Source organism: Microtus pennsylvanicus, chromosome 13 (assembly GCF_037038515.1).
Source record: "Microtus pennsylvanicus isolate mMicPen1 chromosome 13, mMicPen1.hap1, whole genome shotgun sequence".
Classification (NCBI taxonomy): domain Eukaryota; kingdom Metazoa; phylum Chordata; class Mammalia; order Rodentia; family Cricetidae; genus Microtus; species Microtus pennsylvanicus.
Window position 1 is genome coordinate 64603289 of NC_134591.1, and position 113294 is coordinate 64716582.

At 46.4% G+C, this 113294-nt stretch overlaps 3 protein-coding genes across 7 annotated transcripts; 2 read left to right on the forward strand and 1 right to left on the reverse strand.

Moving 5' to 3' along the window:
- Positions 1-2324: 2324 nt before the first annotated feature.
- On the forward strand, positions 2325-76924 carry Wasf2 (WASP family member 2). Of its 4 annotated transcripts, none has more exons than XM_075944642.1 (9): positions 2325-2508; positions 50299-50471; positions 61808-61942; positions 62434-62587; positions 65617-65734; positions 66730-66860; positions 69601-69756; positions 71661-72169; positions 72827-76924. In XM_075944642.1, the coding sequence occupies exons 2-9, from the start codon at positions 50342-50344 to the stop codon at positions 72982-72984; spliced, it is 1491 nt and encodes a 496-aa protein (XP_075800757.1). In that variant the 5' UTR covers positions 2325-2508; positions 50299-50341; the 3' UTR covers positions 72985-76924. The 4 variants fall into 4 exon arrangements, with proteins under 4 accessions (XP_075800757.1, XP_075800758.1, XP_075800760.1 ...); XM_075944643.1 differs by having other exon boundaries at positions 2338-2503; XM_075944645.1 differs by lacking the exon at positions 2325-2508 and adding an exon at positions 8779-9052.
- Positions 76925-87487: 10563 nt separating this feature from the next.
- On the reverse strand, positions 87488-90633 carry Gpr3 (G protein-coupled receptor 3). The gene is made up of 2 exons (XM_075945081.1): positions 90522-90633; positions 87488-89457 (listed from the first exon to the last, which is right to left on the reverse strand). Exon 2 carries the CDS (start codon positions 89450-89452, stop codon positions 88460-88462), a length of 993 nt encoding a protein of 330 aa, XP_075801196.1. The 5' UTR covers positions 89453-89457; positions 90522-90633; the 3' UTR covers positions 87488-88459.
- A 7803-nt stretch (positions 90634-98436) lies between these two features.
- Positions 98437-102208, forward strand: Cd164l2 (CD164 molecule like 2). Of its 2 annotated transcripts, XM_075945646.1 has the most exons (6): positions 98437-98611; positions 98972-99133; positions 99235-99306; positions 99699-99743; positions 101254-101398; positions 101924-102208. In XM_075945646.1, the coding sequence occupies exons 1-6, from the start codon at positions 98524-98526 to the stop codon at positions 101928-101930; spliced, it is 519 nt and encodes a 172-aa protein (XP_075801761.1). In that variant the 5' UTR covers positions 98437-98523; the 3' UTR covers positions 101931-102208. The 2 variants fall into 2 exon arrangements, with proteins under 2 accessions (XP_075801761.1, XP_075801762.1); XM_075945647.1 differs by lacking the exon at positions 101924-102208 and having other exon boundaries at positions 101254-101402.
- Positions 102209-113294: the final 11086 nt, after the last annotated feature.

A 113294-nucleotide genomic window follows, 5' to 3' on the forward strand; every position in this document is an offset into this window, starting at 1 on the left:
CATGGACATGAATGTGGCAGAGTACGCGTCAGTCTTCGGTCAGTCTCAGCCCAAAGCCTTCCTTCACTTTCCGGTCATAGCGGGATTTGAACAGTCACATGTCAGACTGAGTGACCCAATCCAAGCCTGGGAGCCACCAGTGATCACTGGGGCCCCGTTGGCACTGCTTACTTGGCAGCGTTGGTCTTTCTGAAGTCTTAAGCTTCGGGAAGGGAAAAAGACTTTGAAATACACCCAAAGCAGTCCTTGACAGCCAGACCTCTGCTCGCAAGAGCAGACAGACCTGACCTGGAAACACCAGGTGTGGTGGCAAATGTCTTCGATTCCAGCACTGGGGAGGTATGAGGGGGGAGATATCTCTGTAAATTCAGGCCAGCTTGGCTCACACAGTGTTCCAGGCTAGCCAATGGCTACATATAGAGAGACCTTCTCTTGAAACAAACGCGGACGGCCCCCAATTGTAATCTCATTTGGCTTCTGTTTAAGTTGTTCACCCACTTGTCATCTCTTCTCTCTTGACCCCTAGAATGCTAGGAAAATATTGGTCACCTCCCTGGGGTCACTTTCCCATGAGTATATTGTTCTAGCTGCTGGATAGAAGGGGGCCCAAGTTTACGGTGGTCAGAGTGGAAAGAGCATTGACCTGACACCCTTAGGGCTATCCTGGCCTGCTAAGGGGTGGGGGAGGAAAGCCGTCAGGTGACAAGCTGTCTAAGAGTAGGGAAACAGGGATAGATGCTAAGTGATATAGGTTCAGTCCTGGGGTCATCTCTAATTACCTGGTGGCTATGGGCAAGAGTTATTTCATGAGTTCAGGGTGTTGTGCATGTTGTGTGTCAGGGTGTATACATGCAGGCCCCCGGGAGAATCACCTCAGGGGCTGTTCTGGCAACTTGCTTTTTTTTTTTTTTTTTTTTTTGCGACCTGGTTCTCTTATTGGCCTAGCTTGGACAAGGATGCCTGGGACTGTGAGCTCTAGAGATCTGCTTGTCACCGCTTCCCCAGAGCTGGTTTACAGACCTGTATCTGTTATATTTTTTTGTTTTGGATCTGAGTTCTAGAATGCAGGTCCTTGTGCTTTTCTGACAGCTGTGTTGTCGTCCCCCCACAACTCCCTGTCTTTCCTTCCTTCCTTCCTTCCTTCCTTCCTTCCTTCCTTCCTTCCTTCCTTCCTTCGTTTTTTTGAGACAGGGTTTCACTATAGTATTAGAGTCTGTCTTGGTAGAGCAGGCTGGCCTCGAACTCAGAGATCCGCCTGCCTCTGCCTCCCGAGTGCTGGGATTAAAGACTGCGCCACCACCGCCGTGCGAGATAGGGTTTCTTTGTGTAGCTTTGGAGCCTGTCCTGTAACTCACTCTCTAGACCAGGCTGGCCTGGAACTCACACAGATCTGCCTGCCTCTGCTTCTGGGATTAAAGGCGTGTGCCACCACAGCCGCCGGGTCACGATCACGACTCTCTTTTTTAAAAAGTTTAAGTTCAGCACACTGTCAAGAGCACAGCAGACACGCCAGTAACAGAGCGACTACCAGCCTAAGATTCATTCTTCCGTAAGAGGCCTATACCTGTTACACAGACTTGCTCTAGAACACCAAATGAGCTAAACTGGATCCGTCACATTGTCACCCAGATGCAGCATTTTGTAGTCACTAAGCCACTGGGCGTGCGTCCCCACAGCTCCCACCTAAATGGGCTGGAAGCAGATCTGCTGGGTCTACTGCCCCTATTTTGAAGAACAAATTGGAAACTAGGCAGGCAGGAGTTGTCTGAAGTTGCAGAGCGAAGTGACAGGTGTCAGTGGCCGCTCAGAACTAGCTTCCAGTACCTGCACCCAAGCTTCACCAGGACACCTAGCCTTTGGGGTGAGCTACAGCCTATGACTCACAGTCCCCACCCGGTTTTCAGTCCCGCCTGGGACAAGGCGTGAAGGGACGTAACTATTTGCTACTCGAGGGGTGTTCATAGAAAGTTCATAGGCTCGGCCTGTTCCATCCACCAAAAATCCTGGGTTTCTGGACTCTAATAAAAAGAATTCTTCTCTCAGCACATGTGTGACGAGGTCTTGCACTTTCTCAGCTGATGTTTTCCTCTTCGAACATGGGCGTCAATTTCCCTTTATTTCCACCTCCACTTCACTTGGTTTGCCCTAGCCTCTGTTTACTCCGATTGCGGAAGTCGCTCGGGTGGAGTTCCCGGGACACTATCTTTGAATACGTCTTTTGCGTACTTATTTAATTGGCATTGGATTCAAACCAATGGCATGGCTGGAAGCCCCGGGCGGGTGGGACAGGGAGCCAATCAGAACGGTTGGCGGGGTGTGGCTGCGTCCCGGGGCGGGGTATCACGTAATGGCGGACTCGGGCCGGTGGAGTGCGGCTTAGGGGCGTAGCGCGCGGAAGTGGGGTTCCGACTGTGTGGCAGCCCGCGAAGCGGTGGGCTGGAGCGTACTCCTTGGGGACACGGACCGGCCGGCCAGCCCTTGTTTCTGAGGGCGACTGCGTGAGGTCAGGTGAGCAACAGGTCCCCCCTGGGCGCGCCCGGCTGTGAGGCGCCAGCGCCGGCCCGGCGGCCCCTGTAGGGTCCCGGGGGGCAGCCGGTGCCCGCTCTGGCTGCCGCTGCCACGGTTCGCGTGCTGTCAGCGCTGTGGCGACACTTCGGGGGTGGTGGTGACCCAGAGTGCCTTTCGGACACTTGGGAGGGCCCGGCGAAAGTGTTACGACCTGTGGCCCGGCCACCGGCACCCCGTGTGCTCTTGGGCAAGTCACGTCCATCTTTGGGCCTCAGTTTACCATTTGTCAAAAGACTTGGCAGAAGTGTGCGGATTGGGTCTCAGCAGTTTCCCGAGCTCTTGGACAAGTTCTTCTCCAGCCTGAGCCTCAGTTTCCATATTTGGGCCATGAAGTGATGGAGCTAACTCTTGGAGGCCCCTGCCCTGTGAAGCTGGGGAGTGGGTTGGGCACTGTGTGTGTAAGTGTGTGCGCGCACGTGTGCACAGAATGAGCTGTAGAGAGAGGAGGGTTGGCTTACGGGGACCACTTGTCCCAGAGCGTGGGAGCCACCAGATCGTGACGGGGTAGGGCCAGATCCCTTTGATCCTTGGAGATGAGGAAGTTTTATCCCGTCGTTCAGAGATTGAGAGATGACAAGGAAATAAATCCTTGGAGTCTTCGGGGCTACTGTTGGCATTTAAGCCCAGCACTGAAGAGGAGGAGGAAAGCCAAGAGAAACATTGATGGTTGTCCTACTGTGTGCCAGACTTTAGGAATACATTCTTGTTTAGTTTTTCCAGCTGTCCTTGCCAGTTTACGGGTGACGAAGGCAAGTCTCAGAAGTTGAGTAACTTGCTTGGGTCGACACAGTAATATGTGGAGCTTACCATCGTGAGGGTGTTTTCCTCTGGGAAGCACCGGGGCAGAGGGGGCAGGGATAAGTCACTGCTCGCTTCGAAGGGAACTTTGCTCTGTCGGAAATGGAGGGAGGGGTGTAACCCGGAGATTTGATTTCACTTCTGGTGTGGGGACAGGCTAGGTTCATTTTAAGCCCCCCCCCCCCCTTTCACTCTGGGACTTAGAAAGGGCCATTCCCGAGTGTCACTTCATGTCAGAACAGCAGAGAAAACAGGTTGAGTCCATGCAGAAGAAAGTTCACCAGCTTTGGGTGTGTAGACTTGACTTCTGGTTCAGGGTGGTACCATCCCAGTCCCGTCTCTCTGGAAGAAGGCGGCCTTCTATTGGGAGGGAGAGGTCACCCATCTGTTCCTCTGAATTTCTTTGGGTTCCTGAGAGTGAGGTTCCAACAACGTGTCTCTCTTTGTAGTTCCTTATCTATCAGGTGAGTGAAGTCAGTGGACTTTGGAGGGAGTTGGGTACCATAGCCCTTGAGCTTTACAAACATCGAGAGCCTTGGGTTAATCAAAATCGTCGTCCAGCTGTGGGTATTGTCCTCATCTGTCAGTGATAGGGAGGAAAATCACAAGAGGAAGTCGCTGAGAAAGAGGGCGTTTCTTCGCTGTGGAGCCAATATCTATTTTCTTTGTTTGAAATTCTAAAACCAGAAAAGCAGCAGCTAAAGGAGGAAGGAAGGAAAGAACTTCTAAATGCTGCTTCCTGTCAGGGAGCTTTGAGGGCTGTCCCAGTGGTGTGGGAGGCACTGCTTGCCCAGGAAAAGGCAATTGAATTGCCTGGACTTGGAGAATGATCTTGTAGTTTCTAGAATGGAGAATGAAATAGCTAAGTCTTAAGTCCTCTCAGAAGACTGTTTAAAGAACATTTTAGTGAGTTATCACTGTTGATTCATTGTTCCCACAGTACTTTCCAGTCTTTGGCCAAGTTTTAACTATGATTTAACTCTGCGTTTTAACATAATCTGTCTTTGCTATTAGAGGATGCAGAGCCATCATCACATGAAAAAATATGATGTGTTTGGACATTTATTTATATCTGTTATTATTGTCTCTTTAATGTTGTTACTTACTTTCTGTCAGACGAGTCTGAGTCTTCTTTTTTTTTATTATTAAAAATTTCCTCCTCCCCACCTCCCATTTCCATCCCCCTCCCCCACTCCCCTCCCCCTCCTTCGAGTCTGAGTCTTCTTATGTAACTCAGACTTGAACTCAGTATCTTCCTGCATCTGGTTCTCCAATGTTAGGATTACAGACATTGGGCACTACCATGTCCCGCTTGTTTTTTGACATTTAAGGTTGTTTTTTTTTTTAATTTTTATTTTTTTAATGGCTATGAATCACCATGTGGGTGTTAGTAACTTGGGTCCTCTGTATGAGCAACAAGTGCCTTTAACTGCTGAGTAATCTCGTCGGCCGGCCCCTTAGCCTTTTTTTTTTTTTAAAGTTACCAGTGTGTGTGTAAATCTGTGTGTGAGTGTGTATAACTCCAGTTCCAGGGAATCTGATTCCCTCTTCTGACCTCAGGCAGCAGGCATGCACACAGTGCATATGCATACATGTAAGCAAAGCACTCATACGGTCAACATTGTTTAGCAGAGTGGATTTCAGAGTCCGGAAATCGTGCTCTATGGGAAACTTTTCTGTTTTATAAAACTTTTACGTCAGTTAAAATGTAGCTGATATGCATTTTCTCCTGGGTACCAGAATATATCTCTTAGTACTCTCTCTGTACTTGTTTTTAGATGCTAAAATGACCCCTCCACCTCTTCTTTATTTATGGTGCTGATAATGGAACTCCTTTGTGTCTGTTAAGCAGGTGCACTTTACAGTTGAGTTACATCACCAGCCCATTTTGCCCTCCTTTTATAAATAATAGTTTATAGGTTCTCTGCTCTCTTTGTTTTCTATAGCTATTGAGAGAAACACTATCTTTTTCTGTACACAGGAGAGAAAGATTTGCTTGCAGGATTTTAGAACTGATTTTTTTCCTCAGGGTAGTGCTTAGTGTAATATGGGATGATCACTAGTAGGAGGAATTTGGGTCAAATTTTCCTTTTTTCTTTTTTCCAGTGCTTTGAGACAAGGTCTCTTTTCCATAGGTTTGCCTGAAACTAGCTGAGGATGACCTTGAACTCTTTTTTTTTTAATTATTTATTTAGTATACAATGTTCTATCTGTATGCCTATAGGCCAGAAGAGGGCGCCAGACCTCATTACAGATGGTTGTGAGCCACCATGTGGTTGCTGGGAATTGAACTCAGGACCTTTGGAAGGGCAGGCAATGCTCTTAACCACTGAGCCATCTCTCCTGCCCGACCTTGAACTCTTGATCTCTGTACCTCCCAAGTGCTGGGTCTAGAGGCTTGTGCCCTATACCCAGGTTTTGTAGTGCCGAGGATTGAACCGAGGACTTCAGTGCATGCTAGGCAAGCACTCTCCCAATTAAACTACACTTTCAGGCAGGCTATAGCTTTTCTGAGCTACTTCTACTATAGAATGAAGTTCATTGCTTGACAGTGAAGGATTTCTTCTCTTTCTAAGGACACCCATGGCAACATAGATTTTAAGAATTTTGTCCTTCAGAAGACTATGGGACCACTGTGTTTAAAGACTTCAGGTCATTCTATTTGAATGGCTCCACAGTGTCTGATAATAGCTCTTTTTCTGAGAGGGTGTGGAATGGTGGGCTGGAAGTTGCAAGTGGAGTAGTGGGATTGGACCAGGAAATAGAAGTGATTCCTGCCTAGACCACTATTGAAAATAACTGCAAAGTAGCAACCTAGCGTGCTACAGTCTAACATATGCTTGGGATTCTGAGTCAGGAGTAGTGGCAAACACTGCTAATCCCAGCACTCTGGAGGCAGAGGCAGGTGGATCTCTGTGAATTCGAGGCCAGCCTGGTCTACAGAGAAGTTCCAGGACAGCCAGAGTGACATAATGAGACCCTGGTTTGAAAAAAACAAACAACAAAAAAATTTAAGTTGGGTAACTGTGTCTTATATTTAAAATCTTTGGCGTTTGTAATTCCTAAAGACCAGAGCTTCAAATTGATCGTATCAGGATTCTTCATGAAAACTGTGCTTATTAAGTGGCACAGGGGCTCGGATGTCAGTACACAGATTTGTTTATATATCTCACGTGTGTGTGTGTGTGTGTGCGTGTGTGTGTGCGTGCGCGCGTGTGCACCACAGAAGGTGTGGAGAGTAGAGGAACAGGGCTTCACTGTGAGCTTTAGAGCCTGTCCTGGAACTCACTCCGTAGACCAGACTGGCCTTGAACTCACAGAGATCCATCTGCCTTTACCTCGCCAGTGCTGGGATTAAAGGTGTGCGCCACCGTGCTTTGGCCAACTGAAAGTTATGTTTATTCCTTGAGTACTAGTCTTACTAAAATTGAGTGGGCTGACAATTGATAATTTGGGAATAGATAGAAATGCATAATTTTTGGGGATTTGGGTAAAGGAGGCAGACTTCTGGGCACTAGTGATGGCAGAAGAAGCCACGGAAAGTTGTAGTTTGAGGGGCTGCAGAGATGACTCAGAGGTTAAGAACATGTACTTTTCTTCAGAGGACCCAAGTTCAATTCCTAATACCCATGTGAGGTGGCTCACATCAGCTCTAGGGGAATCTGACACCTCTGGTCTCTGTGGGCACCTGTTCTCATGTGCAGATAGACACACATACACATAGTTAAATAATAAAAATAAAATTTAAAAAAATGAAAGGAAGCTGTAGTTCGAATGGGTCTCCAGTATGACATGAGAAACAACTGCTGTCCCGGAACTAGCTCTTGTAAACCAGGCTGGCCTCGAACTAACAGAGATCCGCCTGCCTCTGCCTTCTGAGTGCTGGGCTTAAGCCCGACTTGCTTTTTGCTTATCCTGTGGAGCAGATCTAAGATGCCATTTTTGCTTTGGGAAAGACTCATTGACTACTCCTCGTTTTTTTGTTTCTCTTTATAATAGTCCTGGTTGTCCTGGAACTTGTTCTATAGACCAGGCTGGCCTCAAACTCAGAAATTTCTCCTGCCTCTGCCTCCCGAGTGCTGAGATAAAAGGTGGAACATCACCTGTCCCTCCCTCCCTTTTTGTTAAAGTACTAGTCAGAGAGTCAAAACTAAGTCAGATAACAGAAACTAAGGAACACTGAGAGCAGGGGAAATGTCTTCCCCAGGGAGGAGCACACCAGTTGGTTATCCAGTGCCAAGTGGTCAGCTCTGAAAACACGCAGAGACAAGTAACATGCAGACTGAGCTGCTTGTATTTTTATACTTAGGAGCACAACACAGACATACATATCACACATATAAAGGCAATAGAGAAAAAAGGGAACACAATAGGGGTGGGTACCTCAGAGAGTTTGGAGGGAAGAAATGAAAGGGGAAATGATATAATTATAATATCAACAAATTCTTAAAAATTCCCACAAAGTCAGACAAGTTAGAAAATGCTTTCCCTGACTGTGTGCTGCTTCTGCTGCTGCTGCTGCTGCTGCTGCTGCTGCTGCTGCTGCTGCTTCTTCTTCTTCTTCTTCTTCTTCTTCTTCTTCTTCTTCTTCTTCTTCTTCTTCTTCTTCTTCTTCTTCTTCTTCTTCCTCTTCTTCCTCTTCTTCCTCTTCCTCCTCCTTTCCCCCCCTCCCCATATGAGTTTCTCTGTAGCCTTTGGCTGTTGTAGAACTTGGAGATTCAACTGATTCTGCCTACCAAGCACTAGGTTTAAAGGCATGCATCACCATGCCTGGTTTACTGTTCTTTTTCTTTTTTTAAATTTATATTTTATTGGTGTTTTGCCTGTATGTATGTCTGTGTGAGGGTGTTGGATCCTGAAGTTACAGACAGTTGTGAGCTGCTCTGAGGGTGCTGGGAATTGAACCCAGGTCCCTTGGAAGAGCAGTCAGTGCTCTTAACCACTGAGCCATCTTTCTAGCCCCCACACTCTGTGTTTCTTAAAGACAGACCTTAATGCTGTTCTTTTTAAAAATTTTTTTAAAATGGAGATTAAACCATATGTGCTAGGCAAGTGTCATGCCATGGAGCCTTATTCCCAGCCTTTTTTTTTTTCTTACTGTGAGACAGGGTCTTACTATATAGCTCTAATTCTCTAGCTGTTCTGGAACTCACTCTTCACCTAGGCTGACCTCGAACTCACAGATTCACCTGCCTCTGCCTCCCAAGTGTTGGGATTTAAAGGCATGCACCACCACACTTGGCATCCCCTGCCTCTTTTGGTTGATTTTTTGTATGGTCAATGTACAATGTACCATATAGGCTTAATAAATGGTAACAATGCCTCTGTTTTATACTGTTCTTGTGGTTTTGTTTTTGAAATAGTCTCACTCTGTAGCCCAGGCCAGTCTTGAATTCTTGATTATTATTATTTTTTTTTTACCTCAGCCTCTTGACATCCTGTACTGCCATGTCTGACTTCTCTAGGTTCATTTGTGTGGGTTTCTCTTAATTCCATTCCATAGTCAGATTAGAAATTTAAACAGCCTCCTGTTTGCTTGCTATCCATTAGGTGCCAATAGCAGTGTGATATCCTCCCAGAAATGTGACACCCAGAAATACCTCTAGACATCGTTACGTGGACATTGAGGAGCTGGATTACCCCAGTCGAAAACCACTGATTTAGCAGGGGTAACCCATGGACGGAAGTGAGTGCAGATGTTTTGAGATGGATGCTTGGCTTCTGTTCTTTCTGGTTATAGGTCTCCTGTCTTTGAGGAGAAAATAAATTGTGGGGAATCAGGAAATGACAACTTTAAAATAGCCATGTTATCTTTATTCTGTTCAGATTTTATTTTATCAAGTTAAAATATATTGGAGCAGTACAGATAGCTGAATTATTTATGCAGATCTACGTAAATTCAATTTCTTATCACTGATTAAGATTAGATGGAGTAAAGAGCTAGTAGATGATTACTTTTCTGAATGGAAGACTCACAGAAAAGCTTTAGGCCTACAGATCAACCCGCCTTGTTCCTTTATAGAACTTGCTGGAACCTGTTAGGTTTCTCTTAACTGAAGTTTGAGCTTTATGGCTAAAATGTATCTTTGCTGTCTCTACTTAAGTACTTTATAACTTTAAAGTCACAGGTTTAGGGCCTTCCTAGGGAAAGGCTCTTGCTACCATGTCTGAAGACCCGAGTTCAGCCTCTGAATGAAAATGTTTCCTTTCTGTTGCTCCAATGAAATAACCTGCCAGAAAGTGACTTAGGTGAGAAAAGGTTTAAATTCCTCTCACAATCCCAGGTCATAATTCACTGGGGCAGGAATTTGAAGCAGCTAGTCACATACATAGTCAAGAGTAGAGAGAGAATGAATGCATTCATGCTTCTGTTGCTTAGCTCATAGTCTCTACTTTCTTATACAGTCCAGGACCCAAAGCCAAGGGAATGTTGCTGCCCACAATGGGCTGAGCTTTCCATATTAATTAATGTAATCAGAACTGTAGAAAGAGAGAGGCCACTTGTTGGTTCCCGGCCGCTTGGCCCCGAAATAATCACACAGAAACTGTATTAATTAAATCACCGCTTGACCCATTAGCTCTAGCTTCTTATTGGCTAACTTTTACATTTTAATTTAACCCATTTCTATTAATCTATGTGTGGCCACGTGGCTATGGTTTACTAGCTAAAGTTCCGGCCTCTATCTCCGCCTCCTTTCTCCCAGCATACAGCCTAACTTTCCCCCTGCCTAGTTCTGTTCTTTCCTGCCATAGGCTCAAAGCAGTTCTTTATTCATTAACCAATAAAAGCAACACATACAAGGACCTCCCACACCACAGAACAGTTCCTCACAGTCGTGCCTACAGGCCATCCTAATCCAGATCGTCTTTCATTGAGATTTTCTTCTGAGGTGATTGTACATTGTGTTAAACTGACAATGAAAACTGACTATCACAGGGACCCACTTGGTGGGAGAGAATTAACTCCTGCAAGTTGTCCTTTGACCTCCACACACACAAAGAATATAATTAGCTCTGGCTGTCCTGTAGACCAGACTGGGCCTCAAACTTACAGATATCCACCTGTCTCTGCCTCCCAGGTCAGCCAAGGCTATACAGAAAAACCCAGTCTCGGAAAATAAAAAAACAAAAAAGTGCTCATTGCTCTTCGAGAGGATGGAGAACACAGTTTAATTCCCATCACCCATATCCGGAGTTCATACTGCCTGTAACTCTAGCTCCAAAGAATCTGTTACCTGCCTTAAGTATCTTTGAGTATTTACACACAATTACAGACACATACATACATACATGTGAATAATAAAAATTAAAACCCTTTTTTTGTTTGTTTTTGTTTTTCAAGATAGGGTTTTTTTTGTTTTTGTTTTTTTGTAGCTTTTTAAAGCCTGTCCTGGAACTAGCTCTGTAGACCAGGCTGACCTCAAACTCACAGAGATCTGTCTGCCTCTGCCTCCGGAGGAATTAAAGGCTGCGCCACCACCGCCTGGCTAAAAATCAAACATCTTAAGGAAAAAACCCGAAACACTGAGTAACAGATCTCAATCTCTCTCTCTCTCTCTCTCTCTCTCTCTCTCTCTCTCGCACTCTCTCTCTAGCACTCTCTCTGATGTTTTAATTATGTCTGTGATCTTGTGTTGGAATGCTTCCATAGCTGTCCTGGGGCTGTAGATCGCACTCCTTGCTCTACGGCAGTGTAAATTAGCATCACTCATGTCTTAGTCACCATTAAGGTAAAGTTGAATGAATGTTTTTTTTCCTGTTTCATTTGAAGTTATGAATGGTACTCTAGAGAATTCAAATGTATAGTCATGAATAGTATCTCAGAATAGTTACCATTTATGCAAATGAAACACACTTCTTAACTTAGAAACCAAACAGAATTGAATTAGAAAAGAGAAGAATAGAAACAAGGATTGTACAGAGGGAATGCTGTTCAGATACAGACGTATCTTAGAACAAATCTGCTTTTCGTAATGATTTCTAGATACCTAAAAATAAACAGTTGGAGATTGATGGACGAGGCTATTAGCTTTGCTTATGATATTTATTTTTGAGCCCTGATTTTTCTTCTCTGGTGAAATATAGGAAAATCTGAAGTGTATTCTCCTAGTTGTAAGATTAATTCCAGTTGAATAAAATTAAGTTTCTTATTTTAGGATATAGATGTCTTTTCTCAGAGAGAGTTATGGTTGATTTTAGTTTCAATTTGGGTGTATGCACACCTGTTTATTACACACATATATCTCGTATAGCTTAAACTAATTTAAGCTCGGTAGTTGACACAATCGAATAACAAGAGCAATTCTTTTGCTCTCCAGTACTTAGAATTATCCCCTCTCCCCATGATGCCATTGTTCTAGCAAGTATCAGCGACCCTTCTCAAATAGATTTTTTTCTTCTCTCTTTGTAGTACTGGGATTGACCTAGAACCTCATTTATGTTAGGTAAGAGCTTCACTACTCTACTGAATCCCAGCCCTCTTTTTGCTTTTTCATTTTGCAAGGAGTCACTTGAGTATCCTAGGCTGGCCTTGTATCTACTTTGGAGCCCAGTTTGGCCTTGAACTTGCAGTTCTCCTGCCTCAGATTTCCACAGAGTTGGGGTTAAGGCCTGTACCATCAGGCCTGGCTTCAAAGCAAATCTTTTTCTTTTTCTTTCTTTTTTTAAAAATTTTTTTTTTCCAGACAGGGTTTCTCTGTGTAACTTTGAAACCTGTCCTGAAACTCACTTTGTAGACCAGACTGACCTCGAACTCACAGAGATCCGCCTGCCTCCCAAGTGCTGGGATTAAAGGTGTGTGCCACCACCACCCGGCCTCAAAACAAATCCTAAGAAAGTGTCTGTGTAGAAGATCTTGGGTCATATTTGTTGATATTCCCTTCCATTCACATTGAGAACTATAGATTCCTAAAATCAAAATTGAATTTTGATTAAAAGATCCACTTTACCCCTTTCTAGCTTAAGTTCACTGAGCTCCTACTTTGATAAATTTTGTTATGGTCAGTCCCCAGCATTTGAGATAAATGACGTTAGTAGCTACCTTTTATATTTTATGAATAAAGTATATGGTTCAGAGATAAACTTTTTAAAAATTTTTATTTATTTCATGTACATTGGTGTTTTGCCTGAATGTATATCTGTGTGAGGGTGTTGGATCCTCTGGACCTGGACAGTTGTGAGCTGCCATATGGGTGCTAGAAATTGAACCTGGGTCTTCTGGAAGAGCAGTGAGTGCTCTTAACCACTATGCCATCTTTCCAGGCACAAAATACATTTTTCAAAAACCACTCTATTCATGAATAGCAAACTGCAGACTGAAATGCCCCTCCTCCCTTTTTATTTTTTTCTTTCCTGACCTTTGGGCCTCATGTAACCAGGCTGGCTTAGAACTCACTGTGTGGCTCGGTGCTGTCCTGGAACTTGTTGGCTCTGTGGCCTTAACTCTCATTTTCCTATGCACATCCTGAGCAGCTAAGGTTATTAGCATTTTCTACCATATTTATCTATTATCATCATTATTATTTGGATTTTTTTTTCCCTAAAGACAGAGTCTTACTATGTAGACCAAGCTGGCATTGAACTCAAGGGCTTTTTGCCTGGCTCTGCTTCCTGAGTGCTGGGGTTAAAGGTATGTTCCACCATGCCAGCTCTTTTTCTCCCCCTGAGACAGGGTTTCCCTCTGTAATAGTCCTGGCTGTTCTGGAATGCACTTTGTAGATCAGGCTGGCCTCGAACTCACTGAGATCTGCTTGCCTCTGCCTACCAAGTGCTGAGATTAAAGGTGTGCACCACCACCTGGCTCCTGGTTCTTTAGTTTTTTTGTTTTGTTTTGCTTTTTTTTCTTTAAAAAAAAAAAAAGAAGAGAATCTCATGATTAAATGCTTTGTTTGTTCATTTCGTTTCTTTTTAAAAAAAGATTTATTTGTTATATGTGTAATGTTCTGTCTGCATGTACCCTGGAACTGGAGTTACAGACATGTGAACTGACATGTGGTTGCTGGGAATTGAACCCAGGTCCTTTGGAAGAGCAGCCAGTGTTCTTAACTGCTTGAGCTATCTCTCCAGCCCCTCACTTTTTTTTTTTTTAATGTTGTAGAAAGTATAGTTAGGATTAGCCAGCTAGACTCAATTTAGATGATCCTAGTTTTGTTGGTAACATCCAAAGTGCTGTAGTCAGGAATTCACTGATTGTACCTTTCCACCAGGCCTGATTGACTACTTGAGCAATATTCAGTTTCTTTACAGCCTGCTTGTTGACCTTGACATCCAAGTGTTACTCTCTTCTGTCTGCTCGGTAAAAGACTATGTGGTCAGAGTGGACTTGATGGCGTCGTGGTCAAATTTTTTTCTCCTGAGTTTGGTCTTCAGAGGATATTTGGAGCCGCATTGCCTTGGGCTGCCGGAAGTGGGTGATGTCCAGATCTTTAATGTGGATGTGGCATTCAATGCCTTGGAGTATATCTTCCTTGCATTTACTATTTTTGTCTGCTTTGGGGTGAGGGTGGGGGTGGCATAAGTTTCCTTACTTTCCTTTGGCACCATTTCGGTAAAAAAGAAAAAGGAAGACTTCCACTTAATGCTCACTCACTTTAGGGAAGGCATGAAAATGCCAATTTCAAAAATTAAGGCTTTGTTGCCTAAAGTTCATAATTTCTCTAGGAGTTTCTTTGTTTTGTTTTTTTGTTGTTTTATTTTTTGTCTTTTGAGACAGGGTTTCTGTATGTAGCCCTGGCTGTCCTGAAACTAACTTTGTTGACCAGACCTGGCCTCAAACTCACAAAGATCCACCTGGCTCTGCCTCACGAGTACTGGGATTAAAAGCATGCTGAGATTAAAGTTATGCACTGCCACTGCCCATCGGAATTTCTTTTGGAAATGTTACCTATGAATTTATGTCACCTTTGAATTATATTTTATGTATACAATATTCTTTCTGTGTGTATGCCTTAAGGCCAGAAGAGGGCACCAGACCTCATTACAGATGGTTGTGAGCCACCTTGTGGTTGCTGGGAATTGAACTCAGGACCTTTGGAAGAGCAGGCAATGCTCTTAACTGCTGAGCCATCTCTCCAGCCCCTTTTCTTACATTCTTATAGACAGAACTTTCTGTTCTGCCCAGCCCATAACTGTTCAGTTTCAAAGAAACACACAGAGGCTTATATTAATTATAAATTGTTTCGTCTATTAGCTCAAGCTTATTATTAACTAGCTCTTACAACTTAAATTAACCCATATTTCTTGTCTATATTTAGCGATGTGGCTTGATACCTTTTTTCAGTGCGGTATTCTCATCTTGCTTCCTCTGCATCTGGCAGGTGACTACTCTCTGCTTTTCCTTGTAGAAGCTAGCTTCATTTGGGAAATAACCAGGCTAGCTAAAAAATAAAATAATTATATTTTAATTTATTATAAGGGGAAAACTCACGAAACAAGAATGAGAAGTCCACGCTCAGCTGTGCTATGAGGGAACCCTACAGAGAGAGGGCACCTGGGTCGTGCTGTTTTTTTCTCTGGGTCCCAGAAAGCCGCATCCTAACTTGGTCCCACCTCTTAAGGATAATTTAATTGGTTGGCAAAGATTCCCCATCACCTTCCCCTTTTGTCTAAATAAGAGCAATCTAAACCTAATACAAAATTATATACAATAGGAACAGATATCAAGTATAAAATTACAACCAATATTAAGCAAGGAACACATGACAAATGTTTTAATAGACATTTTATTCCAAAGAGTCTAAGTCTTGCATCAGAAATAGGCTTGGCTAAACCATAAGAGGATGGTAACTATGACTATCTCATCTTTTTTCCTTTCTTTTTCCTTTTGTTTTTTCAAGACAGGGTTTCTCTGTAGATTTGGGGCCTTTCCTGGAACTAGCTTTTGTAGACCAGGCTGGCCTTGAACTCACAGAGATCCGCTTGCTTGCCCCTCCCCCCCCAGTGCTGGGATTAAAGGTGTGCACCTTCACTGCCTGGCTTCGACTATCTAATCAATCTTTAACCCCAGGCCTGAGAAGGGAGATAATACTAGAGAAGTGCAGTCAAGCAGTTTCTAAAGTGAGCAGTATAAAACAGAGACAACTGGCTACCTGAAGTCTCATTTGCAATATTGAAGCAACCAACTTTGGCTAAGATCTAGCGTAACTGACAGACCATTTTTAGAGGCAGGAAATTTTTTGTTTTATATTTTATTTTGTTACATTTTATTATCTCTCTTTTTTTAAAAATATTTATTTATTTATTATGCATACAATATTCTGTCTGTGTGTATGCCTGCAGACCAGAAGATGGCACCAGACCCCATTATAGATGGTTGTGAGCGACCATGTGGTTGCTGGGAATTGAACTCAGGACCTTTGGAAGAGCAGACAATGCTCTTAACCTCTGAGCCATCTCTCCAGCCCCCATTTTACTATCTCTTAGAAGCCTTTTCTAACTAAGAGGGGAGTAGACTTGAACAGAATAGGAAATATAGAGGAGGAGAAACATAACCATAATATATTATTTGAGGAATAGAACATATTTTCTTTCTTTCTTTCTTTTTTTTTTTTTTTGAGATAGGGTTTCTCTGTGGTTTTGGAGCCTGTCCTGGAACTAGCTCTTGTAGATCAGGCTGGTCTCGAACTCACAGAGATCCGCCTGCCTCTGCCTCCCGAGTGCTGGGATTAAAGGCATGCGCCACCACTGCCTGGCTAGAACATATTTTCAATAATAATCGAGGCAGGAAATTTTTTAGAACTGTCTTACCCTGTCTTGGCAAGGTTTGGCAGTCCTTTTCCTTGTGTCCTGTTTATCCAGTCCAGATACTATGTACTTTGTCAGTGATTGAGGCATGGGCAGTTCCTTGCCCAAAGGCCAGTTGTGCCAAGAAGAAAACGAACTCTAAGTGGGGTGTCTTCAGTACTCAGCATCCTATCGGGAATAGATTGGTGGTGTCAGGAACAATCATGTCTCATGTCAACAAAACCCTAAGTTATTTAAATGCCATGTTCTACAGATCCTTGAAGTGGTTGAAGATTACCTATCCAGGGGCTGGAGAGATGGCTCAGAGGTTAAGAGCACTAGCTGTTCTTCCAGAGGTCCTGAGTTCAATTCCCAGAAACCATATGGTAGCTCACAACTATCCACAATGAGACCTGGTACCCTCATGTATAGCCTACAGGCATACATGCAGACAGAATACTATATACATAATAATCTTTAATAAAAAAAAAAGATTACCTTTCCAGGCAGAATATAATCTCTGTTTTTAAAGAACCTAATTAATCTGAGTATATGTATAACAAACGTGAACAACTATTGACCTATAATATTTAATACACATATAACTTAAAGACTAAGACTTCATGTCAGAATATTAAATAATCGGTAAACAAATGTGCAGCAAATGAGGACACTGACCTCAAAATGTAAACAATGTAGAAGTATCTTGATTAGAGGTAAGAATAATATATAATGCAATATGAAAATATATCCTAAAAGTTGTATCAATATACATAATATCCTAAATAGAGGTAGAAGCATACATGTATACAGTCTGACAGAATAACTGTGCATAGGTGTACAAATATTGTAAACAGAAATAACGAATATAATTTGAACTTGTATTAATATACAAAAAGCTATACCAATATAAATTATCCATAAATAATAGTTCACAAGTATTTACTCTATTACCCACTATTATTATTAGTGTGAATAGCTAAAATATAAAACAATTATATTTTTATTTATTATAAGGGGAAAACTCATGAAACAGGAATGAGAAGTTCCAGCTCAGCTGTGCTGCAAGGGAACCACAGAGAGAGGGCACCTGGACTGCGCCACTTTTCTCTGGGTCCCAGAAAGCCACACCCTAACTTGGTCCCACCTCTTAAGGATAATTGGTTGGCAAAGATTCCCCATCATTTCCTCTTCCCAGAATTCTTTTAGTCTGGTTGCCCTGCCTATATTTTCAGCCTGGCTACTGGCCAATCAGCATTTTATTAAACCAATACAAATCTTTACAGTGTACAAGAGCATTATCCCACAGCACGTTCTACATTCCCTATTTCAGCAGAGAAATGGACTATTTTACATTCTGAATTGGGAAGTAAACTGTTAGGTTTTTTTTTTCCTTTCTTTTGGTTTTTTTCAGAAGGGGTTTCTCAGCTGCCCTGAACTGACTCTGTAGACCAGGCTCGCCCTTGAATTCTCAAAGGTCCACCTGCCTCTGCCTCCCAAGTGCTGCAATTAAAGGCATGTGTCACCACTGCCTGGCCGAACTGGTGTTCTGTTTTTTTTGTTGTTGTTGTTTAGTAAAAGCAATAGCTATTAAATACTAAGATGTTATCTTAGAATTTTTGTGTTCTCACAGCAGTACTTCAGAGTACCATAGATAAGGATCAAAAACCAGACATTGAGTGTGGTATCTTCAACAGAATCAGGAATTCCAGGCTATCCTTGGCTACATAGTGGGCTCAAGGATAGTTTAAACTGTGGATGGCATCCTGCTTCAGACACACAGAAAGAGAAAGGGAGAGAGAGAAGAAAAGAATAGAGTTTGGAAATTCTGCATAATCGAGCATGGTGGTACATACTTGTATCCTGCTAATTCCAGGATTAATTCTAAAGCTAGAGGATTGTGGATTCTAGGCTGGGCTGGGCTACATAATAAGACTTTACCTCAAAAACCTGTTGGGTCTGGGCTTAACCAGCAATGATAAAAATGAAAAAACATTGTTTCTTGACTTCTGTTTTGTAACTTTTGCGATTTGATATCGAGGTAGGCAGCGGTGGCACATACCTTTAATCTCAGCACTTGGGAGGCCACGGCAGGGTCTTGAGGATCTCTGGATTCAAGGCCACTTGGTCTATGTAGTGAGTTCTAGGACATCCAGCAGTACATAGTGAAAACCCCTAAAAAAAAAAGATTTGATGTAGAAATATCTTCCATTTATGACTTTACTTCATATTAAAGTTGCTTGTAGATGTGTCTATACTTTTTAGGAAAAAGTCTTCTTTCTACAGAAGCATTCTATCCTTTGTTCTTCTCAGTTATCTTCCTAGACTGTTTTCATTTTACCTTTTCTGTGTGGCAACCACCACTGCACGTTCTATTCTAGGTACAGTCACACTGTGGTTTGTACAGGAAGAATAATGTGTCCTGTGTTTCCTAGGCTTCCGAAATAACATCCAGCATTTTGCTGACCTTTCGTAGCTGTATTCAGGGTTGAGATTGGGGGCTTTGAATCCTTTCCTGTGTTCAGCAGCTAGCTTTAGAGCTCATCTTCTGATAATTATAGTTTAGACTATTTTCCCATTACTACATTACCTTATTTTTATCTACGTGGAGGCTATTTTCCACAATTCCAAATACATCCAACCTTGGACCTTCATATCTCTCTAGTACTGTAGATTTCAAGCTCCAGTTCCAGGGATTCTTAGTCTTGACTTCTGAATAGGCACAGACACGATGCCCAGACAGACATACAGGCAAACACCCCTACACATAACATAAAAAGTTACAGAAATAAGCAAAGCTTTCATGTTAGCCTAGCCATGAACTCCTAATATATATTTACTGAATTAATGCATTGACCTCTACCCCTCAAGTGCCTAATAGGCACACATAATAGGTGTGCAACACCATGTCCAGCAGTGTTTGGTTTTATAAGCAGCTGTCCTGTTGAGTTACCAAGAAAGGGCTAAATTGTATTTACAGCCCTCTGTTTAAGAGACAATGGAGCTCAGCTTGTGGAGTGTTTGACCAGCACGCACCAAATCTTGTAAATACTAAGTAAAACTGGGTGTGGTAGTGCATAATCCTAGTCCTTAATCCTATGCCTGAATGTCTCAACAAACAACAAACAAAAATGTGTAGATATAGTAATTAAAGATGGCTTTGGAAAATACAGTGTATAGAGTTGCTCCCGTTATCTGACAGGTTTTCTTCTGTGTAGTCTTCTCCATCTCTAAAAGCAGTCTCATTTACTCTTTAATCTTTCCCACGAATCTCATGAGATGGTGCTGTTATTAATTTCCATTTTACAAATGGGAAAGGTGGTTTTAAAAAAAGAGGTTAAAACCTGGCTGAGTTATACATACCTGTTATTCTGTCATGAAGACTGTGAGACAGAAGGATTCCTGCAAGTTCAAGGCCTACCAAGTTAGAGAAAAGAGTAGTATTTCAGCCTATTATCAAACTGTTGAAAGCAATAAAATTGTGTGTGTGTGTAGAAAACAAGTGTGACTTAGTACTAATTAGTGAACCTAGGAAAGGATAATGGGAGATTTTTTCTACTGTTTGGAACTTTTCTCTAAATTTGGAATTACATTAAATGAAAAGTTAATCTGTTAACCCAATCTTTTTATACCCAAACCTATTATCCCATTACTCCTGAGGCAGAGAGAGGCAGGAGGATCAGGCATGCAAGGTTTCATGTCCACAGCAAGACTGAAGCCAACCCTGGCTATGTGAGACCCTGTTTCAAAAAACAGAGTAAACACAATGTACTAAAAAAAAGATCAGGGCTGGAGAGATGGCTCAGAGGTTAAGAGCACTGGCTGCTCTTCCAGAAGTTCTGAGTTCAATTCCCAGCAACCACATGGCAGTGCACAACCATCTACAATGAGATCTGATGCTCTCCTCTGGCCTGCAGACACACATGGAGGCAGAACACTGTATACACAATAAACAAACAAACAAACAAATAAATAAAATAAATAAATAAATAAAATAAAATAAAGATCAAATAAAAACTTTCTTTCTTTTTTTATTTTTTTGGTTTTTCGAGACAGGGTTTCTCTGTGGTTTTGGAGCCTGTCCTGGAACTAGCTCTGTAGACCAGGCTGGTCTCGAACTCACAGAGATCCGCCTGCCTCTGCCTCCCGAGTGCTGGGATTAGAGGCTTGCGCCACCACCGCCCGGCCAATAAAAACTTTCTTTATGTCACACAACTGTGATTTGAACCCAGACCATTTGTTTCCAGAATCCATGTTGAATGAAAAAATAAATAACTAAAAAGGAAAGGAAAGGACATGACTGCTCCTAGGTATGGTGGAGGAGAAAGCTCATTGTAGGTAAAAGGAGAGCATAGCCAGAGGCGCTATTCATTCAGTTCATTCATTGTGTGTGTGCATGTGTGTGTGTGTGTGTGTGTGTGTGTGTGTGCACACAGCATGATATGTGTATAGAGGTCAGAGGACAAACTTGTAGGAGTTGCTTCTTTTCTTCCACCATTTTGATCCGAGGGATGGGTGTTGCAAGTGTTTTTACATAATGAGCCAACTCTCTAGTTCTAAGACTTGTTCACTTTAAAATTTTATTTAAAACAATTAATTTACCTTTATTTTATGTTTATGGGTATCTTTCCTACATGCATGTTTGTGCACCAGTAGATAATACTGGTGCCTTCAGAGGTCAGAAGAATGCTTGGGATCCCCTGGAACTGGAATTGCAGGGGATTGTTAACCACTGTGTGGGTGCTGGGACTGAAACCCAGGTGCTCTGGGAGAGCAACAAGTACTTTCAGCTGCTGAGCATCTCTCCAGCCCTTGGCTCACTGGTTTTTTTTTTAATTTTTATTTATTTATTTATTATGTATACAATATTCTGTCTGTGTATATGCCTGCAGGCCAGAAGAAGGGCACCAGACCTCACTACAGAGAGTTGTGGAGCCACCCTGTGGTTGCTGGGAATTGAACTCAGGACCTTTGGAAGAGCAGGCAATGAATGCTCTTAACCTCTGAGCCGTCTCTCCAGCCCCCTTGGTTCACTTTTAAAGGCAAGAGAGAAAGGGCTGGAAAGATTGCTCAGCCGCTAAGAGCACTGGTTGCTCTAGCAGAAGGCCTGTTTTTCTTTCCCAGCACCATGTGGTGGCTTACAACTTTCTAGAAAACGTTTTCTTCTGACCTCCTCAGACAACAGATATGCACATGGTATACATACATACATGCATGTAAAACACTCATACATGTCAGGCAATGGTGGTGCACACGCCTTTAATCCCAGCACTCTGGAGGCAGATGCAGGCAGATCCTGTGAGTTCAAGGCTAACCTGGTCTACGGTGCAAGTTCCAAGACAGACTCCAAAGCTACACAGAGAAACCCTGTCTAGAACCTTTTATGAATATGGCTGATTTGGGACCTTTAACTGGTCCCATGGCAGGCGAAAGACAAATATGCCAGCCATGTAGACAAAGCTTGAGTGCGGAGTTTATTCAAAGAAGGGTAAAGGGCAGGGAGAAGTAGAGGAGAAAGGAGGGAGGGAGAGAGGGGTAGAGACCTGCTTGCCTCCTCAGAACAGTAGGAAGGGAGCAGGAGTGGGCGGGGCTTGTCTCTTAAAGGGACCTTGTACCTGCATACAGTCAGGGTACTGCTTATCATGCTCAAAGGGGTGACGCACTGTGCCAGGTTCCCAAACATAAAATAAATCTAAAACTTTTTTTTGTTGTTGTTTTTGTTTGTTTTTGAGACAGGGTTTCTCTGCGTTGCCATTTCTATCCTGGAACTCACTCTGTAGACCAGACTGGTCTCAAACTTACAGAGATCCACCTGCCTCTGCCTCCCAAGTGCTGGGATTAAAGGCGCCACCACTGTCCAGCAAAGCAATTCTTTGTTTAAAAAAGCCAGAGAGAGGGGCTGGAGAGATGGCTCAGAGGTTAAGAGCATTGCTTGCTCTTCCAAAGGTCCTGAGTTCAATTCCCAGCAACCACATGGTGGCTCATAACCATCTGTAATGGGGTCTGGTGCCCTCTTCTGGCCTGCAGGCATACACACAGACAGAATATTGTATACGTAATAAATAAATAAATAAAATATTAAAAAAAAAAAAGCCAGAGAGAATACTATTAGGAATCCTACTGGAACCATTGATGTGAACCAAGATGAATAGATACCCACCCTAGAAGGATACCTGTTGGGAAAGTTCAGTTTTAATGAATTTGACAAGACATGATAAATTTTAATTATAATTGAATTTTGTTTGCCATAGATTCTTGCTGATACAGTACAGATGCTTTTGTTTTTCTCCTGCCAATAGAAGTCAGGCTTTTACCTGATACATTTCATATTTTCTTTTCTCAATTTTGTTAATTCATTTGCTGCCTGTCAGACCACTTGGGAAATACTCTTTGTCAAACTCTATGTCCTCCAAGTCTGAAAAAATACCAGCAGGAATTCTTATAACACTTGTCCCGTTTTTTAAAATATTGGCATTTAAAACTATAAATCCCAAAACATCTTTATTAACCTGATTTTTAGTAATGGAGCTGGGAAAGTCATCTGTATCACTAGATTGTTAGAGAATTAGTGCTATTGTCAACTTCTCATATATATTTGGAAATAGCCTTATTGTATGGTCCTGAGACTGTGTAAATGTTTGTTAGAAAGGATTATATCAGGCTGGAGAGATGGCTCAGAGGTTAAGAGCACTGGCTGCTCTTCTAGAGGTCCAGAGTTCAATTCCCAGCAACCACATGATGGCTCACAACCATCTGTAATGAGATCTGGTGACCTCTTCTGGCATGGAGGTGCACATGCAGGAGGAACATTGTTTACATAATAAAGAAATCTTTAAAAAAAGAAAGGATGATACCAGTTGGGAATCTGGTATGTGTGTGGTCCCATTGATCTGTCAGCCTAGTGATGTCCACTGCTATTCTTCTAATCCTAGTTATTTGTAATAGTACTCTGCAAAAATTGAATCCAATTACATGTTGACCCTCACTAAGAGAGGAATATTGTGTTTTGGTCAATCACTAAACAAACTTTGAAAATTACTCTAGTACAAAGTACACTGAATTTAAAAATTATTATCTTAGGTATATGAGTGTTTTTCTGCATATATGTATGTATGTGCATCTGTTACCCAAGGAGGCCAGAAGAGGATGTCTGATTCCCTCAACCTGGAGTTACAGAGGCCTTGTGGGTCCTGGGAACTGAACCTAGGTCCTCTGGAAGAGCAGTAAGTGCTGAGCCATCTCTCCAGCACCCTCCCAAGTCCCACTTCACTTTGAGACAGAGTCTCATGTAGCCCAGATTGGCCTTAAACTCACTATATAGCAAAGGAGAACTTGGGACATCTGATCCTTGTGGAAGTGATTACATTTGGAGTAGACAAGGAAGGATTGAAAAATTTCAAGAAACAAGGTTACAACACACCACAAAAAGGTTAATCGTTCAGGAAATAGAAATGTTTTGTGTGAAATCACAGATGTGGTAGAGTATATGTGAGGGGTAGTGGCTGGAGGGTATGGCTCATGAAAAGTGTGGCCATAAAAAAAGACTAAAATAAGCCGGACAGTGGTGGCACACGCTTTGAATTCCAGCACTTGGGAGGCAGAGGTAGGCGGATCTCTTAAGTTTGAGGGCAGAGCAAGTTGTACAGTCTATAGAGCGAGTTCTATAGTGTATAGGGCTATACACTACCTAGACAAGCTGGCTGTGAGTTCTTAGACATCTACCTGCCATTGTCTCTTGTGCCACTATGCCTGGTCATTAATTCTTTTGCTGCCTCCCAGATAATTTTTTTAATTTAATTTATTTTAAGTGTGTACCTGGGTTTATACTTATGCACCATGTACATTCAGGAGCCCTTGGAGGTTAGAAGTGTTGGATCTCTGGAACTAGTTAGACTGTGATGAACTGCAGTGTGGGTGCTGGGACTAACTTGGGTCTCCTGCATAGGAAACTTGATTTGATTCCCATTACTATACAAACTGAGTAATCCTTGTGTTTCGGAGGAGAGGCAAGAAAATCAGAAGTTCAAGGTCGTCTTTGCCTTCTGGCTGTGTAGGGAGCTAGAGGCCAGTCTGGGCTACAAAAATGAGACCCTGTCTCAAAAGAATAAAGGAATATATACATTAAAATTAGAGATGCTTGAAATTCAGGAATAAAATAAGTAATGTTTAGACACAGAAATATGATAAAGCCATAAAAAAAAGCAAGAAAAGAAAACATCTCAGGATAATTATTATTCTAGGGTAAAAAGATTTGGAAAAGGCGTGCAGGGATAGAAGCACTATTTACTATATATCATGGTTCTTTATACCGTGTGTATGTATTTATTCATTTCCTACGGTTTATTTTAATTATGTATATGTGTATCTGTGTGGGAGAATATGCACATGACTGCAGCTGCCTGTGTAGGCCTGGGGCATTGGATCCTACTGGAACTAGAGTCACAGGTGGTTGTGACCTGTCTGTGGGTGCTGGGAACCCAGCTTGAGTCCTGTAAGGACAGTGTGCCCTTTTGATTGCTAAGCCACCTCGCTAGCCCCTTTATTAAAAAAATGATGTATAGGGGGCTGGAGAGATGGCTCAGTGGTTAAGATCATTGCCTGCTCTTCCAGAGGTCCTGAGTTCAATTCCCAGCAACCAGATAGTGGCTCACAACCATCTACAATGAGATCTGGTGCTCTCTTCAGGGGTGCAGGTACACATGCAGGCAGAGTATTGTATTTATAATAAATAAATAAATCTTTAAAAAATGATGTATATTTGTATGTATGTGTGTGTGTGTGTGTGTATACAAATATATATACTTTACCTGGCAGGGTAGATATCATGATCACGAAGGTGGTTTCCTTAGGGAAAGGCACACACACACACACACACGGGCAAATTTTGTCTATATGTGCATGTGCATGTGCATGTGCATGCTCACACTCAAACCATGGTGTGCAGAGGTCAGACGACAGCTTTGAGGAGTCATTGCTTTCCTTTCTCTGTGGATTGAGCTCAGGTCATCAAGGTTGTTAGTGTATTTTACCACGGAGACATCTCACTGGACTCCATCTTTTTTTTTTTTTTTTTGAGACAGGGTTTTTCTGTGGCTTTGGAGCTTGTCCTGGAACTCTGCTGGCCTTGAACTCAAAGAGATCCACCTGTCTGCCTCCTGAGTGCTGGGATTAAAGGCTTGCACCATCACCGCCTGGCTCATTTTGTTTGTTTGTCATTTTGTTTGTTTGTTAGTTTTGTTTTTGAGACAGAGTTTCACTGTATAGCTCTGGCTGGTCTGGAATTCTTTGTAGACCAGGCTGTCTTAAACTCAAAGAGATCTGCTTACCTTTGCCTTCTGAGTGCTTGGATTACAGGTATATGTCATCTGGTCCATCTTTCGTTTGCTTTTTAAATTATTTATACTTATTTATTTATTTTTGAGACAGTGTCTCCATGTAGCCCTGGCTGACCTGGAACTCATTTTGTAGACCAGACTGGTCTAGAACACAGAGATCCTCTTGCCTCTATCTCCTAGTGTTGGGATTAAAGGTGTGTGCCACCACAATGGTTGCTGGCCCTTTTAAAAAGTTTATTGATAAATAGTTGCAAGTCATTAAAAAAAAGCCAGAACTTGCCGGGCAATATTGGTGAACACCTTTAGTCTCAGCACTCAGAAGGCAGGCAGAGGCAGGGCCAGCTAAGGTTCCACAGAAAAACTCCCGGAAAAAAAGAAAAGAAAAGAAAGAGCCGTGACTCTTGACAATATATAATATTCTTTCTCATTCTGCTTTCATACATTACTAAGTTTTTCAGAATATAAAAACTTACATACATAAAAGCATACATGCCTATGGCTGGCGATGTAGTTCAGTTGGTGGAGTGTTTGCCTAGCTCACATAAAAACCTGGGTTTGGTTCCCAGCACTGCATAAACAAACGGGCATAGTGGCCCTGCCTGTAATTCCAGTCTTCAGGGAGGTGGAGGCAAGAGGATAAAGAATTCAGGTCATCCTCCACTGCGCCGAGAAGTTTGAGGCCAGCCTGGAAGTGTGAAGACAAACAAAAAAACACCTAAAAATTACTACTCAGAGCAGTGTACTTTAACTGTGCAAGGAAGAGGCTTATCAGTGGCCGAAACTGGCTTCCTACTAAGTGTGCTGCAGTTTTCCTGTTAGGTTATGTAGATCCTATCAGTCAATTAGAAGTGCTTCTGCTTCAGTCTTTCACCCCTTCATGTACACTCTCCACACCGCTGCCAGAGAGAGCTTTCTAAATGCAAATCTGATCATGTCACTCTCTGCCCTCAATTTTAAATAGCTCCCAGTAGCCTTTAGCAGACTCCGAGTGCTGTAGCCTCACATGTAAGGCCTTCGTGTCTCTGTTTCTGTCTGCCTTGTTCCGCTCATCACTCATTATTTCTGTACTTCGGCCCCTCCAAGCTGCTTGCTGTTCCTGGAACATTGCTTCTGCACTTGCTGTTCTGTCCACCTGAAACTCTCAAAGCTAAACTTGTTATTGAAGATACCTTCCCTCTCCCTCCCATCCCCATAATCTCAGAATTCTAGAGGTTGAGGTTGAAGCTTCAGGAATTTGAGGTTTAGGGTGTGTTTGGTGGTGTACACCTTTAATCCTAGCACTTGAGGCAGAGGCAGATGGATCTCTTGAGTTCAAGGCCAGCCTGGTCTACATAATTGAGTCCAGGACAGCTAAAAGCTACATAATTGTCCCTGTCTCAAAAAAACAAAAAACAAAAAACAGGCAAACAAGAAAGGAAGAGGGGAGAATCTGAATTTAAAGCTTGAACTAGGCATGGTGGCATGTGTCTGTAATCCTAGCACTCAGAGGCAGAGTCAGGTAGGTAGGCAGTCTACATAGTAAGTCTCGGCCCTTTGGATACACGTGAGTGAGACCCCGTGTGCTGCAAGCTGCTGGGTTTGATCCCTAGTACCGCTTTAAATGGGACTTGTTATCTTGGATGTGGAGATAGAAAGATTCCAGGCCATCCTTGGCTGTTTAGCAAATTCTAGACCAGCCCTGGGTTACTACAGGAGATCCTTTCCCAACAACATAAATATCATAAATGCCCACAAAAAACTAAAACATGCTGTGTGTGGTGCACAAGCCTTTAATCCCAGCACTCAGGAGACAGAGGCAAGTGGGTCTCTGTGAGTTTGAGGCCAGCCTGGTCTACAGAGCGATTTGTAGGACAGCCAGAGCCAGCCTCATAGTGAGACTTTGTCTAAAGAGAGTGAGAGAGAAGGGGGGAGGGGAGAGAAGAGGGGGCTTTGTTTAAAAAAAAAAAACAAAAAACCTAAAGCAGGCTGTACACTTTGGGTTATGAAAATTGGCTGTCTTCTGTCATAGTGTTATAAGAGCAGATGTCCAGATATTATCCACATCCTTGTCTTTGTGGAGCTTCATTCATTTGTTCAATTCCTGCAGTCTCTTGCTTTCTAATATGGTTGCAGGTACTAAGATGAGTCGTATCGTCAGCCTCAGAGAACCTCTTGGGTTATCAGGATAGCAAGTAAGAAAGTCAGTGTTGTAACTTAGTGACGGTCTGATTAGGACAAGGATAGTGAAATTTAGAGAGCCAAGGTGGACCTAAGTCTGGTGCTACAAGCCTGTGATCGTACTTACCCAGAAAGCTGAGGTTCAAACTAGCCTGGGCAACTTGACACCCCCACCCCAGACAGGGTTTCTCTGTGGTTTTGGAGCCTGTCCTGGAACTAACTCTTGTAGACCAGGCTGGCCTTGAACTCACAGAGATCCACCTGCCTCTGCCTCTGTGCTGAGATTAAAGGTGTGCACCTCCACTGCCTGGCCCTGGCCCTTGACCCTATCTTAAAAGAAAAAAAATGGCTGAGAGTGTAGCCAGGGATAGAGTACTTGCCATGTGCTTAGAAGGCCCTAGGTTTAACCTCTAATTCTAAGAAAAAGAGAACCAGTAGGACCTGAGGAGGACATCAGTGTCCTTGTCAAGGCCTGTGGAGATGCTTCACTGGTGCTCAACCTCAGCAGACCTCAGAAGCTGGTGGCAGTGGTGTGGGAGGTGGTCAGGTGTAAGCACGAGTGTGAGGAAAGGGTGCAGCTGAATGGACAGTGGCCTGGTCTGTGTGAGCCGTGTGGAGCAGCTGTACTGCGATAGTTTCTGTATTATCGATAAGTTCATTCTCCCTATGTCTTACTGCATAACCCGGGCTGCCTAGAGCTTGCTGAGTAGACCAAGCTAGGCTTGCACTTGCAGTGACCCTCTAGTCTGTGCCTTCCAAGTGCAGGATAAAAGGCATGAGCCATTTCAACTAGCCTACTATTGTCTCTTTAGTAACTGTGTTCTATGATATTTTATTTCTTCAGTTTGTTCTTTTTATAATTTGTTCATTTATAATTCATATATTTGGAGCTCTCTTATTCTTTAGGTGATTCTCTCTAAGCACTGTCAGATCGTATACTCAGGCATTGTAGAATGGATGATGCATAGCTTTTAGGGCTGCTTGGAAAGACTTAAATGACCTTCAAAGGCTAATGTCAGGCCTCCACGTCAGTGTCACAGCAAGTCATGCATGCATGGAGAGTGAAAAGGGAACTTAATTATGGAGGAGGGGAATTGTAGTCCTGCTTGAATGGGTAGTTGGAAGTCCTGGGTCCGCCCCTTAGCCTCAGAAAAGGGCTTTCTTAACATTTCCTGCCAAGAGGTCATAGGGAGAGCCCACATAAATACCACCCTCCCTTAGCGATGTGCGAGCCAGTCTTATTTTACTTCTACAGGTGCAGAATAGGCTCACCAAACAGTGTTCTGATCTCCATTGAACAGAATTTGGCATCTTATTGTCCTGCACAGAATCAATCCCTTTAAAAGTATGGAACATGGCAATTTTAGGTCAGCAGGCATTTAAAGACACCTTTTTAAATTTCAAGAGCTGCCTAATAAGATATATTTTGGACAGAAATACCAGTGTTATCAAGATGAAACTTGAGTCATTGAAATTTTGAATGGGGCTTAGTTTTAGCTGCTGATGCACCTTTTATCTGTGAAATGACTTTGTGTTTTAATGATGCTGTCCTCTGGAGCACTGTGGTCATCATCAGACATCAAGACCCCTTTACACCCACTAACTTTCAGTAACTGTTAAGATTCTATTATAGGGACCAGAGGGATGGCTCAGCAGTTAAGAACACTGGCTGCTCTTGCAGAGATCCTGAGTTCAGTTCCCAACAACCACATGGTGGCTCACAACCTTATCTATGGTGGAATCTAATGCCCTCTTCTGGCATAAAGTTGATGGAGCTCTCATATGCATTAAAAAAACTATTATGGTAATTTAACTGAGTCCATGTGTAGGGGTCAGAGGACAATTTGCAAGAGTCAGTTTTTGTGGCTGGGAAGGTGATTTATCAGTTAATAGCTCTTGCTGTTCTTTTGGAGGACTTGGGTTCAATTCTTAACACCCACACAGTGGCTTACAGCTGTCTGTTGTAGGATTCCAGCAGATCTGAAGCCCTCTTCTGGCCTCTGCAAGCACCAGGCACATACATGGTACACACACATACATGAAGGTAATATACTCATATACAGAAAATTTAAAAATAGAGAGAGAGTTGGTTATTTTCTCCTACCATGTGGGGGGTCAGATTATCAGGTTTGGTAGCAAGCCATCTTCATCTACTGATCCATCTCTCCAGCCCTCAAACTTTTTGAAATATGGTCTCATATAGCTCAGGCTGGCCTCAAACTCCTTAGCTTTCTGGATGCCTGGATTACAGGTGTGAGACACAACATTTGACCCAGGATTAGACTTGTTAGTTTCTTTTTGTGTGTGTGTGTATGATCCTCTTTCCTCTGTTCTAATTGATGTTCTTTGAAAGTATCGGAGCCCACTTTCAAATTAGTTCATAGAGGCTTAGCTATACAATTTATTTTTTGGAAAAGAGTAAAAACCAAGAAGCAGATGGCTGCTCAGAGAAAACCTGATAATGGCAAACCCGAGGGTCTAGAGCCCAGAGAGTAAGAGGAGTGCCTGGGGGTAGTCCCAGAAAGCTGGTGAGCACAGAGTCGGAATTCAGACAGAGAAAACGTGGAACACTGTGCTGTCACATTCTGATAAGAGATTCTGATTTGGATTATCTTTTCAAGTAAAATTTTTGTGATGATTGGAATACTACACAGTTTATCTTTTGGCTGTTAGTCCCACTTATACATTGGAATTTTGCACAAACATAATTCATGGCAGATAGGAAATACCAGTTAAGTTTGGGCAGGTATAATTAGGCCTGTCTGAGGAAGCGAACTGTTCCTGACAAAACTGTTCGTGGGTAAAACTAACAAAACCCAGTAAAGTACAGCTTTACACACACACAGATGTGCTTAGAGAGAGACATCTTTTTACATTTTTCCAGAGTCAAAGGTTAATTTAAAATATTAATGCTGAAAAGATTAATTTAAGATATTAAATCTACTAGGCAAGAATACATGTACATACTGTGATTCCTTCCTTTTTTACAATTAAAGTAATTGGATTATATTTAATGAGCTATTTACATTTAGTAATTTAAAAAGACATCTTTTAGTATGCCCTATAAGAGATCAGGGAAAACTCATTTCTGATATTAGTGTTTTGACTTGGGCTAAAACAACTGTTTTTTAGGAAAGTTGCAAGAATATTATTTTAAAATATACATATGTAGTTTAAGAATTACCCACAGGAATATGTTTTTATTCATTGTTTTAAAAAAGATGAAAGATTACATGCTTTTTAGAAGTCCCTGGTGAAAAGATGTGACAAATTGAGCAGTGGACAAAGATGGAAGCCTAAAGTGACTCTCTGACTCGCAGATAAAAGTAGCTAGCAGCAGCGACAGGGCCCAAGTGCCTAGCTATCTGAAACAGGGGGCTGTTATTATTTACTTATTTTGAAAAGCAGTGCATCTGAACGTGTCGTCTGAGGCTGGCACTGTAAATGAGCCAGTGTTCACGGTGTCTAGAGTGGAAGATGGGAAGCCCTGAGCAGCTGGCTAAAATTGGGTGTGTGTAATTCTTATCAGCACTGCTTTCGTTCTAGGATGAGAATGTCAGGAAGCTCTCCTGGGCTAGCATGCAGTCTGAGTTTTAAAGGAGAAGATTCTAGTTTGGGCTCGGGGCACTAATGCTCTGCAATGAGAAACTTGAGCATGTTTGTCTAGCTGTTGGTTGTATGTAGTTTGTGAGGGGTTAGCGGTGTGTTATCAGAAGAACGTGACTTTGTACCCAGATGGACATGAATTTTTTTTTCATTATTTTTTGGTTTCTCAAGACAAGGTTTCTTTGTGTAGTCCTGGCTATCCTAGAACCTGCTCTGTAGATAGGTCTGGCCTCAAATTCAGAGAGTCACCTGCCTCTGCCTCCCAAGTTCTGAATTAAAGGTGCACACCACCACCCTCTGGTGGACCTGAGATTCTTTCTTTTTTTCCCCCTCTGTTTTTGTTTTTAGCCCAGGCTGGTGACAGCTCCAGATCTTCCTGCCTGCAGATTTCCATACTGGGATTATAGTCATAAACCACGTGGCTGGCTCTAGATTTGAGATTAAAAGTTGTCTGCCTGAACTGGGTGTGGTGGTAAGTCCTTCAGTCTTAGCACTTGAGGCTGGAGGGCCCAGCTGGGCAAATCTGTGAGTTCCAGGCCAGTCAAGGCTACACAGTGAGACCATGTCCAACACCAAGACAATCCAAAAACCAAAATTCTGTCTCTCTTGGGAGACATGAGTGGCAAGTGTGAGCGGTGCACAATAACACACACACGTGAATGTTAATAGTGAAGCCTCTTGGCTTACGTGCCGACTGAATCTATCCATCGTGAAAATGCTTAGCCCGGCAATGGTGGCACACGGTGGGAGGCATAAACAGGCAGATCTCTGAGTTTGAGATCTGGTCTATGGAGCAAGTTCAGGATAGCCAGGGCTACACAGAGAAACCCTGTCTCAAAAATCAAAAACAAATAACTAATTTAAATTAAAATGTTTATATGATTTTAAGTTATAAAACTACTCAGAATTTTAGTTTTCTTATCTTTAAAATCTGAATACTATTATTTTCCTTGTAGGATTATTTTTGAGAGTTTGAGATACTCAAGAAAATGTGAACTGGACGGTGGTGGCGCACGCCTTTAATCCCAGCACTTGGGAGGCAGAGGCAGGCGGATTTCTGTGAGTTCGAGACCAGCCTGGTCTACAGAGCTAGTTCCAGGACAGGCTCCAAAGCCACAGAGAAACCCTGTCTCGAAAAAAAAAACCAAAAGAAAAGAAAATGTGAGTCAGGTTGGTTTATCATGCTTGTAGTAAGTTGGGAGGCCTAGAATAGAAGATTGTTGCAGATTTGAAGGCTAACTGAGCTATAGTATCAGACCTTGACCCTAAAGTCAAAAAAGCAAAAGAAAAAGAAAAAAAGACGTACCTTAATATATGGCACATTTTATAGATGTAACAAATTTTTATTGTTCAAACACCATATACTGGATTTGTAATCCCTACAGTCCCAGCAGCAAGTGGCTGAGTCAGGAGTATTGTTATGAATTCATAGCTAGCCTGGACTATAAAGCAAAACTCTCTCTCTTAATAGAAGCAAACACATCTGGGTTTATGTGCATAGCTGTAACCCTACCACTAAATAAGCTGAGGTTGTAGGGCTGTGGATTCCAGATCAGCCTGGGCTACAGAGAGACTTTGTCTGCAGATGGAGGAGAGACCCCATTCTTGCTTTCAGTTAGCTGTCGGGTTTAAAGGTGTTTGTTTTTCAGTTGCAATACTCAAAATTCCAAGGCATAATATATACGCATGAATATATCACGCTCCTAAATTCTTTTTTTTTTTTTTTTTTTTTTTGGTTTTTCGAGACAGGGTTTCTCTGTGGTTTTGGAGCCTGTCCTGGAACTAGCTCTTGTAGACCAGGCTGGCCTCGAACTCACAGAAATCCGCCTGCTTCTGCCTCCCGAGTGCTGGGATTAAAGGCATGCGCCACCACCGCCTGGCTCCTAAATTCTCTTTAACAGTACCTCTTTATGATGGGAGCATTGCAGAACTAGAGTGGAAATCATTCGTGCCTTAAACAGGAAGCACAGGTCTGTGATACTGAGAAAAGGGAAATAAAGATGAACCCTTGTTGTCTGATGTTTTACTCTTTTGGCTTTTTGAGGGGCCCACCACCAGCTCCCAAATAAATCACACATAGATTCTTGTTCTTTTTTATAATTGCCTAGCCTTAGCTTGTCTTGTTTCTTGCCAGCTTTTCTTAGTTTAAATTATCCCAACTACCTTTTGCCTCTGGGCTTTTACCTTTCTCTATTTCTGTATACATTTCTTTTCTTCTTTCTCCATGACTGGCTGGGTGGCTGCCCCTAATGTTCTCCTCTTCTTTTCCCTGTTTCTCCTTCTGTTTATCCTCTCTGCCTGCCACCCTGCCTATCTTTGCACCTACCTCGCTATTGGCCGTTCAGCTCTTTACTAGACCATTATGTGTCTTACTTACGGTTCCTTCCCTCCCTCCCTCCCTCCCTCCCTTCCTCCCTCCCTTCCTTCCTTTATTTTTTCAAGACAGGGTTTCTCTGTGTAGCTTTGGAACCTGTCCTAGAACTCTCTTTGTAGACCAGGCTGGCCTCGAACTCACAGAGATCTACCTGCCTCTGCCTCCTGAGTGTTGGGGTTAAAGGTCACCACAGCCCGGTCCATCAGGTGTTTTAGACAGGCAAAGAATCACAGATTCACAGAGTTAAACAAATGCAGCATAAACAAAAGCAACACACGTTAAAATAATATTCCCCAACAAATTCTGATTATGCCCTCCTTGGGCACTAGACACATGTAGTGCACAGACACACATCGCAAGAACTCAAAATAAAATTTAAAAACATACACACAAATATGTTTTAAAAATAAGTTGCAGGGGCTGGAGAGATGGCTCAGTGGTTGAGAGCATTGCCTGCTCTTCCAAAGGTCTCCTGCTCTTCCAAAGGTCCTGAGTTCAGTTCCCAGCATCCACATGGTGGCTCACAACCATCTGTAATGAGGTCTGGTGTCCTCTTCTGGTCTGCAGACATGCACACAGACAGAGTATTGTATACCTAATAAATAAATAAATATTTAAAAAAATAAGTTGGCAATACACACATTGTAGAAATGGATGAAACTCTAGGTTATCATGTTAAACAAGTCAATTCAGAAAGACATGCCATATTTTCTCTCATATGTAGAATCTAGATTTAAAGTATGTGTGTGTAGCATAGTTTAATTGGTAGAGAGTTTGCATGAGATCCTGGTTTCAGTTCTCAGCCCTAAACATTCTCAGCATCCTTTAAAAAAATTATTTATTTTTATCTTATATGTATTTTTGTTTTGCCTGTATGTCTGTGTGAGGGTATCAGATCTTGGAATTACAGACAGTTGCTAACTACCATGTGGGTGCTAGGAATTGAATACAAGTCCTCTGGGAGAACAGTCAGTGCTCTTAACCGCTGATCAACTCTCCAGCCCCATTCTCTGCATTCTTAAGCTATGCAAATTCAATGCCGGCCTGGGATAAATTAGATAAAAAATAAAGTTTAAAAAAAAGTGGCCAGGTGGGCGATGGTGGCGCACGCCTTTAATCCCAGCACTCGGGAGGCAGAGGCAGGCGGATCTCTGTGAGTTCGAGGCCAGCCTGGTCTACAAGAGCTAGTTCCAGGAGAGGAACCAAAAGCTACGGAGAAACCCTGTCTCGAAAATCAAAAAAAAAAAAAAAAAAAGTGGCCAGCCGGTTGTGGTAGCACATGCTGGTAGAATTTGCTCAAGGAGGCTGGAGGATCACAAGTTTGAGGCCACCCCGGGCAACACAGTTAAAAAGCCTTGTGGTGGTGGTGCACGTCTTTAATCCCAACACTTGGGAGGCAGAGGCAGGCAGATCTTTGTGAGTTTGAAGTCAGCCTGGTCTATACCAGGACAGACTCCAAAGCTACCCAGAGAAACCCTCTCTCAAACAAACAAACAAACAAAAAAGGGGGTGGCTGGAGAGGTGGTTAAATGGTTAAGATCACTAGCTGCTCTTCCAGAGAACCTGGGTTTGAGTCCTAGTTCCACATGGTGGCCCACAACCATCTGCAACTTCATTTCCAGGGGATCTGATACCATCTTCAGACCTCCACAGACACCAAGCATTCATGTGGTACACACTTATGCAGGCCAAACACTCACACATAAAAATAAATTGAGGGCTGGAGAGATGGCTCAGAGGTTAAGAGCACTGGCTGCTCTTCCAGAGGTCATGAGTTCAATTCCCAGCAACCACATGGTGGCTCACAACCATCTGTACTGAGATCTGGCGCCCTCCTCTGGCGTGTGGGCATACATCAAGGCAGAATGTTGTATACATAATAAATAAATAAATCTTTAAAAAAAAATAAATTGAATAAACTCAATAAATTAAAAAAGAATTGATATAAAAACATAAAGAGACCAGGAAAGGATAATGGCATATGATACATATTTATGAAAAAGTCATAATGAAACCCATTTTTTTGTAAAATGGATACATGCTACTTAAAAATTATATAACATTCAAGAAGATACTATCTATAACTGGAACAAGTTAAAAAATCAGCTAGCTGCCGGACGGTGGTGGTGCATGCTTTTAATCCCAGCACTTAGGAGGCAGAGACAGGCGGATCTCAGACTTTGAGGCCGGCCTGGTCTACACAGGGAGTTCCAGGACTCAGACAAAGATGGTTTCGTGTGATGGCACTGAGTAAGAAGACCCTGTTTCAGAATAAAACGTAAGCCGAGCAGGTGGTGCTTTTAAATCTCATAAGGATCTACTAAGGAAGATCCTGTCTCAAAACAAACAAAAATCAGCCGGACAGTGGTGATGCACATCTTTAATCCCAGCACTTGGGAGGCAGAGGCAGGTGAATCTCTGTGAGTTAGAGGCCAGTCTGGTCTGCAGAGCGAGTTCCAGGACAGCCAGAGCTGTTAAGCAGAGAAACCCTGTCTCGAGGGGAAAAAACAAAAATACCTAAAAAGTCAAATTAAAAAGTAACAAGAAGACTAGGTATATAATTTAGTGGTAGTACTCTTGCCTAGCATGCAAATGCTCCTAGGTTCTATCCCCAGTACCACCAAGAGAAAAAACAGAGGAGAAATGATAAATTAGCAAACAATAATATTAAGACAGCTATTATTAATTCTAGCACTTGGGAGGTGCAGGCAGGAAGATCAGGAGTTTAAAAGTCATGTTTAGTTACATAGAGAGTTCAAGGCCACCCTGGATTACGTAAAGTCCTGTCTCAAAAACAAAAAAAAAAAACCCTTCAAACCTTTATTTTTATGTGTATGGATGTTGTGCCTACATGTATTTCTGTGCACCATGTACATGCCTGGTGCCCTTAGAGGCTAGAATGGGGTATTGGATTCCTTGTAATTGGAATTACAGATGAGTATGAAATGCCGTATGGGTGCTAGGACTCAAAACCAAGGTCCTCTGAAAGTGCAGCCAGTGCTTTTAACTGCTGGGCTATCTCTCCAGCTTATATAGCAGCTTCTGAATGGAGAACTTTTAGATGTCATTTCATAACCGGACAGTAGTGCCGCACACCTTTACTCCCAGCATTTGGGAGGCAGAGGCAGGTGGATACCCGTGAGTTTGAGGCCAGCCTGGTCTACAGAACAATTTCCAGGAAATCTAGGTCTGTTACAGAGAGGAATCTTCTCTATCGTCTCATCTATAATAAATATGTCAGTGATTATTTTTTTAAAGATTTATTTATTTTATGTGCATTGGTGTTTTGCCTGCATGTATGTCTGTGTGAGGGAGTTGGATCCCCTGGAACTAGAGTTACAAACAGTTGTGAGCTGCTATATGGGTTCTGGGAATTGAACCCAGGTCCTCTAGAAAGAGAAGCCAGTGCTCTTAATTGCTGAGTCATCTCTCCAGCCCCAAATGAAGCATTTTAAAAAGTTTTTTAATGTATGTATTTATGTGTGTGTATCCTCTATGTGCGGCAGAGCCCGTGAAGGCCAGAAAAGGGCATAGAATCCTCTGGAGCTAGATTTTATGGGAGGTTGTGAGTCTTCTTACATGGGTGTTGGGTTCTCTAGAACAGCAGCCATATTTTTCTTTCCAGTGCCATATCTCATGCATTCTTTTATGTGTACTTTTGACCACATTTTATTGTTTGTTGACTCATGATGCATATTGTCATAAGTAGCTTCAGATTTGAAGTTCCCTGAAATAGTTACTTCCCATATTTTTCTTTTTTTTCTTTTTTTTTTTTACTTCCCATATTTTTCATAATTAATTTTAATATGAAGTTCAAAGGTGTTTTTTAATGTATTACCTCTACTTGTTTTTGCTTCTTAAGTCAGGGTCAGCCTCTCATGTGCTATAACTACAGAAACACACTACTGTATCTACTCAGTTCCCTCTTTTTTATTCTTATTTCTTTAAGATTTTTACACTTATTCGTTCATAATTGTCTTTGTGTTTGGGCACACATGTAGAGGTCAGAGGATAACTTTTGAGACTTGGGTATCTCCTTTCATGGTGATTCCAGGGTTCAAATTCACATCATCAGACTTGGTGATAAGAGTCATTACCAGATGAGCCATATTGTTGGTCTCAATTAATTAATTAATTAATTAATTTTGTGCCTGTGTGTATGTATGTGCATGTGAGTACAGGTACCCTCACAAACTAGAAAATGTTGTTGGGTCCTTTGGAGCTGGAATTTCAGGGAGTCGCGAGCTGCCAAATGTGGGTGTTGGGAACCAAACATGGGTCCTCTGCAAGAACAGTGAGTGCTCTTAATCATTGAGCCATCTCTTTAGCCACGGAAGCTAACCATTCTTACACTGCCCCGGTTACTCCTGTCTACTACTGCTGTCATTTCAGTGGCCTAGTCTGTGTTTTGTTTTTTTGAAATAAGTTCTCATTGTGTAGTCCTGGCTGGCTTGGAATTCTCTGTGTAGATTTCTGGCCAAAAACTCAGAGATCAACCTGACTCTGCCTCCTGTATGTGATGATCAAAGGCATGCACCACTCCATCTGGCTATAATTGTGTGTGTGTGTGTGCATGTGCATTTATATTCATGTGGGAAGGTATATGTGCACTGTGTGCACGTAGAGGCCAAAGGACAGCCTCAAGTATACTATCCTTCTCCTTCCTTGTTCCTTCTCTCTTTCCTTGGAACTCACCATTAGGCCAGACTGGCTGGCCAGTTAGCCCCAGGGAATCCTGCTGTTTCTATCTTCCTATCACTGGGCTATCACTGGGGTGCAGGCTGCACTGTAACACCAGGCTTCTATGTGCGTGCTGGTGGCTGAGCTCTCTCCCTAGCCCCGCTTCATGTGTTGTATAACTGTTTTCTTTTTCTTTCTTTCTTTTCTTTTCTTTTTTTTTTTTTTAAAAATACATACACTGGACTGGAGAGATGGCTCAGAGGTTAAGAGCATTGCCTGCTCTTCCAAAGGCCCTGAGTTCAATTCCCAGCAACCACATGGTGGCTCACAGCCATCTGTAATGGGGTCTGGTGCCCTCTTCTGGCCATACGCACAGACAGAATATTGTATACATAATAAATAAATAAATATTAAAAAAATACATACACTTACCGCATTTTATTTGTGTGTGTTTATGTGTGTGTGTACAAATGCATTTATTTGTATGTGTATATATGTGTGTGTGTGTGTGTGTACAAGTGCATCCTTTTTTTAAAAAATATTTATTTATTTATTATGTATACAATATTCTGTCTGTGTGTATGACTGCAGGCCAGAAGAGGGCACCAGACCCCGTTACAGATGGTTGTGAGCCACCATGTGGTTGCTGGGAATTGAACTCAGGACCTTTGGAAGAGCAGGCAATGCTCTTAACCTCTGAGCCATCTCTCCAGCTCCCACAAGTGCATCCTTTTAGTACTTTTATGTCAACTCAACACAAGCTGGAGTCATCTGGGAAGTGGGCACCTCACTTGAGGAACTGCCTCTATTAGATTGACCTGTGGGCATGTCTGTGGGACATTTTTTTGATTGTTAAATGATGTAGAAGGGCCCAGCCCACTGTGGGTGATGCCATCCCTTGGCATGTGATTCTGGGTATATAAGAAACTAGCTAAGAAGCCTTTAATCCCAGAACCCTGGAGGCAGAAGCAATTGGATCTCTGTGAGTTTGAGGCCAGCCTGATTTCCATCTTGAGTTCCAGGACAGCTAAAATTTTTCATGAAAATCTTAGAGAATACAAATTTATCAGGTTAGGAAATAGAGTGAGAGGCTAGACCAACTTGTTGTTTTAGCCAAAGCTAAAATGTGGCGGAGTGTGGTGGGAATGAAGTGAATCACCACAGACACACACACGCACACACAAATGCACGCACACACACACACGCCTGACTCTTAAGGTTCTTGTTCTTGCAGCTTTGCCCCAGTGTTATTAGGTTTGGTTAGTTCCTAGTAAACTGAGGGCAAAAAGATATTTATTTTTTCCTCTGCTCTTAGAATGGCTATGCTTTGAGTGGTGACTAGACCTTATGAGGGGAAGTAGATGTACAGCTGCCCTTTGCTGACCCTTAGTCAGTTGCTGGCAGCTTAGCTGTTTGTGACAGATGAATATGTGACACTTCTGCAGGAATGAGTTCTTGTTGCAGCCGGCAGAATGGAATCATTGATATGGACTTGGTGGCGGTTTGCTCCCTAGTTCTGCTCCCTGTTTCTCATCTGTAGCTGATTGCTAGGTCTCCCCCTCTCTCCTGGTGTACAGTCGCATCTCAAGACTGCTGCATCTGCTTGCTCCATGACCACACGGTGTGTTTGTGTATTGCCTGAGCTGTCAGCAAAACATTTTGCTGAATTTCCTTTTTGGTTGTTGCTCTGCAACCTTTTCCGTGGCCATTTTCAGTTGTGTAAAGTCAGTTACTTTTTTGGCTGTTCATGTCCAGAGAGGGAGTAGTTACTGCATAGAGAAGTTTGAAATACAAAGTGAGACGGCGGTTAAAGTGAGGGTTTAGACAGTGGCTGAGATGAGACTCGGTGCCTGATGAGCAGTTCCGCCCTGATTAGCTCCTTCCCTCTAGTTTTGCATGCCTCCACACCTTACCCACCAGTGGGCACTTCAGCGGCTTGTCTGTCGGGAGTTTGGCCCCTACTGTCCTAACTGCCACTTGTGTGAGCCGAGGTAGAAAGGTTATATTTAGTCCCACTCTCTCTAACTCTGAAGTGGGAAGTGAGATGAGTCCTGTGTAAACACTGGCTGTGGACTGGTAGAGTGTCTGCTTAATATGCACAAGACCCTGGGTTCAATCCCCAGCACTACATAAACCAGACCCAGTGACATGCTTGCAGTCCAGGAATTTGGGAGATAGTGGAGGCGGGAAGATTAGAAGTTTGGGTCATCCTTACTTCTATCTCCCCAGTGCTGAGACTGCAAGAGCTTTTGGCTGTGGGGGAACTCAGATCCTCAGGCTTGAGCTTTATATCTAAGCCATCTTCCCACTTTCCTCCCTACATGCATGTGATGGATTTTGATCATATTCACCTCCCTGTACCCTTTCTTATTCCTCTCCCACTTGAATTGATTGCCTTCCTGTTTTTAATTAGTTCTCCTACTGTTTTAATGTTTTACTTTTTTTTTTCCCCAACTGAAGCATGATGTCAAATTTCTTTAACCCCGGCATTTGGAAGGTAGAAGCAGGAGGATCTCTATGAGTTTGAGGTTAGCTTCGTCTATATAGTGAGCTCCAGGCCAGCCAGGAATTATGTAGAGAGAAACCCTGTTTCAAAAAAAAATTTTTTTTTGCATTTATTTATATTGGATGGGTGAGTGGGTGGGGACTTGTGCGTGCCATGGCACACATGTGGAAGTGTCTGCGGGTTTAGCCTCCAGCTCAGATAGTAGATGTGCTGGTCCAATTTCAGTTGCTGTGTGTTCAGAGTGCATTGGACAGGTTATTCTTGGAAGTCAGCATTCCATACCATTTCCTTCTCCCTCTGGAAACATTCTTCTTTTTTCCTTTTTTTTTTTTTAACTTGATTTTTGAGACAGAATTTCTCTATGTAGCTCTGACTGTCCTGGAACTGTCTGTAGACCAAGGTGGCCTTAAACTCACAGAAATCTGCCTGTTTCTGCTTCCTGGGTGCTGGGCTTAAAGGCATGTGCCACTACTGCTCGGTGCTTTCTTTCTTAAACAGTGTTCCCTGAGCCTTGATGGGAGTCTCGTGTGATTTAATGTTTAAGTGATGAAAGAAATCTGATCACTAGGAATGCTAGGAAAAAGACTTATAACATGAGGGAAATTATTTATAATATGTATTTATTTAATTAAGACTGATTTGTGGCCTGGCATAGTAGTGCATAACTTTAATCCTAGCACTCAGGGCAGAGGCAGGTGGATGTCTGTGAGTTCAGGTAAGCCTGGTCGACATAGTGGGTTCCAGGCCAGCCAAGGCCAGCACCTAAGGGTCTCACACAAAGCAAAAAAAGGTGCTAATTTAGGTGATGGGTAGCTTTAAGTATTTCAGACCATACCATTTGACAATATGGATTTTACTGGAAATTAACATTAGTTAGGAAAGTAAACTGAACTTTGTAACAGAGAATCATTTTGATGTTCAGTGGCTCTGTAAAAGGGAACTGGGCCAAAATGGGGATATGAGAAATGTTCTATGATCAGAACCTTTTACAATTGATAAAAAATTAAAGAAGTGAGAGAAATTCTTTTTCCAGAGCTGAGAATACAAGTCTCCATCCCATATAACATCTTCTGAACATTTTTTTAGTGTACACTACAACTAAACTAACCAGACAAACTAAAATTTTATTCCTAATTTCCAGTCATCATTAGATTAAGAACTGGGATTCAGGTTTCTAACTCACAATTTCAATGCATTATCTTTTGGGATACAAGGTGAATCCTATTTTTCTGAAAATAAAGTCTAATTTTATTATGAGAAAATTCACTTATGAGAAAATTTCTAGACGAAATTAATTTTGAAGAAGAAGGTACTCCCCAGTTTTAGTTTTGAGAATACAGCTATGATGAAGGTGAGCCTGAGAGGTGGACTCGCTCCGAGACTGGTGGGAAGTTCTGGAATCACCAAAGATGATCTTTGGTGGATTTACAGTGTGCTCAGGCATATGCAGTGAAATCAAGGAGTTGTTTCCTAGGTGTGTCTCAGCCAAGGTAAAGGACAGGAAACTTCTTTACATTGACTGCATATAGGCCAGAGGTCATTCCTCTATCAAGTGGGAGATTTCTCTTAGTTTTGGATCACAGGCTCCCTTGCTTTGTGTTTACAGTCATGTTTTCTCTGTCCTGCTGTCTCTTGGACGTTGTTTTAGTGACCTATCCTGATTTGTCAGTAATGCCTCGTGTTTGGAAAGAGTGGTTATATTTGTCAGTTCAGCTCCGCCCTGTGTTTCAGCAGGAAGTGGGTGTATGCTTAAGCCTTTGAGGAAGCTTTCTTCCTTGTCCTTGCTGCATGATAGTGAGGACTGCTGTGTCAACAGTTGTGCTTTTAAGATTGTGTGTGTGTGTGTGCGCGCGCGCGCGCGTCTGTGAATCATCTCATGTGGATGCTGGGAATCAAACTTAGGTCTTTTGGAAGACTTAACCACTAAGCCATCTCTCCAGCCCATTGTCATATTTTAGATGTTTTATTATACCACCTATGTACTATCGTAAGACTATTTTCTTAAAGTCAGATGATTATTTGTTTTTTCAATAATGTTGAAATGTTGTAACAAGGTCTTAGGTAGCCAAGGACAGCCTTGAATTCTTACCCCCACCTTCTGAGTGCTGAGAGTACAGTCATGTGCCCACATTCAGCTAATAAAGCATAGCAATTCTGATTGAACAGATTTAAGCATTTTAAACAAGGAAATTTGCCTTTTGCGAGAGGTAACTATACAAAGTAAATGTCTTGTTTGCCCCTTTCAGAGCACTGTTAACTGTGGACTGTGGGAAAAGTAGAAGTGAAAGCAGAAGTCCTGGTTACCTCACACAGCATCCCCACAAGTCTTGTCCCCTGACTGCTGACCAGGACCAAGGACTGATTCAAAGAGGAACTGCCTTGAGAAGCATTTCCTTGTGATGGTTATGGTTGTGGCTCTCACACACCTGACTTTAGGATTTGCCTGTAGAAATCTGTAGGTGTTGTCAGTGACCTTGGCTCTCAGAGCATCATTGTTTTTTGGTTGTTTATCACATCAGCTCAAAAGGACTGGCGGTAATTAGCAGGAGTTCAGAGTATGGAACACACACTGTTGCTTCCTCTTCCTCTCACACAGAGCGGAACATTCTTCTGCCCCTAAGCACTGCATCTCCCCACAACTACCCAGTGGTGTTGCCAACAGAATTGTGGAAGATCAGAAAGCAGATCTGCACATTTTCCTGACCAAATGTGATATGTAAATATTCCATGGTATTCTCTAGTGTGCATACTTGAAGTGTCTCTCTGAGGGAGATCTGGAAGGGTTTCTCTCCAGTTTAACTTTAAAAATCTATCATGGTGTCAATATCTGGACTGTTTTTTGGTACACTGCCAGTCCTGGCTAGGGAGGGATGGATGGATGGGTGAGATTTTTTTTTTATTTGTGGTTGGACTTATTCCCCTAGGCTGAAACTTGCTAGGGGTGGATATAGGGATAGCTTCTAGATCTGTCCTGAATATGTGGAACTGGTCCAGAGCTACCTTTTTCTTTTGGACTTCTTCAGGTATTATTTTGTTCTCTCAGATTGGTCTGGGACCCTCCTAGAATATAAGTAGCTTAACCCCTGTATTCTCTTTAGAATACACCGCACCAATTGTGTATCTCATATGTCCTGGTCACAGCATCTAGACTCTCTTACCTGGTTTAGAGCACAAGTGGTGTTGACCAGGTATGGGGGTTAGAACAACTGAGAAGCAAATCCAGACATTCTCAAAGTCAGAGATCTATGGGGAGCAGGGGTTGGTGGGACAGGGTCTTGTGATATAGCCCTGGCAGGCCTACTATTACAGTGTTGCCCAGGCTGACCTTGAGCTCCCGTGTATCCTTGCTGCCTCTGTCTCCCCTGGAAATTGGCGTGTACATGTCTGGCCTTGAAAATTTCTCAAAGATCATTTGTCTTAGTTTTTTATTTTGTAGTTGAAGAGGAGACTGAGGCCTACAGAATTACAACGTGTGTGTGTGTGTGTGTGTGTGTGTAGTGATGGGGATTAAACCTAGTGCCTTAGGTACATGCTATATAAGTGCTTTAACACTTTACCACCAAGATATATCCCCAACCCACATCTTTGAGAGTGTTTTTGGGCTTTCTAGCAGGGAAGTGCAGCTCATATAGTCCTGGTGTTTATCTGTGTGGTTGGAGGGAGCATACAGCTTTGGGAGGGCCAGGCATGAGGCTGTGATGGAGTAAGGGGACACCTGCCCAGCCAGCCTGATCATCCAGATCACCCTGGCAATCAGTGGGGAGACCGACAGATGTCTCAGCCAGACCACCCTCACATCCTGCATCCTTGACTTAGATGCACATAGATGTTATCCAGTTTGACCTCTCAGTTCCCTTTCCTCCTTCCCTTTTGTGAAGATGGGGATGAACCATATTTTAATTGAAAAAAAAAGTATGTGTATGGGGGTTTTGCCTGCATATATGTCTGGGCCCTTCATGTGTGCCTGGTGCCCTCAGAGGACAGAAGAAAGCATCAGATCCCTTGGAACCAGAGTTACAGATGGTTAGGAGCCACCATGTGGGTGCTGGGAGCTGAACTCAAGTCCTCTGAAAGAGCAGCTAGTGTGCTCTTAGCTGCTGAACCATCTCTCCAGCCCCTAAGTTTTTGTTTTTAATTATGTATGAGGGTGTAGGTGGGTATGTACATATGTATATATGTGCATATAGATGCCCATGAAGTCTAGAAAAGGGTGTTAGATCTCCAGGATCTGGAGTTGCAGGTGATTTTGAGCCCCCTGATGTGGATGCTGAGAACAATTCAAAGACCACACATGAGCAGTACAAGCGCTCAACCTCTAAGCTGTCTCGCCAGCCCAGCCTTGTGTTATTCCAAGCTCCTCCCAGTTTCTTCTCATAGTCTAGGAATTCCTCCCTCAGCATGCCTGACAGCTGGTCATCCGAAGGCTGAAAGATCATAATTTTATCAAAAGAGTACTCATATATAGAGCAGCTCTAGTTATAAAGAACAAGATAAATTGAAATTTACTTCTCTGTAACTTTGTATATTTTTGACAGTTCTAATTCACTTTTTATGTAACAGCGTAACAGCTCTCAAGATAAGACTTCCTCAAATCCCCAGATTAGCAGCACTGCTATATCATGAGCTTTTCCTAATCAAAAGTACTATATGACAAAGGACTGGAGAGAGGCCTCAGTGGGTAAGAGCTCTTGCTGTGCAGGCGTAAGAACTCAAGTTCAAATCTCCAGCACCCATGTAAGAGCTAAGGTATGGTCATGTATACCTATAACCCCAGCGATGTGGGGTGGGGACAGGATCCTGGGATGCTCACTGGTCAGCCAGTCTAGTCACACCAGCAGGTTCAGGTTTGAGGAAACACTGTCTCCAGGTACTAAGAAATAGAGGAGAGCAATAAGGGAGGATACCCGGTGACCTCCTTTAGCATCTGTGTATGCACGTGTACACTTACTTGTGCACCACACAAACGCCTGCACAATAAAGAAAAAATCAAATATGACTGGAAAGGACATTTACTGTTTCCATTAAAAAACAGGGTATTTCACTCTTTCCTGTATTTAGAATGTTAGCCTTTTTTTTTTTTTTTTTTTTTTTTTGGTTTTTCGAGGCAGGGTTTCTCTGTGGCTTTGGAGCCTGCCTTTTTCTTTTTTTAAGTGATGTTGGGGTTAAAACCCAGGGTCTATTGCATGCTGGCCAAGTGTTCCACCTCTGAGGTGTATCCCCAGCTCTCATATCTTTTTCCTGACCAAGAATCACTTTTTTGGTTCTCCTTACTTTGTTTACATTTCTCTCTAGCACTAGCATTTAAGGTTTTAATGACACCTTTACTGAAGGAGCATACATGTTACCGCTCTGTTACTATAACTGTGCGGAACAGTATAGAAAGAGCAACAGGTGAGACTGATGGGCTAGACTCACTCCTGCAACCTCTCTGGCTTCTCGGTTCATAAGTGCTAGCTGGGGTGTGATGGGTCTCTGAGTCTACTCTCCTGATCCTGTGAGGTTTCTCAGTTGATCTTCTACCTCCAGCCTCTGCCTGCGTAGCCTTTGTCCTTACAGTTGAATGATCTGTCTAAAATGCAGATTAGAACCTTCGTCTCAGAGGTTCTTCAAAACCCAGTGTTCTCCCAGTTCCCCAGTAGAGCAGGACTTCTATGGCAGAGGAGCCTCTGTGACTAGATTTCCACAAGAGAAGGGAGACGGGAAAGCCGGATGCTGTGGGCACCTGTAGTGTGTGAGCTGTTAACTTCTCTGGGGCATCTACAGTGGTATTCCTTATGTACAGTCTTGAGGAAAATTGAGAAAACAGTCGCTCTAATCATTTCTTTTGTTCTGTGCTTTAGATGAGGAGCACAGTTGTGAGAGACTGGAGGAGAGCACTGTATTTCAGGAGGTCTGAGAGTATAGCTAGGGGCAGCTTCAGGGGAAAACCCATCAAGTTCATTGAAGTCTAGGGTTTCATCTTTAAATTTTTTATGTGAATGCTGCATTCAACTATGTAATATGTCTATGGTTTAAAGTGTTTTTAAATATTTATCAATGAATAGAATTCATTCAGTAGGAAGATTTGCCTAGGATCTGTGGAACTACAAATAACTGTCCCCTTGCTTTAAGCTCTATAGAGGGAATTTTAGATAGATTTTTTTCAGTGTCTATAGAAAAATCATTGAAGCTACAGAGAAACCCTGTCTCGAAACCGCCCCCCCCACCAAAAAAAAAAAAGTTTAGCCAGGCAGTGGTGATGCATGTCTTTAATCCCAGCACTCAGGAGGCAGAGGCAGGTGAATCTCTATGGGTCCGAGACCAGCCTGGGCTACAAGAGCTAGTTCTAGGACAGGCTTCAAAGCTACAGAGAAACCCTGTCTCGAAAAAAAAAAAAAAAGAAAAAAAAAAAGAAAAAAAAATCATTGAAGATCACAATTATGAAATAACAAAGTCAAGAGAGCAACTCATGTATGCCCTAACTCCAAAACCCATGTATTTTTTTTCTTTTCCTCTTTTTTGGTTCTTTTCGAGACAATGTTTCTCCATGTAACTGTCCTTGCTGTCCTGGAACTCATTTTGTAGACCAGGCTGGCCTTGAACTCACAGAGATCCACCTGCTTCTGCCCGCCCCCCCCCCCCTGCCGGGATTAAAGGTGTGCACCACTGCCTCCCGGCTCCCTGTATTTTCTGAAGGCTGAAATCTGTTTACTATGTCTATGTTTATTGTCATTCAAATGTAGGATTTTTTTTTCTTTTGTCAAATTACTAGTGTGGTTCAGGGTATGCATGATTTCATGCTTCTTATATAGAAGACAACCAATCCTTGATTATCTAGAAGAAAAATCAGCAGTTGGTATAGGTAATTCATATAGCAGACAATCTTGTCTCTTTTTGATGTCTTTGAAAAATGCCCCACTCCCCCAGCTCCCAGATTTATTTTTAAGTATGTGGGTGTTTTGCCTGCATGTGTGTCTGTGCACTATTTGAGTACAGTGTCCTCAAAGGCCAAAGAGAGCGTCAGATCACCTGGTAACTAGTGTTAGAGATGGTTGTGAATCACTGTGTGCTGGGGTTAGAACCCATGTCCTCTGGAAGAGCAGCCAGTGCTCTTAACTGCTGAGCCTTATTGCAAGCACAAAAAATGTTTTTTCTGTTTGTTTTTCTGTGTAACTTTGCCTATCCTGAACTTGTCTATAGATCAGGCAGACCCCAACCCATATGTTACCTGCCTTGCCTCCGAAGTGCTGAGATTAAAGGCCTGGCACACCCAGTCAAAAGAACCATCATTTAAAAGAAATAGCAGACCTGCTTTTCTGATTGTTTGATAGATATTAACGTATTTTTTCTCTTACTCTGTCCTTTTTATATTTACTTATTTACTTTTGTTTTTTTTAGACAAAGGTTTCTCTCTATATCCCTGGCTGTCCTGGAACTCAGCCTGGCCTCAAATTCAGAGATCCGCCTGACTCTGCCTCCTGGGTGCTGGGATTAAAGGCGTGCGCCACCACTGCATTAAGTGCTCTTAGCCCCTGCGCCACCGTCTCTCTAGCCCCAGAAGTTGGTTCTTTGCAGCATGTGGATCGTATTCTGGGGTTGAATTTAGGCTGTCACGCTTGGCAGCGCGTATTCACGCACTCAGCCATTGCACTGGCTCAGCTGTGTTTAATTCCCACCTCCTTTCCTGTTCTAGATTCTTCTTACCGTGGTTAAGTTTCATTAATCAACATGTGTTATTGAATGTAAATGTGCGTCTTATCTTTGTACCTGATACCATTTGCTTTAAGTAGGAGATGGAAAGAGTTAAACTCGAAAGTCTGGAGTTTGGGTTAAAAACCTGGTGGGTCTTAATAGAGATATGGAATGAAGTCATTTCCTAAGACAGTGGACAAGTATTCAGGAAACACCTCTGCACCCAAAGATAGGCACAGTTGCCACACAGTGACCGTTAGGGAGGTTCAAAGTTAGAAGCAAACAGCTGGTTCTTTTAGTCCCTAGGCTGTTGCTGCTGGTGACAGGAAATCTTGTTCCCCAGGCTGCTGGCTTCCTGTTTTATTTTTACTTGTAGAAGACCAGAATGTCCATAACAAGGAGCAGCCTGTTCCAGAGGGTCCCACTGCCTCCGTGTACTTGTTAGTTTGGGGTTTTTGTTTTGGGTGAAACAACATGCGGGTTTTCTTTTAGTCTCTGCAGTAATTAGCTTGCTGTAAGCATTTTGTGTTCGCAAACAACTCTGGTGATGAGCTGGTGTTTTAGGAGTTGAAGTGAGTAAACCTGACTCTTCCTTTTCCTCCTCTTCTTCTTAGGAATTTATGGTTGAGGAGTTTCTGTAGTTGCCTGTCTTTGTGCCTTTTCATTTTATGTGAATTTTCCATTTCCCCTTGCACAAATGCTGTTAAGACATTTTAGATTTCTTTATATTTTCCTAAGATATGAAAACAAGGCCTGTCTGCTGTGACTTGACTGCTCTGATCATAACCATTTTCTCCTTGAATTAGTAATGTAGGAATTTGGTAAATCTAAATAATAGCTCCATGTGAGCCTGAAGTGCCGGCCTGTGAGGTGGACACCTTGGGAAAGGGCTCAGCTACCAGGATGAGAAACAGTAATGGAAGGTTTCCGCATCTGTTCCAGACACACGCTGCAGGTCTTGGCCCAGGTGTATAGAATTCAGTAGAGGGCCAGGGAGTCTTAAAACACAGATGGTTCAACATCCTGGTTGACGTATTGAGCATGTAAATTTTTTCTTGATTTTCCTTCGTTCTGTCAATTTACAGACTAAACTTTGGTAGGTTCATAGACCTGGCAGCCAGTATTTAGTTGTATGTTACCAGTCATCATCCAGGAAGATCTAGAGAAGTTGCATACAGAGGCTTATCTGTGGAATCACTGGCAGCTGAATTCATTGAGGAGAGTATCAGATGAAAGTGAGGAAGGCTGCCTTTGTTTTTTTTCTTTTTCTTTTTTTTTAATTTTTCCTTTAGAAAAGGAACTCAGTCTGGCCTTGGACTCTATTTAGCTGAGCATGACTGAACTTTCGTACTTCTTCTCATGTGCACCACCATGTCTAGTTCAGGCCATGTTGGGTTTGGGGCTCAAACCTGGGGTCTCATGCGTGCTAGGTAAGTACCATGGTTGCATTCCTTGCCATAGGAGGATGTTTTTGAACCTTGTAACTGGTGGCCTACAATCTGATCTGTATTGGTTGCGGATACCCCAAGGATAGCATATGTACCACTCACTGTCTTGTACCTGCTGTTTTCTGACCGAGCCTCTTTGTCTGGAGGGCTCTTATTGGTTAGAGCAGTAATTGCTACTTGAAGGTTTTCATTGCCTCCATGACATCACCAGTTCAGAATTTCTAAACTTATAGTAAGACTCTTTAGTAACCCTTGAAAAGAAGGTGAGATGCTTAAACTAGAAGGCAGACAGGGGAGTAAAGATTTAACAAACAAAACAACAGCAAAACTGTTTAGATCAGAACAGTACTGAAAAGGGAAAGGAGAAGACTCAACACTGCCCAATGTGCCTGGAATCTGTGGTTGAGTACTGTTTTCCTGTTTTTTCTTTTTAAGGTTGTTTTTCATCATTGAGAACATTGCCTGAAGCAGGTCCACCATGCCGTTAGTAACCAGGAACATCGAGCCAAGGCACCTGTGCCGTCAGACGTTGCCTAGCGATACAAGCGAGCTGGAATGCAGGACCAACATCACCCTGGCAAATGTCATCCGACAGCTGGGCAGCCTGAGTGAGTGCCTTGGAGAGCCTGTGCTTTGCCCTCAGGGGTCGTTGGTGTTCTTTATTTAGTTTCCCTCTCCTCCATGTTCCTATTTCTCCCCCATCTGCCTTCCCTCGGTGATGTGAAAATGTATCCCCTGCTCTCTTCTCAAAGAAAGGCTCTTTTTTTGGTTCATCTTCTTCCCCTCTACCATCTCGTCATCTGCCACCACCTTCTAGGTCCTATCTTCCCCTCCACCTGCTTCAAAAGCATGTGAGGGAAGGGTGGCATGCAGGGGCTGCAGCAGAAACTGCAGATGCAGTGACAGAGCAGAAATTCTCTGTGTGCAGTGGGAAGTTCCGAGCAGCATCTTGGGTCGAGGAATGCTCCTGTAATTAGACGATCTGTTCCGTGGAGCCTGACTTTGTTGAAGCCTCACACGTGCCAGTAGTCTGTCTACCCAACACCCTACCGTGATCTTCCCAAAGGGTGCACTCATAGAGATTCTGGCTGGCGTGTCTACCCTGGTACACATCTAATTGTGCTGCAAGCCCCCAGGTCCAAGATCAGGGTACAAATTGCTTCTGCAGTCTCTGGAGTATTAAGAGTTCTGCAAGCTGTGTGAACACACAGTGACACAAATGGTAGCTGGAGCCATTCTTTTCTAGGAGGAAAACAGGAATTAGCCCAGTCTGTCTAGTCTGTTCAGAGCTGAGCTAAATCCATAGATAGATAGATAGATAGATAGATAGATAGATAGATAGATAGATAGATAGATAGATAGATAGATAGATAGGTAGGTAGGTAGGTAGATAGATAGATAGATAGATAGATAGATAGATAGATAGATAGATAGAGGCTAAATTAGTGAGACTACCTTGGGTGGGGTATTTGCATGTAGTTTGGATGATTCCATTCTTAATCAAGCTGACATTTGCTTGAAGCTGAGGTTTGGAAAAGGCAGATGCTTGGACTAGCCCTGCATTTGTCTATTACTATCCCAGCTCTCATAAACACCTCTGTCGAAATGCCACTTTAAATGATCTTCTTTAGCAAAGGCATTTCTTGCGAATTATTTCCAACACTCACTGCTCCTAGTGACAGCAAAGAAATATCAGAAAGCCTGGATTCCCCTGGATAGTGATATTGCCTACCTTTAAAGTAGGAACCCAAGGAGACACAGCTCTGTGATCAGATGATATACGGAGTCTGAGACCCCTAAACCTTCAGCTAGCACAGGGAGGGCCTGTCTCAGTTGACCCAAGGCTTAGTGAACCCTGGATGGGACATCATGGAGAAGGAACCTGTTGCCACTGCCTGCCTTACACAAAGACACCACCAGCAGCGCAGCAGCACCGCAGGAGCACTGCAGGAGCACCGTAGGAGCACTGCAGCACAGGAAAGCTGCAGAGCCTCACTGCTTCCTTCTGCATAGGACAGAGACCAGCCACTCAGCAGGAGTCCTGCCCCCTCTCAGATGGTTTCCAGCACTGGTGGAGGCTGTTGTGAACTTTCCCACTTGTGATTAAACCACTCCTATCTTGGAGGCTGATCTAAGGGCCAGGGTCAGCTTTTACCCAAGAAAACAAGAGTTCATCACATTAGGGTGCTAACTGACCTTTATTCATTCAACGAACATGGATTGAATATATTTTATATGCTGGATATTGTGAAGATATAGAAACAAGAGGAGAAGGCCCCTGATTTCCAGGAGCTAATAATCTACCAAAAGAGATAGGAAGAACTAAGTTTTGAGTGGACAGTGGAGAGAGCCTGAGAGGGGAACTCATACTTGTTGATTACCTGTTTTATGCCAGTTCTCAGTGAAATGTTGAATAATTTCATTTAATATCACCAAATACTTGTACACATCTAGGAAGTTATAGTCCCATTTTTCAGATGAACAAATGAAAGCTCAGAGACAGGAAATAACTTTCCTGAAGAAAAGTCAGTAAGACTCAAAGTACTCATTTATTACCTTTTTTTTTTTTTTTAATTTTCGAGACAGAGTTTCTCCGTAGCTTTTTGGTTCCTGTCCTGGAACTGCCCTGGCTGTCCTGGAACTCACTTTGTAGACCAGGCTGGCCTTGAACTCACAGAGATCCGCCTGCCTCTGTCTTCCTGTCCCACTGCCTGGCTGTAATTCTGAACTTTGAAATTTTTTTGTTTAGAGATAGGCTGGCTTAGAACTTACTGTGTAACCCAGGCTGGCCCTGAGCCTCCCAAATGCTGCCACCATACCTGTTCTAATTTGGAATTTTTGGTTTATTATTGAGATAAGGAAGATAACGTCTTCCTCAGAGGAGGAAGAGGGGATATAAGGTGCAATGTCAACTTCTCAAGAGCTGGGAATCAGGTAGAAGGTATACAGTAGACTCAACAATGGGGAAAAAATCTTATACCCAGGCATTCTGACTCGTTGACAGATGACAGCTCATGGTTGTTCCTCATTGGCTAGGAACGATCAGGACCTCTGACAGCGCCTGTGGCTAGGCGTGATCAGGACCTCTTGAGAGCACTGCGGTCTCTGGGTTTGCTCCTTTTGGTCCTATAGGCCTTAACTTCCTACGTATCCACCCTTTCTTTTTATTACATGGGTGCTCAGTGGAGTCATAGTTCTTTGCTCAGGTCTTGTTGACCCTGTCTCAGGAGGGCTCAGCAACTGAACTATGCCTGTCTTAGGTTGTCCTGCCAAACAAACTCTTACCCGTCTTTGACTGCCATCCCTAGAAGAGCATACATTCCTGGAGAGCTGTCAGGATTAGGGGAGTAGGCAGTAACTGTTTGACTTACAAATAACCAGGCTTGATGCTGGGTGCTGGCGCACGTCTTTGATCCTAACACTTGGGAGGCAGAGGCAGGAGGATCTCTGTGAGTTCAAGGCCAGCCTGGTCTACAAGAGCTAGTTCCAGGACAGGCACCAAAGCTACACAAAGTAACTCGAAAAACAAACAAATAAACAAAACACCAAAAAACTAAAACAAAACACTCACACACACACACACCAGGCATGCATAACCTCCTGTAGAGGACTGCAAGAGAACCATTAACACCTGAGAAGTCACCTTAGTTTTTGTCCCCTGATGTTGGATCTGCATGAGACATTTAAAGAGAATAAGACTTAACAATAACACCCCACCAATTAATGAATATGTGAACATCCAGGAAGGATCCAATAACCTTTTTATATTATGCCAAATTTTTTTAAATGAGGAATTATTTTTAATTATTATTAAAAATAATCAATTTGGGGGGCAATGAGAACAAGAGAGGGGAGTATATACATTACCCATTCTTGGTTATTCCCTCCTTGGTGGAAGCGTGCTGATCCGTGACTGGGTGTATATCTCTTATTGGGACCTGTTGTGGCAGCCTGAGGGAAAACACAAGCATACCCTCTTCCACGGGTTAGGGGGGCTGGAGGGAGATAGGATCTCTCCATCTCCCCAGGGACAGGGGTGTGTTCCTTGGCAAAGATGCCCAGTGCTTGTAAGCTGGACTGAGCTCCCCGTCATCAAATCTAAAAGAGTTCATATAGAAAAGGACCTTTTTTAAGGACAGATGAGGATCTCTCCTAGTCTCTGGCAAGATAGTCCTGGCCAATAGCTCCTTGAGAGCTCTGTTGGTCTCTCCACAGTGGCTTGTGCCTGTGGATTGTAGGGTTTGCCAGTGGTGTGGGAAGTCTTCCAGGAACCCAGAAAGTTATTGAGTTGTTGAGAGGCATAGGCAGAGCCATACATGTAGACGCATAGACATATTAAAAATGTAATAATATTCTACTAAATATACATGTCATATCTACCTACTTACCTACCTACCTATCAGCCTGTTAATATATACTTAAGTTGCTTAACCAAAAAACGGTACTAAAGAGTCAAAAAGAGAAATAGTATTTTGGGGAGATAACAGTTTTGACAACAATAGTCCCTAGACTTTTGGTTTTCTTCTGTCCCACACCAGGTGGCTCTTCTCATGTGAGACAGAAACTCTAAATTTTTCTTCTAACAACATGTTGGGTTTAAAGAAGGAGAGAGCCATGCTCCAAATCTAAAGCCAGCTTTGATTTTTAATTGAGTCGGGACTACAACTTTTCTGAGAAGTAAAGAGATATAGATGTTTAGTGAGATCTAATACATGACAGATACCTGAGCTCAGTCCTCTGAGTGTTTGTTAGAATCTGAAAAGGCCAGGGTGGCATGAGGGATGGGAGTGGAGGAGGGGGCTGCATGGGGCTGTATCTTTATTGGAAGTGCAGGGAGCCCTGAGAAGATCTTGTTTTTTGGCAAGTGATTGTCAGTTTGATATTATATCCAAAATGATAGTATCTGATAAACCATCCAGTCCAGGAATGTGAAGGAGGTGGACGGTGCTCCAACTAAAGGCATGTCACCAGTCAAGGGCTCTAGGATCTCCATTGCCCCATGAATCCCAACACTTTTCACCCCAGCTCTACACAAATATCATTTGATCTCCAAATCATTTTCACGATTTCCTACAATACCAATCTGAAGGTCAAGGATAATTTTTCCTTTGTCTACATTTTCAACATAAACCTTACATCATTGAACTCTGACGAAAGAGCGTCTCTATAAATTGACCAGTAAAGGCCACATGTGCTTTACCGACTGTCTTAGCCATTCTACTCTTCCAGTGTCTGGAAGATGAACCCAGGCAGGCAGATTGCAGGCATGCACCCCAAAGCATACGGCTTGCTCCTCGTCGTCCAAAGTGCCAGCACACAACTCAGGAGGCTGGCCTTTAGGCCACGACTCTCGCAGCGACAGATGAGAAGCACCTAACTGAAGATCAGCCCCAGGTAGCCAAGGGCATAGACCAGCAGCAGTAGCAGCACAAAGCTGTGGCCACTGCTGCATCCACCTACCAGCTGCTGAGAGTCAAAGGGGATAGGAGCTATGAGGACACACCAGAGCAGCCTGCCGCAGCCTCTCTCTGATGGCCAGGCACAAGCTGCCACTGCTCCTACTACCCACTGAAGTCCCAGCAGGCCCCACAGAAGCAGCAGGCACCTGGGATGGTTCCAGTGGGTTCGGACCCCTGGGGTGATTCAGGCCTCAGGCTCTGGGACCCAACTTTACCAGCAATACGCTACTGTTCTTGGGCAGGCTGCTGAAACTCAAGGCCGGCCCGAGGCCTCCCTCCATGCACTGCTGTGAGATCTGCTGGGTCACAGACCTGTCAGGACCATCTGGAAGCACAGAAGCACTGGAAGAAGCAGCGGCTCAGATGACAGGCACACAGCTCAGCGGAGGTCCAAGAGGGACCGAGAGCCTTCACTGTGGCCTGTGTGCTGTGGCCTGCGCCAGGGAGGATGCCTGTGCTGCTCACATGTGGGAAGCCAGGCACCAGAAGGTTTTGCACACCAGGCTAGGGAAGCCTATTACCTCTGAGGCCACACCTAGGAGTGTCACCTACACCCACGGCTCAGACAGCACCCCTGAGACCTCAAGCCTGGCCAGCACCAGCCTCTAGGCCCTCATTTCCCATGCTGCTCCGCAGCTCACTTCTCCCCACTGAGATGAATGTGGCACTTCCACAGATAACAGGTCACTCTGTCCTGCGTATCAGCATCCCTCTGAGGGGGACAGCAGGCAATCAACAGTGAACAGGGGTGGGAAACTATCAGACTTTTATATCTAGTGATGATGGGGGACTTGTGTGGTTCTTTAGGCCACAGCCAAATGCCCACACTGTCTCCAAACGAGGGACAGTGTTTGGGAATCAAGCTTTGCTTCTGCATCCTAGGGGTCAGCCTTTGCTTCTGCATCCTAGGGGTCAGCCCTGATTTGGAGACACCGTGTGAACCAAAATGTGCCTTCCTAACCGAATGGGCAGACATGACAGACATGACAGACAACACAAAAGAAGGGAAGGATGGGGTCCCAGTGCTTACTTGTTGAAGGGACCTTTTCACCAAAACACACTGTCTTGGGGTCACTGCAGAACTGCGAGTGAGGAGAGGAAGATGACTAGACCCTGTTCTGGGCAAAACAAAAATTATAGCTGGAATGAAAAAGGAGTCTGACCAGGCGAGCTCACAACCTATGTTAGAAGTCCCTGTTCCGGGTGCCAGATGTTGCTGGGTCCTAACGTCTTCCTTGGGGGAGGGGATGAGAAGGCACAGAGTCAACTTCTCAGACACTGGGAGTCAGGTAGAAGACATACAGCAGACTCGTTTATTTAACAATGGGAAAAAACTTATAAACCCTCCCAGCAGCCAGGCATTCTGATCCATTGACAGTTGACATCACATGTCGACCTTCTTCAGCTAGGCACGATCAGTATCTCTGACAGCGCAGGTCTTCAGGTTGTACTTCATCTAGATGTGTAGCCACGGATAACATTATACTCCGGATCTTTCTGCCTTCACCTCCCAAGTGCCAATTCTGCAAGCAAACCACTGTGCCTAACCTAGCCTTGGAATTTAAAAAAAAAGGTGTTCATTAATATGTAAACAAAATTTTCCCTGCTCATCTTCATCCTTCTCCTCTTGCTCTCCTACTACCACTGAGCTGTATACATACATAATACATACATACATACATACATACATACATACATACATACATAAGCTGTATCCATACATAGCTTTTTTATTTTTACCTTTTTGATTTTGAGACAGGGTCTTGTTAAGTTGCCCAGGTTTACCTTGGCCTTCATCTCCCAAATACGATAGTATGTAAATTCTTTGGCCTTGTGTAAAGGCTTCTTCAAGTCCTGTCTTCCTTTCCATTCTCCTGTATCCATCTCCCATTTTACAATATTCAAATAAAATTATTTTTAAAGTAGAGAAGGGAGGACCAATGAGATGACTCTATGGGTAAAGGTGGCTGCTGCCAAGACCAGCAGCCCGAGTCTAGTTCCTGGAACCCTCATAATAGGAGAGAACCAGTTCAAAGGTTTTCCTGTGACCTCCACAGGCAAGAATTCTCTGCCTTTGCCTCCTAGTGCTGGGATTAAAAGCGTGTGTCACCGTGCCTGGCTTCTAGACCACATCTTTTGATACTTCCACCCCGTTGTCATTGGTGTGGTATCGGTGTGGTATTGGCCCCTATCTGAGTACTAGATGCTCTTGCAAATAACAGCATTACACTCCCCGTAATACAAATTATCTGTGTTTCTTTTACTAAATTACAGTTTTTTTAATAGAATGCCTTTTAATTGACTGGGTAGTGGTAGCACATGTCTTTAATGTCAGCACTTCAGAGGCAGAGGCAGGCGGATCTCTGAATTTGAGGTCAGCCTGGTCTACAAAGTGGGTTCCAGAACAGGTCCCAAAGCTACACAGAGAAACCCTGTCTTGAAAAAACAACAACTTCAATGTCCTTAGTCATCAGAGAAATGCAAATCAAAACAACTCTGAGATTTCATCTTACACCTGGCCAAGATCAAAAACATTGATGACAACTTATGCTGGAGAGGTTGTGGGGAAAAGGGAACTCTTCTGCATTGCTGGTGGGAATACAAGCTGCTACAACCCCTTTGGATGTCAATGTGGTGATTTCTCAGAAAATTAGGAAACAACCTTCCTCAAGACCCAGTAATACCACTTTTGGGTATATATCCAAAGGATGCTCAATTGTGCCTCAAGGACATGTGCTCAACTATGTTCATAGCAGCTTTATTGTCATAGCTAGAACCTGGAAGCAACCTAAATGCCCCTCAACCAAAGAATAGATAAGAAAAATGTAGTACATTTACACAGTGGAAAACTACACAACAGAAAAAAATAGCGACAGCTTGAATTTTGCAGGCAAATGGGTGGAGCTAGAAAACATTATTTTGAGGGAGATAACCCAGACACAGAAAGACAATTATCACATGTACTCACTCATAGCTGGTTTTTAAACATAAAGCAAAGAAAGCCAGCCTACAAATCACAATCCCAGAGAACTTAGACAACAATGCAGACACTAAGAGAGACTTACATAGATCTAATCTACATGGGGAGTAGAAAGTAGAAAAATATAAGATCTCCTGAATAAATTGGGAACATGGGGATCTTGGGGGAGGATTGAAGGGAGTAGGGGAGAGGCAGGGAGGGGAGCAGATAAAAATGTAGAACTCAATAAATATCATAAAATAAATAAACAAAAAAAGGAAAACAACAAAAAAAGTCTTAATTATCTTTTACAATTTCATGTATGTAAACAGTGTATCTTGATCACATCGACTACGCCCCAGATTTCCCCTCCCACATGCCCCAGTAACTCCCAACATATCCCACAGACCAGGTCAGACTCACAGGGATTCATGCTGGCTTAGATAGCAACTCTTAAAAATTGTCTCTGTGGCTGAATGACATAAGAAAGAAGTTCATTGTAACAGCTTATTTAATCTTTCTAGTAACCTCACAGTCCCCAGTACACAGGTGAGACCAAATTTGAGAGATTGTGACTTCCTACGAAGTACACGGGGGCTGGAGAGATGGCTTGGCTCTTAGGAGTGTTTGTTGCACCCAAATCTGGTGGTGCACCCCTTTAATCCCAGCACCCTCAAAGCAGAGGCAAGTGAGTCTTTGTGAATTTGAGGCCAACCAAAGCTACACAACAAAGCTACAAAAGAACGAACAAAATAGAACACTTCTGGTTCTGTTTTTGTTTTTTAAGACAGAATTTCTCTGAGTAGCTTTCCTGGAACTCATTCTGTAAACCAGTAAACCATGTTGGCCTTGAGCTCACAGAGATCCACCTGCCTCTGCAGGAACTATAGGTGTGTGCCATCACCACCTAGCCTGCAGTTGGGGACTAAACGTGTGTGCCATCACCACCTAGCACCTAGCCTGCAGTTGCAGTTCTTACTGAAAACCAGAGTTGCTTCCCTGCACCCATGTGGTGGCTTACAACCTCCTCTAGCTCCAGTTCCAAGAGAGCTGGCACCCTCATCTGGCCTCTGTGGGTACCCACATGGCCATGTGCATACTAACATGTAGAAACACGTACACATGAATAAAAATAAATATTAAAAGGAAGTACACTGGCATAGGCCAGGTATAGTGGTGTGCACTAGTGATCGGACACTGAGGAAGAAAAGGATGAGCTCTTGGCAGGTTTGAGGCCAGCCTGGTCTGTTATGTGAATTTGAAACCAACCAGGGGAATGCAGAGAGACACTGTCTAAAAATAAAATTCTGAGACATAACAATCCAGGTCTTCTGATTTGAAACCCACTACTCTTTCCATTTCTCAGAGTGTGATTCTGAGTCTGCTCAGGGCCTGACCTGATGTTTCAGTGGGAAAGTCTTCACCTTACCTGCCTTACTTGCTCTTTAAAAACGGGAAGAGGAGCACTGGGGTTGGTACCACACACCTTTAATCTTAGCACCCAGGTAGCAGAGGCAGGCAGATCTCTGAGTTCAAGGCCAGCCTGGTCTACAGTGTGAGTTCTATGATAGCCAGGGCTACACAGAGAAACCCTGTCTGCGGGTGGATGAGTGGGAACAGGAAGAGGAAAACTGGGCATGCACCTTCAATCTTCCCACTTGGAAAGCAGAGACAGGCAGATAGATCTCTTGAGTTCAAAAAGACCTTGTATGATGGCTCTGGAGAGGAACAATCTTGTGTTGTCCATGATTAATACACTAGATGAGAAATTGCTTAGTAGAATTTCAAACCAAGATAGGACATCTCTCAGGGGCCTGAACTTACCCACTTCTGACACAGATGCAGAGCTGCTTCTAGTGGTGAAAAGGCCACTTTGTCATCTCTAACTAAGGCTTTCAAAGTTCTGTTCTACACAGCAAGTTCTGGGCTAGCCAGGGCACAGTTAGACCCCCATCTCAAAAAGAGGAAAAAAAGAATGCCAATTTTGTATATTGAGGTCCTTTTTGAGATTTTACTTGATGTCCCTCTCTACTGAGGAACAGAAATTCTGAGTCCTCTCTTGGAGACAGAAAGACAATTTGACTTGTTTTTTCTTTTCTGCCAGAGCAGTTGAATTTTTGCTTTTGAGACAGGGTTTCACTGTGTAGCCCTGGCTGGCCTTGAACTAACAGCAGTCTTCCTTAACTTCTCAAGTGCTCAGGTTACAGGTGTAAGCCACCATCATTGGGTATTTTTAAGGCTGGTCTATTTTCTATGCATAATGTTGTATATTTATTTGCTTTTTTTTTCCCAAATACACTTTTCATTACTTGGTGGAGCAGGAACACTGCCATATCAACAATGGAGATCAAATAGGATCCTTTACGTGCAGAGCAGAAATGCAGCTTGTTGGCCATTCTGAGTCCTTTGAGCGCAGGAATTTGCCTTTGTTGTTGCTGCATGGGACCATGCAGTACACAGGGTTAGAAACTCCTCGTGGACTCAAATTCACCACCAGTTCCCCATGCCTTGTTCTCTGGGCTCCACTGGGAAGGTTGGCTGTAGTTCACCCTGAGGGTGTGGTTTTGGCCTTTCAAACTGAGTTAGCCTAATTCCCCTCTCAAATATGTACTGAGCTTAGAAAAAAAGTGAGATTGATCTTTAAATAGGTCTCCGAATATCTTTAGGTTGGGCAGTCACTTATGTCCACCTTTGCTTTGTGAATAAAAAAAAAACCCTGAGATGATAATTTATCCATTGCTACCTCTTTCCATTCCTATTGAGAAAGGACCTCATGGCTCAGAATAACGATATGGTGGTGCCAAATTGCTATTTCTTTGGCTGCAAATTCTCCTTGCATTCAGGGTTGAAAGTACAGAACTCTTTCTTGTTTTAAAAAGCGGTACGTTGTGGGAAAAGACCAGTATATGTTGTTTTTTTAGGGAGGACTTGAACATTTCAGCTTTTCACTTGTTCCCTGGGGTGTAGATTTGAAGGATTGTAACCTAGAGCAAAGACTTTGAAAGTTGTGGGTTAGAGGACGTAAGGTGACCTTTGCACCCTTAGAAGCAGTTCTGCATTTCTGTGTGGGGTGCAGATAAGTTCAGGCTCCTTAGAGATACCCTCATCCTGGTTTACAGTGGACTTTTGAAATCCTACTGAGGAAGTAATTTCTTATCTAGTGTATTAATCATGGACACCTGGTAGCTCCTCTTAACTCTCAGTCTGCTCTCGAGCCATTTCACAAGGTACTTTGCAGAATAGGAGGGGCTAAGAGCTGGGGACAAATGTTTGCATATACTGTCTGCTCTTCCAGGACTAATTTGTTGACATTATACCTTTTGATTTTGTTCAGCCTGCTTTGAATTTGTGTTTGTTCAGAATTTGCCAAGAAGGTTCTATTAGTTATGGACTATATACACGCAGACTGCCAAGGCCATGGTGAACATCTCGCATGTGTGTTTGGTGGATGGTACACTCTTTGGTCACTGGTTTGTGTTTCTATCATTCCTGTGCACTAGGTGACTTGGTCTCTTTGCTCTTCTAGGTAAATATGCAGAGGACATTTTCGGAGAGATTTGTACTCAGGCGAGTGCCTTTGCCTCCCGGGTAAACTCCCTTGCTGAGCGAGTTGACCGAGTACAAGTTAAAGTCACTCAGCTGGATCCCAAGGAAGAAGAAGGTAAGGAGGCTGAGCCAGAGCTGCAGGCTCTGCTGAGCAGTGTCTGAGAATTCTGCCCCTGGTTTGTTAAAACGCAAGGAGCGAAATCAGAGAGACTGGTACAATTCTGCTTTGAGGTGACATCAGCCTAGATGGTGTAAAGAGACCTTTTTAACTCTGCCACACTCCCTTTCTCCCATTCCCGAGTTCTCTTGTTCTCTAACCTCCTTTCCCTCAGTACTGTTTGCTACCTTAAAAGTATGTGGAGGATTCGTTCACCTAAAGCGAGGCCTGCGAGATCTGGCCACATAGTAAACCTTTGTGTTGCTTCATTCTGTTCAGTCGTGAAATGGCTGGGCTGCTGACAGCCTGTGGGGCTTCCCCAGAGGGGGAGGGAAAAACCTGGCTGCAGACGGCTGCAGCCAAGAAACGCAGCAGCTGAGGCCTCTCCGACTGGTGTGACTCAGGGTTTGCCTGTCGTCCATTTTCTAATGCCTTCCATCTTCTCTTAGTCTCACTACAAGGAATCAACACTCGGAAGGCCTTCAGGAGCTCCACCACCCAAGACCAGAAGCTTTTTGACAGAAATTCTCTGCCAGTGCCTGTTTTAGAAACCTATAACAGCTGTGACGCTCCCCCGCCTCTCAACAATCTAAGTCCTTACAGGTAATAGCTCTCCCTTGTTGGGGGTGTCTGTGATTAGAAACACTGCATTGTCTAACATATCTAATCAGAATGTTTATATCAGAGAATCTTACTGAGCTTGGTGTCTGCCCCGGTGGTGCTTACGGCAGCAGAGACGGAGTTCCCTCGCTTGCGCTCTGAAAGTCATGCTGCATCTACGTATACGTCACGGTGCAGGCTGAAGACTTTAATTTGGTAAAAGCTAATCCATCTGGATTCCATCCAAGGAAGTTAGTTATTCCAGAAGCAAAAGGACTTGTTAGCAGGCAGTTCTGCAGCATGGATTCCCAAGGGCTACATTCTAGCAGGGCTTCTACTTACTGGGAAAACTAGATTCCCAGATGTTTGGGCAAGTTGGTGGAAGCAGCCTCAGATGGGCTGCTCTAGGCTGGAGAGGGCCTTCCAGAGCGTGGGGAGTAGGTGGTGTCCTTCCATGTGAGCGTCAGTCCTTCATCTCCCTTTAGATATTTCTGCAAGGACCTACCTTGCTGTAGATAGACACGGGAAAAGGAAGGTAGCCTTAAACATGGCTTTAAGTCCTCCCCTCTGGTGATTTGGTAATATTGTCATCATACACAGACCAACTAAACAGAAGTAGAAAGTGAATATTTATTTTGCTTGTATCCATAAATAACTTTGGAACAGGTAAAAGTAATTACAAGTAGCTGAAGGTGGATGTTGTCTGTCAGACATGGGCATACTGCAAAACAGCGTGTGTGTGTGTGTGTGTGTGTGTGTGTGTGTGTGTGTGTGTGTGTGAGAGAGAGAGAGAGAGAGAGAGAGAGAGAGAGAGAGAGAGAGAGAGAGAGAGAGAGAGAGCGCGCTCTGTGAGTCAAGGACACTGGCCTGTTCAGAGAGCATCAGATAGGAACTTGGTAGCTTCTCATGCAGATAGAGAAGAGGCTCAGAGTATCTGCCCTTTGTTACTCTTTTTTTTTTTTGTGTGTGGTTTTTCGAGGCAGGGTTTCTCTGTGGTTTTGGAGCCTGTCCTGGAACTAGCTCTTGTAGACCAGGCTGGTCTCGAACTCACAGAGATCCGCCTGCCTCTGCCTCCGGAGTGCTGGGATTAAAGGCATGCGCCACCACCGCCTGGCTGTTACTCTTTTTTTAAAAAAAAAATTTATTTATTTATTTATTATGCATACAATATTCTGTCTGTGTGTATGTCTGCAGGCCAGAAGAGGGCACCAGACCTCATTACAGATGGTTGTGAGCCACCATGTGGTTGCTGGGAATTGAACTCAGGACCTTTGGAAGAGCAGGCAATGCTCTTAACCACTGAGCCATCTCTATCTCTACAGCCCTGCCCTTTGTTACTCTTATATGAGGTCTTGCTTGCCCCTGTGGCTGCCATGTCTTAGTCTGATTGAGTTTGGATAGAGTTGTATGACAGAAAGGATTGACATACCTCATAATACTGAAAGGGATATGATATAGCATTTGTGTGGTGGGATAGGATAAACAGATAATATTGAGATATTTCATCCTTCTGAAAACAGTATTTTCTTTTTTTAGAAACAAAATACCAGAATTAGTATCTCGTCTTAGTTATTTAGATTTAGCCTAACAGAAACAAACAGTGGTCTCTCTAACTCACAAGATTTGGTTAATAAAGAAATTATTAGTGTCAGAGCCTGGAGAGATAGCTAGAGAGATGACTTAGCAGTTAAGAGCACTGGCTGCTCTTCCAGAGGTTCTGAGTTCAATTCCCAGCAACCACATGGTGGCTCACAACCATCTACAATGAGATCTGGTGCCCTCTGCTGGCCTGCATGTATATGTGCAGGCAAAACTCTGTATACATGATAAATAAATAAAATCTTTTAAAAAAAGAACAATTTACTGTTCTTGCAGAAGACCAAGTTCAGTTCCCAGCACTGCATCAGGCAGCTCAAAATGCCTGTAACTATAGCTTCAGGGGATCTGATTCTGGCCTTTGTGGGCACCTACGCATGTGTGTATACATTCATAGAGACACGTGTACACATAAATTAAATGAAAATAAATCTCAGGCATTTTTTAAAAGGAATTATTAGTGTTTGATTTAGAACTGCATTCTGTGTATTTTGAGAGACAAGTAGAATTGCCTTTGGGAGTTTTTGTTTGTTTGTATTTTATTTTATTTTTGTGACAGAATCTCCCTATGTAGTCCTGGCTGTCTTAGAACTTGTTATATACACCAGGCTGGCCTCGGAATCAGCCTTTTGTGGGTTTTTGTTGTTGTTGTTGTTGTTTTTTGTTTGGGCTTGAACTCCTGACGCATCTCTCCCTGCCTCTTGAGGGCCAGGATTATAGATGTGTACCACCAGTCCTGGATTCCAACTTTGTTTTTGTTATTGTTGTTTGTCTGTTTGTTTGGTTTGGTTTTTTTGAGACAGGGTTTCTCTGTGTAGCCCTGGCTGTCCTGGAACTCACTTTGTAGACCAGGCTAGCCTTGAACTCAAGAGATCCACCTGCCTCTGCCTCCGAGTAGACCTTGTGGTTTTTAAAGAGTTGGCGATTGTGTTCAGTGGGTCCCCTTGGATTGATATTGGGCACTGAGCTGCTCTGGAAGGGAGCAAGAACTAGCAGTGTGCTCCTTATCTGTGTGTAGAGAACACAGGTTTCAGGTTGGTGGAGAAGACCTCAGTGCTTCCTACAGAGTGAGGAATGGATAGGAAAGGGGAACCAGTGATAGAAATCTTCTTAGAGGTACACAGTATCCAGATATCTTTAGGGAGCTGTCTGTGACCCTGCAGATGATCAAAATAATCAGAGTTCCTGCTGCTCTAGCCTGTTCTCTCTCTGACCATGCACATTCCTGTATGGGAATTGAAGGTGCGGCAAAGGTCTGTGAGGAGTTGAGGGACACCATTCGGGGCCATTGAGAATCCGTGTGGGGGAGGAGATGTGCAATCAATGTGGTTTCATGGTTCTGTAGTAAAAACTGCTAACTGGTTGGTGTTGGAATATTGGATTCGGGTGGGAGCTCATCTCTCTACTGACAGCTACTTGTCTTCGTTTCTATCCAGGGATGATGGAAAAGAGGCACTCAAATTCTACACTAACCCTTCCTACTTCTTTGATCTTTGGAAGGAGAAGATGCTGCAGGACACCAAGGATATCATGAAAGAGAAGAGAAAGCATAGGGTGAGGGGAAAGGGGCCTCTGTTCTACACATCAGTAGGCACGATTGTGGAGGGGGGATGAAAAGGAAGCCAGTCTTATGTGAAGTAATTCCAAGTGGCTGCTTGCTTGGATGCCAGGTAAAACTCTTAAAAAAGAAAAAGAATGTGTCCACACCAAACACCACCAGGATGAGAAAGTATAAATCACACCAAAAATGTGCTCGTTCCCCTGGTACTATTAACAATTGAGTATATTTGAGCTGAGTTTCAGAAATTGACTTTTCTATTCATCATTTATTTTTCTTGCAATTTGCACCTGACTCTGCTGGACACTCTGCTAGCCTGGTCCCATCCCTGCCGGTTTTGCAGCTCATTTCTCAGTGACAAGCCCCAGGTTCTGCGATATTTGGTTTACAGCAGAAGATTAACCCCTTCACTACTGTGTGGGCGAAGCCAGGGTCTGCCTGGTTTGTAGAGATGCTTCTCTCTCTTTAGGCTCCTGGTGCTTTGTGACCTGCCAGCACTGACCTCACAATCCCATTAGCATGGCTGTCAGCAGGCCCAAGAGAGTACTGGAGGCTAGTGCAGCTGCAGGAGCTGGAAAATCCTTCATTGGTTTTAGTTTTGTTTTGTTTTTTAACTGTTTCCTTCTCTCTGCCCCAGATCTCTAGAGCGGTCAATCCTCGTCCCTTGACTGACCTTTGTGGCACAGCAAATAACAAATAAGTGTTTACTAGAGTGCCTAACGAGGCGGGGCAGCTACCGGAGAGGTGGCTGGCTAGCCCTCCTTTCTGCTCGGGGTTCTTGTGTGTGAAACTGAGCAAATGTTTTGCCTGGGAGGTGGTTTGAATTAGACGGCCTCAGGTCACTGCAAACCTGGTAATTCTGTAAATTCTGCTGTTATCATGTATTGTCTAGGCAAATCATCTCATGAGTGTGTCCACGGAGATGGGTAGAATTTTAATGAAGCCCTTTAGAAAGTGTTTTACAAAGGCTTTCTGTCCTTTTTCATTATAGAAAGAAAAGAAAGATAATCCGAATAGAGGGAATGTAAACCCACGCAAAATCAAGACACGTAAGGAAGAGTGGGAGAAAATGAAGATGGGACAAGAATTTGTCGAATCCAAAGAAAAACTGGGACCTTCTGGGTAGGTGATGGGTTTTCTGTTTTGTTTTGGTTTTGGTTTTGTTTTTTCGAGACAGAGTTTCTCTGAGTAACAGCTTTGGCTGTCCTGGAACTAGCTCTTGTAGACCAGGCTGGCCTTGAACTCACAGAGATCTGCCCGCCTCTACCTCCCGAGTGCTGAGATTAAAGGTGTGTGCCACCACAGCCTAGCATGATACCTTCCACACCCTTTAGGCCAATAGCTTGATGAAATTTCTAAGTAAGGCAAGAGACTCAGTGATTCAGATGAGGTGACTAAAGTGGGCTGAAAGGGAAGGCCCATGCTTTAGTGCTGTTATTCTGCCGGAAACCAGTATACCTAAGGCCTCAGAGGGAAGATTGAAAGAGCAGGAAAAATGGTCTTGGGAGTCCTTTGCTTCCAGAGCACACAAGAAGGTTGTGCTGAAGAGTTGAGTACGGGAGGGGCGGGGGTAGGCAAGCTGTGCTCGTTACCAAAACAGATTTTCAGCCGGTTTTTGTCAGTCTTGGGAGAGAGGCTAGCCAAAGGGACTGAACGCAGACCTCAGAGTCAGTGCGGGAAAGGTTGCTGGGTTACTGTGGGAAGTGGGGGATGTCGTCCTGACCCATTTCCCAATACCAAATCACACTGGAGGTTTAAAGGGGAGAATGGATTTAAAGCTTGGTTTGATGCTTATCCTGATGTCTGACCCCTGTGACATTCAAAGCCAAGTCACCATGACTGCTTGGCATGAGTGTCACCCTGGCTTTTCCTCTAAAGTCATTGCATTCTGACTGTCAAAGGACCATGCCAGCCCATACTGGGTGTTGAGGAGTGATAAAAAGAAAGAGTTGAGTTGTTCTTGCTTTTAGGAATAACTCTACCATGAAAATCTTGACTTTTAAAAATCTTGACACTTGTGACACTTATTCTTCCTGGATTCAGAGATTTGTTTTATAAGCATGATGAAGACAGTGAGAGGAAAAATGACCTTTCTACAGAGAAACCAGTACTGAGGGTGCCTTCACTGATCTCACCACTCAGTAAGAGGCCGTTTTGTTCCCCAGTCCCACCTCATTCTGACAGTCACACAGCGTAGGATTACTGACTCTGAGGCCATAATGCCAACTGTCAAAAATGTGTGTCTCCCAATCTGGTGTACGGAGCTAGTTCCAGGACAGCCAGGGCTGTGACAAAGAAACTGTCTCAAAGAACAAAACAAAAAAAAAATGTTTCCTTTTGAGACTTAGGTAGTAAGGACTAGGCGTGCTCTCCCCGCCCCCATTTTCCTATTATCCAAGAGGTTTAGAATTGGCTGTTTGGCCGCTCTGTAAGAACATGCTTGTGGGTGAAGTTGTCAAAGAAATGTGCCCAGGTTTGGGGGTTTTCACAGTAGAGCATCGTCCACCTTAATTACTGCCCTACAACTCTTCCTGGGACCTGTTGATAAGCTCTGTAGAGCTCAGCAGTGCTGGAAAGGAGAGGAAGAGAAGGCAGAGTGGCCAGCTTTGCTAGCTGGTGCCCAGTGTACTTATGCTAATACGCAGGCTTCTTGCTTGGTGTGTCCATGCTTGTATGAAGTTTTGATGTTTGTCCAGAGCCAACTCGTCCAGGGCCCAGCACTTAGAGAAATGGATTTTCATGCAGCTAGCTCTAGCACCCTGCGTAAGCAGCCACTCGTCATGTGCTACCACATGGCAACCTGCATTCATCTTTGATTTGATTTTGCAATCAAATGCGCCCTTAGCCTTTGAACACTCCATGGACTTGCCTACTTCAAAATCAGGCTGCATGCCAGTCACGTGTTTGCAGCTAACCTCTAGAACTTGGCTTCATTCTTTGCCTTAAGGTTTTGGGATTCAGGTTTAGCTGTACCTAATACTTGGGAGAGCTTTTTTTTTTTTGGTTTTTTGAGACAGGGTTTCTCTGTGGTTTTTGGAGCCTGTCCTGGAACTAGCTCTGTAGACCAGGCTGGTCTCGAACTGGGAGAGCATTTAAAAGAACTGCTGGGTTTGATCTATCTATCTCTCTATATATATTATATATTTATATACATATACACACATATATATGTATGTATGTATGTATGCATGTACATGTATATACACATAGAGAGATAGTGAAATAGAGAGACAAAGTCTCATTTGTGACCCTGGCTGGCGTGGAACTTGGTGTGTCTACCGTGCTGGCCTCATAATCACAGAGATCACCTGTCTTTGCCTCCCCAGTGCTGGACCTAACGGCTGCCACACCTAGCCTAAAGTATAATTTTGGTGTAACAGGAAATACATGGAGAATCTCCCTAATAACTTTTTGTTGTTGTTGTGTTATTGGGTTTTTTTGTTTGTTTGAGACAGGGTTCCTCTGTCCTGGAACTCGCTCTGTAGACCAGGCGATTAAAGGCATGTGCATGCGCCACCACTGCCTGGCTCCTCCCTTAATAACTTTTGTGTTAAATGTATTTATGTAGTATCTTTTAGTAAGAAAAGAGAGGACTGGAGAGATGGCTCAGTGATTAAGAGCACTGACTGACTGCTCTTCCAGAGGTCCTGAGTTCAATTTCCAGCAACCACATGGTAGCTCACAACCATCTATAATGAAATCTGGTGCCCTCTTCTGGTGTGCAGGCAAAACAAAACAAAACAAAACAAAACTGTATACATAATAAATCTAAAAAAAAAAAGGGGTTACTCAGGTTCTGTGTTTGATGCTTTGGATGGAAATAGACTCTAAACGACCACTCTGACATTGGTTATGTTATCAGATACTCATCCACCTTGGTCTACCAGAATGGCAGCATTGGCTCTGTTGAAAATGTGGATACAGGGAGCTACCCACCACCACCACAATCAGACTCCACCTCCTCACCTTCTCCTTCCTTCTCTGAAGACAACTTGCCTCCCCCACCAGCAGAATTCAGGTAAATGGCAGAACCTCTGCATCCATCCTGGATAGTAGAACACTCAAGAACAAAGTGAAGAGTTCAGAGTCTAGGCCAGGACCACTAGGGTGACTTGAGGCAAGCGTGTGTAAGATAATAGGAATATCATTTGTCAACTGTTAGCAGTGTTATTACCTCACAGACAGGAGTGATGACTTTTTTTTTTTCTTTATTATTTCAAGACAAGGTTTCTCTGTGTAACCCTGTTGTTCTGGAACTCATTTTATAGACCAGGCTGACCTCAAAGTCACAGAGATCTTCCTGCTTCTGCCTCCCAAGTGGTAGGAGTAAAGGCGTGCCACCGCCCCCACACATCAACTTTGGTGAAATAGCAGGATGGGGGACCTAGTAGACCTTTATCTCACGTCTGTCAGCCCAGCAGAATTCAAGGCTAGCCTGGGGAAGGGAGACACGACTAAGCGACTTGCAGCCTGTCCCTTCGCTTGTTTGTTTGCTGGTGTCTTACAAAGGATTGCCCATGTGGCTAGACAGGTCTGAGGGTCCTTTAGGCTCCTCTGTTCTCTTAGTTCTTTTTCTTCCCTATGCCTGAGAACTAGGTCTGCACAGGTGCTATTTTTTCCTGGATTCTGCATAATTTGTGGCTGGATATGTGAAGGATCAGATGGAGACCTCAAACAGTGCTGGCCTCTTCCTCTTTCCCCGTTCTGGGCCCTCACATTGCTAAAACCCAAGTCTTCTCCCTCCAAAGGCATAATTTTATTTATTTTATTTTTTTTATTTTATTTTTTTTTTTTTTTGGTTTTTCGAGACAGGGTTTCTCTGTGGCTTTGGAGCCTGTCCTGGAACTAGCTCTTGTAGACCAGGCTGGTCTCAAACTCACAGAAATCCGCCTGCCTCTGCCTCCCGAGTGCTGGGATTAAAGGCGTGTGCCACCACTGCCTGGCCATAATTTTCTTTCTGGGTTTTTGGGGTTTTTTTTCCCCCTGAGACAGGGGTTCTCTGGGTAACAGCTCTGGCTGTCCTGGAACCTGCTCTGTAGACCTGGCTGGCCTCAAACTCAAAGGACAGAGATTCACCTGCCTCTGGGATTAAGGGCTTGAGTCAGCATTCCTGGTAGTGTGGTGGTATGTGCTTTAATCCCAGCATTCAGGAGGCAGAGATCTCTTTCAGTTTGAGGCCAACCTGGTCTACATAGCAAGTTTTAGGCCAGCCAGAGATAACATACATAGTGAGACGCTGTTCCAAATAAACAAAACCCATAATTTTAGCACATGGAAGGCCAAGACAGAAGATTGTCGTGTGTTCTAGGCCAGCCTGGACTACATAATATCCTACCTTCATTTGGCCAGCTTCAAATAGATTTTTGCACCCACCAAATCAAATGAGTATTCAGAGCCTAAGAAACAGAACCCAGTAGACGGATAGAGCTTGAATTTTTTTGTTTGGTTGGTTTTTGTTTGTTTTTGTTTTTCTAGACAAGGTTTCGCTGTGTAGTCCTGGCTATCCTGGAATTCATTCTGCAGTCCAGGCTGGCCTTGAATTCAGATTCTCTGTCCCCCAAGTGCGTGGATTAAAGATGTGCACTCCCACCGCCCAGCTTTGAATTTTTGTTCTAGCTCTTTCCTGTATGTATTTAGGTCTAGCTCTAGGTGTAAACTGGCAACCACCCATGGGCCCCTCTCTCTAAGAGGGTTCAGAATGGAGCCATCTCCTGGAAGGCCCTACCTGCCAGGGCAGCCCTCTGATAATCTGCTTCAGTTTCTAGAAAGTTTTTTCCCCACAGTACTGTTCCTTTCCCTCTGTTTGAGCCACAGTAAAATGAGAGAGTCAGCTAAGGAGGGCCAGAGCTTATAGATAGGCCTGCCTCTGGGCAGGTTGGTGTCGTGAGAGTGATGGTGAGTCTTGTCTCCTTGGCCTTTTAGCTACCCTGCAGACAACCAAAGAGGATCTGTCTTGGCTGGACCCAAAAGAACCAGCGTGGTCAGCCCAAGCCATCCACCCCCAGCTCCTCCTCTGAGCTCTCCACCAGGCCCTAAACCTGGCTTTTCTCCACCACCTGCTCCTCCACCTCCACCTCCAATGGGTGTGCCGCCTCCACTACCACCTATAGGATTTGGGTCTCCTGGGACCCCTCCGCCACCATCACCTCCATCTTTTCCACCTCACCCTGATTTCGCTGCCCCTCCGCCACCTCCCCCCCCACCAGCAACTGACTACCCAATGCCACCACCTCCCTTGTCCCAACCAGCTGGAGGTGCTCCTCCCCCTCCCCCTCCTCCTCCCCCTCCAGGGCCCCCACCTCTCCCCTTTAGTGGTGCTGATGCCCAGCCTGCTGCACCACCACCACCTCTTTCCGATGCCACCAAGCCCAAGTCCTCTTTGCCTGCTGTGAGTGATGCGCGTAGTGACCTGCTTTCCGCCATCCGCCAAGGTAAATCCCGGTGGTGGGTCTGAGGATGCGCACCCTTTCTGAAGCTGGATGGGGTACAGGATCTTTCCTGAACAGCTGAGCGATTGGGACCTTGGAGGTGAGGGTGGGGCTTCCCTAAGATAGTGAGATTGAGAGTTCTTTCTACGTTTGTTGAACTTGAATTATTCTTAAGCTGGGACCCTGGAATTCCTTGAAATGAGCATGTTGAGTGTGTTTACGTACATGCTTTTTCTTGGGGGAAGATCCCCAGAAGAAAATGAATCACTGTCCCTGTGGGCGACTTTTCAGCCACTCAGCTGCAGCCGTCTTCTCTGCCCCACTGTCTATGTCCTTCTTCCCTCTTTCTCCTTCTCTTTGAGGCCAGAGTTGGTCCCAAGGGTTTGGTGTGGTTTGTCCTGTTGGTGGCCCTCTGAGCCCTGCTGTAGCTAGGGACTTTGAGCAGTCAGAGCATTTGCCTGACGGGGTAGGGTGGTGGTCCACCATCAGAAGCCTGGTGAGAAAAGGAACATGTCCGCAGCCAGGGTGTGGATTTCCTGAACCCTGTCTTTCCTTCTTTCTGTTCTTTACAGTCCTGTCCTGATCATTGGACCTTAGATTCATTCATGAGGATTTCTAGGCTAGGGCTGTGATTTTTAACTCTGCTCCCTCTCCCACCAGGCTTTCAGCTTCGAAAGGTTGAAGAGCAACGGGAACAAGAGAAGCGTGATGTGGTGGGCAATGATGTGGCTACCATCCTGTCACGTCGGATTGCTGTTGAGTACAGCGACTCAGAAGATGATTCCTCTGAATTTGATGAAGACGACTGGTCGGATTAACTTTCTGCCTGCTGCCCACATTCCTTTCTCTGTCCTTCCTACCTGCCTTCTTGATGTCATAACAGTCTCGTGAGGAGCAGAGGAGGACGGAGAATTGCAAGGGCCAAAGCCTTCCCTGGAGCAACCAAAGATCTAGCCAAGTGCTTTCTCTATGTACGCCTTTCCCTCTTGCTTGGCGTGGACTCCTAAGGGTCCATAGCTGAGCTGACCCCTCTTCTCCTCAAGTGACTGTTAACTGTTGAAAGGAAGGAAAGCCCTACAACAGATCTCTTTGGTTGGGTTTCAACTGGAGATAGTGCCTTCTCCTAAGAACCCTTTTAACCCATGGCCTTCCTCAGAACCCTTCCATTTGGCTACTTGAGATAATGCTGCCTCCTGGTCTTAAAGAGATAGGTACGGCCTGTGTGGACACACCTGGTCCCTTTTCTATACCTGAGAGTATAGGGCAGGCCACGTGCCCTGGCAACTAGACTGTCACCCCTCCCCCACCCTACACTTAGCCCTCTGCAGCAGGTGGGGCTGCTTCTGTTCAGCCTTGTCTGGATGCCTTTGTTCCAGAAGGCATCAGGCCCCTAAAGAATGTCTCACTCCTTTGCCCAGAAGTGATGCCTTCCTGGAGGCTGGGCTGCTGCCTTCCTCCCATGCTCCTTAGTGAGCGTGGTGTTCAGGTGTCCTTTGCATGCCCCTTCCTCACCCCATGTGCCTTTAGACTGCACAGCCCAGTTTTAACCTCTGATATTCATGACCAAACTAGCCCTGACACACAGGGACCTGGGCCTCTGCTGACTGTCAGGAGCACCGCAGGACTGGAAGAGAATGGAATACCTTGGCTCCTACCCTCTCAAGGTCACACAGATAGTGGTAGAGCAGAGCCCAGGCTTCCTGTTTCCAAGTCACCTGTGTTTTCTGGGACCAAATAATGAGCACCTGCTGGAGTGTGGGCAAAGCAGCCCTGGCTCCATTCTCCTCCAGACCTCCCGAATCAGTGCTCACAGTCTGTGCCAGCCCCACTAGTACAACTTTGACACTCACAGCCTCTCTTGTAACCGTTTATTTCCCCCTTCTATCTCCAGCCAGTTGTGTGGCATAGGAGCTGTGCTGGGGAACCAGAGTAGAGAGGAGGAGTGGGGCGGCCAGCCTTAGCAGGTGCCGCCGCTCCCTTCCCCTTTTGTTTCCCCAGTTTAAGCATAGGTTCTGCCAGCTGTAGAAACTTCAGTCCCTCAGGCTGGCAGCCACAGCAGGTACCTGCCTGGGGGGGCCTGGCAGCCATGAAGGCTGAAAGGCAGGAGAACAGGGGTCTTCTTCCTGCCTCCCGCCTCACTGCATGGTGTTGTTGACGCCCCGTATACCCCCCTTCCCAGAACTAATACGCAGGTGCTATTATTCAGGAAAACACTGGACAGCTCTGGCCAACAGCAAGCTTTCTTCTCTCTGCCCCAACTATTGTGTGGCTCTTGTGCTGAAATCGCCTTCTCTGGCTTCAGAACCTGAAACAAAGAGAAACAGGATCTGTCTCTACCCAGCACAGCAAATGGTTGTAGTAATTGCCAAAGCCCTCATAAACCCCTCTGGCTTGAGGAGACTGCAATCACGGGCATTGCTGGCTGCACTTGCTGAGGACCTCCCCTCTGCCTCCTTTCTTGAACTCTGAGGTGGTGAGGGTGCAGGTGCCAGCAGGCCCCCCTGCTGTGGCTACTCCAGGGTGCCCTGTCTGTCCCTGTCCCCTCCCCCAGCCAGTGTCTGGCACAGGGCTTGGCACTCCTTGCTGCGCATGTTCCCCACCCTGTGTCTTTCATCAGAACCTTAAAATGGCTGTTGACCCCGCTGCAGCCCAGCGGGGGCCCGAGAGGCAGGGGAGGGCAGTGGTCCTTCCAGATAGAAGTCCTGGGGCCCGGCCAGAGCAGGGCTTGTGCCTAATGGTTTTGACTAAATTACTCCCTCCTCCTGCTCTCCGGGAAAGGGGAGCCAGAGCCACTCAGTATGGTTCTGTTCCGACCTTGAAGGGGCGGTATTGGCCTGGCTTCTGGAATGGACAGAGTCCACCAGGAAAGACTGGGGGCAGGAGGAGATGGGGAGGGGCCCTGTCTGCGGAAGGTAGGATTAGATCATTAGCTCAGTGACCTCCTAGGGTTTCGATGTGCTGTGTTCTCATCCTACAGCTGGTTTGGTAATGATCTGCAAGTCCCGGAGAGCAACAGCACAGCTCTGCCTGACGCTCTCATTAAAATCCATGCAGCCAAGCTCTGCGCTTTGTAGCAGCCGGCCTTGCGGAGCCTCCTCGGCTTGGGGGGCTGGGGACCCAGTCAGCTGAGAAGTCCTCTAGGCTCTACTTAGGCGTATGTCTACAGAAAAATTAAAACATGCTTCTTTAAACCCAGAGCCCTTTCAAATAAGAAAGGACCCAGTGCAGATAGGTGTGTTCATGCAATCCTGCAATTGTGGAATACAATTTGCTGATTATTTAAGCTGGGCTGCGGCTGGTAAGCATGTAAAGCAGTGTCCCATAAGGACTCTTAGTGCTGAAGCCAGGGAGCCACCTCTCTTCCTGGTCTGCCTGGCCCAGGGGGCCTGCCCCCATTCCTGGGGCCCAGGGGCCCAGCTTGCAATCGGTAGTGTCAGAAGTGACTTGTGGCTTTGCTTTGGTCCTGAGATGATTTCATTCCGGCGGGGAGGGGGTCCCTTGGAGGCTCAGAGCAGCTGGCCCAAGCTCCGGCTCGCCTCCTCCAGTGGAAGCTCAAGCGCCCTCAGAAACGACCCTGGCCAATGTCACCGCAGAGCTGGGGCAGTGCTGTCAGGGCTAATGTGAAATCTCTTCCCGTGGCGCCGATGCTCCGACTGTGCAGCGCCAGCTTGGACAGATTGAGGTCTCTGTGGCTTTGGTGACCCTGCTTAAGCATTCCCACCGTGTCCCTGCTCTGCGCTAGGACTACCTCCTGCTGCAGCCCCTTACTTGACCCCAGGGCCTGGGGAGGGAGGCAGTGTGCCAGGGCCAGGCGCTCCAATTCAGAAGACATGTCAGCCCTCTTGGGGCAGCAAGCTTCGAGCCTGGGACCAGGTGTCACCCAGGAAGTGCCTTCTGTGCTTCCTGCCATGTCCACTTGAATAGGGCCTCGGCGAAGGCCGGGAACGGTTTTGTTACTGAACCTTGCTCAGTTAATTCACTTGAGAAACTAACCAATTTTACTTTCTGCCTAGAACAATGTACACATAGGAGAGAAAGCTGTCATGCTCCCAAAGTGCCTTGTTTTCTCTGATATAAATATATTTATAAGGACATACTCCAATAGGTTCTTGGGTGTGTTTCCCACATCAAGATTTTGTGAGCTAATATATAGTGGGGGTCTGTCTGAACATAGACCCCCTTTCCCCTAAAGCTAGGGAAGGGGATCTGAGAGGTGGAATAAAGCCACCGTCACAGTGGCGAAAGAGCATCCACCAGCCGTGCAGTGCTGGTGCACACCTTTCATCCCAGCACTTGGGAGGCAGAGGCAGGCAGGCCTGTGAGTTCAAGCCCAGTGTGGTCTACAGGGCGAGTTCCAGGACAGCCAGGACTGTTGTTACACAGGGAATCCCTGTCTCTCTCTAAACAAACAAAAAGAACAGCCACCCAAAAAAAAAAAAAAAAGATGTGTAGGACAATATTTCAGGTAGATCAGGCTGGCCTTGGGCTTGCTAAGTAGCTGAAACTGGCCTTGAACTCCTGATCCTCTTGCCTCAACCTCCAGGAGGTTGTAGGAATTGTAGGCCTGTCTTGCCTGGCCAGGACAACCAGTTTGTTTTTTTTTTCCAAGTCTGGTTTCATTTGCTTCTGTTTGGCTCATTGTGTGAGCCATATTTGTGCTCCAGTGACCTGAAGGTTCCATGTAACTTCTATGTATACACATGAATAGTTTAAATGTCAGCATTTTCAATAATTTGATAAATTCTTCATAGCCACCCAGTCACCTCTGCTATGTTTGTGTGTGTTTCATGGGAAAGAGGGATCAGAAGAGGCAGCCCTGAGGGCCGCAGGTGAGTGAGGGAGCTCTGTGAGGCTCTGGCATGGGTGGGCTCCACGGGCAGGAGGCTTCCAGTTGGTTTGTGGACACAGAGCCCTTCTGTGAGGACAGCCTCAGAGCTGGCTGCCCACAGCTCCATGCACCAGGCAGGAGAGGTGCACACACTGAATGCTGATTCTGTCTCCCAACATCTGGCGGGCATCTTGTCTGCCTCACAGACCCGAGCAACTTACCTTAAATAGCACGGTATACAATGGAATCCGATAAAAAAAAAAAAGGTTTAGACTGCTCCATGCCCCACCCCTTGCTTGCCTGAGGAAGAATGAGGCGGCTGAGTTTGCATTCTGACCCCCCAAAATGACCTACCCAGGAAGCAAGGGTTGTTTGGAGCACAGCTGCTGTGGGTTACTGTCCCTTGGGCTAATTTATGAACAGACACCCAGTTCCAGGCCCAGCAGACACAGCGGGGTGGCCCCGGGGATATGAGAGGGAGAAGGGTCGGTGGCACAGTTGGTCACCACGCCTGCTGTTCGCAGAGAGTCACCCACGGGCGTCCCGGGAGAGGGGGCAGAAGTTATGAATTGTCAGCAAGTGCTGCGCCAGCCCAGCCGCTCTGAGCTCATCGCTGGAGGTGGGGTGCCGGGGAGGGGGCGCGGAGCCCCTCGCTCCCCTCCCGTGCGGCCTGTGTTTAGTCAGCACTTGGCTGCTAGAGCTGGTGACTGACAGGCAGCCAGACGCCCGCCCTGGCAGAAGACAAAATGCTGTCGGAGCCGCCCTTGGAGGGACGGGGAGGAAAGGAGTGTTCTGGGAAGCTAGAGGCCCGCGCCTGGATGCCGGCTCTGCTGCTACCACTCGGAAGCCCTGTGCGAATCGTTTCACCTCCTGGACTGTTCATCCTAGGGAAAATGGGCATTTACTGGGCGCCCACTATCTGCTATCAGCGGCATGTGCTTAGTTTTGATCTTTAAAGGCACGAGTCACCCGTTTTGACAAGAGAGGTGAAGTGAGTTGCCTACACCCTGCCTGCCATGCAATTTACGCTGCTTAACGATGACCAACCAGCAGCAGGCCGGGAGTGCCTCGTGTCTAAGGTCTCATCTCTTATCTGTCTCACCCACTCCTCCCATGCTCGGTTTTACAGGTGCAATAACAGGTGAGGGTTATTTTTGCTCTTTGAAGTCAAGCAAGCTTGACTGAGGGCCCAGCGGTCTTCGACCTTTGGAGGGGAAGTAGCCTGTGCCCTTGGCTACTTAGGAACAATGCGGGTTCCCCAGGTATGGGCTCCACGTGGGCGTACCCTGCCCTGTTCATTTACACACATTTTCCATGAGTGGCACACAATCCAGACCCAGGAACCCGTGCACATTGTGTGCAGAGCTCTGTTCTTGTGCAGAACAAGGACACGAGTCAGCACCCAGCCAGCTCAGGAGCTGCCATAATTGCGGCACATCTAGCAGCCCTCCAGAGTCACGGTGCTGGCTGCCTGCCTGGGCCAGTTGTTCACTGCCCCCTCCTGGCCACCTTTCCACCCGGGCAACCTGGCACCATTTCCTGAAGTTCTGCTGGGGGGATTGGCAACCAGTTCCCACCTAGATCATGGGGGGGGGGGGGCGGGTCAAGACCAATTTCTGCCCACCCCTAAGGCCGGGGGTAGGGGGAGCACCAGAGGAGGCTCCTGAAGCCTAAAGACACAAAGGGCCTGAACATCCTGAGAAGTCAGTCGACAGGAGGGTCCATGCTCTCCCACTCAGGCAAGCAGCCAACCCCTCCCTACCCTAGGGAGCTGCACTCACGCTCACAGAAGGCGCAGACCAAGCAGAGCTCGAAGCTCCCTGTTTTCTGTCTGGGCCTGCACTTCCTCTGTTCAGCAAGGAGTTGAGCCCGGTACTGGGTGCGGCAGCTCCACTATGGTGTTTCACCGTCTTTCCACGCTCCCAGATGTGTGTCTGAGTAGAGCACATCTGTGCAGGATTCGGTGGCCTTCTCTGGACAGACTTGAAAGGACTACCCACGGAAAGCTTTCATTCCTATTGCACAGATGTGGAAAGCACAGAAAGGCGTAGCAACTTGCCCAGGGTCACACAGCAAACTGGCATCAGATGCTGAAATAGTAACTTGCTCCAGAGAACACAGCACCTTGTGAGCTTGGGCCCAGAGCTAAGGAGATTGGGGCTGAGGGGTAAAACCGAAAGCTTTGCTCTCCCCTCCCCACTCTGTTGTAATATGGGGCGGGCGGCAGGGCTGCGTCCCCAAACACCCCAGCCGCCTGCCCTGCCCGGCTAGCTTATGCCCCGAAATAATTACACGGACACTGTATTCTTTTATAAACTGCTTGGCCCTTAGCTCTAGCCCTTACTGGCTAATTCTGATATCCCAATCAACCCATCTCTAACAATCTGTGAGCACCGGTCTTACCGGGAAGATTCTAGCCTAAGTCCATCCTGGGTCGGAGCTGGGGCATGGTGTGCGCCTTCCCTGGAGCAGGTAGCATGGCATCTCTCTTGCGTCTGCTCTGGAGAGGAGAGCTGTCGAGTCTGACCTCACTTCCTCTTCCTCCCAGCGTTCTGTTCTGTTTACTCCACCCACCTAAGGGTGGGCCTATCCAATGGGCCTAGCAGTTTCTTTATTGCTTAACCAAGGAAATCAACAGATTGATATATGACACTCCCCCATCACTTCCCCTTTTTCTGTTTAAACAAAAAAGAAAGGCTTTAACTTTAACATAGTAAAATTACATATAACAAAACAGTTATCAAGTAAAAGTTACATCAGAAACATTTATACATATAACAAAATTGACCTTAAATCTCTATAAATAAAGCAAAATCTATACTAATGCAAATTATTCATATCTATATCACCACTCCACCTCACCCCCAGAAAATATCGACTGGGTCCCTATGACTATCTGAAGACTTAGGGGAAGCCCAAAGGAAGTTCTCTGCTTAGGCATTCAGCAGGGAGGCTGGGAGTTGGAATGCAACTTGGAATCTGTGTGGATTCCCTGTTTCCTACTGCACAGGGTAGACCTCTGCCTTGCTTTTATGCAAAGGCAGGAAGCAAGCTAGGACGCCCCTCCCTAGCCCATGGCTGCTTGCTTGGTCATCAAAATATGCACACATGAGTGACATGTGCACACAGGCCTGGAATATCAGTGTTCGCCCTGCCTCAGCCTCCTAAGTGTTAAAATTCTAGATATAAGCCACTGTGTCACAATGTTCGGCTTTTTTATTTTTTCAAATGGGGATTGAAGCCAAGGCTTTGCTGTAGCCTCGGGCCCTCTGTGTGAGTTTCCATACATAAATAGTGTCTGTGGGCTGGAAGGACGGCTCAGCAGGTAAGAGCACTTGCTACTCTTGCAGAGGACCAGAGTTTGATTCCTGGCACCCGGGTTGGGCAGCTGCAGGGAATCCAAGCACTTGCGCTCAGGTAAAGTGCTTGCCTAGATTGTACCACTCCTTGAGTACCCATCCCTAGTACCATATAAAGCCAGGGCTGGCGATCCATGCCTGCAGTTCCAGCCCTTGGTAGATAGAGGCAAGAGGATCCCAAGTTGGATGTCATCCTTGGCTGCATAACGAGTTCAAGGCCAGCGTGGGCTACCTGAGACCCTGTCTAAAACAAAGTAAACCTTCAGCAAGTGATTTCTGTGTGCCTGACAGGTAACGTAATGCACAAGTAAGGTGTTGCTTGGGTGTGTGCTCCGTAGGTGCCCTGAGCACCCTGGGAATGTGCAAGTGTTTACCTCACCTGTCTTGGTGTATAGAGCTGGGTGGAACATACCTGCATATGCCTGCCAGTGTGTGTGTGTGTGTGTGTGTGTGTGTGTGTGTGTACAGGGATGGCTTATATGTGACAAATGACAGTCCATGTAAAACAGGAATCCCTTGTGAGAAGAGTATGATGCCAGCACTCCCCAGCCCTGGTACGTGGGCAGCCCTGATGGGCTCCAGCCAGATCCCTGGCTCATCGCGCCCTCCCCACAACATGCACACAATTCCCCGGACCCAGCCTGCTCAGCCGATTTGCAGTCTTGCTCTCGGCTCCCGAGAAGGCCCTGCAGCAAAGTCAAGGGGCTGGTGGCCAATTAGTGAGAGGGTTAATCAGGGTTCTGGGGACCCCTAGGGGGTGGGAAGCTGAAGGCAGCCATGGGGTTGACAGGAGCAGGAGCTGCCTGTCAAAAGGCCGGGGGAGGGGAAGAAGAGAAAGGGGAGGCCTGTAGGTGCTGCAGAACCAGAAGTGGGGCCGTGGATTCATAATTGCTGAGCGCTCACAGCAGGGAGCACGTGTGAGTGTGTGCTGGCTGTGTGTGAAGTAGCATGTAGATGCATTCAAGTCCTTGAATGTGGTCCTGCCTGCAGTTGCGTTTACATGACTGTGAATGCCACCTGTATACACTGATGTAGGTTTTTATATGTGTGTTTATAGCTGCAGTGGTGTACAAATGGGTTTGCTTATACAACATACCTAGATCTGTGTGTATCTATGTACATACAAGGTTAAGTCTGTATACACATGTGCAAGAATATATACATTTGGTGGGTGTTCCAGCATGTACCCATGAACATAAAGCTCATGTGTATAATGGTGTATCTAGTATGTAGATCAAGTGTGCCTGCACAAGTGTGCACATGCATCCAGGGATGGATGTGTGCATGCTTGCATGTGTCTCTCTGAACAGTCAGGTGCCTGATTCCCGTGTGTGTGTGGTGTGTGTGTGTGTGTGTGTGTGTGTGTGTGTGTGTGCGCGCGCGCGTGCGCATGCACGCGTGTGTGTGCCTATGTGTATGTGTCTGTGAATGCAGAGATCTTGGCGTGGAAAGAGCTGGGGGATGGTGGGCTCCAGGCTGCAGAAGAGAATCTGAGAGACGAGCCTTGCTGCAGCCCCCGGCCCCGAGAGCCTGTTTTCCAGCCTGCGGAAGCTGTGAGCCCGTGAACTCATCTTATATTAATAGCTGCTGTCTCTTCCCTTATTGCAGGGAGAGACGGTCATGGCCCCTGCGGGGCACAGCACTCAGGGCTGCTCCACCTCCCACAAGTACCAGGGCTCAGCCCAGCAAGAAGAGAGCCCCTGACTCCTTCAGTTCAGGGAGACCACTGCCCAGCACCCTCTCCTGGCCTGTATGATGGTTAGACTCAAGCATGGAGCTAGGAAAGCTGGCTCGGGGGTTTAATATCCCTCCTTAGACACACAAGCTGAGCAGCCCAGGGCTGATTACCAGAGGAGGCTGAGAGAGACAGAAGGCTCAATAAGAAGGGAGAGATTCAGCCCCACTCTCCAGGGCTCTTAGAGGCCCTCTGCCGAAGGGGAAGCTCAGTTTGCCGAGTTCCTGGTCTGAGGAGAATCTTGTCTTCAGCAGCCTCTAGTTCTGAGGAGGAGACAAAGAAATATGTTCTGATAAGCCTTCAATTTGAAGGGACATGTCCCTTCTTTCAGGGACCCTCAGTTGGAGACCAGGCTATAGTACTGTCTCCAGGAGCCTGGGTCTGACTTGGACCTTTCTGCATTGTGGCTCAGGGGAGGAAGATGGTTTGTTGTAGAAGTTACTTCTAAACCCAGGAGTGCTCAGTATGGGATTCCCTGGTTGGGTTGGGGGGGGGGACTGACCTGTCTCTGTAAAAGATTAAAAAAAGCTGGACGGTGGTGGCGCACGCCTTTAATCCCAGCCCTTGGGAGGCAGAGGCAGGTGCATCTCTGTGAGTTCGAGGCCAGCCTGGTCTACAAGACCTAGTTCCAGGATAGGCTCCAAAAGCTACAGAGAAACCCTGTCTTGAAAAACCAAAAAAAAAATTTAAAGAAAAGAAAAAGTCCAAAGAAAGGAAGACTCTGCCAGCCCACCACACATGCAGGCTCCAGATGCCCCAGACCACAGCACACTGCCCAGACAAGGCAAGAACCTCGGCTGAGGTTCAACTCAGATGGCAGTTGGTGGACTCCTGTGTGGACCCTAGGGTAGGAAGCTGGAATGAGGACGGATGGGGTCCAGCTGCACCCAGTTAGAACAGGAAACTACCTGGGTTGGGGCTGCAAGGAAGCTGGAATGAGGACGGATGGGGTCCAGCTGCACCCAGTTAGAACAGGAAACTACCTGGGTTGGGGCTGCCTAGGGATGCTCAGGGAAGGGGATGCTTCTCCACCGTGCCTCCTCAGAGGGTGAGCTATAACCTGGATACCCAGGCTTCACCCTAGCATGGGCACCGGCCTTCCTGCCCCACTTTTCTGGCAGATTCTCTTGATCTGTTCCCAAACAGATACTCCCTAAACCAGTAAATAAAGCAATACCTTTGGAAGCAGATCTGACATGGGTTCAAAGCCCAGCTCAACCGGCAGTAAATGTAGCCTTTCTGGGAGACCATCCTTTTCTTTTTCAAATTGGTTGAGAGAGTTTTATATAGCTCAGGCTGGCCTCAACCCCCCTGGAAGCTGTGGGTGACTTGGTGAAGCCCTCTATTAACAGGTGTGGTCACCACATCATTTAGTGTGATGGAAGAAACAGGCACAGGGTAAGAGAGCTGGCGGAGACAGCACGGCCAGGAGGCGGAGTGCTCCTCCCCAGACATGCACAGGCGTGAGCACACACTGGGCATCGAACCTAGAGCTTCGTGTGCATGCATGCTGGCCAAGCACTCCACCAACTGAAATGTATCCCCAGCCCCGGGAAGGCCTTTCTTTCTTTCTTTCTTTCTTTCTTTCTTTCTTTCTTTCTTTCTTTCTTTCTTTCTTCTTTCTTTTTAAATATTTATTTATTTATTATGTATACAATATTCTGTCTGAATGTATGTCTGCAGGCCAGAAGAGGGCACCAGACCTCATTACAGATGGTTGTGAGCCACCATGTGGTTGCCAGGAATTGAACTCAGGACCTTTGGAAGAGCAGGCAATGCTCTTAACCACTGAGCCGTCTCTCCAGCCCCCTTTCTTTCTTCCTTCCTTCCTTTCTTTCTTTCCTTTCTTCCTTCCTTCTTTCTTTCTTTTTACTGAGATAGGGTTTCTTAATAGCTATGGAGCCAGTCCTGGAACTCACTCTGTAGACCAGGTTGGTCTCAAACTCACAGAAATCCGTCTGCCTCTGTCTCCTGAGTGCTGGGATTAAAGGCGTGTGCCACTCCCGCTCGGCAGAAAGGCCTTTCTTTTGTCTACTTCCATCTAATGGTTACTCATATAGTCTTTCTTTCCCTATTTTATTTTTATTTGAGGATCCAGTCATTAACACTGCATGGCTGTTTTTGTTTTGTTTATTAACTGCTGCTTTATGTTTTAAAATATTTTATTTTTGTGTTTGTATGAATGAGTGTCTGTGCGTGGATACGCACATGTGCGAGTGTAGGTGTCTGTGGAGGTCGAGGAGGGAGCTAGAAACCAGGGAGCGAAGTTACGGGCAGCAAGAGCTGCCCAGTGTGGGGGCCCTGAGAAGAGAACTCAGTGCATTTGGTTTGTTGTTTGTTTGGGATGAAGACGTGCACTGCCAAACCCAGCAGTTCCTTCCTAAGAGCAGCCTGTGCTCCTAACTGCTTAAGCCATTTCTCAGCCCTAACTGCAATCACTGAGAACCTTTTCTGCTACTGCTAGTTCCCCACTAGACGTTAAGCTATCTGCAAGAACGTCAGGCAAGAGTTTGTCTGTGCTTTAACAAATAAAGCTTGCTTGAAGATCAGAGTGCAGAGCTAAACCGGCAGGCCAGACAGTGGTGCCACACACCTTTAATCCCAGGACTCTGACCAAGGCATCTCTGTGAGTTCAAGGCCACCTGGACTAAACTAGATTAACACCGTCTCAAAGCAGAACAGGCAGTGGTGGCCCACACCTTTAATCCCAGCACCAGGGAAGTGGTGGAGCCCAGAAGTGATGTGGCTGGGCAGAGAGAGCAAAATAAGGCGGGAGGAGGAGCCGGGGGCTCAGTGCAGTCTGAAGCGGTCTGAGGACTCAGTCTGAGGACAGGATGGCCCTTTGGCCTGAGCACCGGTAGAGGGAAGAAGTCTCTCTAGTGGCTGCACTGCTCTCTGATCTCTCAGCTTTCACCGCCTGATATCTGACTCCGGGTTTTTATTATTAGGACTAATTAGGATTCGTGCTGCAGATGACCCCTTAACTCTCAGAGTTTCTGTAGCCCAGGGAAGCCTTGAACTTAAATCCTCCTGCCTCGGTAACAGGGATTACACAATACTTTAGGATTTACAGGTATGTGTCACCACGCTCAACTTACTCTTTTTTTTTTGTTTGTTTGTTTTTCGAGACAGGGTTTCTCTGTGGTTTTGGAGCCTGTCCTGGAACTTCAACTTACTCTTGAAGCCTCTGTTTGAAATGGGGTCTGATGTTGCTCAGGCTCTCCTGGAACACTCAATAAAGCTGAGACTGGTCTTGAACTCCTGGACTTCCTGCTTTGACCTCCCAGTGCTGGGAATCGATGCACGACCACTTCCAGTATCCATCTCCAGCCACAGAGCGTCTGCCTGACTGATGACGTCATGGCGCTAGCATGTGAAATGTTTGACTTCTGGTGAGCAGGCGCTTGTGCGGTGACGCTCTCATCCAGGTGACCTTCTGAAAGGGTGAGGACAGCCCAGGCCTGAGCTGGGAAACATCCCCTGCCTGAGCCTGGGACTCCTGTGGTCACTGTTGGGGTGTGGGGGGGTCTTGACCTCCAGGAAAAGGAATGGGAGCCTAAGAAACAGCACGGAACAGGCCCAGCAGGCCCGACACAACTGAGTTTGAACAAGTCAGGCCTACTAGTCCAAGTTGCTGCTTGGGGCCTCAATTTTCTTTCTCTTTTTCTTTCATTTATTTATTTTTGAGACAGGGTTTCTCTGTGTAGCCGTGTCTGTCCTGGAACCCTCTGTATAGAACAGGCTGGTCTTGAACTACAGATCTGCTCCCCACTCCCTGGCCTGGGATTAAAGGCAGGTGGCACCATCAACCACCCAGCTTGGGGCCTCAGTTTTTCTATGTGTTGACCGAAATGAATTGTAGACAGAAGTACTCTAACGGCGCCTTCAGACTTTGGCCAACTGTCCAGCCTGCTAGGCTGACCTACTCAGAACTTCCTTATTTATGTATTTAGTTTTTTTTTTTAAACTGGGCCTTATGTAGCTGGCCTCAAACTTGTTCTGAGCCGAGGCTGGCCTTTAACTCCTGATCTCCTGCCCTTCCTCCCCAGGTGTTGCCATTACAGACAGGTACTGCTACACTTGGCTGCTGCTTCCTTTCGTTTTTTCCATTTTATGTGAATGGCTGTTTTGTCTGCATGTGTATCTGTGCCTGGTGCCAGTGGAGGCCAGTAGAGGGAGCCATGTCCCCCGGAACTGGAGTTAGAGATGGTTGTGAACCACCTTGAGTGTTGGGAATTGAACCCAGGCCCTCTGGGGAAGCAGCCCATGCTCTTAACCACTGAGCCGTCTCTCTAGCCCTTAGGTGTTTTGAAACAGACTCTCACTACACAACTCAAGCCGGTATTGAACGTGTGTAGCCGAGGCTGGCCTAGAACCCACCGTACTCCAGCCTCTGCCTCTCTAACACGAGGATTACAACAGGCATGTACCCCACCAGCCCAGAGCTTCCTTTGCCCTTGGGGTGAGCATAGGCCTTCCTTCCTAAGCCCCAAGTTCAAGTCTCCACCCAGTTGCACACACTGTTACATGGAGAAGCAGCTTTACCAGCTCCACAGTGACCACCTCCAAATGTGGACCACTGGCTCCGAGGATCTAAGGCAAGGTCTGGAAAGTTCTAAGTCCCAGCGTCAGTTAAAAAAAAAAAAAAAAAAAAAAAAAAAAAACCAAAGCCACAGAGAAACCCTGTCTCAAAAAACCAAAAAAAAAAAAAAAAAAAAAGCCGGGCGGTGGTGGCACACGCCTTTAATCCCAGCACTCCGGAGGCAGAGGCAGGTGGATCTCTGTGAGTTCGAGACCAGCCTGGTCTACAAGAGCTAGTTCCAGGACAGGCTCCAAAACCACAGAGAAACCCTGTCTCGAAAAACCAAAAAAAAAAAAAAAAAAAAAATGGAAATGAGAAGTCATTGCCCAGGGGACTGAACACAGATTCGGGAACAGGTGTTCCAGGTCTGAGTATTGTCTTGTATTTCCTAGCTCTATGACCTCAGCCTCAGTTTCCTCGTGACTGTAAGATGAGGACGATGTGACCCGTGCCAGGATGTTGGTGACGCATGTGCAGCACCCTTGGTACAATGCTGTGCCCAGAGGAAACACTGGTGGAGGGAAACCATCACTGTAAGGGAACTTGCATGTCAGAAACATGCTCTGCATGCCTGAACCCAGCTACTGTGGCCAGACTGTGGGTGTCCTCACACTAAGAGTCTAATATCCTGCTTCCTGTCCCTGGGTGCTGAGGTTCTTGCAAGCTGGTGTCCAGGGTCCGGTCCGAGGGGCAGTGACACTCTTCTCTGGGTCTCCAGTTTCCCGGATTCCTTAGGGAGCCCACTCTCTTGGCTCCACTCCACACCATGTATAATGCACAAACACAAATATTTATCAAAAAATCGTTTTTTATTGACCAGGGTTGGGGATTGGACAGGAACGCACTGGGGACCATACCCCGATTGGCAGAGGGGTGGGGTACTGGCTCCTGCCCCGCCTCCTCTAGGGCACCTCAGGGTAAGGCCTGGCCCCCAGGCCATGGCTGTGGCGCTGAAAGCCAGGCTGAAGTGGAATGGGGGTGCGTTTTATAGTCCCGACTGCCCCGCCGGGTTGCAATTCCCCAAAATGGCCACCAGAGGGAAGCCGGGCCTCAGCGCAGAGGAATTCTCGGTTACTCAGGTGATGGCTTCTTAAAAAAATAAAAAAAAACCAGAGGCTGGTGTGTTCCTCCTGCAAACCCGAGCAGTGCGGGCCTGGGGAGGAAGCTCTGGTTTCTATGATCTCTCTGATAAAAAATAAGCAAAAATAACAAAATACGTGGTTTTTCTTTCTCCATCCTCCTGCTCCGGGAACTGAGGTCAGAAATGGGGACAAGGAGGCTGGCTGGGGACACCCTAGTGCAGACTAGATTTCATAGTGTGGGTCTCTTTTTCCCCCTTTCTCCCATAAGTAAATTTATAAATAAATACATAATAAATAAATATACTTTTTTGTATGTTCACATATATAGCAATAAATCTTTCATCTAGGCAACTAAGTGATTATCCTCTCTGATTCTGGAGCTTCAAAATTCAAAAGTAAAGTGACGTAGTCAAGGTCAAGACTCAAGGGAAGGAAGATCAAGGACTTGGAATGGTACTGTAAAATTCCCAGCATTCTGGAATTGCAAACCACTTGGAACCACCGTCTGGAACATTCTAGAACCATGCAGCCAGCTGGGCTGGATCCCTGAAAGAATCTTAAACAAGATCTGAAAACACCCAATGTCTTAGAACTCCAGAACCAGCTGGGTCTTAAGGGTGCGGAGCTGGGGGGTTGGAACTAAGCCCCGTGAGCCTAACATTCTGGACTTCTGTAGTAGTCAAGGCCACAGAACCACCAGGATGGAACTAGACGTCACTAGGGGACCGGGACCGGAATGGAATCTTGGAAGTAGAACAGCAGCAGCAGATGGCCCACAAGACCTTCTGCACATCTTGGTTGCGGAAGGCGTAGATGATAGGGTTGATCATGGAGTTGTAGGTGGCCGGGAGCAGGGTGAGATAGGTGTAGAGATACGGAGAGTTGGCATCTCCCAGGAGGCAGTAGACAGTGAAGGGCAACCAGCAGGCAGCAAAGGCGCCAAGCACCACGGCCAGTGTGGCGATGCCCTTGCGGGTGGCCACGTAGTGAGAGGCAGGCAGCAGGTGTCGTTGGAGGGCAATCTGTTGGGCATGGCGGCAGACGATGCGGCAGATCTGGGCGTACAGCTGCAGCATGATGCCAAACACCATGAAGAAGGCAACAGCCAGGACCACCAGATGGTTCTTGGAGAGTGGATATACCACACCACACGTCGTCAGGCCATCCTGGCAGTTCCAGGCCAGCACAGGAACCAGCCCCAGGCCCAGGGCACCCACCCACACCAGGGCCAGCATCACATAGGTCCGAGTTACTGTCGTCTCTGAGTAATAGGTGAGAGCGTTGTACAGGGAAAGGTAGCGGTCAACGGTGATGGCCAGCAGGCTGCCGATGCTGGCAGTAAAGGCCATGGCTAGCACGCCAACCAGCACCAGGGTCATCTCTTGTGAGCCAATGCAGAAGACAGCTGCGAAGTACAGGACCAGGCCCAGGCCTGCCAGCAGGTCTGCCACGGCCAAGCTACCCACCAGCAGGAACATGGGGGCACGGAAGGCAGGCGTGCCTACGATGATGGCCACCACCAGTGCGTTCTCGCAGGACACGAGGGTGCCCGAGATGCAGAGCACCACGTCCCAGGCCTTGGGAGAGGGCAGCAGTGTAGCTGGGCCTGTGGGTTCCTCTGCGGGGTCCACACCACTCACGTTCAGGCTGCCTGAGCCAGCTGAGAGCCAGGCCATAGAGCTGCCTGTACCCCAAATCATGGTACCTGTAGAAGAAAGGCCCTATGAGATGCTGGCAAGCTTGTGTCCTGATAGAGGTCCTTGGAAGAGATACCTCTCCGATAACAAGTAGGGTACCATTGCTCTGTCCCCCAGTTCATGTCCTGAGGCTCTTGCCCCATGCTTTGTCCTCTGATGCCCCGGGGCCTCTAAACAGGGGCCCCCCCTTTCCTGGCCATTTCTCCCCTGTGTCTCTTCACCCCCCTTTCCATTCCTGTTAGGTCTTAAAGACCTCTTTGCCACATGTGGTCAGAGAAGTGGATCAAAACTTACCGTAAGTGAATGGGGAAGCACAGAGATTCAAGGTGAACCTTAAAGGCTCATAACTAGAGAGAGGGAAACATGTCAGGAAGGAGGGCAGTCAGCTCCCTGCCGTCAGAGATGACTCGGTTCCTGAAGCTCCCAGACCCCTCACGATTCGCAGCGCTGCCAGCCTCGGGCTCCGCCCCCGGGCAGAGCCGGTGCAGCTCCTTGCCAGCCCCCAATCGACATTCCCAGGGTAACACCTGGGAACTCGTGTCCCTCATTCCCCCCCCCCCCCACTCTCTTCCAGACTTCTGTCTCCGGACAGACACCTCCCCCCCCCTTTCTCCACCTAACCCCCGGGTCTCTGTCGCAGACACCCCCTGGTAGAAGTCTGGATTCCTGAGTCAGACCCCTCCTTCTGCCGGGACACCTGGATCTTGGGCCTGACTCCGCCTCCTGTCTTGGAGAGTTAAATCCCTAAATAAGACACCTCCCGCTACTCGGACGCCCAGGTGCCCGCCCCAGATGCGTCCTGCCCCCTCAATATCAGATGACTGCCCGTCCCTCCAGGGCCTCGGGTCCCGCAGGAATGAATGTTCACCCTTTGCCGGGTCACCCCATCACACGGCTCGAGCACCTTAACACTTGGGGGAGCTGCATGCTAATGCAGAATCTGCTAATCCAGAATCCCAGCTTCGACCTCCCGACCCCGAGCAGCCACATGCAGCCATTCGCCGGCCCAGCGCCCCTGAACCCTGCGTATCTTCCCAGACTCTGGGTACCCGCGGCAAAGCCCGCTACTCACCGCTCAGGACCGGGCGCGGCCGGGCCGCGGGGAACCTCCACTCAGGTCCTGGCAGAGCAAGGTGTGCGCGGACCCCAAGAAGCCCCCGCGGCCGCGGGAGACACGGCGTGAGTCACCCCGCCCCGCCCCCGGCCACCAGTTTGGTGACGTCAGAAGCCCAGTCGACCAATGGGCGCAGCGCGTTGGAGCGCAACGCGCGCTGCGCGGCATAGTAATGAGGTCTCGCGCCGCCCGCTCCCCCATTCATAAAAAGTGACCGTGGCCGCGGCCCCGCCCCCTCCGGAGCCGGCCCGCGCTGTCCTTGACGCGGCGCCCTCTGCGGGTCGGGGGCTTTGAGGGAGCTTAGGGAGGACCTCAGAAAAGACTCAGGGAAGACACTGAGGATGTGGGAAGAGGACAAGGGACCGGGAGAGTCTGCGGGGGTGACGAGCTCCCTCGGGTGTCAGAAATAAGCTGACACAAGACAGGAGATGGAGCTGAATGGGCGTCCCCGGTGAGGATGACAGGCTTTGGCTCTGATAGGACCCTGAGGTGACAGTGACAGGAGCACGAGGGAGTAGGGAGGTGGGTGGCTGTGACGATATGAGCGTGCTGACAAGATCTTGGAGGACGGTGGCTGTGGGACGTTGATGGTGGGGGTAGGGATAGGGCTCTTCAGGGCAGCCAGAGCAGTGTCAGGGTGACTGCAGCATGAGGAAGCTCGGGGACCCCAGGGTCTCGGAGGTGGTGACAAGGCTTTGGAGATGAGTGTTCCGGTGAAGGAACTTCAGGTCACTGTGACCCTGTCACGTGCTAAAGGACCGAGGCGACAAGGCTAGATGAGGACTGTGGGGTCCTGGAATGATCACCAAATGACTTGTGAGGAGTGGGCCCCCAGAGCGAGGGGACAGGGTAGGAGGACGGTGACCCAGCAGGTAAGTTGCTGCCAGGACAGGTCCCGTGATGCTAGGGTTGGGATAAGGAACTCGGTGACGTCACTTATGTGGGCCCAATAGCGTCCTCGCAGCACAGGAGGGTGCGTCTGGCAAGATTTCAAAATCTGAATTATTTATTGAAAGATCTGGAAAGCCAGTGCGGGGATGTGGGGTGGGGGTCACTTCCCCGAAGCAGCAGGAGATAGGGAGCCGGGAAGAACTTGGAAAGGGAAGGACTGGGCAGCTCTATGCTCAGAGCAGCCTCTCTGAGCGCCCAGCTTAGGTACCCCAGTGGGTGGGGCAGGGTGAAAACTTCTTTCCCAGCCCTGCTTCCCCGGGCACTAGAGAAAGCCCTATCAGTGACCCCTGTGACCCTAGGACCCAGTGCTGCCCCCTCTCCCCTTGATCTTCTCTGGAATGTTCAAGACTGTAAGGAGGGTGATGGGAATCAGGAGTTAGGGTAGGGTAGGAGGCTGAGGGAAGGAAGGCCAACAGGCATATAACATCAGACCCTCTTAGATCCGTTGGGATCAGGGCTGAAGACAACGGCATATCGCATATTTTGGGTCGGATATGGTGAGTTCAGTTGGTAGTAGACCAGCTTAGTTGTGTGACTTTGAGGAGTGAGTCTCTCAAGCTCTCTGAGCCTGTTTTTTTTTAAATTTTTTGTTCTGTTTTTTACTTCTAAAATAGTGATATTAGTACCTACTGGGAGGCAAATATACTGGCTTTGTATTGGCTGTCAATGGTATATTTGGTCAGTGGAGGACACCAGGGAAGCATAGGTGGGCACCAAGGAAATGAAAAGTGATAAAATAAACTAATTAACTAATTAAATTGAAAGAAAGAAAGGCAGAAAGTGAGGAGTGGTGACAGGAATCTCTGCCTTTGAGGGTCTCAGGTAGATGAGACCCTCCTATTGCAGGCTCTTAGTGTGGGCTGGTCTTGTGTGTCAAACCCTCTGCTCCCTCCAGAGCTCTGTTTTTAGCCTCTTCCCAAACAGGCTTCCTGTCCCTCCCCTCCTCTATTTAGCTTTGGAGCCTGTCCTGGAACTAGCTCTTGTAGAACAGGCTGGCCTTGAACTCACAGAGATCCGCCTGCCTCTGCCTCCCAAGTGCTAGGACTAAATGTGTGTGCCACCACCGCCTGGCTAATGTGTGCAGAACTCTTAAAATACTCATCCAGGTTTCTCTTTCTGTTTGCTAGGAGTCTGAGTCTGTCCCACTATAGGCTAAGCAGTGACTGTGTCTAGTTTGTGCTGGAACAGTGCCTGACATACAATGGCAGTCAGTAACTATTGTCTGTTGCCTGAAGAAAGGCAACAGAACAGTCAAAAGGAGAAACAGGGCTGGAGAGATGGCTCAGCCGTTAAAGGCTAGGCTCACAACCATAAATATAAAGAGTTCGGTTCCCAGCACCCACGGCTGTCTCTCCAGCCACCTTTTAAAAAAAAAAGGAGAAACAAATGGAGCAGTGACGAGGTCAGCCTGGTCTACAGAGCGAGTTCCAGGACAGCCTGGTCTACGGAGCGAGTTTCAGGACAGCCTGGTCTACAGAGCGAGTTCCAGGACAGCCTGGTCTACGGAGCGAGTTTCAGGACAGCCTGGTCTACAGAGCGAGTTCCAGGACAGCCTGGTCTACGGAGCGAGTTTCAGGACAGCCTGGTCTACAGAGCGAGTTCCAGGACAGCTTGGTCTATGGAGTGAGTTTTAGGACAGCCAGGGCTACACAGAGAAGCCCTGTCTCGAAAACTAAAACCAACAACAAACCACTCATATGTAGATAAAATAATAAATATCTAAGCAAATTACAAAGAAACAAACTCAGAGAGAGAGAAACACAGGGAGACCGATAGTCCTTGTGTGGGGGTATGTCCAAGAAAGAAGACAGACCCCAAGACTTGGACATCAACTCCTCCCCATTTTGAGCCAAGTCCCCCACAGAGTTCTGGTCCCAGAGCAGGGGGCAGGAACGAAGTGCTAGGGCTAGGGCAGCGCTGGGAGGGAAACAGCAATTTGAGAAACACTTGCCCTTCTGAGTGGCTGATTTGGAGCTCACCGGTGCGCTGACTAGTGAGACTCGGCACTGGTAATGGGGACACACACACACACACACACGCCCATAATCTCAGCTCTTGGGAGGTAAAGGATCAGGAGTTTGAGGTCTTCCTAAGCTACAGAGTCAACCTGGACTACATGAGACCCTATACCAAAATAAAAACAAACTCTTGTCACTCTAAGTCAAGTCCTCAAAGGCGCTCCTGTCAAGTTCCAACACTGACCTTTGGCCTCTCCATTCTGTCCACCTGTCCCTACAGATATTCTCTTCCTCTTTTTTTATAAATTAAAAAAATTTAAACTTATTTTTTAAATTTATTTAGCTTTATTTTGTGTTAATTGATGTGAAGGGGTCAGATCCCCTGGAAGTGGAGTTACAGACTGTTGTGAGCTACCATGTGGGTGCTGGGAAATAAACCCAGAAAAGCCAGGGCTGTTTCACAGAGAAAACTTGTCTCAAAAGGATTGTGATTCTTATTTGTGTGTATGTGTGTGTTTCTAGGTTGAGTATGTGTGGTGCTCACAGAGGCCAGAAGATAGTATCGAATCCCTTGGAGCTGGGGTAATAGGTGGTTGTGAGCTGTCTGGATGGGCGTTGGGTCCTTTAGAAGAGCGGCAAGTATTTATTTACAACTGCTGAGCCATTTCCCCCTCCCCATCCTAACCTGGACCCACCATCCTCATCCCAACCCTGATTCCAGCATCCCCATCCCAAACCCCGACCCCACCACCCTCATCTCAACCCCTGACCCCCACCATCCCCATCTCAACCCCAACCCCATCATTCTCATCCCAACCCCTGACCCCACCATCACCATCCTAACCCCAACCCCACCATTCCCATCCTAGTCCCTTCTCTTGAGATCTTCAGTTCTTGCAGGTCATATCCTATAATCTGTGTTTGGATGATTTTTTTTTTATAGAATAATCACGAACTCCATCTAAGCAAGTTGTGTGCCCCCCCACAGTGCCCCCAACATCCTGCCACCAAAATAGGTTATGAATCTAAATATGACAGTCATCCCAGGGCGAAGACATTAACGACCATTTGTTTCTGCTGAAGCAGGCAGATGGTCGTGAACTTCCTCATCTGCCTGTCACTGTGTGCTTTATAGCGAAGGTTGCCTTTCTGGCTGCCAGGGAGGGAAAGTGTGAGGGTGTTTCTAACTTGAGAACATTAGGGCCGGGCGGTGGTGGCACATGCCTTTAATCCCAGCACTCGGGAGGCAGAGGCAGGCGGATCTCTGTGAGTTCGAGACCAGCCTGGTCTACAAGAGCTCGTTCCAGGACAGGCTCCAAAAGCTACAGAGAAACCCTGTCTCGAAAATCCAAAAAAAAAAAAAAAAAAAGAGAGAACATTGGGGACTCAAAGACTGCGTGAAGCTATAGACTTTCACATGTGTGCTTTCTCAGGCACCAAAGTGTGTGTGTGTGTGTATCTGTGCGTGTACATATGTGTGCATGTGTGTCCACTTGTGCATACAAGTGTGCATGTGTGTGTCTCATCTGTAGGCCAGTCTGGCCTCAGACGTGTGGGGATCCTCCTCATCTGGGATTAGAGGTGAGCCACCATACCCGGCTGAGGTCACTCCTATGTGCTGTCTCCTCCCTGAGACCTTCTGTCCAGGGGAAGGGCGACCCTTCTTGCCCCTATCGGCTACTTCTTTCCCACCACCGACTGATGTGCCCATCTTTCCCACCAACAACCCTGCAAAGTTAAGAGACAGAACCCACATTTCATAGAAGCCAAGGGACTTTCCCCAAACCACACCGTGAGAGGTAAAACTGGGCTGTGAAGCTGTGCCCAAGCCCAGGATGCTTCCCACTCTAGCATAGGTGGCAGGCACCCTCTCCCTGAATGAAGTCATCTCACTGACAAGCCTGCAGTTCCTCAGGTGGCCACCAGATGGCTACAGGCGTTCCTGACCAGGTGAAAACTTTTTTTTTTTTTTTGAGATCAGGATCTCAACCAGCCAAAGCTGAGCTCAGACTTGAACTTCTGATCTTCCTCCTCCGAGTCCAGAGGGCTGGTGTCACAGGCAGGCACCATCACACTTGCTTTTATGTGGTGCAGGGGACCAAACCCAGACTTCCTGCTTGCCAAACAGGCACTCTACCATGTGAGCTTACACACGTGGGCCCCAGGGAAAACTTTCCTTACTTGTCTCTTCTCCACCAGCCTAGAGACCTTTGGCCTCCATCCAAGGACAGGGACGTGTGTCTGCCCATGTTTGTATGAGAAGCACAGAGAGTCAGTCTCCATTCTGGCTTTGTCCAAAATTCAGGAGTCTGGACAGTTAGCACATTTTAATTTTTTTGTATAGGCCCAGTCACTGAGCCAATGTTCTTTTTAAATTTTTGTTTGTGTTTTGCTCTGTGGAGCTTTGGTTGTCCTGGAACTAGCTCTTGTAGACCAGGCTGGTCTTTAACTCACAGAGATCCCCCTGCCCCTGCCTCCCTGAATGCTGGGGTTAAAGGCCTGCGCCACCACCGCCCTGCTGAAATTTTTATTTCTTTATTTTTATGTTATGTGAGTAGGTTTTTTGTCTGCACGTAAGCCTGTGTGCCACTAGTTTGTCCGGTCCCCTCTGAGGCCTCTGGAACGGGAGCTATTATCGAAACACACACACTTAACCTCCGAACCATCTCTCCAGCCTCATTCAAGCCATCTTCAGCAACGGTGCCCTGGTCTTGGGTGGGCTGGGGGACAGAGCAATGCTCAGGCCACACACCTGCGTTTTCCCTTTCATTTATGCCGAGTGTCTGCTATTTGCCAAGCACAGAGAAAAATACTGCAGTGAACAAAAAAAACATTGTTATCTTCCAGGAATTTATTTTTCTATCTTTCCTTCTTTTTTTTAAAAAATATTTATTTATTTATTAATTAATTATGTGTATAGCATTCCTTCCATGTGTGCCCGCAAGCCCGAAGGGGACGCCAGGTCTCATTATAGATGGCTGTGAGCCACCATGTGGTTGCTGGGAATTGAACTCAAGACCTTTGGAAGAGCAGTCAGTGCTCTTAACCACTGAGCCATCTCTCCAGCCCTATCTTTCCTTCTTTCTTCCTTTCTTTGTTTTGTTTTTCGAGACAGGGTTTCTCTGTAGTTTTTTTTTTCATTATTTATTTCTTTTTTTTTATTTATTAAAGATTTCTGTCTCTTCCCCGCCACCGCCTCCCATTTCCCTTCCCCTCCCCCATCTCTGTAGTTTTGGAGCCTGTCTTGGAACTAGCTCTTGTAGACCAGGCTGGCCTTGAACTTACAGAGATCCACCTGCCTTTGCCTCCTGAGTGCTAGGATTAAAGACGTGCACCACCACCGCCCGGCTAGGAATTGCTTTCTTGATAGAGAAAAACAGACAATGTACAAAGAGATGCTGAATAGGACATCAAGTATATGGGGAGTCCTTGGGGGTCTCCTAGAGCAGTGAGCCGGGCAAACACACACAGACAATGGGACAACAGGGCTAATGAGCCCTACTTCATCCTGTGTGCAGGGGGTTCGCCCGCGAAGAAGAGAGCCATGATTCCTGCCATCGTGGAGCGTGGAGCCCAGGAAACAAACGGGCAGTTAATTATGCAGTGGAGACACGCGCCAGGGGAAAGCACGTGCCGGCACGTAGCGTGATTAGGAGAGGTCTTTCCAGCAGGAAATGAGTCACTTAGAGAGGGAACAGATGAGTCTGACTTTCCAGGACAGGACCCAGCAATGGGGAAGAGCGTGAGGACCAGAGAGGCTGCTGGATGAACAGAGGAGCCAAGGGAGCCCTGAAAGCATCAGGAGACACTCCTGGGGGTGATGGAGAGCCGTGAGTTGGGAGGCGCTGGTGGGCTTGAGGGGGCAATAGGACCTGGGGTGTTTCTTTTTCAAGGCTCCTCCTCAGTGGTGGCTTTTAAGAAGTGGGTTACACTTATGGACTACCAATCCGGTTTAGGCAGTGCTGGGGTCCAGCCCAGGGCTTCATGCATACTAGTTAAGCATTCTACAAAACGAGCCATATTCCTAGCCCTGCTTGCTGGCTTTTAAGCGGGACCTGACAGCAGAACAAGGAAGATGATCCCAGGAGAGGACAGATCCAGGCTCTGGGCTAAGACAGCCACAAGTGATTGAGGAGGAGTCGGGGGAGGAAGAGGTACTCCCCAAGAATGTGTTCCAGGTCAGGAGAAAGCCACCAGGAAGATCCCAAAAGGCTCAGTGACCTAGTGATGGCATCACCAATACCCAGAAGTGTGATGAGGTTGAGGCGGAACACACCACGGTCCATGGGAATAGGCAGCCAAAGGTGTGGGGTAGCTGAGTCCTGGGTGATTTGTCAAAAGACCAGAGTGCACGTGCTGTGTGGTCTGGCCCGAATCAAGTCCAGATTTTACAACTGTGGGTTCGGACTGGTCACTCACCTATTCTGAGCCTCACCTGCCAAGCAGGGTTAAAGACTGTCTCTAGGCAACGGCATATGCCTTTAATCCCAGCACTGGTCTACAATAGTGAGTTCTAGAACAGCCAGGGCTACATTGTGATTCCCGAAAAACTCACCAAAACACAGTTGCTATGTTGACAAGCCTGGCCTGGTTCTCACAGTGATCCACCAGTCTCTGCCTCTCAAGTGCTGGGATTAAGGAGTGCGCCACAACATTGAGCGTCTGTACTCCTTTCTTTTGTTGTTGTTTTGTTTTTCAAGAGAGGGTTCTCTGTGTAGCCCTGGATGTCCTGGAACTTACTCTGGAGACCACGCTGGCCTCGAACTCACAGATTCTCCTGCCTCAGCCTCCGAGTGCTCGGTTTAAACTTGTGTACCACCAGCGTCTGGCTGCCCTTAGTGACCCGGCAGATCCCCACCCCTTTTGTTCAGTCCCGCCCTAAATCGGCGAACACAGCCACGCCTACAGGCCACACCCACTAACCACGCCCCTTTCTGACCACGCCCCCGTTGCCCAGGTCTCACTCTGGCAAGCTCGGCGAGTGGAGTCAGAAAGGACGCGCCACAGCAGCTGCCCGGTCCGCCGACCCCCAATCCCGGCCCCCTGCGCCCATGGCCTCACCCGGACCCCGCGCCTTGCGTGCTGCGCTCTGCGGCGGTTGTTGTTGCCTCCTCCTGTGTGCCCAGCTGATTATAGCTGGTAACGCTGGGCAGGGCCTGAGGAGGGGGCAAGGCAGGAGCAGGTGGAACAAGTACATTTTAGTTTCCTGTTCATGCACTTCTAGGCTTGGGGGAGGGAACCTTTTTCGACGTCTTTAGGGCTCCAGGAGTGTGTTGAGACCACAGGCTCTAGGTGTGGGGGACTAGGAGAGGGTGGATGTGTGGAGGAGGTGATTCCAAATGCCCCTGGGGATTTGAGGAGTGCATAAAGGAAGAAGTTGGGGGGGAGGGCAAGGGAAGCTCCAGGCCTCTGCAGAGGGGCGAGTAGTAGTGGGGGAGGTGGGACAACGTGGCACCTAGCACTCTGCTGTTTTCCTCCCATTTCCACTCCCACTCCCAGGTAAAGGAGCTCCAGGCTTTGGGCGGATTGCCTTGATCCGCCTGAGCGTCTGGTCGACTGTCCATGGGGGCTGCAAACACCTGGCACAGTGTGAACGCTGTGTGGACAGAGCCCACAACCTCTCCGACTGCGTCTGGCAGCAATGCGGGCCAGAGGAACCAGGTTCGTCGCTGGGCCCTTCCCGAGCCCACCCTCCTGTCTATATGGCACCCTAACCTCCCAGTTTTCTCCCCAAACCTCTCCCCTGTTCCTTCTCCCACCAGGACATTGTGTGGTCCAAGCTGAAGTGGACAAGGAGGGTTGCCCTGTCTATAACCGGTCAGAGTCATGCCCAGGTAAGGGTGTTCACTCTAAGCCCACAGGAAGGAAGGGGAGTCAGGTGTCCCCAGCCACGGACTACTTCCAAGAGACACTCATTTATTTCAGGGAGCAGACTGCACCCACGAACATCAGTTGTACCTTGCCCTGGCTGGTGTCCTAGCCTATAAATTGGTCCAGGTGTGCCCAGGAGTTGGGCTAGTCAGCATTGTGTGAAGTCAGGCACTGCGAGGTGTTTGGGATGGAGGGGTCTTCCTCAAACAAGTGGCAACAGAGATGGGGCCCAGCTGGGGGAGGAGACTGGATGAGCAGACGTGAATGGGGCAGGGGTGCAGTCTGAGTGGGAGGTGGGACTAGGCTTCCTGATCGGAGGCAGAGCTGTTTCATCCTGGACTCCCTGTCTCCTCAGCATCCCACCACCATCCCACCCATGAACCAAAGACAAGCACAACAGGTAGGCTCCTCCGTGGGGAATGGGGGCTAGGATGGTGGCAGCGGGACAGGCAGCGTGGGGGCCCAGGCACTGGCAATGACCTCAGTCTTCTGAGTTCTCCAGGCCTGTGAGATGGATTGGGCAGACACTTGCCTCACAGAGCTGTGAGGATTGATGAGGCTGTGTAAGGCCCACTTCACTGTCTGATGCAGCAGGATCAAAAGCAGTCAGGAAATGGCAGCTTCTGTCACGGGTTCTGGGAACTCAGGGTGACCCCTCCAGATCCCTGCTCGGAGCTGAAGAGGTGTGGCTCCAGGTGCTAAGAGATGCCCTTGGAGACCATCTGCTGCAGGCTGAGGGCCCCAAAGCGGGTTCTCAGAAGAGCAGGGGAGGAACCCCTCCACCTCCAGGTCTCCTCTCCCCTTCCAAGGCCTAGAGGTCACTACACTTAACCAGGATGGCTGAAGAGGCTCTTGGTTAATTAAAGCCGGAAACTGATCTTAAAGGATAAATTATTGATGGTTCGGCTCCCTCGGCTCGAGCCCCAGATCTGCTGTGCGCAGCTCAGTTCTTCCCTTTCTGTCCTCTCTCCCAGCATCCTTCTCTGCAGCTCTCGGCTTCAGCCGCAGCGGGACCACCCCTCCCACTTCTGTGTCCTTGGATTCTGCACTGTCCGCGTCCTCTGGGGATGGAGACTCCGTTCCCAGTTGGGCCCCTTGTCCATTGTCCCAGAGTGATCCTCCACTTACCAATGTTTTCCTGCCCTGGGCATCTGGCCCAGGGCCTGAAATCAAATCTCTGGTCAGAATCGATGGGTAACGTGGTCCAGCTGGTAGCTACCAAAGCCTGGACTAGTAACTCAGTCCTAAGACCTTCCCTGCAAAGGGGGAAGGGCAGAGGGAAGGATCAGGGGAACCTGGGAGATGACTAGCCAGGTCTGGCTCATGGTTTAGTCTTCATTGTCCCCTCTGTAGGCTGCTGTCCCTGGACCGCCACCTCTTCTCTGTTCCTTCCTCTCTTGGTGAGAACTCTAGGCTAGAGGTCCTGAGGGGCTGTGCATTTTGTCTGCCCTAAGCCGTGGCCTTAGCTGCAAGGAGGTCTGGTGGCTGAGTTCCAGGTCATCCTTCCTCTACTGGGCTAGTGAGGGACAGGAAGGGTGCAGTGGCACTTGGTCACTGTTGGTTCCATGTGACCAGGAGGCCCAGAGAGGGTACGTGACAAAGCTATGGAGCAAGTCAGGAACAGGGCTGGGCAAGGGTCACCCTGCCCAGCCTCAGCTATCCCTTTCACCAGCTTGCAGGATTTAAAGAGCTTGAAATGGACTGACCTCCTCTCTGTCTCTGTCTCTCTCACTCTCTGTGGCAAGGTCTCCACACCAGAACTGTAACTACAGCCCTCAACTGGACTATGGAGCCCAGTAGTATGGGCCCCATCTTGAGATCTTGAGGACTGAAGGACGCCTTGGGGTGTCAGAGGTGGGATCTGGGTCCATGGAGGCCTGTTGTAACCTCCACTCTGCCTCACCCTACAGAGAGTCCCCTAGTCCCTGAAGCCCACAAACCAGGTTTTGACGCAGCCAGCTTCACCGGGGGCATTGTACTGGTGCTGAGCCTGCAAGCCACAGCCTTCTTTGTGCTGCGCTTCCTCAAGGTCAAGGACAGCACTTACCAAACACTGTGAGTACCTGGCCAGCAGCGGAATCCAGGGAATCCAGCTGCCTTCCCTATTCCCTTCTGCCTGGCAACCTGGCAACCGTTCTCTATGAGGAGGTCACAAAGACAATGACTACCCTCCTAACATCCCCCATGGGAGCAATACCCCTTCTTTCTCTAGCTGAGCTTATCCCTGCCAGATGTTGGGTGGGACCTGGACTCAGCCCTCAGAGTTCAGTGTCTGAGGGTCCGGCTAAGCCTTTGTGTTTTTGTCTCCTCATGCGGCCAGCAGGGAAGAGAACCAGTAGGTGACAGTCCCAGGCCAGTCCTCAGCCCACTGCAGCCATGAGCAGCAGCCAGGGCCGTGTGTTCAGTGTGGTTTTCTCAGAGGAAGGGGCTGGGCCAGGCTTTGGTGTGCCTGCCTTGTGTGTTCTGGGGCCAGTTGTGAAGCTTGCATTCAAGTGTTTATTCTTTTAGCTGCTCCTGCTCTCTGGAAAGTGACGTGGGGGAGCCTCACCCCTGAGTGTTCTCTCTGTCTGGCCTCCACAGAATGTGACCCCACTGGTCCTGGCTCCACCTTGAAGGGACAGAGGACTCAGAGGCCACCCTCTTGATTGCCTTCTGGGCATCGGGGCTGGCACTTTGGACACCAGTTTCCAGTCCCGGTAGGCACAGAGCACCAGGCAGGCTTAGCGTTGCTGGCTGACATTCTTTCCTGTCCTGGGCCTGGCGCCTGTAGCTGAGAGCAGCCTTCAACCTCCTCATGTCTCATCCAGCCAGCTGGGCCACCAGCTTAGTACCAGAGGTCTGATGCTTCTACAACCCAGTCTAGAGTCTACCCCCAAATAAAGGACCTGTCTCCACCCCATGACTCCCGGCCTATGTCTTGAGCTGTATGTGAATTGGATGGGGTGAGGGAGGGATTACTGTTTAGTACTGTTGTCTCCCCTTAAGATGTTTCCTGTGGGAGGGCAGCAAGATGGCACAGTGGGGAAAGGGGCCTGCTACGCAATCTTGACAGCCTGAGTTCGATCCCCCAGAACCCACATAACAGAAGGGAGAACTGACTGCTGCAAGCTTCCTCTGACGTTCACTTTTTTGTTTTGTTTTGTTTTGTTTTGTTTTGTTTTGTTTTTTGTTTTTGGAGACAGGGTTTCTCTGTGTAGCCCTGGCTGTCCTGTCCTGCAGCTCTCTCTGTAGACCAGGCTGGCCTTGAACTCACAGAGATCCACCTGCCTCTGCCTTCTGAGTGCTAAGGCATGCGCCTGACCCCCCCCCCCATGCACTGCTCTTGAAAAGGACCCTAGCTAATGTCCAACACTCATGTTGAACAGCTCACAACTGTGTGTAACCTCCGCTCCAGGACGATCACACACTTCCGGTCTCTGTAGGCACCTGCATTCGTGTGTATCGACCTGGACACACACCTGGCACATCATTAAAAATAAAGACAAACTTTTTTTTTTCTGAGACAGGATTTCTCTTTCACAGTCCTGGCTGTACTGGAACTCGCTCAGTAGACCAGGCTGGCCTTCGCACTCACAGAGATTCGCCTATCTCTGCCTCCCGAGTGTTGGGATTAAAGGTGTACACTGCCACCACGCTGCTCAACACACATTTTGTTAAAGATTTCCAAACTAGGAACTGGGAGTCGGGTGTGGTGGTGTGTACCTAGCAATCGGGATCAGGAGTTCAAGGCCAGCCACAGTAAGGCTAGCTTTGACTACATAAGGCCTTTTTTTTTTTTTTAAATTTTCAAGCCAGGCACTGTGATGCAGACCTGTAACCTCAGCGTTTGGTAGGTAGAATTAGGGGACCACGAGTTCAAGGTTATCATCAATTACAGTGGGGATGCAAGCAAGTGAGTGCAAGGCCAGCCTGAAGCACATGAGACCCCATCTCCAAAAATCAAAACCATCACAACAAACAGGAATTTCATCTGGGATATTTTTTTAATAATTTATTTTTAATTTTAAGCACAGTGGTGTGACGGTGTTAGATTGCTGGTCCAAACTGAGTTATAGACAGTTGTGAGCTTCCATGTTTGTGAGCTGGGAGTTTTTGAACCCATATCCTCTGCAAAGCCAGCCAGTGCTTTTAACCAATGAGCCATCTCTCCAGCCCCTGAGATATTTTTATCATGTCAATTTTATTTTTATATATGTGTGTGTTTGTGATGTGTGTGTGTGTTTGGTGTGTGTGCAGTATATCTGTGTGTGGTGTGTGTGTTTGCTATGTGTGTAGTATATCTGTGTGGTGTGTGGGTAGGTGTAACTGTGTTTGGTGTTTAGTATATGTGCGTGTGGTGTTTGTGGCTTGTGTGTGTTTGGTGTATGTGTAATGTATCTGTGTCGTGTGTGTAGCATGTGTGTGTAGTGTGTGTGTGTAGCGTGTGTGTGTAGCATATGTGTGTGTGTGTATAGTGTATCTGTGTGGTGCTTGTGAGCATGGAGAAGCCAGAGAAGGAGGCTGGGTATCTGTCTCCCTTTGCTGTTTTCCCTCTTATTGCCATGAGACGGGGTCTCTCCATGAACAGGAAGCTTGACATTGTGGCTTACTGGCTGGCCAGACAGCTGGAACCTGCCTGTCTCTGTCTGCACGCCCCTGCCTTAAGTACTGGGGTAACCCAGCCATTCCTGCTTTTTGATGTAGATGCTGGGAGTTCAGATTCCTGTTTACACAGCTTATGACTCTTCCCCACTGAGTCGCGTCCCCAACCCTCTGTGCTATCTCCGATCCTCTTCTAGAGATAGCACTGAGAGCCACCAGCCCAGTAAGTGTGCTCACTCATGATGACGTCAATGCTGGATGGTGGCACCGCTGGAGAGGCTGGCCTGGGGCTAGAGTTGAAGATTTCTGACTCTGGCCTAAGCAGAACACCACGATTCCCTTCTGGAAGCTTCTGCCACTCTCTCTAAAACTATAAAGCATCCCTAGAATTAAGCATCTGCCCCAAAGCCAGGGTGTTGGGGGGCACTCTTGGGACTCTCTGGCAGTCAGAAGACTGACGATTTGGGCACTGTACTTGCTGCCAGGCCCGAATTTGGGTCTTGTTTAGAACATTCTGTTCCAACTGAGCTAGGAGGTCACAAGCTCAGCTAATGCCAACTCAAGCAATTCCACAGCTCTGGGCCTCATTTTCTTTTTCTTTTTTTTTTTAAATATTTATTTATTTATTATAGTATGTGTACAGCATTCCTTCCACGTGTGCCTGCAAGCCAGAAGGGGGCACCAAGTCTCATTATAGATGGCTGCGAGCCTCCATGTGGTCGCTGGGAATTGAACTCAGGACCTCTGGAAGAGCAGTCAGTGCTCTTAACCTCTGAACCATCTCTCCAGATCCTGGGCCTCATTTTCTTATCTGTAAAATGGGACAACATCTTGGTTGGATATGAAAAGGCTCAGAGCAGGCAGATACGATCCATTCCTCTCCAGAGCACCCAACACCCTTCGGGAATGCAGCCTGCAGTCTTCGCCCCACCCCCACCCTGTGCTCCCAAGGGGGGTCTCTGGCTGCTGTTGAGGCACCTCACAGGAACCTGGTATCCATGGGTGGTTCCAGCTGCTGCCTGGCCTTGGGGCTTCTGTTCCTACCTGGCATCACCAGGCACATGTGGGTCCACTCCTTAGCACTCTCTTTCTTTCTTTCTTTCTTTTTTTTTTTTTTTGGTTTTTCGAGACAGGGTTTCTCTGTGGCTTTGGAGCCTGTCCTGGAACTAGCTCTGTAGACCAGGCTGGTCTCGAGCTCACAGAGATCTGCCTGCCTCTGCCTCCCGAGTGCTGGGATTAAAGGCATGCGCCACCACCGCCCGGCAGCACTCTTTCTTATGCACGCATGCGTCCATGCAAAGCCCACATCCACCTGCCCAGGCGCCAGCCTCCGCCTTGCCAGTCCTTTAGCTCCCCGGGTCTCCTGTTTCCCAGCCATCCTGCTTTCTTCTTTGTCCAAGCCTTTGCATCGGTGCTTCTTCCTGACATTTCATCCTTCCCTCAGCTCACTTTGCATGAAGGCTTGCCTGTGTCTGCCTCCTCTATCAAATTCTGTCTTGCTGGGTGGTGGTGGCACACACCTTTAATCTCAGCACTCAGGAGGCAGAGACAGGTGGATCTCTGTGAGTTCGAGGCCAACCTGGTCTACAAGAGCTAGTTCCAGGACAGGCTCCAAAGCTACAGAGAAACCCTGTTTTGAAAACCCAAAAAATAAAAAGAAAGAAATTGCAAAGAAAATTCTGTCTTCTCCCTTAAAAGTAGCAAATGAGTTCCAGGATAGCAGGGCAGTGGTGGCGCACGCCTTTAATCCCAGCACACGGAAGGCAGACACAGGTGAAACTCTGTGAATTCCAGGACAGCCAGGGCTGTTACACAGAGAAGCCCTGTCTCAAGTCAAAAACCAACCAAGCAAACAAAATAAAATCTGAAAGAAAAAAAATGTTGGAGTTCAGGCTTCTTCCTCCATCTTTCCAAGTAGCCATGATGATACACACAAAAGCCCTCCCTGGCTAGTGTTCTAAGGTCAGCCACTAGGCTGAAGATCCTTACGGGGCTGTGCTTCGAAGTCACCATCTGGTCTCTCACTGTGGTAATGAAGTGAGGCCACCTTGGCGAATTTGAAATCACCAATGACCAGAGCTGGAAACACTGTTGTCAATCATACAGGTAGATTAGGCAGGATGGAGGGAGGAGCCCATCCCGACATGCAGCTTATGGGGGTAGAGAAGAGGAAGAACAGTCTGCATCCATCCATCCATTCAATGTCATTGTACTGACAGTTTCAGCTGTCACCATGGATCGTGCTGAAGCAAGATGGGAAACACACAGCGAGGAGAACCCCAGATAGAGGCCTCGGTGGGAGGTGGGGCTGGGTGTGGTTGTCCGAGTCTGTAATACAGATCAGGAGTCCACTTTCAGCCTTGACTGCATGAATCCTTGCCTCATAATCAGGTAAAAATAGTAATAGTAGCAAATAGATCAGGACCAGTTAGATGGCGCAGGAGGTAGAAGCCCGAGTTCAATCCCCACATGGTTGCCCTCTGACCTTTACACCTCTAACATGGCACACACATGCCCAAATACAGAATAAATGTACAAATAAAACCATAGTTCTCAAGAGGCTGGAGGGAGAAGATGCTGAGAGTTTAAGGGCAGCCTGAGTTCCAGGGTGACACACTGTCTCAAAAACAAACAAAATAACGAGAGTGTGCAGGGAGATTTGAATAAAAATGGGCCCCATAGGCAGGTGAATTTGAAAGCTTGGTCTGTTGTTGGAACTGTTTGGGAAGAATTAGGAGGCGTGGCCTTGTTGGAGGAGGTGCGTCACTGGGGGTGGGCTTTGAGGTTGTAAATCCCAAGCCATTTTGTTAGCTCCTGCTCTCTGTCTCCTACCAGAGGATCAGATGTGAGCTCTTGGCTACTGCTGCAGCACCATGGCTGTGTGCCTGCTGCCATGCTCCCTGCCATGGTGATCATGGACTCTACCCCTGTGGAACCATGAACTCCCAAATTCAATGTTTTCTGTTATAAATTGCCCTGGTCACGCTTATCACAACTATTGAAAAGTAAGACAGCCGGGTAGTGGTGGCACACGCCTTTAATCCCAGCACTTGGGAGGCAGAGGCAGGCGGATCTCTGTGAGTTTGAGGTCTACAGAGTGAGTTCTAGGACAGCTAGGGCTACACAGAAAAACCCTGTCTCCAAAAACTAACAAAAAAAGAAAAAAAAAGCAATACAAAGAATGACAGGCACTCCTTCCCTTGGCCTCATAACTGTAGTTCCCAGTGTATTTCAGACAGTTCTCTGTGAATTCACAACATAGGTCCACATGTTTAGCCTTTTTACAGCACAGAGTGGGTCCGGGCTGTTCTGTTGCTACGTCTTCCCTACAGATCGGCTGCATCCTGGGACTTGTCCAGATGGTCATAATTTGTTTGCCTGGATCCTGTCGACGGCTGCTGGGGTCATTTGTATGCTGACTCCTAAGTAGCCATGTACATGTCTGTGTGCAAAGCCTGGCCCTGCTGTAGGAAGGGTCGGATGAGGCAGACCCCTAGAGGTGGAAGCCAGCAGCCTCTACTTTCCCTGACACCTCCTGCACCCCGCTGTCCCCACTCCAGTGGCACGGGGCCTGCCATAGGACAGCCCCTTGGAGGGTTTGCTGAAGGAGCGATCTCATCGCCCTCCCATTTTCCCATCACTTCATGCTCTTCCTCAGCTCAGCCCATTGCTCCCTCAGCTGGGCCAGGCCTCCTGCCTCCAGGCACCCTGACCACCCAATGATTTGCTAGGCTAACAGTTGTTTCCAAGGCTTTCAAAATGGAACAAGTGGTCACTTCCCTAAGGTTGTTTCTTTCTCTGGGTGGGGTAGGGATTGTTGCACAGGGATTGGCTGAAAGTTCGGGGGCTTTGGGCATGAAGGGGGGGGGTACAGCACAGGCAAGGCTCATCTCTGAGCTCTGTGTTTTGTTTTGTAAGATTCATTTATTTATTATTATACGCTGTTCTGCCAGAAGAGGGCACAAGATCTCATTATAGATCGTTGGAAATTGAACTCAGGACCTCTAGAAGACTAACCAGTGCTGACCTCAAATCCACAGAGTGGCATGAAAGGCGGGCGCCACCATGCCTAATATGAGCCGCTCTTTTTTCTCTCTTGTTCATGTTTGTGTTTGCACATGCTGGGATTAAACCCACGGACGCATGGATGCCAAGCACATGCTCCATAATCAAACCACACCCTACCCATTTATCCAGTGTTTGATAAGCACCCACTTTATAGCAGGATGAGTGATAAGGAGTCGGGAGAGTCTGGGGACAGCAAAATGTTTGCATTGTGAACATGAAGACCTGAGTTCAGATCCTCTGCTCCCACAGAGAAGGCAGGTGTGCCCTGGCCCTGAAATAGTGCAATTAAATACCTTTAATCCCAGCACTTTGGAGGCAGAGGCAGGCAGGTCTCTGTGGGCTCAAGGCCAGTCTGATCTACATAGCAAGTTCCAGCACAGCCAGAGCTATGTAACAGAGACCCTGTCTCAAATGAATTAATAAATGACATGAATAAACTATTTTTTAAAGTAAGGTAGAGGGGGGCTGGAGAGATGGCTCAGAGGTTAAGAGCATTGCCTGCTCTTCCAAAGGTCCTGAGTTCAATTCCCAGCAACCACATGGTGGCTCACAACCATCTGTAATGAAGTCTGGTGCCCTCTTCTGGCCTGCAGATATACACACAGACAGACTATTGTATACTAAATAAATAAATATTAAAAAAAATAAAGTAAGGTAGAAAGTGACTGAGGAAGACATCGAACACTGACCTCTAACCTCCACACGCACAAGCAAACACCCCCCCCCACGTGACTAAGAGGGACACCTGGATGTAACAGTAACCCATACATGGTGACAATGGCTGTTGTTAATATTGTTGACAAGGACCAGGTGGTGGAGACAGCAACGGGGCTGGATCTTCACAGAGAGGCAGAGCAACACAGAGGATAAAGGAGAAAATGCTACCTAGAAAGCATGAAGGAGCTGAGCAGCTGGGGAGAAATCCACAGGAAAGGGTGAGGAGGTCTGGAGCCATGGCTGCTCAGCCCTGGATGTGAGGGTGAACCGGCAGAGGCAATAGCAATTCTCTAGGGCCTCAGGAAGGAAAACCCTGCTGACTCTAGTCTGGGTGGGGTGTCCCTGGGGGACAATAGGAAGAAGTCTTGCTTCAAGTAACCACCCTCATGGTCTGGTCTGTAAAAGAAGATGCTTTTCCATGTCTGGGCTGCCCAGACCCAAATAATCACACAGAAACTATATTAATTACAACACTGTTTGGCCTATTAGCTCAGGCTTCTTATTAACTAACTCTTTTTTTTTAAAGATTTGTTATGTTTATAAGCTGGGCAGTGATAGTGCACACCTTTAATCCCAGCACTTAGGAGGTAGAGGCAGGTGGATCTCTGTGAGCTCGAGGCCAGCCTGGTCTATACGAGGTAGTTCCAGAAAAAGCTACAGAGAAACCCTGTCTCAAAAAAAAAAAGATTATATATATAATGTTCCTCCTGCATGTACACCTCCGTTCCAGAAGAGGGCACCAGACTTCATTACAGATGGTTGTGAGCCACCATGTGCTTGCTGAAAATTGAACTCAGAACCTCTCTGTAAGAGCAGCCAATGCTCCTAACCTCTGAACTGTCTCTCCAGCCTTTATTAACTAACTCTTACATCTTAAATTAACCCATTTCTATTAATCTATGTATCACCATGAGTCTGTGACGTACAGTAAGGTTCTAGAATCCGTCTCCTTCAGCAGCTACATGGTAGCTTGACCTTGACTCTGCTTACTCTATATACCTTTGTTCAGATTTCCTGCCTGGCTTTACTCTGCGAAGCCACTGGCTGAAACAGCTTTATTCATTATCCAATAAAGGCAACACATATACAGAAGGACATCCCACACCACTGGTCCTTATAAGTGGTGCCCTCCCACTGGGGGCCCCAAAAACATGGACCTTCTATGGGCCCTACTGTTCTTGCTTTCCTGTTTGCAGGGCTGCCTGTCTGCCCAGAAGCCCAGGGTATCCCAGCTGCCTAGGTGGTTGCTAAGGTGCTCTCCATATCAACCTTCATTATCGCCAAGAAGGGCACGAGTTTGATAATCTGGGTTTTTCATGCGAATATATGTAAATAGAATGTAAACCTTGCAAAACTTCCTCATCTCGGGAAGCAGATACCCTGACATTAGAGTCCGGGAGGTAGAAGGAACTACAGAGGAGTCTGGAGGAGACATGTTCACCCTGTGCCCAGTGGCCCTGTGTCTCCATGCAGAACCCAGGGGAGTCAGCAAAGCTGTCTTCCTGCCCAGTTAGCCAGGAGCCCCAGGAAGTCCTGGGAAGAAGAGAATTCCAAGTACTCAAGGTAAGGGATGCTGAGGATCTGACAGGGAGGGTCCTGGGAGTGATCTGTAGCTGGGTGGGTGTGGTGATTTGAGTAAGAATGGCCCCCATAGGCTCATATACTTAAATGCTTAGTTATTGGGGAGTGGCACTATTTGACAGGGATTAGGAGGTGTGGCCTTGTCGGAAGAAGTATGTCACTAGGGAAAGACTTTAAGTTTTCAAAAGCCCATGCCAGCCAGGCTCACTCTATCTGTCTGTGTGTCTGTCTGTCTGTCTGTCTCTTTCTCTCAACTACTTCTTCAGCACCATGGCTACCTGTATGCCACCATCATCCCCACTACGGTGATAATGGACTAAACCTCTGAAATTGTAAGCCAGGCACTAGTTAAATGCGTTCTCTATAAGAGTTGCCATGGGCCGGGCGGTGGTGGCGCACGCCTTTAATCCCAGCACTTGGGAGGCAGAGGCAGGCGGATCTCTGTGAGTTCGAGGCCAGCCTGGTCTAGAAGAGCTAGTTCCACGACAGGAACCAAAAGCTACGGAGAAACCCTGTCTCGAAAATCAAAAAAAAAAAAAAAAGAGTTGCCACGGGCAACCAGGCGGTGGTGGAGCACACCTTTCATCCCAGTACTCGGAAGGCAGAGGCAGGCAGATCTCTGTGAGTTCGAGGCCAGCCTGGTCATGGTGTCTCCTCACAGCAACGGTGACTAAGACACTGGGGTGCAGCAGCTGTGTCTGTATTGAGTGGCCACAACAGAGAAGCAGGAGCCTCCTCGGTGCCAGGCTCCAAACGGGTGTGTGCCCGGCAGGTGGCACTGATGTGGGAGTGTCATATCAATCTGTTGATTTCATTGGTTAAGCAATAAAGAAACTGCTTGGCTCATTGGTTAGGAGATAGGTGGGAGGAGTAAACAGAACAAAACGCTGGGAGGAAGAGGAAGTGAGGTCAGACTCTGCAGCTCTGCTCTCCGGAGCAGACGCAGGAGAGACGCCATGCTACCTGCTCCAGGGAAGACGCACACCATGCCCCAGCTCCGACCCAGGATGGACTTAGGCTAGAATCTTCCCGGTAAGCGCACCTAGGGGCGCTACATAGATTATTAGAAATGGGCCAGAGCAGTGTTTAAAAGAATACAGTGTCCGTGTAATTATTTGGGGCATAAGCTAGCCGGGCAGGGCAGGCGGCTGGGGTGTTTGGGGACGCAACCCTGCCGCCGCCCCTATTACTACAAATGACGCCCAGACGTGTGGCTAACTGAGTCCACAAAAAAAAAAAAAAAACTTGAGAAGGCTTAAAAATAATGGAGAGAGAGTTTAACACAGATTTTTGCTGTTTGTTGGTGGCGTGCTGTAGAGAGATTTCCTGATTCAGCAACAGCAGCAAAAAAAAAAAAGCTGCGTTATTTTAAAGTGTTGCTTCCTTGGGGCTGTGCCGCCAGTGCAAACTCTGGCTTTATGTTTGTGTTCCCGCTTGGGATCGGAAGGAGAGTGCTCTGAGACCATGACGATGACTCAGAGCTCCCCGCCTGCTCCTGGGCAGAAGGCAGAATCAGGCTTAGGCAGGCGGAAGAGCATGGCGGATTCCTGCCGCCATACAGGGACATGTTTTCAGACTGCGCAGTGCTCTGCATGTCAGATTTTGATGTAACTTGGATGAAAAGAATTTCTGTGCTGCATGCTCAGTCTCAGAATTAAAGTGCTGAGTGCCGCTCCTACCTGGTAGCCCCAAGAGGCTTCCTGACTCGGCTTTAGCTGCAAAGCCTGCAGCTCATTAAGAGGTCCTGCCACGAAACACTTAAACGGTGTTGACGAAAAGCTGAACGCGTGCTTTTCGGTTTTCAGCCATAGCAGAAAAAAAAAGCTGCGCCGCTTAAAAATGCCGGCTTTCTGGGCCATCCTGCCAGGGCAAACTCTGACTGTTTGAGGCAGGAGGGCCGGCTACCGAGAGAGGACTTGAGTGTTGTCTGTTGTAGCTAGCTGGCTGGCAGGGACCTTGAAATGCTATAAACATGGCTACAGCCAGTACCTCAGCCTTGAGGCTGGAAAGTTAAGGAATGGACTGGATCTAGCTGGCAAAGCCACGCCTTTAGTCCTACTGAGATTGCTTGGTAAATTAAAGGCTCTTGTGGTCAGAAAAAGAGAGATATACAGTAAAGAGAGATTCAAAGACAGAGAAAATTTCTGAATGGTTTACTGTGTGTTAAAAATATATGCAAGCTGAAAGTTAAAGTTCTTAAAGCAAAAAACAAAAAAAGGAAGAGAGTTGTTGTGTGTCTTAGTACACACCTTTAATCCCAACACTTGGGAGGCAGAGGGAGATAGACCTCTGTGACTTCAAGGTGTGGTAGCACACGCCTTTAATCCCAGTGCCTAGAAGGCAGAGATGAACAGATCTCTGTGAGTTCAAGGTGTAGTAGCAAACACCTTTAATCCCAATGCCTGGGAGGCAGAGACAGGCGGATCTCTGAGAGTTCAAAGACAGCCTGGTCCACAGATGTACGCTCAAAAAGCAAAAAGTTAACTTAGGAATGTCTCAGCTTAGATTCTTAAGCGCCTAATGATTTAAAGGCGCAAATCAAAAGTGCTCCTGGATAGTAAAAAATTGCAGATTCACAATAGGACAGATTCAGACCACTGAATGAGTCACACTGTTGGATGAATGTACGTAGGCTTGGGAGAGAGAAGAAAAAGAATATAGAGAATAAAGTTAATGGTTAAAAAAAAAAAAGGTAAAGTCTTTAAAGAGACAGAGTACAGATAGTTATAGATATAAATAAAAATAAGCCGCGTAAAGATGGAAAATTCACAGAGAGTCTGGATTTTGTACATTGTGTTTTCTTTAAAATTTTTGACTGTAAAGGAGCTAAGTACAGACAGACATTTCATTACATGGGCTGCCAAGCTAAACCAGAATGGATATAAGGGTATTACGATTTCAGAATTTGGGTCTAAGGATATGATGCTTTGGAGAGAGTCTTCTTTTGTTTTCACAGAGGATGAGACTCTATGGATTTCTTCTATTCCGATTTGGTATGATGGAC

Coding starts and splice junctions, on each gene's coding strand:
- Wasf2 (XM_075944642.1), top strand. CDS start 50,342: ATGCCGTTAGTAACCAGGAACATCGAGCCAAGGCACCTGTGCCGTCAG. Junction 61,943..62,433: donor GGATCCCAAGGAAGAAGAAG/GTAAGGAGGCTG, acceptor ATCTTCTCTTAG/TCTCACTACAAGGAATCAAC. Junction 66,861..69,600: donor GAAAAACTGGGACCTTCTGG/GTAGGTGATGGG, acceptor TTATGTTATCAG/ATACTCATCCACCTTGGTCT.
- Gpr3 (XM_075945081.1), bottom strand. CDS start 89,452: ATGATTTGGGGTACAGGCAGCTCTATGGCCTGGCTCTCAGCTGGCTCA.
- Cd164l2 (XM_075945646.1), top strand. CDS start 98,524: ATGGCCTCACCCGGACCCCGCGCCTTGCGTGCTGCGCTCTGCGGCGGT. Junction 98,612..98,971: donor TGCCCAGCTGATTATAGCTG/GTAACGCTGGGC, acceptor TCCCACTCCCAG/GTAAAGGAGCTCCAGGCTTT. Junction 99,744..101,253: donor ACCAAAGACAAGCACAACAG/GTAGGCTCCTCC, acceptor CTCACCCTACAG/AGAGTCCCCTAGTCCCTGAA.